The 144,179-nt window shown below is 44.1% G+C and overlaps 4 protein-coding genes and 1 long non-coding RNA gene across 8 annotated transcripts; 4 read left to right on the top strand and 1 right to left on the bottom strand.

Annotated features, from left to right (window-relative positions):
* The first annotated feature begins 5,461 nt into the window (after positions 1–5,461).
* TP53I3 (tumor protein p53 inducible protein 3) lies at positions 5,462–14,167 on the top strand. 2 transcript variants are annotated; one of them, XM_069975701.1, is made up of 6 exons: positions 5,462–5,484; positions 6,233–6,375; positions 8,118–8,385; positions 8,471–8,683; positions 10,800–10,996; positions 12,217–14,167. In XM_069975701.1, exons 1-6 carry the CDS (start codon positions 5,478–5,480, stop codon positions 12,397–12,399), a joined length of 1,011 nt encoding a protein of 336 aa, XP_069831802.1. In that variant the 5' UTR covers positions 5,462–5,477; the 3' UTR covers positions 12,400–14,167. The 2 variants fall into 2 exon arrangements, with proteins under 2 accessions (XP_069831802.1, XP_069831801.1); XM_069975700.1 differs by lacking the exon at positions 5,462–5,484 and adding an exon at positions 5,740–5,853.
* A 13,641-nt stretch (positions 14,168–27,808) lies between these two features.
* SF3B6 (splicing factor 3b subunit 6) lies at positions 27,809–31,683 on the top strand. Its single transcript, XM_069973969.1, has 4 exons — positions 27,809–27,928; positions 28,434–28,552; positions 30,905–31,043; positions 31,275–31,683. Exons 1-4 carry the CDS (start codon positions 27,899–27,901, stop codon positions 31,362–31,364), a joined length of 378 nt encoding a protein of 125 aa, XP_069830070.1. The 5' UTR covers positions 27,809–27,898; the 3' UTR covers positions 31,365–31,683.
* Positions 31,684–42,510: 10,827 nt separating this feature from the next.
* Positions 42,511–100,730, bottom strand: FKBP1B (FKBP prolyl isomerase 1B). 2 transcript variants are annotated; one of them, XM_069975698.1, is made up of 4 exons: positions 100,679–100,730; positions 77,924–77,971; positions 50,343–50,455; positions 42,511–45,224 (listed from the first exon to the last, which is right to left on the bottom strand). In XM_069975698.1, exons 1-4 carry the CDS (start codon positions 100,713–100,715, stop codon positions 45,096–45,098), a joined length of 327 nt encoding a protein of 108 aa, XP_069831799.1. In that variant the 5' UTR covers positions 100,716–100,730; the 3' UTR covers positions 42,511–45,095. The 2 variants fall into 2 exon arrangements, with proteins under 2 accessions (XP_069831799.1, XP_069831800.1); XM_069975699.1 differs by lacking the exon at positions 100,679–100,730 and adding an exon at positions 85,353–85,487.
* A 12,673-nt stretch (positions 100,731–113,403) lies between these two features.
* LOC138795940 (uncharacterized) lies at positions 113,404–116,623 on the top strand. 2 transcript variants are annotated; one of them, XR_011363689.1, is made up of 3 exons: positions 113,404–113,556; positions 114,433–114,509; positions 116,510–116,623. It is a non-coding gene; the product is annotated as an uncharacterized lncRNA (long non-coding RNA). The 2 variants fall into 2 exon arrangements; XR_011363690.1 differs by lacking the exon at positions 113,404–113,556 and adding an exon at positions 114,093–114,144.
* A 16,954-nt stretch (positions 116,624–133,577) lies between these two features.
* On the top strand, positions 133,578–139,789 carry LOC138795262 (WD repeat and coiled-coil-containing protein-like). The gene is made up of 3 exons (XM_069974255.1): positions 133,578–135,389; positions 137,898–138,012; positions 139,257–139,789. The coding sequence occupies exons 1-3, from the start codon at positions 133,578–133,580 to the stop codon at positions 139,397–139,399; spliced, it is 2,070 nt and encodes a 689-aa protein (XP_069830356.1). The 3' UTR covers positions 139,400–139,789.
* Positions 139,790–144,179: the final 4,390 nt, after the last annotated feature.

Here is a 144,179-nt window from a genome sequence, read left to right as displayed (position 1 = left end):
GATTTTAGGTCTGGCCCTAAATGAACGACCAGCCGATGACACGATCATCGGCTGATCGTTCACTCTATTTCACCAAACGATAATCGGCCGAATCGGGCCAAATGGGGCCGATCCGGCCAATTATCGTTACTGTGGAATAGGGCCCTTAGGAGGCTTGGCTGGATCTTGTCTCTGCGCTCAAGCTCTTCCCCCTGAGTGATGTCATCACCTCTGGCCAGCCCTTTCAGCCTACAGTAAAGTATTCCCAACCTCTTCTCAGCACTTATCCCAACACTAACTCACCTTTTCAATCTATCACTAACTATTGGCATCTTCCCATCTTCATATAAACATGCAACCCATCCTTAAAAAGCCATCCCTTGACCCTACCTCCTTATCCATGTCTACCATGAACTATCCTCCCACTTTTCATCCAACTCGCTTTTAAACTCCCTGCAATCTGGCTTCTGCCCCCACCACTCCAGAGAAACTGTGCTCACCAAAGTGGCCAATGACCTGCTAACTGCCAAAGCCTCAGGTCAATACTCTGTTCTCCTTCTCCTTGACCTATCTTCTGCCTTCAACACAGTTGACCATTCTCTCCTCCTACAAATTCTCTCATCCCTTGGTGTCACTAGCCAATCCCTCTTGTGGATCTCCTCTTACCTCTCCATCTGCACTTTTAGTGTCTCCCACTCCACCTCTTCTCCTCGTCCCCTCACTGTTGGTGTTCCCCAAGGCTCTGTACTTGGGTCTCTTCTCTTCTCCACCTATACCTCTGGCCTGGGACACATAGAATCCCATGGCTTCAGGTACAATCTCTACGCCGGTGACACTCAGATCTACCTCTCTGGTCCAGATGTCACCTCTTCGCTATCCAGGATTTCAGAGTGTCTATCAGCCATATCTTCCTTCTTCTCCCACTTTCTAAAGCTCAACATGGACAAAACTGAACTAATCATCTTTCCCCCATCCCGATACACCCCTCTATATAATCTGTCCATCTCCAGAACCTCTAGAATCTAGAATTCTTTTCTCACCCCTGAAACTGCTGGTACATGCTTAAATTATCTCCACTTGGACTACTGTAACATCCTCCTATCTGGCCTTCCATCTAACTCCCTTGCTCCCCTCCAGTTGCTGCCCAACTAATCCACCTTTCCCCTCGCTTTGCCTCTTCCTCTCCCCCTGCCAATTCCTTCACTGGCTCCCCATTGCCCAACGTATTCATTTTAAATAGTTGACCATGACGTACAAGGCCATCCACAACCTGTCCCTCCATAAATCTCTGACCTGATATCCCGCTACCGTCCCTCACGCAACCTTCGATCCTCCAGTGACCTCCTTTTGTGCTCCCGCCTTGTTCGTACCTCACACAACCACCTCCAAGACTTTGCCCGAGCCTCCCCCATACTCTGGAACTCGCTACCCTGACACATCCGGCTCTCAACCACCATCAAGTCCTTCAAAAGTAACCTGAAAACCCATCTCTCCAAACTAGGCTACAACATACAATAACTCTGCATCACACTTGACTGGCTGCACTTTACCTCCTGTTTCTCTCTCCTTGCCTTATAGATTGTAAAAAATGTAAAAAAAAAAATCACAGGCAGGCAAACAGGCGGGTGTGGGAACATAATAAAGAAAGCATACTTACCCATTCCTGTGCCATCGTGGTACTATCTGGTCTCTTTGGCAGCTAGCCAATGCCATTTTTGTCCATCATCCGGTTTGTCACGTACCCAACTCCGGCTGCTGCAATAACATGGCCCCGCTGATGGACTGCCCGTTCAGCCAGTACAGCGGTGTCTTGACCTAGTCACTGACAGGCTGAGCAGGCAATCTATCAATAGGGAATGTGACATTGCAGCAGCTGGCGCTGCTAGAGGTTGGAGGAAGGAGATATCAGTAAGTCAGTGATACGGGAACATGGGGATGGGTAAGTATACTCTGTTTATTATGTCCCCCCCGGTAGGTTTCACAGTAGTATTTAGAGAATACACTATGTAATAGCACAAGTGAGGCTATGATGCATGATGACACTTAGCCACCAATGTGGAAAGTTACATCTTAAAAATCACTGTCTGTGTTGGACAGAGGGATATTTTTATGATCTGTATATAAATGCCAGTACTATCTGTGCCCGGCCGGTAATGGTCCTCAGCATTTACTTCATTGCAGACGTCGGAGCTTTCACTTGGATAGGTTCCAATGGGCTGCAGGGGTGCAACAATAACTATTAGGTGAAACGTGATCTTCCCGTCTTACGTTTCATGCCGTTTGTACTGCTAAGTGGGTTATGTTAGAATATGCTGGGGTTGCTGTCAGCTGGTGGCCACTATATGGTATGTATGGCAACAAACACTGACGTGAACCAGGAAAAGTAGAGACACATCTGAATAGCACTTTAAAGGGTAAATTCCACTGGTGTTATTTGCCTTTGTCTTCCCTACATTCGTTAACTGGGATTTACCTGAGGGCTGACTCATAGGAAGGCTGTATTCACACAAACAGTATTCTAAGCAGTATTTTTTAGCCAAAACCAAGTGGAACCAGCATGCTGGAGTCCGATTGTGCAGCATTTCATTACCGGTGGCTGAATAAGTTGCATGCAGCCCTAGGGATTCCTGGAAAACATGCATACAGCCTATGTCCTATAGCTGTATCCATGTCTTCCAGGCAACCCTAGGGCTCCATCCAACTTCTTCAGCCACCGGTAATTAAATGCTGCACAATCGGACTCCAGCATGCTCCAGCTGCACTCATCAAAACATACAGGATCTGCAGATTCCAGGGAAAGTAACCAACTTGAACCTGTCGGTGACCAGATGAACGGGTTAATATTTAGTAATTTTATAATAATATTCACACATATGACAGTATTTACCTATAGTTTATAATAATTAACCACTGGGTTATAATAGGAAATCAATGATGTGACCTTACAACAATGACTGTATTTATATAGCGGCTTACGTCGTCATCAGTTCTATCAGTAAAAATACATTACATGGGTAATAATTATATGCGAGTAATATGTCGCAGAAACTAGGCAACACAGTGCTGGACATTTATGGGAGTGATGCCCCAATATTTTAAGCCTCAGCTTAAAGAGAATCTGTCAGTAGGTTCCTGCTGTCCTATCTAAGGGAAACATAAACTAGTGACAGAGAAGCTGAACAGAATGATGTATCACTTACATTGTTCTGTGCAGTGGATCCAGAGATATTCTCCTGAAAAACATGGACAATAAGTAGTCCTCTCCATTATGTGCATGAGCACAGTAGTCCTGGATATTCATGAGAAGCAGGAAACTCCGCCCACCAGCTGCTCATTGGCAGTTAGCTATCCATACTGTGTATAGGCAGTAAGCTGCTGTCTGCAGCTGGAGGGCGGGGGGAGGAGTGTGGTAAGAATCCTATTCTCCTGCATATTAGGAGAACGGCTGAACATAATGATATATGTAATGTGTACACTGATCTGTTCAGCATTTCTGTCACTAGTTTATGCGGCCCTCATTTAAGGCAGCATAATCCTAGTGACAGATTCCTTTAATGACTTCATTCATGAGATGGTGTCTGACAATTCCTCCATCTATGGCAAATAGTGCAGCCTGGTAACCTGCCCCTGTCCTCCTCTTCTTTATCCTTTTTCTTGTTTGCTCTGCCCATATACACTTTATTATGACAGGACCTAAAAAAAAGTGATAGGGTCTGAGCCCCCTGTAACTGCGTCCTACTCCCTGCCCACCTCTACTGTAAGTAGTAATGACGGCTATCTGCACTAGATGCATCAAGTAAATAATTTAATTCTTAACAATTAGCCGACACTCCTATTAGACAAATATATTCTGCATATCAGACTTCTAGGTGATAACATTTATACAGATTTTGCCTCCTACTGACTTTTTGCGCATGTAAAAGCATTGTGCACAGAGCTTATATGGTGACTCTGTATTGTCTCCTAGAAGTAATGGTGCTAGAAGAGCATACCTATGTACTATGGACATCTTATAGCACTATATGTGCCTTTGGCAGCTTTGACAGCTGACAAAGTTCAGCAAAAAAAAAAAATCTTTCAAATCAACCGGTGTCAGAAAGTGCCAGAGATTTGTAATTTAATTCTATTAAAAAATCTCAAGTCTTCTAGTACTTATCAGCTGCTGTATGTCCTGCAGGAAGTGGAATATTCTTTCCAGTCTGGAGAGCAGGAGAAGCTTTCTGTGTGGATTTGCTACTGCTCTGGACAGTTCCTATCATGGACAGAGGTGGCAGCAGAGAGCACTGTGTCAGACTGGAAATAATACACCACTTCCTGCAGAACATACAGCAGCTTAGAGGACATAGAAGTAAATTACAAATCTCTGGCATTTTATGGCAGCAGTTGATTTGAAAGAACATTTTTTTAAGTGAGTTCAAAGGGAACCTGTCATCACTTTCATGCTGCCTGAACCACCAGTTATTTGGGCAGTAAGCGGTGGTTTCTACCCACCTTGCTGACCTTAAAGGGTTACTCTGGCGAAAATCTTTTTCTTTCAGTCAGACAGTAATATAGATTTGTAATTTACTTCTATTTAAAAATTGACTTATCAGCTGCTGTATGTCCTGCAGGAAGTGGTGTATTCTTTTCAGTCTGACACAGTCTCTTCCCCCACCCCTGTCCATGTCAGGAACTGTCCAGAGCAGTAGAGGTTTTCTATGGGGCTTTGCTACTGCTCTGGACAGTTCCTGACACGGACAGAGGTGGCAGCAGAGAGCACTGTGTCATACTGGAAAGAATTTACCACTTCCTGCAGGACATACAGCAACTGATAAGTACTGGAAGACTACTTTTTGAGATTTTTATATAGAATTAATTTACAAATCTAAATAACTTTCTGAAACTAGTTAATATGAAAGAAAAACAAATTTGCTGGATTATCCCTTCAATTAATAAACTTCTCCCAATATCCAAAGAATGATATCTTTCAGTCAAGGATGGTGGAGCAGGGAGAAGTCACAGGGGACAGACCCAATGACTGGTGGTTCAGGCAGCATGAAAGTGATGACAGGTTCCTATTAAAATACTAAATAAATTGAAACGTGACAGGTGCAATTTTTTGTGCAATTTATCCCCAAACTGTAGCACGTTTGGCTTAGTAAATCTGGCCCAGTGATATTACGGTACAGGGATAACAAACACTGAGGTTGTGATCCGGAGCTGCGCTCTCCACCAGGGGGCGTGGCTGGAAAAAGCATGAATAAGCATGATGCAGCTACAGGACTGGAACAAACCATTGCATCTAAAAAGGGAGTTACACCTATCCAGCCATGAGACTTGCAGTATATAGAAGCTGATCCTAACATAGCCAACTAGGAAGTTTTCTTAATTGTAAACCTGGTTAGTTTCAGTGATAAATACTGTAGATAAAACTTTGCCTCCCCCCATATTTTAGAATGGAATGTTCTACATGTTAGTGAACTTGGTTGGACTCTCCCTTGCACAGTGACAGCTGCAACATGGAGGGTGAGTGCAGATGACCTGTGCGCCTCTTGTCCCATGCATGACATATATGATAGATCTGATGTGTAGTAGTAAAGGGAGAGGTCTACCATAGTGGGAATAAAGATGTAACAATGTGTAAGGAAAACTTCTGCTACGTTCTAATTCACCTTTTTAGCTGATCATTAGCAAGATCTCTGCATGCTGGCAGTGAATGGGGGCATGTAATACTTATGGGAATACTTCTCACACCTGAAGCTTTAATACATTTGTGTCCAGGTTCCACATTGATACAAACTATCAGGTTGTGAAGGGCAGACATCCTTTCCAGGTTTTCCAGAATGTTTTCATTCATCGGCAGTATACGGGCAATGAGAGGACATCATACACAATGTGAGAATGACGCTTCTTTTATGTATAGCCTTCTTAAAGGGGTTGTCCATCTTCTGGTTTTAAAAGATATATAGATTTGTAATTTACTTCTATTAAAAAATCTCCAGTCTTCCCATACTTTCAGCTGCTGTATGTCCTGCAGGAAATGTTTTCTTCTCAGTCTGATACAGTGCTCTCTGCTGCCACAGTTCCTGTCTCGGACAGAGGCGGTAGCAGAGAGCACTGTGTCAGACTGGAAGAAATACACCACTTCCTACAGGACATACAGCAGCTGATAAGTACTGGAAGGCTGGATTGGTTGCCATCCAGCTATCCTAGAAATATTGCCAAGTATCAGGGGCTGGTAATTATTGAGAATTATGAGATTTCTGTTTTGCAGGGAAAATGCTGGCAGCTTTCTTTGATACCCCTGGAGGCCCAGAAAATCTGTACGTTAAAGAAGTTCCACGTCCTATCCTAAAAGAAGGAGAGGTTCTGGTACAAGTCCATGCAAGTGCCCTGAACCGTGCCGATTTATTACAGGTATGTTGCACCTGTAATGTTTCACGGTGATCCCCTTGATCCCAAACCCATTACTACATAGCTTGCTCCAATGTGTCATGTCAGGCTTTCCTCACATAGAGCCCCATCATGTACAGGGTAGCAGAACCTACAGCCCCTCCATGTACAGCAGGGATGGAGAACCTACAGCCCCTCCATGTACAGCAGGGATGGAGAACCTACAGCCCCTCCATGTACAGCAGGGATGGAGAACCTACAGCCCCTCCATGTACAGCAGGGTAGCAGAACCTACAGCCCCTCCATGTACCGCAGGGATGGAGAAGCTACAGCCCCTCCATGTACAGCAGGGATGGAGAACCTACAGCCCCTCCATGTACAGCAGGGATGGAGAACCTACAGCCCCTCCATGTACAGCAGGGATGGAGAACCTACAGCCCCTCCATGTACAGGGTAGCAGAACCTACAGCCCCTCCATGTACAGCAGGGATGGAGAACCTACAGCCCCTCCATGTACAGCAGGGATGGAGAACCTACAGCCCCTCCATGTACAGCAGGGATGGAGAACCTACAGCCCCTCCATGTACAGCAGGGATGGAGAACCTACAGCCCCTCCATGTACAGCAGGGATGGAGAACCTACAGCCCCTCCATGTACAGCAGGGATGGAGAACCTACAGCCCCTCCATGTACAGCAGGGATGGAGAAGCTACAGCCCCTCCATGTACAGCAGGGATGGAGAAGCTACAGCCCCTCCATGTACAGCAGGGATGGAGAAGCTACAGCCCCTCCATGTACAGCAGGGATGGAGAAGCTACAGCCCCTCCATGTACAGCAGGGATGGAGAAGCTACAGCCCCTCCATGTACAGCAGGGATGGAGAAGCTACAGCCCCTCCATGTACAGCAGGGATGGAGAAGCTACAGCCCCTCCATGTACAGCAGGGATGGAGAACCTACAGCCCCTCCATGTACAGCAGGGATGGAGAACCTACAGCCCCTCCATGTACAGCAGGGATGGAGAACCTACAGCCCCTCCATGTACAGCAGGGATGGAGAACCTACAGCCCCTCCATGTACAGCAGGGATGGAGAACCTACAGCCCCTCCATGTACAGCAGGGATGGAGAACCTGTGGCACTCCTCTTATTGCAAAACTACAGTTCCCATCATGCCTGTAATGCCCTGGCTTTGGCTGTCCAGGATGGAAATTGTAATTTTGCAACAGCTGAAGGGGAGGGCCGCAGGTTCTTCTTCCATAACATACAGAACCTAGAGCCCCTCCATGTACAGGATAGCAGTACCTAGAGCCCCTCCATGTACAGGATAGCAGTACCTAGAGCCCCTCCATGTACAGGATAGCAGTAACTAGAACCCCTCCATGTACAGGATAGCAGTACCTAGAGCCCCTCCATGTACAGGATATCAGTACCTAGAGCCCCTCCATGTACAGGATAGCAGTACCTAGAGCCCCTCCATGTACAGGATATCAGTACCTAGAGCCCCTCCATGTACAGGATAGCAGTACCTAGAGCCCCTCCATGTACAGGATAGCAGTACCTAGAGCCCATCCCATGTACAAAATAAAAGAACCTAGAGCTTTTTCCATATACAGGATAGCATAGCAGGTGATGTATATAGTATTCCTAGCTAGAGCTGTCACAGCGGCCACATTGGTTACTTCCAACCTCTCATGAGAATCCCTGTGTCATTTATCGTCCCACCTCAGGACTGTAGTAGCATAACGCTGAGTATCAAATTGTATTGCAGAGACGGGGCATGTATGCGCCACCCCCTGGTGCCAGTGAGATTCTTGGTCTGGAAGCTGCAGGGACAGTGGCGGCACTTGGTCCAGGGGCCAATGAACGGTGGAAGGTTGGAGATCGGGTGATGGCACTTATTGCTGGAGGGGGTAACGCTCAGTATGTGGCAGTGCCTGCACAGCAGCTCATACCAATCCCCCCTGGCATGAGTGACACTGACGCTGCTGCCATTCCTGAAGCCTGGCTCACGGCCTTCCAGCTATTGCACTTTGTAGGTGAGTGTCCCTGCTGAATCCCTTCACTGACATTGCCCGGTCCTGTCACTGGTTCCTGTACTTCTATATTGTCTGTTTTATACAGGTAAAGTTCAGAAGGGGGAGACGGTGCTGATACACGCCGGGGCCAGTGGCGTTGGTACGGCCGCCATCCAGCTGTGCCGTTTGGCTGAAGCCGTCCCCATGGTAACAGTTGGTTCATCCGAGAAAATTGACATTGCCAAGAAACTTGGAGCTGCAGCGGGTTTCAATTACAAAGAGGAGGATTTTGGGAAGAAATGTCTTGAGGCCACAAACAGTATGTTCATTAATATATGTATATGCAGCTCATTGATATGCCAAAAAAAGTATATTCAGAGTCAATAGGAAATACACACAGCTGAGCGCACTCAGCCAGCTGTTTTCATCACTCCTATAGCTGACTATACATGCATGGACGGCTCTCCAGGACTTATGCGCCAAATGTATGTTAAAAGGTCATGGACATTTTAAAGGGGTACTCCGGCGATATTTTTCTTTCAAATCAACTGGTTTCAGAAAGTTATATAGATTTGTAATTTACTTTTATTTAAAAATCTCCACTCTTCCTATATTCATCAGCTGCTGTATGTCCTGCAGGAAGTGATGTATCCTTTCTAGTCTGACACAGTGCTCTCTGCTGCCATCTCTGGCTGAGACAGGAACTGTCCAGAGCAGTAGCAAATCCCCATAGAAAATTCTTCTTACTATGTCATCACTTGTCTTCTTATGTTACAATCTCCATGTAATTTTTCTTGATTAGATGTACACCATTCTTAATGTACCGAATTAATGCTTGTACAGTTATAACATAAAAAACCTTTAATAAAATATCTTTAAAAAAAAAAGAAAATCTCTCCTGCTCTGGACAGTTCCGGTCTTAGAAAGAGATGTCAGTGGAGAATACTGTATCGGACTGAAAAGAATACACCACTTCCTGTGGGACATACAGCAGCTGATAAGTACTGGAAGACTTGAGATTTTAAAATAGAAGTAAATTACAAATCTATATAACTTTTTGAAACCTATTGATTTGAAAGAAAATATTGTCGCCGAAGTACCCATTTAAAGAATATCCTGTGTCTAGGTGATATTTAACATTAATTGATATTTAACATAAATTACCTTGTTAACAAAAAAAATCACTCCTTAACCCAAAAAACTGCTCTAAAGTTTTAACCACTAGTTATCTCACTTCCCTGCAGTTTGCAACCCACTACTTGTTGTCTGGGGATTTCTGTCTCTAGTAACAGAGAGACCAGGACAAAACACAGGAAATGGGGGTGGGGTTTAGACACTGCTATGTGCAGGACAGGGGGGCAAGAAACACTATAGGGGAAATTTATGAAAGGGTGTAAATATACACCTGCTGTAAGCTGCCCACAGCAACCAATCACAGCTCCTCTTATATTTTCTATACTGTGATTGGTTGCTGTGGGCAGTTTACACTAGGTGTATATTTACTTTACTTTCATAAATCTCCCCCTATGTGTCTGCAATCTGCGAGCCTCCAGAGGATCTGCTCTCCCCCTATAGATAAATCAAGGCTTCCTTCTCTTTTCAGGAAGATCTGCCTTCTTAGTGTAACCCCTTTGCTGCTGTTTCTTTCCTTTTATCTCACATACATCTTGCAAACCTAGTCCATCAGTAACCCCTTCTCTCCCCACATTTCATAGTACTGTACTGAAAAACAACAGGCAACAGGTACACTGTAACAAGGGAATATATAGAAAACACTATGACAATGCAGGGTTAGTTTGCAGTCCATGGAGTCATGTAATGTGCATTACAGTTGCATATGTTAGGGTGTTTAAATCAAATCTAATTACAAACCTGTTACATTTTTTTTATTTTATTTCCTTTGGAACAAAAAGAAATGGGTTACAAATGTTTATACAGGAGGTCAATGTTATTGCACTTGCCTGTGTAGTAGTACGTGCAGTGTGCCGTGTTCCATTACTATTCTTCCGGTAATTGGTGGAATATTGTTTTGTTCCTTTCGAGAATCTCTTGTGCCATTCGAGTTGTCATTTGTGTATTACTATAATTTTTATTTTTCAAACGTGTTTGTTTTGGATGCCAGTGGGTTGAACAAATCTGGTGAGTCAGACTGCAGCCATAGCGTATTGTAATAAGGGCAGGGAGTGGCGGGTTCCTTTCATACATTAGTAAATATGCTGTGTGGGGATGGTGGAAAGCCATGTTTGAGCATGACTTAGTGATTTGGCACAGGATGGGGATCGGAGTAGACTCGGGGGAGGTGCCCGCTTCTCCAGCTTCCAGAAATTATACTTGGGCGATTACAGAAGTATAATGTATATATGTAATATAACAAGTACTATCATGATTATTATGGTTACATGCCATAGTTTACTTTTATTTTTCCACTTTATTAGATGTCGGTGCAGATATTATTTTAGACTGTGTGGGGGCCACGCACTGGCAGAAGAATTTGCAATGTCTTAACTTTGATGGGCGTTGGGTGGTCTACGGGCTCATGAGCTCTGGTGAGATTAATGGAGACCTGCTGGCAAAGCTGCTATGGAAAAGAGGAAGCCTTATTGGCAGTCTGTTAAGATCCCGATCCAGTAAGGTAAGTTACGGTAACCCAGGGGTGCCACATGATTTTAGCTAGGGGTAGACATTAGTGTACTGCATAGGCACTTGTACAGTGGCCAGGAGTGGTATGTGTCCACCCCCAGATGTACCGTTAAAGGTTAGTGTGGTGCGTGATAAACCCCAGAGTCCACAAAGGTGTATGTTTACTGAAGAAAATTCTTAAAAGACAGTGTCTCTCTTTCAACAAGGTGCAATAATACAAGAAATAGTTTGCTGACTGAGATCCCTTTATTGAGCTGGGTACCTGAGATAATCTTGAATACTCACTGCTTAGCGCAGGTACACTTAAAGAATAATACTTCAAATATGCTTTACACTTCACAGCTTTTCTTTGGCAGACTTGTTTCCAAGATAGATCACTGCGCAGGTACACCTGAGAAATACTTTTCTCTAGTTGCTTGACAATACTTGACTTGACTAACTTTACTTGACTTGCGGTGGTGATAGTGGACTACCTGCAATGTAGGGAGTGAAGTGGGCCCTATCCAGTCCAGTAGAAACTCAGCTGTGGGCGTAGTGAAGAAGTACCTACATCCACGTTTATGTCCTTCTGCCTATTGCTGTCTGTGGGCACAGACTGACACGAGTCCAGGAATGCAGGATCCACCTAGAGGGTAAATCTAGCAAGTGCGCACACCTAACTGCTGACGTTTCCCCCTGTATAGTTATCAGGGTTTGAAAAAGAGAATAGCCACCCAGCATGGATAGGGTTTCCTGTTTTTCCTGGCCTACAGCAGCCTCACAACATGGCTCACTAGCCTGACATTGCTAGGGTTGAGGTGCTTGAAGAAAATAGATAAAGTCTCTGGTTTATAGTCCTACCAATGGGTTCTGGCCTCCAGGCCCTGGAGAATACTCCTCAGCAGGAACTCTGTTATACACTCTTTCTCTGGAACACACTGCCTAGAATCTCTAAACTGGCCCAAACTGGCTCCACCTCACCATGATTACCTTCAGGGAGCTATCTGATTGGTCAGGAAGGCATCTAGTGACTAATAAACTGTTCTGTGATAGGACACAGAAATAGACAAGTATGAGGCACCCAGCGCAGAGATTGCCTCTCAGTCAGTTAAACATCAATGGCATACAGTAGAAAGCCTTTTGTAAACCTCCTTCAGCTGCCTTCAAAAAAAATATTTTGCTGTTTGATGCCATGGATACTTGTGATAATGTATTGTTCTTTCTCCGTCACAGTATAAAGCAGAGCTGGTGAAGGCATTTACAGAGCAGGCTCTGCCTCACTTTGCCTCCGGGGGTCCCATTCATCTACAACCAATAGTGGACAGTGTGTACCCACTGGAGAAGATCGCTGATGCCCACCAGCGCATGGAAGACAACAAGAACACGGGCAAAATTGTCCTTCAGATCCCAGTGTAATGAACAAATGACGGTCCTATATGCTGTTTCTCATCTATATACATGGAAGCTTATCGTGAAAACTCACCTTAAAGGGAAGCTATCAACAGGTTTGTACATAGGAACTGGCTGATATGTATCTGGTGTGGCAGAGCTGCACATTATTATTTTTTTAATATATTTTCCTATGTGGTGCCATTTTGAGTATTTAGAACCTAAGCAATATGCTAATTAATCTAGTTAGTGCACTGGAAGCATTCCCAGGCCCACCCACTGACTTGTATGGCCTCCTACTTATACTTATTCCTCTATGCATAACTAGGCATTTCTCCCTTCTAAGCATAAGTAGCGGGTGGGCGGGACAGTGCAGTGAGGGGCTTAGGACCGCCCCCAGTGCACCAAAGGGACTCACTGGCATACTTGTTTTGCATCTAAATACTCTAAAACAGCGGCATATAGAAAATGAGAAGACCAGTGCCGGAATGTGCACCTCTGCCTCTACAGATAAATATCAACTGGTCTGTATGTACAAACCTGCCGATAGTTTCCCTTTAAGGTACACTTTAAGAGCCATATCTTTTCTATTTTTCAATTAATAGGGCTGTATGAGCACTTATATTTTGCAAGCTGTACTTTTTATATGCCCCCTGCATTTCACCTTATAATGTATTGCCAAACCAAACTAGATTTGTCAAGTAACATGTAAAAAAGAAAAACTCAATTCTGCCACTTTGTGAGGTTTTGTTATGCTGTCCACAATACAGTAAAAATCACGTTCACTTTAATCTACAGGTCAGTAAGATTACAGTTATTACATCTATGTCGTTTTTGTTATGTTTTTTTTACTAAATAAATCGGGTATAGGGCGCTTTTTGGTATAGGGTATTTTTGTCTCCTACATCGGTAACAGGAAAGACAACATTTGCATTGAATAATTAGGACACTTTAAAATATGGCGGTATTTTTTATGATTCATTGGGAAATATGGGGGAGATTTATCAAACATGGTGTAAAGTGAAACTGGTTCAGTTGCCCCTAGGAACCAATCAGATTCCACCCTTCATTTTCCAAAGAGTCTGTGAGGAATGAAAGGTGGAATCTGATTGGTTGCTAGGGGCAACTGGGCCAGTTTCACTTTACACCATGTTTGATAAATCTCCCCCATGGTGTTTAAAATTCTAAGTACCGGTGTTATTTTGGATGATTGTTACAAAACCGCCACATCATTTCTTTATATTGCTCTGCTGCCTTATATACAATGAAGCTTTTTATTACAATGCTATACCAAATGAAAAATGATTAAAAAAAAAAATCGGTAACTGGGCCCCACCTACCAGGTATATTTATAATACCGACATCTTTCTTTGTTGTGGGGAGTCATTCAGCCTTTTCAGACATCAGGGCCCAGATGTGACTGCTACCACCTATAGCTACACTCCTATATATTTTGATCTATCTCATTTTCCTATACTATCAATGTCACGTTTCAGCCATAATGTTGATTAGGTACTGTCAGAATATACAGAAATGTTAAAAATCTGCAGCTTTTTGGTCTGTAAAATACTAAAAACGTGCAGCTCCCCAGCTGTTGCAAAACTACAACTCCCAGCAGGCTAAGGACCACTGCCATACAGACTAGTAACCTCTGTAAAGAATTATTTCTTCCAATACTTGCAATCCTGTAACCCGGCTTCTATCCTCTCATCTATGGAGTAAGGAAACAATATGGTGGCGATTTTTTTATTACATTGTTTTAATATACTGCTATCACAATAAATGATCAAGATATCTCTGTGCGTCTTTTATGTCATTGACAAGCTAAAGCTAGATATAGTATCTATGTATATGGCTGCCAGCAAAACAATACAGACCAGATGCAGTTTTAGGCTATGTTCACATTATGTAAGTTCTGTAGTAATCATGGCCGTTGTTACCGATTTGCAACAACGGCCATGATTACTACGGATTTTATGTAGTGCTGCAGGCTAAGGGAATACCGGCCGGAGTGTATACACATAGTATACACTCCGATGGGGATTCCTAGCGGCGCCGCAAAAAACTGACATGTTAGAACCTTTCAATGCACACAATGGAGCGTGCAGTCGGAGCCGCACGCTCCATTGTGTGCAGCGGTGGATTCGGATGTGCCCGCATCCGAATTCAGCAGCAGTGAAGATCATCCGGTCGGTACTGCAGATGAGCTTACTACGTGGAACATGGCCCGTAGGCAGAAGTTGTAGTGCTAGTGCCTTGTGGTCTTGATACTAAAGCATACCTCCCAAGTGTGTCCCCCTTTTGAAGGGTCAGTCCCTACTTTTGAGCAAAGACCCTCTTTGCCCATTACGTGTCCATCTTTTTTTACCTAGATTTGCTTTAAAGGGGTAGTTTACCAAAAATTCAAATGGTGCCAGAGATTTATAATTTACTAATTTGTAATTCTATTAAAAAATCTAGTCTTCCAGTACTTATAAGCTGCTGTATGTCCTGCATGAAGTGGTGTATTCTTTTCAGTCTGCACATTGCTCTCTGCTGCCACCTCTGTCCATGTCAGGAACTGTCCAGAGCAGAAGAGGTTTGCTATGGGGATTTGCTACTGCTCTGGACAGTTCCTGGCATGGACAGAGGAGGCAGCATAGAGCGCTGTGTCGAACTGGAGAGAAAACACCACTTCCTGCAGGACAAACAGCAGCTGATAAGTACTGGAACACTGGAGATTTTTTTAATAGAAGTAAATTATAAATTTCTGTCACTTTCTGGCACCAGTTGATTTGAAAGAATTTATTTTTTTTGCTGAACTACCCCTTTAAACCATTGTGCATACGTGTCAGCTATTTGACAGTGGGTGCCAGCATTTGTGGATAGTTACTGAAACACATTCATAAAGCCGGCCCGCCGTTGCAGGTCCGTAATTTCAGATTGGGGTACTGATGTGCGAATGGGACCTAAGGCTGTCATCACACATACAGGATCTGCTGTCAATGTATCTAAATGCCGCAATCTGCAGCAGATCCTGTATGTGTGATTGCAGCAATCTGCAGCAGATCCTGTATATGTGATTGCAGCAGATCCTGTATGTGTGACTGTAGCAATCTGCAGCAGATCCTGTATGTGTGATTGCAGCAATCTGCAGCAGATCCTGTATATGTGATTGCAGCAGATCCTGTATGTGTGACTGTAGCAATCTGCAGCAGATCCTGTAGGTGTGATTGCAGCAATCTGCAGCAGATCCTGTATGTGTGATTGCAGCAATCTGCAGCAGATCCTGTATATGTGATTGCAGCAGATCCTGTTTGTGTGACTGCAGCAATCTGCAGCAGATCCTGTATGTGTGATTGCAGCAATCTGCAGCAGATCCTGTATGTGTGATTGCAGCAGATCCTGTATGTGTGATTGCAGCAATCTGCAGCAGATCCTGTATATGTGATTGCAGCAGATTCTGTATGTGTGATTGCAGCAGATCCTGTATGTGTGATTGCAGCAATCTGCAGCAGATCCTGTATATGTGATTGCAGCAGATCCGGTATGTGTGATTGCAGCAATCTGCAGCAGATCCTGTATATGTGATTGCAGCAGATCCTGGATGTGTGATTGCAGCAGATCCTGGATGTGTGATTGCAGCAATCTGCAGCAGATCCTGTATATGTGATTGCAGCAGATCCTGTATGTGTGACTGCAGCAATCTGCAGCAGATCCTGTATGTGTGACTGCAGCAATCTGCAGCAGATCCTGTATATGTGATTGCAGCAGATCCTGTATGTGTGATTGCAGCAATCTGCAGCAGATCCTGTATGTGTGACTGCAGCAATCTGCAGCAGATCCTGTATGTGTGATTGCAGCAATCTGCAGCAGATCCTGTATGTGTGATTGCAGCAATCTGCAGCAGATCCTGTATATGTGATTGCAGCAGATCCTGTATGTGTGATTGCAGCAATCTGCAGCAGATCCTGTATATGTGATTGCAGCAGATCCTGTATGTGTGATTGCAGCAATCTGCCGCAGATCATGTATATGTGATTGCAGCAGATCCTGTATGTGTGATTGCAGCAATCTGCAGCAGATCCTGTATATGTGATTGCAGCAGATCCTGTATGTGTGACTGCAGCAATCTGCCGCAGATCATGTATATGTGATTGCAGCAGATCCTGTATGTGTGACTGCAGCAATCTGCAGCAGATCCTGTATGTGTGACTGCAGCAGATCCTGTAAGTGTGACTGCAGCAATCTGCAGCAGATCCTGGATGTGTGATTGCAGCAATCTGCAGCAGATCCTGGATGTGTGATTGCAGCAATCTGCAGCAGATGCTGTATATGTGGATGCATCCTTGAATTAAAAAGTATAGAAGTGTTTGTAGAATTTTCCTAGACTGAACCACGAGTGTCCCTCTTTGGCCGTCCAGAAACTTGGGAGGTACACTACAGGAGTATGGAGATGTATTGGAGATGATAATACAAACCTCCCTGGCGCTCTAGGGCATTGAAGAAAGTACTGTGCGGGTCCCTGGTAACTTATAGCATGTACATGGAAATCCCTGGTGGTCAACAGCACCAAAGAGGTTTATGTTAGCTTCTCTGGTTTTCTGGTGCACTGTATTTTAAGGAAACTTAAAGGGGTTGTCCTGGCATAGAAAAACATGGACTCTTTCTTCAACAAACAGCATAGACAACTTCTGTCCTCTGTTTAAGTGCAGTTTAGTAAAGATCATTTCCATAGAAGTGAATGGAGCTTTTTTTTTATTCAAATTTTTTTAGAATAAAGCAGCACAATTTTCAGTCCTCTCATAATCATGCCAATATGCCCAAATAAAGCCTCCTTAAGAGTTTTAGGCTGCCAATTTCCCCTATCACAGTGTCAGGGCACCCATTGCTCACGTAAGCGCCAATATTACAGTACCAAGGTTCAGCTAGAACAATGCTTCTGTAACAGTGTTAAAACTTTCACATGACAGACCTCCTACAAGTGTCCTGATAAAAGTGCCAATATAACAGTGCTACATCCAGAGTGCCCATATAGAACAGGACTCCTACTTTCAGTGCCCTTATAACAGTGCTCATAAGACTGCAGGAGTGCCCATATAACAGTGCTCATAAGACTGCAAGAGTGCCCATATAACAGTGCTCCTACTGCAAGAGTGCCCATATAACAGTGCTCCTATAACTGCCAGAGTTCCCATATAGCAGTGCTCCTATTACTGCCAGAGTGCCCATATAACAGTGCTCATAAGACTGCCAGAGTGCCCATATAGCAGTGCTCCTATAACTGCCAGAGTGCCCATATAGCAGTGCTCCTATAACTGCCAGAGTGCCCATATAACAGTGCTCCTACTGCCAGAGTGCCCATATAACAGTGCTCCTACTGCCAGAGTGCCCATATAACAGTGCTCCTACTGCAAGAATGCCCATATAACAGTGCTCCTACTGCAAGAGTGCCCATATAACAGTGCTCCTACTGCAAGAGTGCCCATATAACAGTGCTCCTATAACTGCCAGAGTGCCCATATAACAGTGCTCCTACTGCCAGAGTGCCCATATAACAGTGCTCCTGTAACTGCCAGAGTGCCCATATAACATTGCTCCTGCTGCCAGAGTGCCCATATAGCAGTGCTCCTACTGCCAGAGTGCCCATATAGCAGTGCTCCTATAACTGCCAGAATGCCCATATAGCAGTGCTCCTGCTGCCAGAGTGCCCATATAGCAGTGCTCCTATAACTGCCAGAGTGCCCATATAACAGTGCTCCTACTGCCAGAGTGCCCATATAACAGTGCTCCTATAACTGCCAGAGTGCTCATATAACAGTGCTCCTACTGCCAGAGTGCCCATATAACAGTGCTCCTACTGCCAGAGTGCCCATATAACAGTGCTCCTACTGCCAGAGCGCCCATATAACAGTGCTCCTACTGCCTAAGTGCCCATATAGCAGTGCTCCTATTACTGCCAGAGTGCCCATATAGCAGTGCTCCTGCTGCCAGAGTGCCCATATAGCAGTGCTCCTATAACTGCCAGAGTGCCCATATAACAGTGCTCCTACTGCCAGAGTGCCCATATAACAGTGCTCCTACTGCCAGAGTGCCCATATAACAGTGCTCCTACTGCCAGAGCGCCCATATAACAGTGCTCCTACTGCCTAAGTGCCCATATAGCAGTGCTCCTATTACTGCCAGAGTGCCCATATAGCAGTGCTCCTGCTGCCAGAGTGCCCATATAGCAGTGCTCCTATAACTGCCAGAGTGCTCCTATAACAGTGCTCCTGCTGCCAGAGTGCCCATATAGCAGTGCTCCTATAACTGTCAGAGTGCCCATATAACAGTGCTCCTATAACTGCCAGAGTGCTCATATAACAGTACTCCTACTGCCAGAGTGCCCATATAACAGTGCTCCTATAACTGCCAGAGTGCTCATATAACAGTGCTCCTGCTGCCAGAGTACCCATATAGCAGTGCTCCTATAACTGCCAGAGTGCCCATATAGCAGTGCTCCTGCTGCCAGAGTGCCCATATAACAGTGCTCCTATAACTGCCAGAGTGCTCATATAACAGTGCTCCTGCTGCCAGAGTACCCATATAGCAGTGCTCCTATAACTGCCAGAGTGCCCATATAGCAGTGCTCCTATAACTGCCAGAGTGCCCATATAACAGTGCTCCTATAACTGCCAGAGTGCCCATATAACAGTGCTTCTATAACTGCCAGAGTTCCCATATAGCAGTGCTTCTACTGCCAGAGTGCCCATATAACAGTGCTCCTACTGCCAGAGTGCCCATATAACAGTGCTCCTACTGCCAGAGTGCCCATATAGCAGTGCTCCTATAACTGCCAGAGTGCCCATATAACAGTGCTCCTACTGCCAGAGTGCCCATATAACAGTGCTCCTATAACTGCCAGAGTGCCCATATAACAGTGCTCCTACTGCCAGAGTGCCCATATAACAGTGCTCCTATAACTGCCAGAGTGCCCATAAAACAGTGCTCCTATAACTGCCAGAGTGCCCATATAACAACGCTCCTATAACTGCCAGAGTGCCCATATAACAGTGCTCCTATAACTGCCAGTGTCCATATAGCACTGCTCCTATAACTGCCAGAGTGCCCATATAGCAGTGCTCCTATAACTGCCAGAGTGTCCATATAGCAGTGCTCCTATAACGGCCAGAGTGCCCATATAGCAGTGCTTCTACTGCCAGAGTGCCCATATAACAGTGCTCCTACTGCCAGAGTGCCCATATAGCAGTGCTCCTATAACTGCCAGAGTGCCCATAAAACAGTGCTCCTGCTGCCAGAGTGCCCATATAGCAGTGCTCCTATAACTGCCAGAGTGCCCATATAGCAGTGCTCCTATAACTGCCAGAGTGCCCATAAAACAGTGTTCCTGCTGCCAGAGTGCCCATATAGCAGTGCTTCTACTGCCAGAGTGCCCATATAGCAGTGCTCCTATAACTGCCAGAGTGCCCACATAGCAGTGCTCCTATAACTGCCAGAGTGCCCATACAGCAGTGCTCCTATAACTGCCAGAGTGCCCATATAGCAGTGCTCCTATAACTGCCAGAGTGCCCATATAACAGTGCTCCTGCTGCCAGAGTGCCCATATAACAGTGCTCCTATAACTGCCAGAGTGCTCATATAACAGTGCTCCTACTGCCAGAGTGCCCATATAACAGTGCTCCTATAACTGCCAGAGTACCCATATAGCAGTGCTCCTATAACTGCCAGAGTGCCCATATAGCAGTGCTCCTATAACTGCCAGAGTGCCCATATAGCAGTGCTCCTATAACTGCCAGAGTGCCCATAAAACAGTGCTCCTGCTGCCAGAGTGCCCATATAACAGTGCTCCTACTGCCAGAGTGCCCATATAGCAGTGCTCCTATAACTGCCAGAATGCCCATATAGCAGTGCTCCTGCTGCCAGAGTGCCCATATAGCAGTGCTCCTATAACTGCCAGAGTGCCCATATAACAGTGCTCCTACTGCCAGAGTGCCCATATAACAGTGCTCCTATAACTGCCAGAGTGCTCATATAACAGTGCTCCTACTGCCAGAGTGCCCATATAACAGTGCTCCTACTGCCAGAGTGCCCATATAACAGTGCTCCTACTGCCAGAGCGCCCATATAACAGTGCTTCTACTGCCTAAGTGCCCATATAGCAGTGCTCCTATTACTGCCTAAGTGCCCATATAGCAGTGCTCCTGCTGCCAGAGTGCCCATATAACAGTGCTCCTATAACTGCCAGAGTGCCCATATAGCAGTGCTCCTATAACTGCCAGAGTGCCCATATAACAGTGCTCCTATAACTGCCAGAGTGCCCATATAACAGTGCTTCTATAACTGCCAGAGTTCCCATATAGCAGTGCTTCTACTGCCAGAGTGCCCATATAACAGTGCTCCTACTGCCAGAGTGCCCATATAACAGTGCTCCTACTGCCAGAGTGCCCATATAGCAGTGCTCCTACTGCCAGAGTGCCCATATAACAGTGCTCCTACTGCCAGAGTGCCCATATAACAGTGCTCCTATAACTGCCAGAGTGCCCATATAACAGTGCTCATACTGCCAGAGTGCCCATAAAACAGTGCTCCTATAACTGCCAGAGTGCCCATATAACAGCGCTCCTATAACTGCCAGAGTGCCCATATAACAGTGCTCCTATAACTGCCAGAGTGCCCATAAAACAGTGCTCCTATAACTGCCAGTGTCCATATAGCAGTGCTCCTATAACTGCCAGAGTGCCCATATAGCAGTGCTCCTATAACTGCCAGAGTGTCCATATAGCAGTGCTCCTATAACTGCCAGAGTGCCCATATAGCAGTGCTTCTACTGCCAGAGTGCCCATATAACAGTGCTCCTACTGCCAGAGTGCCCATATAGCAGTGCTCCTATAACTGCCAGAGTGCCCATAAAACAGTGCTCCTGCTGCCAGAGTGCCCATATAGCAGTGCTCCTATAACTGCCAGAGTGCCCATATAGCAGTGCTCCTATAACTGCCAGAGTGCCCATAAAACAGTGTTCCTGCTGCCAGAGTGCCCATATAGCAGTGCTTCTACTGCCAGAGTGCCCATATAGCAGTGCTCCTATAACTGCCAGAGTGCCCATATAGCAGTGCTCCTATAACTGCCAGAGTGCCCATATAGCAGTGCTCCTATAACTGCCAGAGTGCCCATATAGCAGTGCTCCTATAACTGCCAGAGTGCCCATATAACAGTGCTCCTGCTGCCAGAGTGCCCATATAACAGTGCTCCTATAACTGCCAGAGTGCTCATATAACAGTGCTCCTACTGCCAGAGTGCCCATATAACAGTGCTCCTATAACTGCCAGAGTACCCATATAGCAGTGCTCCTATAACTGCCAGAGTGCCCATATAGCAGTGCTCCTATAACTGCCAGAGTGCCCATATAGCAGTGCTCCTATAACTGCCAGAGTGCCCATAAAACAGTGCTCCTGCTGCAAGAGTGCCCATATAACAGTGCTCCTACTGCCAGAGTGCCCATATAACAGTGCTCCTACTGCCAGAGTGCCCATATAGCAGTGTTCCTATAACTGCCAGAGTGCCCATAAAACAGTGCTCCTATAACTGCCAGAGTGCCCATATAACAGCGCTCCTATAACTGCCAGAGTGCCCATATAACAGTGCTCCTATAACTGCCAGTGTCCATATAGCAGTGCTCCTATAACTGCCAGAGTGCCCATATAGCAGTGCTCCTATAACTGCCAGAGTGCCCATATAACAGTGCTCCTATAACTGCCAGAGTGCCCATATAACAGTGCTCATAAGACTGCCAGAGTGCCCATATAACAGTGCTCCTACTGCCAGAGTGCCCATATAACAGTGCTCCTACTGCCAGAGTGCCCATATAGCAGTGCTCCTATAACTGCCAGAGTGCCCATAAAACAGTGCTCCTGCTGCCAGAGTGCCCATATAGCAGTGCTCCTATAACTGCCAGAGTGCCCATATAGCAGTGCTTCTACTGCCAGAGTGCCCATATAACAGTGCTCCTACTGCCAGAGTGCCCATATAGCAGTGCTCCTATAACTGCCAGAGTGCCCATAAAACAGTGCTCCTGCTGCCAGAGTGCCCATATAGCAGTGCTCCTATAACTGCCAGAGTGCCCATATAACAGTGCTCCTATAACTGCCAGAGTGCCCATATAGCAGTGCTCCTATAACTGCCAGAGTGCCCATAAAACAGTGCTCCTGCTGCCAGAGTGCCCATATAGCAGTGCTTCTACTGCCAGAGTGCCCATATAGCAGTGCTCCTATAACTGCCAGAGTGCCCATATAGCAGTGCTCCTATAACTGCCAGAGTGCCCATATAGCAGTGCTCCTATAACTGCCAGAGTGCCCATATAGCAGTGCTCCTATAACTGCCAGAGTGCCCATATAGCAGTGCTCCTATAACTGCCAGAGTGCCCATATAGCAGTGCTCCTGCTGCCAGAGTGCCCATATAACAGTGCTCCTATAACTGCCAGAGTGCTCATATAACAGTGCTCCTACTGCCAGAGTGCCCATATAGCAGTGCTCCTATAACTGCCAGAGTGCCCATATAGCAGTGCTCCTATAACTGCCAGAGTACCCATATAGCAGTGCTCCTATAACTGCCAGAGTGCCCATATAGCAGTGCTCCTACTGCCAGAGTGCTCATATAACAGTGCTCCTACTGCCAGAGTGCTCATATAACAGTGCTCCTATAACTGCCAGAGTGCCCATATAACAGTGCTCCTACTGCCAGAGTGCCCATATAGCAGTGCTCCTACTGCCAGAGTGCCCATATAACAGTGCTCCTATAACTGCCAGAGTGCCCATATAGCAGTGCTCCTATAACTGCCAGAGTGCCCATATAGCAGTGCTCCTACTGCCAGAGTGCCCATATAACAGTGCTCCTATAACTGCCAGAGTGCCCATATAGCAGTGTTCCTATAACTGCCAGAGTGCCCATAAAACAGTGCTCCTATAACTGCCAGAGTGCCCATATAACAGCGCTCCTATAACTGCCAGAGTGCCCATATAACAGTGCTCCTATAACTGCCAGTGTCCATATAGCAGTGCTCCTATAACTGCCAGAGTGCCCATATAGCAGTGCTCCTATAACTGCCAGAGTGCCCATATAACAGTGCTCCTACTGCCAGAGTGCCCATATAACAGTGCTCCTACTGCCAGAGTGCCCATATAGCAGTGCTCCTATAACTGCCAGAGTGCCCATAAAACAGTGCTCCTGCTGCCAGAGTGCCCATATAGCAGTGCTCCTATAACTGCCAGAGTGCCCATATAGCAGTGCTTCTACTGCCAGAGTGCCCATATAACAGTGCTCCTACTGCCAGAGTGCCCATATAACAGTGCTCCTACTGCCAGAGTGCCCATATAGCAGTGCTCCTATAACTGCCAGAGTGCCCATAAAACAGTGCTCCTGCTGCCAGAGTGCCCATATAGCAGTGCTCCTATAACTGCCAGAGTGCCCATATAGCAGTGCTTCTACTGCCAGAGTGCCCATATAACAGTGCTCCTACTGCCAGAGTGCCCATATAGCAGTGCTCCTATAACTGCCAGAGTGCCCATAAAACAGTGCTCCTGCTGCCAGAGTGCCCATATAGCAGTGCTCCTATAACTGCCAGAGTGCCCATATAGCAGTGCTCCTATAACTGCCAGAGTGCCCATATAGCAGTGCTCCTATAACTGCCAGAGTGCCCATAAAACAGTGCTCCTGCTGCCAGAGTGCCCATATAGCAGTGCTTCTACTGCCAGAGTGCCCATATAGCAGTGCTCCTATAACTGCCAGAGTGCCCATATAGCAGTGCTCCTATAACTGCCAGAGTGCCCATATAGCAGTGCTCCTATAACTGCCAGAGTGCCCATATAGCAGTGCTCCTATAACTGCCAGAGTGCCCATATAGCAGTGCTCCTGCTGCCAGAGTGCCCATATAACAGTGCTCCTATAACTGCCAGAGTGCTCATATAACAGTGCTCCTACTGCCAGAGTGCCCATATAGCAGTGCTCCTATAACTGCCAGAGTGCCCATATAGCAGTGCTCCTATAACTGCCAGAGTACCCATATAGCAGTGCTCCTATAACTGCCAGAGTGCCCATATAGCAGTGCTCCTACTGCCAGAGTGCTCATATAACAGTGCTCCTACTGCCAGAGTGCTCATATAACAGTGCTCCTATAACTGCCAGAGTGCCCATATAACAGTGCTCCTACTGCCAGAGTGCCCATATAGCAGTGCTCCTACTGCCAGAGTGCCCATATAACAGTGCTCCTATAACTGCCAGAGTGCCCATATAGCAGTGCTCCTATAACTGCCAGAGTGCCCATATAACAGTGCTCCTACTGCCAGAGTGCCCATATAGCAGTGTTCCTATAACTGCCAGAGTGCCCATAAAACAGTGCTCCTATAACTGCCAGAGTGCCCATATAACAGCGCTCCTATAACTGCCAGAGTGCCCATATAACAGTGCTCCTTTAACTGCCAGTGTCCATATAGCAGTGCTCCTATAACTGCCAGAGTGCCCATATAGCAGTGCTCCTATAACTGCCAGAGTGCCCATATAACAGTGCTCCTGCTGCCAGAGTGCCCATATAGCAGTGCTCCTATAACTGCCAGAGTGCCCATATAACAGTGCTCCTACTGCCAGAGTGCCCATATAACAGTGCTCCTATAACTGCCAGAGTGCCCATATAACAGTGCTCCTACTGCCAGAGTGCCCATATAACAGTGCTCCTATAACAACCAGAGTGCCCATAAAACAGTGCTCCTATAACTGCCAGAGTGCCCATATAACAACGCTCCTATAACTGCCAGAGTGCCCATATAACAGTGCTCCTATAACTGCCAGTGTCCATATAGCACTGCTCCTATAACTGCCAGAGTGCCCATATAGCAGTGCTCCTATAACTGCCAGAGTGTCCATATAGCAGTGCTCCTATAACGGCCAGAGTGCCCATATAGCAGTGCTTCTACTGCCAGAGTGCCCATATAACAGTGCTCCTACTGCCAGAGTGCCCATATAGCAGTGCTCCTATAACAGCCAGAGTGCCCATAAAACAGTGCTCCTGCTGCCAGAGTGCCCATATAGCAGTGCTCCTATAACTGCCAGAGTGCCCATATAGCAGTGCTCCTATAACTGCCAGAGTGCCCATATAGCAGTGCTCCTATAACTGCCAGAGTGCCCATAAAACAGTGCTCCTGCTGCCAGAGTGCCCATATAGCAGTGCTTCTACTGCCAGAGTGCCCATATAGCAGTGCTCCTATAACTGCCAGAGTGCCCATATAGCAGTGCTCCTATAACTGCCAGAGTGCCCATATAGCAGTGCTCCTATAACTGCCAGAGTGCCCATATAGCAGTGCTCCTATAACTGCCAGAGTGCCCATATAGCAGTGCTCCTATAACTGCCAGAGTGCCCATAAAACAGTGCTCCTGCTGCCAGAGTGCCCATATAGCAGTGCTTCTACTGCCAGAGTGCCCATATAGCAGTGCTCTTATAACTGCCAGAGTGCCCATATAGCAGTGCTCCTATAACTGCCAGAGTGCCCATATAGCAGTGCTCCTATAACTGCCAGAGTGCCCATATAGCAGTGCTCCTGCTGCCAGAGTGCCCATATAACAGTGCTCCTATAACTGCCAGAATGCTCATATAACAGTGCTCCTACTGCCAGAGTGCCCATATAGCAGTGCTCCTATAACTGCCAGAGTGCCCATATAGCAGTGCTCCTATAACTGCCAGAGTACCCATATAGCAGTGCTCCTATAACTGCCAGAGTGCCCATATAGCAGTGCTCCTACTGCCAGAGTACTCATATAACAGTGCTCCTACTGCCAGAGTGCTCATATAACAGTGCTCCTATAACTGCCAGAGTGCCCATATAACAGTGCTCCTACTGCCAGAGTGCCCATATAGCAGTGCTCCTACTGCCAGAGTGCCCATATAACAGTGCTCCTATAACTGCCAGAGTGCCCATATAGCAGTGCTCCTATAACTGCCAGAGTGCCCATATAACAGTGCTCCTACTGCCAGAGTGCCCATATAGCAGTGTTCCTATAACTGCCAGAGTGCCCATAAAACAGTGCTCCTATAACTGCCAGAGTGCCCATATAACAGCGCTCCTATAACTGCCAGAGTGCCCATATAACAGTGCTCCTATAACTGCCAGTGTCCATATAGCAGTGCTCCTATAACTGCCAGAGTGCCCATATAGCAGTGCTCCTATAACTGCCAGAGTGCCCATATAACAGTGCTCCTACTGCCAGAGTGCCCATATAACAGTGCTCCTACTGCCAGAGTGCCCATATAGCAGTGCTCCTATAACTGCCAGAGTGCCCATAAAACAGTGCTCCTGCTGCCAGAGTGCCCATATAGCAGTGCTCCTATAACTGCCAGAGTGCCCATATAGCAGTGCTTCTACTGCCAGAGTGCCCATATAACAGTGCTCCTACTGCCAGAGTGCCCATATAGCAGTGCTCCTATAACTGCCAGAGTGCCCATAAAACAGTGCTCCTGCTGCCAGAGTGCCCATATAGCAGTGCTCCTATAACTGCCAGAGTGCCCATATAGCAGTGCTCCTATAACTGCCAGAGTGCCCATATAGCAGTGCTCCTATAACTGCCAGAGTGCCCATAAAACAGTGCTCCTGCTGCCAGAGTGCCCATATAGCAGTGCTTCTACTGCCAGAGTGCCCATATAGCAGTGCTCCTATAACTGCCAGAGTGCCCATATAGCAGTGCTCCTATAACTGCCAGAGTGCCCATATAGCAGTGCTCCTATAACTGCCAGAGTGCCCATATAGCAGTGCTCCTGCTGCCAGAGTGCCCATATAACAGTGCTCCTATAACTGCCAGAGTGCTCATATAACAGTGCTCCTACTGCCAGAGTGCCCATATAGCAGTGCTCCTATAACTGCCAGAGTGCCCATATAGCAGTGCTCCTATAACTGCCAGAGTGCCCATATAACAGTGCTCCTACTGCCAGAGTGCCCATATAGCAGTGCTCCTACTGCCAGAGTGCCCATATAGCAGTGCTCCTACTGCCAGAGTGCCCATATAGCAGTGCTCCTACTGCCAGAGTGCCCATATAACACTGCTCCTATAACTGCCAGAGTGCCCATATAGCAGTGCTCCTATAACTGCCAGAGTGCCCATATAACAGTGCTCCTACTGCCAGAGTGCCCATATAGCAGTGCTCCTACTGCCAGAGTGCCCATATAGCAGTGCTCCTACTGCCAGAGTGCCCATATAACACTGCTCCTATAACTGCCAGAGTGCCCATATAACAGTGCTCCCAATCATTACTCCTCTAATCGCCAGACTATACACGATCCAACATTCCCCAGAAAGCAACGGACAATGAAAATCCGTTGCCCAAATTAAAAATGGCCGCCACACCCCGGGATCACATGACCACCTCACGAGATCCGCTTGGCGCGCCGGAAGTGTGCCTGTTGTGATTACGTCACGTGCTGAGGCTTCCTCTTCCGGTTTGTCAGGCTGGTGGCCGACGTTTGTTTCTTTCTCGTCGTCTTCGGGGATTATTGTCTAACAACCGGCACCATGGCGATGCAAGCGGCGAAGCGTGCGAATGTGAGTCCTACCGGGGGGGGGAGGTGGAGCCCCGGGCTGTTACAGTGTAGCATGCGGTAACGGAATGACGATGAGGTATAAAGTACATGTAAAGCGGACGATCCACAGCAGCCTGAGGGACTAGTAGTCTGTACTGATAACTGCTATCACTGCATGCTGGGAGTTGTAGTCCTTGTACATGCGGGAGTAGTAGTTATACCAGCACATAAGCATCTGATTGGCCCTGGGCAGTCACCTGACATGACATCTAACCATCTAGAGAAGAGGTGACATATGTCCAGCCTTTTAGCTGTAGGAGAACTACATCTCCCATCATGCCTGGGGAGCCAAAGCTTTAGATGTGCAGGGATGATGGGACTTGTAGTTGTGCTGTAGTCTATAAAATAAATTCATTAGAAATAGTTTGTTGTGTTATTTGAGGATCCTCACACTGCGGTTTGTTCCATTGATGATGTCAGCGCCGTATTATACACATGCTGATAGGCTCTCACCCTCTCTCTTTCAGATTCGCTTACCCCCGGAGGTGAACCGCATCTTATACATCAGGAACTTACCTTACAAAATCACTGGGGAAGAAATGTATGATATTTTTGGAAAGTATGGGCCCATCCGGCAGATCAGAGTGTGAGTTTTTGGGGTGCTTTTGCAGCTCGTTCTGGCTTCACTATATCTCGATCTTGTGTCTTGGGGAAATACATGAGAAAAGATCCTGTGTACTTCTTAAAAGACAATAAGCTTAAAGGGGAACTGCCGGCAGGTTATAAGAATCTAACCTGCTGATAGCTCCCTATTGCGCATGGGGGGGTGAGGATGAAGATAGGCCTCCTGCGTTCCTCCTTGGCGCCGGTCCTGTGCAGTTTGTGTTGTAATGCTTTGTCCAGGGACACACTTAAAGTGACTGTACCACCAGGCCGAAGCACTGGAGGCGGCCGATACACTCTTAGTGGGAGGAAACCCTAGCCCCTCTATGATAGGGTTCTATTGATTCTAATGGAGTCACGTCATGGAGGGGCTGGCGTTTCTTCCCACTAAGGGTGGGTCGGCCCGCCTCCAGTGCTTCAGCCTGGGCCTGGTAGTACAGTCACTTTAACTGATAAGGTTTAGAATGAGTGGGCCGGCCAAGGGCAGTAGCCCCCCAGTGCTGCTACTTGCCTTACTGAACTCAGGATTAAACTACAAATTGCATGGGTACAGCGCCGAGGATGAATGTACTTGTGGGGTTTGACTCTCATGACCCCTTACTTTGCATCCTAGCAAGCGCCTGTCCTTTACTGCTCAGTACTTAAAAGTGAATTGCAGGGAGCCATAATACCAGGCACAGCCACTAATATTTATACAGCACTGGGACTGGTACATAAGAAAGTGGGTACTGCTATAGAATAACACATTGGGGTGCTACTACTTGGGGTCCGTCACTTTATTATTATTTATTTATTTATTTTAACAACTGAGGAGGTGGTGGCTGAACATAACAGGCATTTAGTTCCCCGCCTCCTGATCTGAGTGGTGACCCAGGATATGACGTGTCAGCCTCGCTCGGCCAGTCAGTGGCCAAGGTAGGACCCCACTACACTCAGACCAGGGGGACAGTGGACCCCTGCGCTGGAGCTGGACAGGTAAGTGCCTGTTATGTTCATCCACCTCCTCCCCAGCTGTTAAAAAAAAAAAAAAATTATGGACCCGGTGCTATTACTTTAAATAGAGGATATAACTGGAAGGCAAAGTAGCAAAGAAAAAGGCATGTAAACACTTCATATCACAAAAAACTTTTCCAATCAAGTACAGGACACAACATAATAAAAGCAGTAAAATGGGCACTGTCCTTGCAAATACATTTAAGTTTTGACTGGTCGGGGTCTGAATTTTTAAGGAGCAGGGAAAAGTGCGAATTAGCACGTTCTCTCCCAGCTGTGTGTCATGTGACAAACATGTTCTCATAATACAAGTCTATGGGACCATCTTGCTCTCAAAACTAAGCTCAGAAGCGTGAAACAAAAGACTCCTGGACAGAGACCTATAATAATTAACACGGGGTGCCACAAATGGCAGCACGCTTTTCAATAAATGTGTGAAATTCCCATGTAAGATGTATATGAAAGATATAACACCTAAGATCCAGTAATACAAGTATAATGTGCATGTGATGTGTAAAATAGTGATAAGTGACAACACAATAAGGACTATTTCAGCAGTGCTGGACGCGGCACCAGAATTTTCCTCCTATTCCTTCTGTCTTTGGGTTATGTTTTGATGGGGATTTGGTAACTTTTGGAACTATTTCCAGCTATGTAGAAATTTACCAGTTTACCAGCTTTGTCCTGACTATGTTCTGCTGTGGTGCATTGTGGGAGATAGTTTTTACTAGGCAGTCTGCTATAGATGTGAGGAAACAAATCTGAAAGCAAGATAGGTGTCTGAGTATTGTGTCATTTACCCTGTGACTGGGAGCTGGATGGAGGCTGCCGATGATTCCCAGTACTGGAAATGACATTATCGCTAAGGCGGTGCTCGTCCCCTCCTGACTGACATTACAGGAAATTCAGTGTGTGTTCTGTCAGAATACTCCATTATAGCACCCTGCTGACTGGCAGATGTGATGAGCGATTGGCTTGTAGCCTTTGTCACATTTAATGATTCCAGGAAACAGCATTGCAGAAAGTTTTTTTGTGTGTGTGTGTTGTTTTTTTTTTAATATATAACTTAATTGTGCAAATTGTATTTAGGCGGTCGGTAAATACGTTTCCACCAGAGCTTGACGTGAAATGTAATAGACCTGTCTGAAGTGCTGGAAGCGAGGGTTTTATAGTCAGAGGCTGGGTTTACACATAGTATTGTGCTTAGTATCCCTAGCCAAAACCAGGCGTGAGTGGGCCGTAAAGAGAGGCCACGATAGCATCAGCTGCAGGAGAGGAACCTATTCCAATAACTGATGTACTGGAAAATAACCCAGTTCTCTGATTTTCCTGTCTCTTACAGTGGGAACACTCCGGAGACCAGGGGCACAGCATACGTCGTATATGAAGACATCTTTGATGCCAAGAATGCCTGTGATCATCTCTCTGGCTTCAACGTGTGTAACAGATACCTGGTGGTTCTGTACTACAATGCAAACAGGGTAAGTTGTGTCATACAAGGCCTGGCTTTTTATAATCCAGCGTTCTGTTTGGATCTGGGCTCAGAATTGATTTATAATCTAGAATTTCATTAGGAGAATCAATAATGAGATGTACACTAGTCCCGTAAGGAGGAGGAGGGGTAGTAGTAGAAGATGTAGTGTGTGTGTGTGTATATATATATATATATTATGGTTTATGTTTTAACTGTATTTCTTTTCTTTATTTTTCAGGCTTTCCAGAAGATGGACACCAAGAAAAAAGAGGAACAGCTCAAGCTTCTGAAAGAAAAGTACGGCATCAATACGGATCCCCCAAAATAATACTGGATCTATATTTTATTTTTATTTTTTACTTTGAAGTTTGTATTGTTGCCGAGGCTTTTTTGTGTGTAAGGGAAGGACACATGGACTTGTACTGTATGGACTGAGTACTTGTTTTCCTATATAATGGTAAAAGACAATATTACTGGAGTCATTCCTCTATTTCCCACAAAGCTACATGACATGAGGAGTCTGCTGTTCATTGAGAACATCTTTCTCACTAAGGATTCACTGATGAGTAACCCCGGTCCTGTATGTGTTTCATGCTGAACATACTGTAGATGGACATAAATATCAATAAACGCAATTCACTTGTAAATTCACTTGTTTGTTTTTAAACCTCATGTTCCATTGTGATCATGTGAACATTCATGCCATAGACTTGTGTTTATATAGACAGTGGCCAGATCTCCAGTGAGAGGGTCAGAGCAGCAGTCTGAGCCAGTAATGACAGGAGACGTATGTTAGACTCCCTCAGCCTCCCTGTAGACACTGTAGCTGAACTGTGGTCACTAAGCTGAAAAGCAGCTAGGCAGCAAGATCTGAAGAAAATGAATAGCACCTATAGACAGTGAAAGGTTTGGGTCTTATCTCTTTTACCGGCACCTACTCAGAGAAATAGGGATGGTCTATTAGGAAATTTTGCAGCATTCACAGTTATCAGCGAAGTGGATGATAATTTCAGAATCTTCACATACTTTATATAAACCTGTAGAAGTAAAAGTAGATGGGACCAATGCAGATCTGCACAGAAAATAGCTGCCTGTCTGTTACATGTGGACAGACCCTCTTAGCGCTAAATGTGCCGGCATCTCCAGGGTGAAGGGTAATCTCAGATTGGTGCTGTTGCAAAAAAAAAAAAAAAGGGATGGGCCTTAAAGAGAACCTGTCACCAAGACAATTCTATCTAAGCAAGAAGAACTGAGCAAATTGATATGTAACACTATGAGAAAAGATTTAATATAACTTGTAATTTGTTGATTAACCTCTTCACGTCAGCCATACGGCTATATACAACATATATAAACATTCCTGACTGTGAAGGGGTTTTAATGTGTGCAGGGCCATTTCAATGCGAGCGGCCCTACACACATTACTGTCCCCAGAAACAGGCATAATGTCTGGCAACCGTGGTCCTGCAGTTGCCTGTCATTAACCCCCTTAATCATTGTACATCGCAGCGTTAAAGTTAGTCAGTGACAGGACAAGCACCTGTCACTGACTAATCGGGACCCCCACAGTCTGGCTGTGGGGGTCCTGATCACTTGTACCGACAGGCGGGGTAAGCCACTTACCTCTATCAGGTCAGATCTTCGATCTATTCATCTGCTCAGTCTGCTCTTAGGAAAACTATGTACAGATCACTGATAATACTGATGAATGCTATGCTATGGCATAGCAGTCATCAGTATATGCAACGAGAGCATTGCATATATAAGTCCCCTAATATATGCAATATAAAATGTGTAAAAATAAAGTTCCTTCTGCTCTATAACATAAAGCTTAGGTAGAATTTTCATGGTGATGGGTTTCCTTTGAAATGTTGGGAACTAGATAGATGTGACTTTCAGGACCCTAGGAAAGCTAGTAATGCTCAGTGTTCTGTGTAATTCATATGTAGATGTGTAATCAGCCGATTACAGGACCAGAAATCGAATCCACACCAGAGTATAGTGAGCGCAGAAGTATATAAATTTGCACACAGCGGTGCAGCCAGGAATCATCCAGAGGTAGATGGCATAATAGGCATATATTCTTTATTGCCATTGCAATAGCAATAAAGAATATATGCCTATTATGCCATCTACCTCTGGATGATTCCTGGCTGCACCGCTGTGTGCAAATTTATATACTTCTGCACTCACTATACTCTGGTGTGGATTCGATTTCTGGTCCTGTAATCGGCTGATTACACATCTACATTTGCTTCTCCCAGTACAGCTGCGGAGTATACTCTTTCATGCTACATATAGAGTTGTGCCTAATGTTTGCACAACCTACCCAGGTGAGTGGATCCTTGTAAGATCTTGTTTCCATCCCCCTGGCTATCTTTTATCGCACGAGGAAGCGCCCCCTGTCTCCCTTCTTCTGTGTAATTCATAGGTATTCATAAAGGAATTCTGTAAGTCAAAGGGGTTATGCAGGATTAGTAAAAGCAAAACTACTTTATTACAAAAACAATGCCATCCCTGTCCTAGGGTTGTGTGATATTACAGTTCAACTCTATCCACTTGAATGGAAAAGAGCTGTAAAACCCACACCCAAACTGAGGACAAGAGTGGGGCTGTATCTGGAAGAAAGCAGCCATGTTTTTCTAAACCTGTCTAATACATACAGATGGTTGGGCTGAGAAACCTCCACACATGACCACTATGCTAGGTTCACACACACAGTAAAATAAAAGTTAAATACACCCGTCATTTTGAGTGAAAATAAAACAATGTATGAATAGATAGGAAAAAAATTTATTTTGCAAAAGCATGTGGTGATTGATGAGCATGTTCATTATTTGGACGGCCATAGTCAATTACAGGCGTTATTCTTTACAGTGTATGCGCTGCTGTAAATTTCCCACTTACTTAAATGGAGCACATTATTATACTGAAAATCGGGCCGTATTTTACTTTTATTTTATGGTGTGTGAACATAGCATGAGGGTCCACACACTAGGCCAGATTATGAATTGGTGTTGTACAGAGCTGCATTCTTTCTGTCCCCACTAGGGGGAGGCCCTACATTTATTATTGAGCTGAAGAGGCATTGTAAATATGCAGTACAGCCAGCTGCAGGAGGGCAGAATATAGTCATGAAAGAGATCATGGCGGTGAAGAGAATCAGGGGGGTTAGAATTATGCCTCACACCACTATAAGACCATCTCCATTACTCATTTATTATCCAAAACCATAATATGAAATGCTGCTGCTATATACAAAAATGACAGATCATAACTCTGTGTCACCCACAATACTTAAAGGGGTTATCCAGTGCTACAAAAACATGGCCACTTTCTTTCAGAGACAACACGGCTTTTGTCTCCAGTTCAGGTGCGGTTTGCAATTAAAGGGGTTATCCAGCTCTACAAAAACATGGCCACTTTTTCCCCTCTCTTGTCTCTGGTTCAGGTGTGGTTTGCAATTAAGCTCCATTTACTTCAATGGAACTGAGTTTTGGTGCGTTTACACAGGCAGATTTATCTGACAGATTTTGGAAGCCAAAACCAGGAATGGATTTGAAAAAAGGAGAAAGCTCAGTCTTTCCTTTATGACCCATTCCCTGTTTATGGTCTGTTCCTGGCTTTGGCTTCAAAAATCTGTCAGATAAATCTGCCTGTGTAAATGCACCATTTAAATCCCCACTCAAACTGGAAACAAGAGTGGGGCTGTCTCTGGAAGAAAGTGGCCATGTTTTTTGTAGCGCTGGATAACCCCTTAAACAGATTAAAGTCTACATCATTTGTGAAATGAACTATGTATTACATATACAGTACAGACCAAAAGTTTGGACACACCTTCTCATTTAAAGAGTTTTTTGCATTTTCATGATTATGAAAATTGTAGATTGCAGCGGCATGCTATTCCATCCGGTTTGCATTTATTTTTCAACAGGACAATGACCCCAAACACGCTTCCAGGCTGTGTAATGGCTATTTGACCAAGAAGGAGAGTGATGGGGTGCTATGCCAGATGACCTGGCCTCCATAGTCACCAGACCTTAACCCAATCGAAATGGTTTGAGGTGAGCTGGACCACAGAATGAAGCAGAAAGGGCCAACAAGTGCTAAGCATCTCTGGGAACTCCTTCAAGTCTGTTGGAAAACCATTTCAGGTGACTACCGCTTGAAGCTCATCAAGAGAATGCCAAGAGTGCAAAGCAAGAGGTGGCTACTTTATAAAACCTAGAATATTGTTGCACACTTTTTTGTTAAGTATACTGTATAATTCCACATGTGTTAATTCATAGTTTTGATGCCTTCAGTGTGAATCTACAATGTTCCTCATCATGAAAATACAGAAAAGTCTTTGAATGAGAAGGTAGGTCCAAACTTTTGGTCCGTACTGTATATTACAGTGGTGACTTGGATTACGAGCATAATTCGTTCCAGGACCGCACTTGTAATCCAAATCCACTCTTGCACTAAAGCAAAATTTCCCATAAGAAATTCTAGAAATACAGACAATTGGCTCCACACCCCAAAAATACTTATTTATTATTCTAAATAACATATAAAACAGATGAAACAAACATTCAGAAACAGCAGAATTTGTGATATTATAAATTACTGTACAGTAATGGAGAGGATGGGAAACACAAGGGCTGACAGAGACTGCAGGGAGGAATGAGCAGGACAGATGTGGGCACATACATGCAGCACTCTCTGTCCAGGGAGATTGGGATAAACAGCTATGGTGAGATTACCTCCACAGTCCTGTCCCCTGATGTAAGCCCCAGCCTGAAGTGGATCTGCTATGATTTGGAACGTGATGGAGAGTTCCTGGGTCAGAGTACAGTGCTGTAGACCCTGCTATGCAGACCATGCCCCTCTTCCACTCACGCTCCCACCCAGTACAGGGAGCTCTTAAACCAAGTCACAATTTTGAAAAACTGTGAGCTCTTAAACCAAAACGCTCTTAAACCAAGCTACCACTGTATATATATTGGATATTAAGCCATAACCATCTTAGACCACCAGGGATAATGCATGGTAGTTTTACACCTTCATTACTTTTGAGTGCAAGTGATATTACAGAATAACTAACCCCTCTGGGCCCTATTACATGTGCCAATGCGAGGTATAAACTAGTGGCGATCTCATACAGTAGATCTATAATTGTATAAAAAGGAATGTGTGGGGAGGGTTGCACGTGATCGGTCGATTCATAGTGCCCTCGACCTCCATTGTTTGTCAGCTCCCCTATTACACAGAGAGATGTGCAGCCAGTAAATCGCTGCTTAGTTGACAGGTCAAAATGAATCTGGACCATTATATCAGCCGATAATTGTAACCATAGGGCACGTTCACACAACGGAATCAGTGCAGAGAACACCCCGCAGATTCTGCCGCTCGCCCTTGTGCGTTTCCGCTTGACTCTCCATCCGTGCCATAGACTCCATTCTATGCTCAGGCAGATTCCGCCATCCTCCCAAAGAATTGACATGGCAATTCTTTGGGCGGACTGCGGAATCTGCCCAAGCATAGAATGTAGTCTATGGGACCGGCAGATAGGCAAGCGGCGGAATCCACGGGATGTTCTCTGCACTGATTTCGTTGTGAGAACACACCCTAATGCTGCGTTTACACGAAACGATTATCGTGCGAATTTGCGCGATAACGATCGAATTCGAACGATAATCGTATGTGTAAACGCTGCGAACGATCAAACGACGAACGAGAAATCGTTCATTTTGATCTTACAACATGTTTTAAAATCGTCGTTCGTCATTCGCAAAAAAATCGCAGATCGTTCCGTGTAAACAGTCATTCGCCGATTTAAACAATGTGTGAGATAGGATTAAGCGATCGCAAAACGATCGAACGCTGACCGTTGTGAGAAAAAAAAATGTTAATCGTGCGATCAGGCCAATTATCGTTTCGTGTAAACGCAGCATAAGCCCTCCACATATAAGTACTACATGCAGACTATAACTGGAGGATTTTTGCCCTCTCTATCATGTGCACAACACACTTGTGAACCTGCCCTTTAAGGAGAACTCCAGCAAACAGTAAAATCCAGGGCTGGCAGGGGGTAGTAGTAACATAACAAAGAAATTATACTTACCTTAAACGGAGCCCCCACAGCACAGCATTACCAGCTCATTGTGACCCTCAGATCTCCAGATTCCCACTGTTTCCTGTGTCGTCACGACCCCACAGGATCTATCACTGACTGGCTGATCTGGGCATTTCTGAGCCAGGTCATGACATTGCAGGACTGTGAGCTACAGGAAGCCGACATGGCTCCTGTGAGTGGTAATGCTGCCCTGTGGGGGCACAGGGGCAGGCAAGTATCACTTCTTTATTATGTTCCCAACACCACAGCCCGTCCGGGATGTTTACTGTTCACCGAAGTTTTCCTTTAAAGGCCCATTCCCATTTTAGACATAAATATTACCTTTGGGACCCATACCTATGTCTAGAACGAGAGCTCCCTGGCTTCGTCTGGCCTGGTTGTGGCAGCTGGGATTCCAAAAATAGCCATGTGATCTGTTCAGTGCAGTTTACATAACTTCCATGGACATTAATGGGAGTTGCATAAACAGTAGCAATGTGAGCTATGTGTGTCTGTAACCATCGGACTGCCACAAACTCATTGTTGTGCCTCTGCTGCATAAAATCCTGGGATAACATTACCACCCCACATCTCTCTCAGCTGCTAAGGGGCAATTTACTCCCCATTTTTTATGTTATTTTTGCTGTTTATTTCTTTTAATGCTTTGTTTTTTTTAGAAAAGTGTTGCCTAATGCAACAAGAATGCAGGAAAGTGAGACATGTATTGCTGTGATGGTCAGTCCAAACCCACAAAATGCACCAACTTGCTTTCGACGTAGGCTAGGCTAGGGCGCCACCTGGTGGTTAAATCTATAGCAGGCATTATATTTCCATTCATTTAAAAGTTATAAATTATGAATTATGTGTGTAATTGCATTATTGATAAAAAGGAATATGGTATAATGTCTATATAAGTGAAATTGTGTTTTACTATCTTTTAGTCCAGATTGTGATGTCATAATCGGAAATTGGAATACGTCAGATCTGTTATAAATGGTGATGGTTTTCACTTATGGTTAATAGCTTGAGAAAGGGGAAGGCTTCCCCGAAACGTTGCGTGCGTCATTACGCCACCATCTGGCCTCCCGACCATCATGGAGGTCTCTGGTCGTTGAAGGATACGAGGACTCCAACAGCAACCATGCCGCGCTTGGGTGTGAATATTTTTGAATGAATTTTCTATTTGTAAAAGTGTGAAATACTAAATATAAAAGAAAAGAGAACTGCAACAGTTGTGTCAGTATAATTTTATTGCTGTAATGGTCCCCAGTGACTTCAGGTGTGAAATCGAAGCCTTCACTTTCCTTTCGTGTAGAGGTTGATGAGATGAATCTTTCTGCGTAAGTCGGAAAATACAATACGATGGTTGTCATGGTAACAGTCACTTGTGACATACAGTATGTATATACTATCCTGTGCTCTGAGAATTTCCATTATGTTGTCTCCCCCCAGTATAATGAGGGGATACTAATAATATAACATGTCCATTTGGGGGGGAAATTTCATTTGTGCCATTTTGCACAATGACCCGGTGAACATAAAGCTATATCTAGCTGATCCCAGTACTATGAACGTAATGCTATGTACTAGGCTGGAGAAGAGACGGTTTGGACACTAGGAGGGGATAAAAGGTGTCATGTATCTTGTATCCCTCCTCCCTATTAAATTGTTATATCATCCGTGATATTCCTGTGCAGTCAGCGTCGAGCGTTTATGACACTAAGGGGAAGATTTATCAAACATGGTGTAAAGTGAGACTGGCCCAGTTGCCCCTAGTAACCAATCAGATTCCACCTTTCATTTTCAAAGAGTCTGTGAGGAATGAAAAGTGGAATCTGCTCCCGCTCTGTATACATTATCTCTCCTTGCTGCACGGGGTCCCGGTGTATTGCTCTCCCGCCCGGCCAATCAGTGTGTTGCCCAGCCGCAGCCACTGATTGGCCGGGTGGGAGACCAGTACGCCGGGACCCTGTGCAGCGAGGAGAGGTAATGTATACAGAGCGGGAGCCAGGCGGCAGCAGAAGGGGTTAAGGGGCCGGCAGAATTACATACACGCTGCGGTCGTTCAGTATGTAGTGACAGTGAACTGCCAGGACCTGACAGACTCGCAGCGAGATTTACGCGTGAATGTACGTGTGAGATGAGTGCAAATAAAGCATGCTGTTTCATACAACAGCGGTACCCATGTTTTCTTAGGCCTGTATCCAACCTCCTGTTGGATACAGCCACCGATAATCAAATGCCAAGACGTCTGGGTTCGGACGGACCGGAGCATCTGTATGACCAGCATAAGGCCGGCCCCTGAGGAGGAAATGACTGCTGGCCCAGCCCCCAGGGAGCGGCAAAAGGTGAAAATCCCAGCAGCTGTTGTGAAAGCTGCAATATCTCAATATTCCTTTTTTTTAGACACCAAACATTTTTAAAAATTAAGATAATTGCAGATCTCAGCAATAATACAATCTCAGAAAACTAAATATCTGCAGCATCTATGCTACCCTAAGCCTCACAGGGTTAACCAACCGCAATGAAGGCTGCAGGGGGAGGCTGTTATCGGAAAACATAAATAGCAGCAGCACGATTCCTTGCCAGCAAATGTCGCGCAGCCGTGCGGAAGAAAGAAAAATAACATAACTATAATTATCTACACAGAATAGAGAATGGATGGTGGGATGTCAGGAGGATCATAGGGGGCTGAGATGACAAAGAAGATGCAAGAAGTCGCTGCGGCTGCCGCTAATGGGGGAGGCAATAACCAGTACAATGGAGTTAGCTGGAGGACGGAGTAACATAAGGTGTGTCAGAAACACGGCTGCACTATCATTACTGCAAGGGGCTGCCGCTGACATTCACATCCTCCTGTGTTATTATATTCTACTGGGGGGAACACTAAAAGCTAAAAAAAGAGAGAAAAAAAAAAGGTTTAAAGGGTAATCTCTCTGAAATTAGACAGCTTAGGCTCGGTTCACATTGTGTTTTTGCAGTCCATTTACCGTATACGTTTTATATGGGGGAGGGGGGGGATGAAAAAAACTGATGCAAATTGTGGATCTGTTTTGCTATATAATATCTGGAAATGGAATAACAAAAAAAAAAAAGAGTATTTAGCATAAAATAGATTTGTTTGCACATGCATTATCTAAAAACTGCTGACCACTCAAATTTACACAAAAAAAAAAAAGGTATCTTTTGTGGTCCTCTCAATTACAGATAATGATTAAGGGTGCGTTCACACCTACCGCATCCGCAGCTTATTTTTCCGCGGAAATACGCAGGTCTGGTACTGAAGATTTCAACCTGCGAGAAATCCGCGTATGTGTGCATTTTGCGTTTTTTCTGCAGCAAGTTTATCGCAACTGAAATGTCCGTTTAGAATGAGAGACATTTTAAACGGACATTTCAGTTGCGATAAACTTGCTGCAGAAAAACCGCAAAACGCACACATACGCGGATTTCTCACAGGTTGAAATCTGCACTACCAGACCTGCGGATTTCCGCGGAAAAATAAGCTGCGGATGCGGTAGGTGTGAACGCACCCTTAGGGTGGCTTCACACATAACAAGTCTGCGGCAGATTTCACACTGCTAGATCGCATCAAAATCCGCTGTGGATCCCTTGACTGTCAGGGTGCGTTCTGGCTACGAAATCCGCACCGAGAACATTTCGCGGGTTCCGCCGCTTTTGTTTGATTCTTCGCCCCTTGCCATGCTCATCGCCCGAAGCCCGGAGTGCGCGCTCACAGGAGAGTCCGATGCCCATAGAGAATGACGGAGTATTGGACTCCCCATTCATTCTCTATGGGCGTCGGACTCTCCTGTGAGCACGCGCGCCGGGCTTCGGGCGCTCATATCTCCATGACCCGACCAGATCAGGAAGCGGGACCCGGCGGGATCAGGTGAGTATAGGGGGCTGTAACGGGGGGTCGGGAGCCTGTCACCCCGGGGGGTGACAGGTCTCCTTTAAGGAAGACTTTAATCAGTCTTACTCACCAAAGTCCTGTATACTGCCAGACTAGTTCAGAGGCAGCCTCTTGTAAACTCCACTGTGCCTGGTCCCACAGCAGTCTTCTTAGCAACGTCTATTCTCAAATCAAGAAGGAAGACTCCCACTCCTCCCACAGCTTTAAGGTGGCCATACTCAATAACTCACGGCCGAAAAATTCTTCAGCCATCAGTTATTTCTCTCATCCTCTTCATATATGGGAACTTTCATCACGGCCGAGTTTTCCTATGTTCTCTATGGGAAGGGTTAAAGAGGACCTGTCACCCCTGGCGACGGGGTGACAGGCTCCCGACCCCCCGTTAGAGCCCCCTATACTCACGTGATCCCGCTGGGTCCCGCTTCTGGGCCGGGCTGCAGCGGCTGAGATCTCCGTGACCCGACCATCTCCAGAAGCGGAACTCGCCGGGATTAGGTGAGTATAGGATGCTTTAACGGGGGGTAGGGAGCCTGTCACCCCGGTACGGGGGGTGACAGGTTCCCTTTAAGCTGCAGTTCTAGCTGTGGCTTATGTCTCATAGAGCAAATGGGTAGGGCAGTGAGTTTCCATCACACCCAAACACCTATTTCCACCAACGTCATCTGTTGGCGGTCAGTCGAGAGAGCCCAATACACCTTATACTGAAGGTTTTTGGGGCCCTTTAGCTTTATTGGTTCCTGTGTAGATGTCTTCCCATCCTTTTCAGTGGGGAGGAAGACTGTACTGCTCTTCTGGCCACACACTTCTCTATCCCTTTAGGCCCCATTCCCACTGAGCAAAGGTAGCGGAATTCCGCAGTGGAACATGTTCATTCTTCAGCGCGTACAGAGCAGGAGCGCGCACCTCCCATAGACTCCCATTATGAGCGGGAGGCTAACGGCATTCAGCAGAATTCCGCTACCTTTGCTCAGTGGGAACGGGGCCTTATCCAGGGGTCACAACATCAATCGTATGGATGTAAATATGTTTATTATTTTAACGGCTGTAGCGAACAATGGCCGTTGTTCAGTACATTGTGTGAACAATGGCCGCTGATTGCATTGACTTCAATCCAACACTTTTTATGACTAGAACGTTCGTTGCTTCAATTGAAAACAACGGCCATTCTTGTAATAAAAAATATGTTGTGTGAACATAGCCTGTTTGCTTCTTTTTTATTTTTTTTTATTTTGTGTGACCACAGACTAAACCATACATCATAATAATAAAAGAGTCTGTCCCTGTTTCATGCTGCTCGATGGTCGGTCATCATGACAAGTTCCCTTTGAAGGAATGCCATAAGAAAGAGTTTCTTGTTCACCCACCAACTATGGAGAAAAAACTTCACTGGCAAAGAAAGAAAAAAGTTGCAAATAAAGGAAAAAGTTAAAAAAACAAAAGAACACATCTATGAAGCAACAATGATTTTGTTAAAATTTATTTGTCTTTGTAATATATATATATTTATATATAGATCTGTATATACGTAGTTAAAGGAGAGGCTCTCTTTAGATCAGCAGCAAGCAAGACTTACAGGACTGAGTCGGTGTGATACAGCAGATAACCGTTAGCTAATGCCCATTTGTGCGCAGAATGTGCTGAGAATGTCCCCGAGCACCTCCTTTCCTAAGTGTACTGTAAGGCAGTGGGCTTTTTCTTGTTTATATTTTTGTTGTAGTGTGAGTTATGTCACATGCAAATTAAAAGTTCTTGCTTCCAGACGGCCCATCGGAGTCAGAAAAAAAAAATTCTGTCCCTTCCCCACACACTTTGGAGGAAGCCATTTTGTTTGATGAGCCGATTGTCATTGTTGAGCAGCAGTTATTATTCAGTGAACCCTGAGAAATGAGGTTGCGGTATTAGTTCTAGAGCACAGCTTGGGGTCCCCCTTGTTCTTTTACTTGTTCTTCCTTCTTATCGGACAAATCGGGCAAAGTTAAAAAAAAAAAAAAGGAGGGCAGGGATGGTAGAAACTAAATAATAAAGTGATACTTACCTTGGCACAGCACTACCGGTCTTCCGTATCTCCCAATTCTGTGACGTTACAGGCCCACCCCATGACTGAGGCAGGACATCTCTGCGGTCACATCTCTGCAGCTAGTTCCTGTGGTGTTGTGACAACACAGGAACCCAGGAGACTAAGGAGAGCAGAGGGTGACAGTGAGCAATGGTGCTGCAGCTGCAGGGCCACTGGAACAGGTAAGTATCTCTTTATTATTATGTTTCCACCACTCCCTGCCCTCCTTGTTTTTTCAATCTTGGCAGGGAGAACCCCTTTATACTAAAAAATCAGCTCTCACACTGGTAACAGGAGTCTCCAAAAAGTTTCCAATTAGAACAAAATGTAATTTTTTAAATTTGAATTAAAAAAAAAAGCACCACACATGGTTTATGTGCAGCTCAGCCCTACTCCTTTGGATGTGCTTGAGGTGCAAAACCAGACACAACACATGTGATGCTGTTTCTGAGGGGGGGAAATGGCCTTTTTTGTCTTCCTATACAAACTTTTTAACAGTAAACCATAAATTGGAGTTTTGGGCCTGAATTTACATATGAAAGTAACAGGAACCATAGCTAGATTGTGTTCTCATAACAGTCAGCTCACCATACAAAATGGCTACTTCCATTAACACCTACTTGTCAAAAACATTTATCTCACTGGAAGGAGCTTAACAAAATGTACAACTTAGAGAGTGTTAGAGCCAAAATAGCAGACTTATTTGTGATTGTAGTAGTTTTTTCATTTTTCCCTTTGCTTGTCTTCTTAAAAATGCAACACATTTTCTTAAGCTTCAAGACAAAAAAACACAGACATCACTTAAGAAAATAAAATGACAATAACAGCAATGATTGCCCCCTTCTAGTGGGGCAAATTTTTTTTTTGTGTATTTTTTTTTTTTATTTCATTCAATTTTTTGTTTCATTTTATTTTTTAATTCTGGGCTGAGGCCAAGATCTGGGAAGATACGTTGATGAATGTGTATATAAAAAATAATACTACTACTAAAGTAACAGGTTAGGTTTCCTTAAGGCCCTTTAAAGAGGCAGCCCCTTTGGCAAGTGTTTGAAGTTATTTTTTTTTTTCAGCTTCAAACAATATTAAAATTTCGTAATAAAAGAAAGTTTTTAAAAAATTACACGCAAAATACAAATATTTTTAATTAAATCAGGCAGGGCCATTTTTTGGTGCAAGTTAGCCAACTTTAAACGGCAAAAAAATAATAATAATAATAAATACTATATTCAAGACAGGGCTGACTATGTAAAAAAATGTAAAGGGTTTTCTTGTTTGCTTGTTTTTTTTGAAGATTTTCCACTCAACTATACTGGTCGATGTCATTTGATCTTCGATTTTAGGGACTGCCTCTTTTAGCTGCCAAGAATAGGACGACTTTAAGGATCAGCAGCAGATGGTTTTAAGTTCTGGCTTCAAACCGGCCACACATCAGATACATTCATATTTTAACTGATTTGTGATGAAAGGTAGATGAATTCCGGCCTATGAACAGCCAATGAATGACACCACCAATATATTACGATCCTACAGACACTTTCTCAACAGTGAAAAGTTGTGTACAGTAACTTTGTGGAATGTATGTGATTTAGAAGGTCCTCCTATATCTCGAGTATGAACCAGTTCTATAAGGATCACTGATCTAGATGAAAAAGATGCCATGGGAGATCAATGAGTTCCTCATATCTGAATGACCTTGCTAAGAGCCTGCCTGGAGTCACCGCTAACATTGACCTACGTTAAAAGACCATAAATTCCATAGTCCTGTCCTAGTTATGCCAGAGAAGACTGCAATGGAAGCCAATGCAGTCTGCTTTGACAGTGCCATGGTTATTGTGAAGACTTGTGTGGCCCCTTTCTGCTGAGGTGGCCCTATTCGATCTTGTTGACTTCTCCAGCAGTGAGGGTGGTGGTGGTGGTAGAGGTGGTCAGTAAAAGGAAGAGGTGGATAATGGTTTTGGAGATCTTTTTTTCAGCCTGCCCTTCTATACGTTCACTCAATTCTTAACAGCTCCACATCAAAAATCAAGGTAGCGTTGGGCGGGATGACTCCTGGGTGTCCGGTGGCTCCGTATGCAACATCTGGTGTGCAGGTCAATTTTGCTCGTTGACCCAAACTCATCTGGAGAAGGAGAAAGACAAAAAAAATATTCAGTGTTTATCATGTATATCCCATTTAAAGGGAATGTTTCATGTCTTAGTTTTACTATTTTACTACTTTTAATTTGTAGATGATAAATAACTTGTTTGCTTCCTTCTTTAAGGGGTACTCCGGGAAGTAATTTATTTTTTTTGCTTTGACTCCTGTTAAGTGTCAGCGGTAAGGTGCAACTCAGGCCCCTCTGCTGCCATCAACATTTGTGTCGGAAACTGCAGGGTTGTCTAAGCACCGCAGTTCTGGTCCTGGCCCCTACAGAGCAGGGTCCCACACCCTCTTAGATACGGTGGGGGAGATTTATCAAACATGGTCTAAAGTGAAGCTGGCTCAGTTGCCCCTAGCAACCAATCAGATTCCACCTTTCATTTTCCAAAGAGTCTGTGAGGAATGGAAGATGGGATCTGATTGGTTGCTAGGGGCAACTGACCCAGCTTCACTTTACACCATGTTTGATAAATCTATCCCCGTATGTTCTTATTAGAATATATAGTACCCAAAGAGAAGCTGCTCCTCATTAAGCAGTGATCACAGGCAGTTCAGAGGCTACCTCGCTCAGAAACAGTGATGAGCATTTCCTCTCCCAGGTACTGTATATTCTAATGGACCTGCTGGGGATCAGGGGATCAGGAACTGTAGAGCTTAGACAGCCCTGCAGTCCCCAACAGGAATGTAGGTTGTAGCAGAGGGGCCCATGTTGCCTCATTCAGACATCTGTAGTGCAACTCATAGTTGAAGACCACACTAAGGATACACAACTTCCTGCAGGACATAAAGCAGCTGATAAGTACTGGAAGGCTTAAGATTTTTTTTACAAATTACAAATCTCTGGCACCAGTTGAGTTTAAAGATTTTTTTTTCTGCTGAACTACCCATTTAATAACACTTAGAGGTCGCTTTACAGCAAGCCAGGTGGACATATGCTCAGCAGTTTAGAAGGGAGCCTATTCCCTGAGCGCTAAATGTCACTTATTGTGAATGGGCTGATCCTGTCATGTCTATATACTGATGCCATCCTACACTGTATTCCTGCGTATCATAATAAGGAGGACACAGCTAGAAAATGATCTGTACAGAACAGTCTCCAGGGAGTGATGGTAGAAAGGGGTCTGCGCTCACCCAGTCCCAGTCTATACAGCAAAGCTAAAAGGGGTTATCCAGCGAAAATATTTTTCTTTCAAATCAACTGGTTTTAGAAAGTTATATAGATTTGTAATTCACTTCTATTTAGTCTTTCCATACTTATCAGCTGCTGTATGTCCTGCAGGAATAGTTTTCTTTTTAGTAGAATAAAGTCCCGGCACTTACCAAATTCTTTTGTGTGTTTTAATGTGGTATTTACATCATACAGGTCCTATTATTGTACCTGTATTGTACCTGTATGATGTAAATACCATATTAAAATACACAAAAGAATTTGGTGAGTGCCAGGACTTTATTCTACTACTTGCTGGGACCTGTGCCTACCAGGAGCACCACCACCAGCGGAGTGCCGTCTTACCTTCATATAACTAGTTTTCTTTTTAGGCTGACACACTGCTCTCTGCTGACATCTCTGTCCGAGACAGGAACCGTCCAGAGCAGGAAAGGTTTTCTATGGGGATTTACTACTTCTCTGTACAGTTCCTGTCTCTGACAGAGGTGGCAGTAGAGAGCACTGTGTCAGACTGGAAAGGAAAAAACAAACAAACAAACACTTAATACAGGGCATACAGCAGCTGATAAGTACTGGAATACTTAAGATTTTTAAATAGAAGTAAAATACAAATCTATCTAACTTTCTGAAACCAGTTCATTTGAAAGAAAATTATTTTTGCCGGATAACCCTTTTAAAAGTGAGCTGCAGTAAACGGAGTGTCAGCTTAAAGGGAACCATTCACCCCGTGGCCCCCGTTAGAAACAGACATACAGTGACATAAAGGTCAATATACTTACCACATCGCTCCCGGTCCCGTCCCGGATCTCGTTGTTGACACGGAGAAATCGCCGATTCTTCTTCTCGCGCCCATTATGGTAATGAGCGCCGCCGGCCCGAAGTCCAGCCTTCTCCCCGCCTCCGACACTTGATTGACGCCGGGTCTTCTTCCTCCTCGTCTTCTTTCTTCTCGCCGGATCCCGCGAAGGCGCCGTGACGGTCGTTTTCGGCGCATGCGCAGTTCACAATTGAAGCCGCTCTGCAGCTCCACTGTTTACTGCGCGTGCGCCGATTGGCTCGAACACGCATCCTGTTTACCGCGCAGGCGCAGAAGAGGTGACGAGACCATCGCAGCGGCGCCTGCGCGGGAATTCGGCAGAAGACTGAAGACTGAAGACGTCAATCAAGTTCCAGGAGGCGTGGATGGGCGGCGACGAGAAGAGGACCTCATGAATAAGTTGGACTCGTCCGTCGTTTCCTATGGACGTTGGACTCATCTCAGCTCATTACCATAATGGGCGGGAGAAGAAGAATCAGCGATTTCTCCGTGTCAACAACGAGATCCGGGACGGGACCGGGAGCGATATGGTAAGTATATTGACCTTTATGTCACTGTATGTCTGTTTCTAATGGGGGCCACGGGGTGAATGGTTCCCTTTAATTTGTGTTCTCCAGTGTAAAAACTGGACAGGATTTTTTTTCATATGAATAGTCACAAACAAACATGTTTACAATAAAAACTATACAAACTCTATAAATGCCAGTGCTCTTCATACCATGGTAACAATTAGACCATTAAGGCAATACTCCCCCCCACCAAATATACTCGCAGTCCCATAGCTGAAGAAATTAGCCTTTCTATAAAAAGTATCTTAGCCGCCAGTCAGTGATGAATCATAGGCTACTTGTATTAGCAGGAGACGTCCAGGCTAAAATGAGGCCAAGATGAAAATACACATAGAGAGCAGCTATAAAGTATTTTATACTACCATGTAAAAATAGCAGCACCATTTATATCGGTGCCACATTGGGGACAGGAGGCTTGCAGCTATCTCTGTATAGAAAGAACAAATCGGACCATCTTTTCCCAGCTCAGCAAAAACTAAGAATCATTTTGACACACAGAAGCCCAAGGTGGGCGACGTACTGTATTCACACCTGTCTGTAGATAACATTGTCAATGAGCAGAGCTCAGCCTTCCCTATGTACACCGACACAGAGCCTGGGGGCATGATGGCTCCTACAATAGTCATAGGGTGCTATTACACCGGCCGATCAATACTGTAAACAAGCACTGATCTGCTAGATTGCTGCTTGTTTACAGGGCCTATTACATAGCCTGATAATCATTTAGCAAGGACTGCACGGACATCATTAGCAATGTTCGTGCAGTCTTTGCCCAAAAAGTTTTTACATTACCTATCCATGTTCCTGGTCTCCTCCTGCGCTCTTTTTAATCCCTGGTCCCACGCTGCAACTTCAGACCGGCCCCTCAAAACTGACAGGCCGCTCAGCCAATCACTGGCTGGGACCGCCATGGCAAGTGATTGACTGAGTAGCCTGTCAGCTGTGACAGGCCGCTCTGAAACTGCAGCGCTCAGGACTGGGGATTAAGCAGACGACAGGAGGAGCCCGGGAGCATGGATAAGTACTATAAAACTTTGGTGAATTGCTGGCCGTGTATCGCTGTTGCACGTTACCCATGAGTTTAGGTCAGGGCCTAAAGAAACAATCTATTACATGAAACAATAATAGGCTGAATCAGGCCGATTCGGACGATTATCACTACGTGTAATAGGGCCCATACAGTTTCCAAGCGCTGGCATACAGGCTCTGTCAAACATTCTATTGGGGAGATTTATCAAACATGGTGTAAAGTGAAACTGACTCCGTTGCCCCTAGCAACCAATCAGATTCCAAGTCTGTGAGGAATGAAAGGTGGAATCTGATTGGTTGCTAGGGGCAACGGAGCCAGTTTTTACTTTACACCATGTTTGATGAATCTCCCCTATGTATGCAGATCTTCTTCATTGAAGTATCTTCTATATTCAGGGTCCAATGAATCATTGCACTATGCCCCGGGGGCAGATGCTTCAGCAGGAACTTCAGCAGCATATCAAGGTTGAGTAGAAGCCCTAATATGTACAAAACTGAGCCATATAGTGATAAGGTCTGAATTTATTCCAGGGGGGGGGGGTTTCCAAGCAACATTTATCCTCAGGGATCAATAATCAGCACTCCTCTTGATCAGCTGTTTGCTGCAGTGCCGCCATATACAGTAAAACAGCGCAGGAAGTAGACAGCTCCATATATTGTGTAGCTAGCAAGCTGTGTTGCTCCAGTTCATTTGCCATTGAAGTGTATGGGAGCTGAGCTGCAGTAACCCAAAGTGGCCGCTAGACATGTACGGCGCTATCTGCTTCCTGCTCTGTATATGGTGGCACCACATCTCTGGCAGGCGGCTGATCGACAGGAGTGCTGGGTGTTGGTATTCAACAGTCTCATATACAGTATTTGTGATTCAATTGCATTAGATTGGAACATATAATAATCACCCTCATGTGAAAAGTAAAAAGCAAGTATAGAGTCTATGCTGTATTGTTACAAATGTAATCCTATCCCTGACTGTTCTTATGGGTTTTAGTGACTATCCCCGGCAGGCTGTATAGCAGGATCCCTACAGTCATAGTTCCCGCCAGCCTATTTGCTGACCAGTGATTGGAGCATTAGACAACACTGGACCCTGAGGAGGTGAATAAACAAGTTAACTTACTTTTCTATGGCCCTAAAATGACTAAAATGTCCTGGTCCTAGGATTTTATGGAACTTGAAAAGAAGGTCAAATATTTGCATTGAAACAGTGCCACTCCTGTCCATGGGCTGTGTCTAACATTGTAAATGAAACATGGAAGTTAAAGCCTCATTCATTTCTATTAGGGATGGTCCGAACCCGCCAAGGTTCGGGTTCGGCTGAACCCGAACGCTCGGCATCGGATTCCTGCTGTCTGGCCGCTCCGTGCAGCGGGTGGATACAGCGGGAGGACCGCCTGGAAAACTGGGATACAGCCTATGGCTATGGCTGTATCCCAGTTTTCCAGGCGGTCCTCCCGCTGGATCCGCATTTTGTGCAATGTAGTAAGTGGCAGTTAAAGTTGCTGGATCTCACGTACTTGTGCAATGCCTTCATCCCATCCTTTAATAACTTCCTGCCGTCCTAACCGAAATTTGAAAGGCTTGTTCCTGTCTCTGGATGAATCAAACTTCTTCCCGTTTTGCAGCATACCTGAAATCATCAAAAAAAAAATATTAGGATATTCCATTTAGAAATATCAATGTTACTAGTATAAAGAAAGCAGCTGGAATGAGGTCACACAATGACAAGCACAGGTAGATGTAATCAGAAAAGATACTAGACTAGCGCTCGCAACTACAATACTGCTCCTATGTACAAGAATATAAGCTTTATAATACTGCCTCCTACCTACAAGAATGTTACTAAAATGAAACTGCCTCCTATATACAAGAATATAACTACTATAGTACTGCTCCTACATACAAGAATATAACTGCTATAATACTGCTCCTATATACAAGAATATAACTACTATAATACTGCTCCTAAATACAAGAATATAACTACTATAATGCGGTTTAGGGAAGAAAAAGAGTGCTGCACCTCACACCTATGGCTGATACTAGTGCCCCTAGGCTAAATAAAAAACACATCAGAATTTTGTGTATGAATTGACCCACATGACCAAAATTAGCAGGATATGCCTGTGCTCACATGTCTGGACCCTATGTCTTCTCCATTCTGTGAGAGCAGCAATGGTAAGTGTAATACCATATCCATACTTGTGTCGTTTGGGGGCAGCCTTCCCCGCCGGTGGTGCTGGCTGGGTTTTGGTGGGGCTTTTTGGGTCTGGTCCTGTGACATTGGGGTTGCAGGGCCGTTCAATGGCCTCCCTTCCCTGCACGTGCACACTTTGCGGGGTTGGCGGTCGCTGACCGACACGGTGTGGAGTTAGCGTAGGGACCCGTGTGGACCAGAGGACCTGCGCGGTGGTACACGGGGCAATATGGCTTGATCAATTCATATACAGACACTCTGGTGTTGATTTTTAATATAGGCCTAGCGGCATTCGTATCAGCCATAGATGGGATGTGCAGCGGTTCCATTCTCTCCAGTTCGTGTTTTACAATTCTCCCTCTCTGAACAGCTAGCACTCCTTTATAAGACCCACATGACCAAAATTAGCAGGATATGCCTGTGCTCACATATCTGGACCCTATGTCTTCCCCATTCTGTGAGAGCAGCAATGGTAAGTGTAATACCATATCCATACTTGTGTCGTTTGGGGGCAGCCTTCCCCGCCGGTGGTGCTGGCTGGGTTTTGGTGGGGCTTTTTGGGTCTGGTCCTGTGACATTGGGGTTGCAGGGCCGTTCCATGGCCTCCCTTCCCTGCATGTGCACGCTTTGCGGGGTTGGCGGTCGCTGGCCGACACGGTGTGGAGTTAGCGTAGGGACCCGTGTGGACCAGAGGACCTGCGCGGTGGTACACGGGGCAATATGGCTTGATCAATTCATATACAGACACTCTGGTGTTGATTTTTAATATAGGCCTAGCGGCATTAGTATCAGCCATAGATGGGATGTTCAGCGGTTCCATTCTCTCCAGTTCGTGTCATAACTACTATAATACTGCTCCTATATACAAGAATATAACTACTATAATACTGCCCCTACATAGAAGAATATAACTACTATAATACTGCCTCCTATATACAAGAATATAACTACTATAATACCGCTGCTTTATACAAGAATATAAATACTATAATACACAACATGGAGAGAGAGGAGCGTCTGCACAACCCACATATGGCTAATACTAGTGCCGCTAGGCCTATTTTAAAAACTGTCAGGGTGTCGGTATTTAATTTGATCAAACCATAATAGCCCTGTGTACCACGTGCATGTCCCCTGGTTCACACGGGTCCCTACGCTACCTGCAGAAGAATGATGAGCGGTAAGAGCTTATTCACACTTGTGCTGCTTGGCGTCCACTTTTTCCGCCGGCGGTGCCTGCGGGGTTCGGGGGGGCCCTCTGGGGTTTGGTCCTGTGACATTGGGGTTGCAGGGCCACTCCATGGCCCCCCTTCTCTGCTTGCGCACATTTAGCGGGGATTGTGTTTGCTGACCGGCACAGTGATTTTTTTTTGGTTAGGGACTCGTGTATCAGAGACATGCACGTTGGTACATGAGGCAATATGGTTTGATCAAATTATATACTAACTTCTGATGTTGGTTTTTAAATGTAGCTGAACAAGCTTTCATGTCAACCATAGGTGCGATGTGCAGCCATTTATATCTTTTTGGCTTGTGCATAACTACTATAATACTGCCCCTATATACAAGAATATTACTACTGTAATACTGCCCCCTATAAACAAGAATATTACTACTATAATATCTATCTATCTATCAGTATATATATCAGTATATTGGTAATTGAGTCAGGTCTATTACACAGGTTGATTAGTTATTGGCTGATTATGATCGGTCGAAACTCATCAACCATTGGCCGCATATCTTAAGGGGATGTACGGTTGATGACTTCTCCAGCGCATTTATAGCAGGGGGTAATAGAGTCCATAGATACACTATGAGATGTTGAGTTTAAGTAAGTAAATGAATAAGTATTGTAATGTTAATGATCCCCAACAGGTGGCACTATAGTTTGCGGTAATAAACACCACGTACTGTGCAGTTCATCAGGATGCACAGTATATATTACCAGCACTGTTTTTACAGAGAGGGGATGAATCACGTTCCGCTCACTATACGGTTTATACTGGAAGACATGACATTATCCATCACTGTGTGTGTGTCACATTTTCCGTCGCCTCTGGCTCTTATCATCCATTTGCAATGCAGCGGTGGCAGGACTCTGCTCCTCCTTCCACTACAGTTCTATAAGTCTGGCAGTCAATCTGGAGAGGTAAACCAGACAACATCTTCCCGAATAACACAGACTATGAACTTTCCGTCCAGGAAGTTCACCAAAGCAACAAAGTTACAGTAAAAAGCAAATTGAGAGCTCTGCATTATCTGCGTAAAACCATTAGAGAACCTCGGTGACCCTTCTTACTATGCCGCCTCCTAGTCCACTGGCATGGTCATCAGGAACACCGTACGAAAAACAGACTCAGCAGGGTACAGACTGCTACACTAACTCAGCGCCCCCTTCATTCTCAGATACTAGACCCCCACCGATCATATAGAGTTTAGTGATGAGCGAATACTGTTCGATCGAATAGTAAGGCATTCGATCTGTCAAATATTATCGAATAGTTTGCCGAATATTCGATAAATATTCAATAAGCGTTCAAATCCCCCAGCTTCCTTTTTTTACCTCCAAGTGGTCGAATAGATGTTTTTCAATAATCGAATACTTGTTCCCATTGACTTTAATGGGATTGAATATTCAATCAAATATTCGAATATTCGGGAGATATTCATACGAATATTTGAATATTTCACTATTCGCTCATCACTAATAGAGTTGGCATGGACTAGAGATGACTATGACTAGAGAGTTGTCATGTGGATGAGGAATACCCTCCTAAATATCCTAAACTGTGTTTGGGTATGGTTTGTTTCCCGTATGTACTGCCATTTACTTGTCACACTGCCAAACACTGCTAAGCGGCATACACTGAGGTGTTTTGTCAATGTAAAGGTTAACATTTTTGTTTATTGGTCACATGTAAGGAAGAAAAGATTTGGTCACATGACACTTTCTCAGCCAGTTTCCTTGTAAAGTGAGCTCTGAGAGAAGACTATCCCAGGTCCTCCTCTTTCCAGTGAGAACGAATCATTGCAAAGCTAAGTCCAGCCCCACCCCCAAAGGGGCTGTATCCATGTTTTCCAGGCAGTCCTTGGGCTGCTCCCCCCTCTTCCAGGGAAGCGGGATTCAAATTCTAATCGTTTAGGTTTGTGTGAACCTAAAGTTTCAGCAAATTTGCTCATCCCTAATCTTGAAAAATCATTTTTCATATATCTGTACTAGAGATGAGCAAACTTCGAGGGTTTTGGGTTCATCCGTATCTAAACTCTTGGTATTTGATTACCGGTTGCTAAAGAAGTTGGATGCAACCCATAAGTAGAGTTGATTGAACCTCAGGAAATCCTAGGTTCAATCGAACTCGAACTTTCACAAACCTGCTGCATTTGATTCCTGATGCCTTCCCAGTCCGTGAGGAAGGAGGCGAGTGCCCGGGTACCCCGGGTACCGCCTGGAATTCCGGGACTCAGCCTAGGTAATAGCCTAGGTAATAGGCTGAATCCCGGAATTCCAGGCGGTTCCCGGGCTTCAGCAATCAAATGCGGCAGGTTCGTGAATGTTCGAGTCCGATCGAACCTAAGATTTCTCAAGGCTCGATCAACTCTACCCAGAAGCTGTATCCAGGACTTTCTACGGCTGCTTCCAACGTCTTCAGCCACTGGTAATTAAATGCAGAGCGTTCAGATCCAGACAAATCCAAATGTACTCGAAGTGCGCTCATCTCCAGTCTGTACTCCTCAATCTTCATTGTTATGGTGTATTATTCTAGCGTTGTCCTATGTAAAGCAACACAGCGAATATAAAAATTACTTTCATTTTTGTCCCCAAATCATCAACAGAACTAGTTTTTTTTTTAAATACATCATTAACCTCAAAGGTGTTTTTTCCTTTATGACGGATAACTGAGTCACCATATTGGACCCATGACGGACTGATGAATCTCCCACAGCTGGCAGACTAATAGAATCAACAACACAATCCTGTTCCTGCTCTCCCCACCTTAGTCCTCAGTGGAAGTGACTGGTAAATATCGGATGACTGTCTTCTGTTCTCTACGCCTGAACAAAAGGTTACCAAATGTCGGTAAGGTTTAAATATATGGAGTGACATGAACTTAAGGGGGTGACAGGATTTATTTAGGATAGTCGTTGACTATTCTTTGGTGCCTTAAGAGGTTTGCAGGAACCTGATAAGAATAAAGGGAAAAAAATTGCATCTGATAGGAAGGTTAAAAATAGCCAAGGAGCGCCATGGAATGTATAGTCTGGGAATGCCTGCCAAGAGGGTTGACAACTACTTCGGCAACTGTGCTCTGTCTTCCAGCTAATCAGGATCACAGCTGTCCAGACCATTGTGATGAGTGAGACTACTGAGACAAGTGGAAGGAAAGCTCTGAGGGCCAAAGGAAGATGATAAAGGACTTATAATTAATACTATATTATTGCATATAGAATATTATTAAAGAACCATGGGCCAGTTCAGAATTGTTGTGTGCTCTGGCATCAAAATGCATTGCCATACTATCATATCCTAAATCATGCTATCATGTTTTAGATCTGTTCTGTTTATTAGGACAGTCCTATGGTAAATGATAGCCCATTAGATGTGTTACAGCAGCTCCATATAATAGTGTTTAGGCCCTATGTAATCTCTAATAGACTCTCTGCAATATCTGAACAAACAACCCTTTTTCCTGATAATATCCTCCTTTAAAGGGGGTTTTCACAAAAAATAAAATAAAATTCTTTTAAATCAACTGGTGTAATTTACTTCTATTAAAAAATCTCAAGTGACTCCTGCATGTGTCCCCCACTGTTACCCCCCTCGCCCCTTTCCCTCCCCCACCCTTGTGTTGTTATGTTATAAAACAGAAACAGTATTTTGCAAATTAAAGTAAAAGCAAGTTTGAAAAAAAAAAAATCTAAAGTCTTCCAGTACTTATCAGCTGCTGTGTATCCTGCAGGAAGCGGTATATTCTTTACAGTCTAGAGAGCAGGAGAGGTTTTTCATGGGAATTTGCTACTGCTCTGGACAGTTCCTGACATGGACAGAGGTGGCAGCAGAGAGCACTGTGTCAGACTGGAGAGAATACACCACTTCCTGCAGGACATACAGCAGCTGATAAGTAATGGAAGATTTGAATTTTTTTTAATAGAAGTAAATTACAAATCTCTGGCATCAGTTGATTTGAAAGAATTTTTTATTTTGTGAACTACCCCTTTAAGATCATACGGACTGGTCAGTCATTCTTGATATGACTGACCATTAAGTCGACTTGCATGATGTGCCCATGTATAGGTAATCTTATGCACAACAAATACAGTCCCTCACAACTTACTGCTTCCCTCTCCGTCTTCTATGCCCATAAGCTTGCAGACTCGGCCAAATGAGATTAATTCAGTGGTTCCTTTTGCACAATTCAATAATGATGGTCTAAATGTATCTCGGAGATGTGTATTATAGACATAATGTAATTCTACAGCACTTAGGGTAGTCGGAGGAAGGAGTGTGACATCAACACCAGTAATGGGGTCTTAGATGACTTACAGGATACTCAATATTGAGGGGAAAAATAAATTATATTACATATGCAATTCTTTAGGGAATACAGTTTTTAAAACTTTTTAATGCAGATCATGACTTATTATGCAGGCTATGACAGGACAGGAATAAGGCACACAATGGGGGAGGTTTATAAAAGATGGTGTAAAGTGAAACTGACCCCTAGCAACCAATCAGATTCCACCTTTCATTCCTCACAGACTCTTTGGAAAACAAAAGATGGAATCTGATTGATTGGTTGCTAGGGGCAACTGAGCCAGCTTCACTTTACACCATGTTTGATAAATCTCCCCAAATGTGTCTAGAACTGCAGCACCCATTATAATATTGTTGCCCTGTTGGTTGTGCCCAGTAAAGGAACTGCAAGCGACCGCTGACCCTCGCTCATTTGTGTCCATGGTCGTTGGAATATCGGGCCTTCTAAAAGGACCCCAAGTCCGACCAGAGGCCTGATGGCAACAACGGCCGTAGTTTTTGCAGGGTGGAACAATGCCTTAGTTTCAACGGGATCCCGGCCGGAGTGTACACACATAGTATACGCTCCGGCCGGGATCCCGTGCGGCCCCGCAAATAACTGACATGTCAGTTTTCTGCAGCCGCAAGTCAATGAATTGCGGCCGTAGGAAACCCTGTCACTGGGTGCAGGGCCAGACAGATGATCTGGCCGGTACCTAAGTATGTAGGGATGATCCAGGCAGAGGGGTCTCTTACGACGTGTGAACATAGCCTTAAAGTCAATCTGCCGGACATACACCTGAAACTGCCAGTACCATTCTATTGCGTTCCTCAATGTATGCCTGGTCCCGGGTCTGTCTGTCTCCTGGGGCCGGTATTCATACTAAAAATAACTTTTAATTAGGCAGTGCAGTGTCAATGAGGTGGAGCCTTGAGCATCTGTGCCCAGGCCTACAGTACCTCTCTCCCTGCCTTTCTTTTGTCATCACGCCCCTGGGGCTAATTCTTCACCTTCAGCAGGCCTTATTGACACTGCGCCACCTTAATAAAATTTGTTTTTAGCCAGAACACTAGCCCCAGTAGACAGACAGTCCCCAGGACCAGGAAAAGATTGAGGAACAGAATAGTACCGGTGGTTTGGGGGGCATGTCTGGTGGTACAGATTCGCTTTAAAGTGTAGCAATGCAAATGAGACAAAATCTGCCAAATATTTGGTGCCTCCTAAGTCATAACTTTGAATATAGCTTTTATACAGTGTCAGAACACAAAGCTTCAAAGAATTCCGATTGGACTGTGCACAGCGGGGACACCCTCACACTGCTTTATTGAATAGGTCTTGATAGAAGGGGAACATTAAGAGCGGAAGGTCTGGAGATTTCAGCATGGAAAGCATGTACCGCGCTCAGTATAATTAGCCAGTCTTTGGCGCTCTCGTACTCTACAGGGGGGTCTTTTCTGCACTTCTCAGGTTGAGAATAATTAGGTAGAGAGTATACACTGGCAGCAGCGGGACCCAACACTAAAATCAAAGGCTTTTGTACATTTCCCTTACACAGTTTCACACCGGCATCTTACTTTTATTTATTTTTTTTTTCTTGTCTTCTGGTACAAAACAACAGTTGTAAATTGTTATGGTAATTGTTCTGTAAAAGGGAGCGGAGAAGCAGAAATGCAATATGCAAAACTATGCGACACAAAGGGGGAGGCTCAAATGCATATTCATCTGACATTCTGAAGGCGCACGGCAGTAGTAATCACTGTTAAAAAAAATATATATAGTAAAAAATACATCTCTTCCTTTTATAGGGTACATGTGTACAATAATGTAGACTTATATAGTTATGGTTTTCAGGTAGATTTGTTGTTTAGGACTCTTGGACTGTCTACTACTACTACCCTACTAGTCAGAATTTTGAGAGGTATTTCAACCTGTAACACTTATCCCAGGGGTCTGACTGCTGGGACCCTATGTGATCATGAGAGTGTTAAAACCAGAGTCTTCTGTAGGAATGGATTGGTGGGTCACACATGCACTGCAGCTTCATGCATTGTCTATTGGTACAGCGCTCGGCTATCTTACAGCAAACATAGACAATAAGTGGAACAATGGCGCACATGCGAGACCCACAACCCAGTCAAAACCTAGAACCGAATGATCAGGCAACTATACGCTATCCTACCCCTTTAACTAAGAAACATCTGAACTTCTTTGTGACAGTCATATCACAATGCAATGTCGTTTACAAACTTAATGGGCAACACCTCAATGTGACATTGTGATCTTTGTGGTGCACAGCTAATGTCACTATGTAAACCAAACCTTATTAGTTAGAATAGGGCTGGTGCACCGAAGTTGCTGGGCAATATCTTTTGCCCAGCAACTTCCGTGCTGCAGCCATAAGCTGCATCTCTCTATGCCAAACTGTGGAGAGCATATGGCAACACATAATGACAAGTACCCTCTAGTTTGAAGGGTTAAATTAATCTAGATGGCTATGATATTGATGTTCCGGTTTCATCTATTACCCAGTTTCCTCGAGAACAATAATGCAGGTCGCTGTTATGTTATGTGCACAGATTGCATCTGAGCTCGGAGCGGCCAAGCATCCCTTGTTATCTATTATCCGAGGTCATGCGGTACACAAGCCTGCTCCATATCCAACATCCTTACAGGCTTCCACTGATACATATTTATGCCCCAAATGAGAGGCTTTCCTGAGATAAAAGGCTTACATTAGATTTATCATACTAATAAGATGGTGTGTAATGGAGTTATATACCTATATATTATCACAGTACAACCTGTGACATAGCACGCTCTCTACGAGCCCATCATGACTTATGAAATAGGATAATGGAGGACAGATCACAGGCAATTACACATAGTAAACTCACTCATAGGTTACCACGTTAAAAACAGACATCTATGGCAGAATAGTATAGTCTTTTATACTATTCTACACAGCTATATTCCAGCCTGTTCCTGCATCATTTATAGGAGAAGAGTGCAATGAATATGTGTTACATTATACATATACTCTGAAGTTGTTTCCTGAATGTAAAATAAAGCAACTTACACATTAAATCAGATAGTTAGCAGGGGGGAGAGAAATCTTGGAGGAAAGCTTACACTGGGTAGAGAAAGAGAGGAAAATGCCATGCAGTCTGCAGGGGGACAATCATATAGACTGTGTTTCTGTATTACTTATACATTATACTTATGTATTACATAAAAATGCAATTTCTCATCCAGTGTCAACCTTATGAAGAAGTAATATCACCTTCCTCCTATCAAGAAGTGGTTAGCATTGAATGCATACACAGACTATACAGGAAAGCAATATGTTCCATATATATAGAAATAAATTCTTGCTATACATCCTAGCAGTAAAATTATCTCTACTCATTACGCCTATTAATTTTCTGAAAGATCATTTGGGACCCGGTTCTGAGGCACAAACCCAAAGCCGCTAATTAACAGTAATGCGTTTTCTCTTCCAGCGGGATTAGAAAGCTTAATGTTAATATAATAACATATGCCAAGACATTCAGAGCAGTGTGTGGGTTAGAGCTTTAGAACGAGGGGGGAAATTGATAGAACAATGGCACAGTCTGCTCATGGCTGTCACTCTAAAGCGTTCCGACGTCACACAGACCCACATAATTGTTAGTCACTGAGCAAGTAGGTGTTCTGTCGTATGGATGGGGACAAATGTTACAGCTACCCGGTAATCCAGCACAGATTTCTGAGCAAACCCCTTCGGTGCTGTCTCCACTATAGAGCAGCACTGACTGCAATCTGCAGATGTATAGGATATTCTGTATTTACTTCCATAGGGGACTGTATTATAGTAGTCGAAGGGGGGTAAAGAACAGCGTATGTCAGCTGCTCATCCAAAGTACATCGCTCAGCAGGGGCCAGCTGTACGCACAGGAAAATGCTTCTGCCACTAGAGATGAGCGCAACTCGAGCATGCTCAAGTCCAATTGTTCAGCATTTGAATATCAGCATTTGAATATCAAGTTGGATGCAGCCCTAGGGAGTGTGGGAAAACATTAATACAGTTATAGGCTATGTTCCCACACAATATTTTTTCTCAGTATTTAGCCGTTCTGTGACCCGGTGTTTGTGAAGATCATCCTGCAGTACCAGCCGGATGATTTTTCTTTGTGCTGAATTGGGATGCGGGTTCATCCGTGTGTGCCCGCATCCCAATTCACCATGGGGGAGTCGCACGCTCCATTGTGTGACTTGTCAGGCTTGTGCGGCCGCTATTCAAGGAATAGCAGCCGCACAAAACTGACACGTTAGTTTCATGTGTGGCCACTAGCGATCCCGGCCGGTTAGTATACTATGTGTATACACTCCGGCCGGGATTCCCTCTAGCTGCAGCACAACGTAAGTTAAGTATTAATCACGGCCATTGTTGCAAATAGGCAACAACGACCATGATTAAATACTAAACTTACGTTGTGTGAACATGGCCATAGGGTGTATCCATGTTTTCCCGGACTTCCTAGGGCTGTATTCAACTTCAACATGCTCGAGTTGCGCTCATCTCTATCTGCCACATAAAATTGTCCTATTAAAGCTAAAAAAATAGAATAGGCAACTTTATTTTTTAAATGTTAATCGAATCAATGATAAGAATAAAAGAAGTAGCCTTTAAAGTCCTACAATTTTGGCATGATCAATGACCATCTCATCTAATGTGTATAGGTGCTTCCCGTGGCAGATGATGTGGGAGGGAACTAATGGTCCTTTTACACGGAGCGATTGATCGTTCGTTTTCGCACGATAACGATCGAATTCGAACGATAATCGTACGTGTAAACGCAGCAAACGATCAAGCGACGAGCGAGAAATCGTTCATTTTGATCTTTCAAGATGTTCTCAAATCGTCGTTGATCATTCGCAAAAAATTCTCAGATCGTTCCGTGTAAACATTCTTTCAACGATTTCACCTATGTGTGAGATAGGCTTAAGCGATCCCAAAACGATCGCATAACGATTTTTCTGTACAATGTATCGTTCTGTCTAAACGCTGATCGTTATAAAAAAACATTGTTCATTCAAAATCGTTAATTGTGCGATCGGGCGAATTATCGCTCTGTGTAAAAGTACCATTAGATTTTAACATGGCAGAGACTTTCTCCCATTTGCCCATTTAGAACACCAAACCGTGTGCACAAGTGTATGGAGGGATCATCAGAAACAGCTGTCTGCTTTGTATGCAGGAGACTTGGAGTTCTGTGTAAGAAAAATGGAGGTGAAGTATTGCGGCCCTTTTCAGGTTATGCTAGGACTTGTAGTTTCCTGGTCATGCCAGGGCTTGTGGTTTCAGAAGGGCTACAGACCATGAACATTGCTTTACTCCAACACGTAAGGAATTTGTCTTCCCGCATTACTGCAACTCGTCCACCAAAACATCAACAGGGTTAAACTAGTGATGCAGATCCAGATACATTTCTCTATGGTTTGGAATTTTTCACTACGTTATATTTGGACGCCTTACATCTCCTCCTGAGGAATCTTCATTCATTTCACAAAGCTCGTACTATGTTCGCAAGAAAAAAATAGTGGCCATGTGAAAAGTGTTGGTTGAGGCCGGGGTGTTCAAAATCCTCTTATTTATTATAGTGTATGCAATGCTATAAAGCAGCGGCAATGCGGCCTAGTAATAACACCACAAGCCTAATAGACAGGACAATCCTCCTTACTCTATTATTTATTACACACGGCCTTATAGTTAAAAACAGAGTCCAGATGCCAGGGTTAATATGGGTGTTAATTCAGGCAAATAAACAGGGGATTTGGTCCCATGTGAGATCATCGGCTGCTATAACCCCCATAACACACAAACAGTCATTGACATTTCTGCCCATGTAGCTGAGTGGAGCTGTGCGTGCTGTGTGTAATGTAATATCACAGTAATCTGTCTGGGCATTGCAAATCATTAATATGTCTGCTGTCTACGAATCCCCCCAGATCATGCTCATTTAGCAATATTACCGGGCCAATGTAACTAGAGGTGGTGGGATTCCTCTGGCCAGCTATACTTAGCAATGGAAAAAAGCAACTGCATCAGAAACACTAGACCCCCATCCATCTGCCCCTATCCTGGGACCACGTGTCCGTCTGGAAGTAAAAATACATCTGTTAATTGTCTGCACATCAGGCCTTGCTCTGTCAGACGATGGCATATGTCTTGGCAGGGAAACTACTGGAGGGATATGCTGCTACAATTTATGGAGTTATTTATATGGTGACAGGGAATCCATTGGTATCAGTCCACAAATTCCCTATAAGATCCTAAACATACCAATATGTGGACTTAAAAGGGGTATGGAGTATGCAAATGTGTTAAAAAATGGGCATTACTAAGCAGAACATGGACCTTGACCTCCCACCAATCATGAGATCAATGAATGGTGTGAAACATGTCCGTTCTCTATGAGGCTTCTGTGCATTACAAAGGTGTGAGAAGACCCCCACTGATCAGCATGGCTGAAAGAGTTGGACGGTGAAAATCATTTGTTGGTGGAGAATTGGAAGGCTATCATACACCTTAGACCAATCGGCCAAACCCACCAAAGGTGGCATGTTTAGTTGACTTGGGGATCTTAAAGCTGGTCATACGCCTTCAAGTGTATTTTCATCTGATATCTCTCCTATTTACCTGGGCCGAATGAGGAGAGGGGAAATGGTCCGCTTCTAGACATGGCTGGTGGTGGTTTACCCTATTGGATTTGAAACCCAACGTGCCCAGTCTTTCTCTTTCCACCATAATCTGTCTGGGAAGAATAGTGAGGGCTATAGAAACACGGGAGCAACTCCTCTTAAAGAATTTGTGGCTACCAATTACAGTGTGGAAGGAAAAAGTCAAATTATCCCATCTCTTCAGCTGCTTTGCCAATGTTCTAATTTGCTCTATTAAATAACCAAAGCACCACAGTGCATTCTGGGAGCATTTGTTCTACAAATGAAAAAAAAATAAAGTCCTATTATTAAGAATATAATTTACCCTACAAGTGTGAACGTCCTTCTAAAGCGCATAATTGGAGTTTCTGCTGCTCATTAGAATCACATTAGAATCCATTTTATTACATTGCTATTGCTATTTTAGCCTGGATAATGAAGTACACATTTGGAGGACATTATCCATATGGTCCATTGTCTTGTATTTTTCTTTCATCCTTTGTGCCTCCTCCAACCTCCCACAATGTCTCCTGTGAAGAGTAATACCTGCCACCCACACGCTGACATTACTAAAACCCAGAAATACGGAATTAATGGAACAAAAAAATAACAAACATACATAGCAATATTAGCAGTACGCTCTTTTTGAAAAACCTAAGATTATTTTTTCTTTTTCTAGCTTTCCCAGTATGTGAGTCAGGTTGCCTAGGAGCCCTGTGATTTTTGTGAGGGTGACCACTATTTCACTATTGTGACTACACGAGGTGATCACTGATACTAGTTGCAAAAAAATGCAGGAAAATATCCAACTATAGTGAAAAAGAAGGAATTATGAATCGGGAAGAGTGTGTGTGTGTGGGGGGGGTCATACTGTACTTATTCATTGATAATCTGCACTAGAGATGAGCGAAACTCAACTCTGAACCTGGAAGTCTCTGCATTTGAATACCAGCGGCTGAAGAGGTTGGACACAACGCTAGGGAGTCCTGCAAAACATGGATACAGCAGTATCCATGTTTTCCAAAATTTCCTAGGTCTGCATCCAACTTCTTCAGCCACCGGTATTCAAATGCTGAGACTTCCGGGTTCAGATGAACACAAGCATGGATGAGTTTCGCTCATCTCTAGTCTGCACCCATCTGGTCCCCTATTCCAAATTTTATCCCAGCATATATGTTAGGTTACTGAACGTAGTATTACAGGGGTCAAGCACTGAAGTGGCGGTGTGCTGACCCATGTCTCCATTCAAAACAAAGGAGCCAGGGCCCCCTTCTGGAGATCACAGGAGGCCCCAGTGGTTTCTGTCTCACACTTATTCCCTTTCCTTTGGAAAATTCTTTTGACAAAAGTTGCCCTATATAAAAAAATAAAATATATATATATATATATATATATATATATATTTAAGAGAAGTAAATAAACAGGAACAAGACTGTAATATTGCATAATGAATGCCAGGAAAAAAGTGAATATCTCCTAGTAGGTTAAACTGAGTTTTTGCAGAGCTATGAGCGACCACTGGATGTCATCCAATATCACCATCCCAATAAGGGCTCGTTCACACAGAGCAAAAGGGGCGGATTACGCGAGGAAATATGTCTGCCTGAAATCAACTGACACTGAATTCCGAGCAGAATGTAAGCGGAATCCCTGCGTATTTCAGCGCAGAATACTCGAGGAATCCGCGCTGATTCCGCATTCATTCAGCGCTGAAATTCAGTGAGTATTCGGTGAGTAATAATAGAGGGAGATGCCAACAACAATTTTGCAGACTTTGGAGACTAGACTATATGGTACCTGAATTTTCTAGGACAGATCACCTCAGAGCTGGCAGAGGAAAAGGAGCAGAGCTGAGCAGAGAGAAGCTGACCAGAAATGGCAAAACATCCCCGCTTTGCAATTGATGGAGATGCACTAATTTCAGAGATATGTATGTATGTATGTTTTTTTTTGGGAAACTTTTGCTGTGGTCATATGCTGTGTGCATGCTGACATTGTCATTTCTTTCTTGTGGGCCCCTAGTATCACCTCCTTTGGGTTGTCTTGGGATTTCCCCACCCTTCCCCCCCCCCCCCCCCCCATTTCCGCGCTGATTCAGCGCGTAATTTCCGCTTGTATTACGCACTGAAAACGCGCGTATTACACGCTGAAACTGAAAATCAGAGCCCCATTGATTTGTATAGGCTTCCGCTAGGGGAAGAATGAACATGTTCATTCTTCTGGCGGAAAGCGGATTAGCCGAGGAACATTCAGCGAGGAAACTCCACAGTGTGAACTGCAGAGCAGAATTTCCATTCAACACAATGGAAATTAGCTCTGCACCTATTTTAACGGCTGAAATTTCAGCACTGATTCAGCGCAGAAATTCAGCTGCTTTTGCTCTGTGTGAACGAGCCCTAAATGTGGATAATGTATAGATAAGTAGAATACAATAAATGTGCTAAGGGAGTCTGATGTAGTCACACTCACTCAGATATGGAGTTTGATGGATATATACATCATCTGTTCTGATCGATATATACATCATCTGTTCCACTCTGTAAGCCTCACTGCGTGTGCCGGGTTTTCATGGAATGGTTCTGCCTGCCTTTGGCATCAAGGGAAGACATTGCTTTGTCTATACAGGATTTGCATGTTAGTCAGCAATATCTTATCCAGTTACTCTTGAATTACTGCGAGGATAGGCCATACATTTTTTATCATGTTTTACATGTATACTGAAAATGTATTAATACATTCCTGTATCCTAATAAATGATCATCTGTGTCAGACTCAGGCTATTGTAAGGGCAGCACTTATAGCCCTATTACATGGGGTAATTATTGGCTGAATGGGCTAATACTGTCCTGTGCAATAGACTATAAAAAAAAAAAAAAAATCCCTCATCTGACATACGTCTCCACATGTAATAGCGCATATGCAACCAACAATGATCCAGCCCTACCTGCACTATGTCATAGGCTCCATAAATGAGCACCAATTTATAGATGGATAGTTGTATCCTATATGGGTCATCCTTAGTGTGTCCTAACAGCAGGCTGAGTTAACAGAGTCCTTTTTGGGTGCCCATGGCTGGTTACACAAAGGTCCCCGAATCCACAATCACGTCCCTATTTAAAGGGGAGATCACCTGGGATCATGGTGCAATCACTCATGAATACAATGATCAAACACCCCGAATCAGACCTCAAGGTGACAAAGACAAATGCAGGACTTGGGTTCACATATGTGTCCAGACGCCATTCATGGCCTCCATTGCACAATCCATTCTAATAACAGGACAAAGAAACACAGTCAAAATCCAGTTAAACAATGGACACCAGTGGAAAAACCATCTGACCTCACCAGTCAATGGCGTCTTGACAGGCTCCAATGGTGATCACTGTGCTGCAGTGTGGCCTGCTCCTTTTAAACTGTGTACGTTACCTCTCCACACTCCCCGATGTCTTCCTGAGTCTTCAGGACGCGGCCAGTGATTGGCTGACCGGCCTGTCACTTCAGACATCAGCTCTGAAGTTGTACTGGCGGCTGCAGGGAACGCGGAGAACCCAGGAAGACACCGGGGAGCGTATAGATTCTATTATTTTCAGCAAGGGCTGCACGGACATCACTAATGATATATATACATATATATATACACACACACAGCCCTTGCTGTACAATAATTGAGCCGTGTAACAGGCTCAGTAAACGAGTGCCGATCTAGCAGATGGGGCCGTGTAATAAGCGGCCCTTACCGCTGCTGAACAGAATCTGCAATGGAAGTTCTAGATGGAGTCTTTACAGAACCTTGATCTACATCACTGCAAAAATACAATGCCAATTGTAATGCGAATTGTTATAAGAACAGATACTGGTGATCATTAGGGTATGTTCACACCGAGTAAAAGTGGTGGAATTTCATGGTGGAGAAATTCCTGCCTGCCTCAGTATCCTACAGTGTATCCACTCCTGAAAAGAATTGACTTGTTGAGCGGACAGCGAAGCAGAGGCTTGAGCCCTCCCATAGAGACACTGTGGGACACCAAGGCAGGGGGGATTAGTCTTAGGGTTTACACTACAGAATCCGTGCAGATATATTCCGGCTCGTACCCGTTTACGGCGGTGCGCATATCCACCCGTGCCAAGGACACCATTCTAAGGCCGTCCGATTCCGCAGTCCGCTGAAAGAATAGACATGTCAGACATGTTAGAGTGGTCGGCGGAACGCAGAATCAGCCTGGCCATAGGACTTATCTGTGCGAATTGCGTAGTGTCAACCTACCCTTAGGGGGTAAACTACTCCTTGGTTCATTTACATTGTTAAAAAATGGCTTCAATTCTCCAAGGAAAAACTAAAAATATAACTATTATTGTAAAGACGCCCTGACCCCCAGCTTCAAAGTTTGTCCTATAAGAACCTTGCCAATCAGGGCATCCTTGGGTGTCTTCTTGCCCATCATTCAGGGAATAATATAATCACCTATGTAATGAAACTCTCAGGAACAGAGAGGGACACAGCAGGAAAAGGGCACCCGAGGACTTAAAATTACAAAAAACTACAATTTTTGGGCTGACCATAAGTCTTCTCTAAGCACAGTGACATCCCTGCAGTACAGCATTGTTGGCCGTTGTTCTGTAGCTGTTAATATTATAACACAGTGCTACTGCGAAAAGACCCATAGGGAACCGGTAACAACCAGTGTATCATCTATTGATCCTACTATAAACTGCCAGCATAAAAGCTGATAGGGTTTATATGCCACATAGAAATAAAACTGAATTAGCGGAATTCCTAATGCTCTGGGGGGGATCTCCTCATATAAATCCCTATCAATCCACATTGCTTGTTGGGCTCATTAAAAACAACGCCTGAGGCGCACTTACTATAAGGAAGAAAGATACCAAAGTGGATTCCTTAAAGACGCAGATCTATAGTCTTAGACATAAAAAGATGTGACCGCATTTGATGAGCAGTGGTGGTTACAAGATCTCCTAAGGATTGATATAGATGAAAGATGGCCCTATATTTGTTAATGTATAAATCTACGGGATTGAAGGGGTACTATGGAGAGGGTTTTTTTCTGTTTTTTTTTTTTTCAAATCAACTGCAGTCAAAAAGTTACATAGATTTGTAAAATATTTCTATTTAAAAATCTTAAGTCTTCCAGTACTTATCAGCTGCTGTATGCCCTGCGGGAAGTGGTGTATTCTTTCTATTCTGACACGGTGCTCTCTGCTTCCACCTCTGCCTGTGTCAGGAACTGTCCAGAGCAGTAGCAAACCCGAAAGCTTAAAGGGATTATCTAGGATTAGAGAAAATAGGTGCCTCCTTTAAGAAAAAAATGGTGCCACATGCTTGGGCTGCGTCTAGTTTTGTAGCTCAGCTTTACTGTGGCTGAAGTGCAATCCCACATACAACCTGGGGACAGATGTAGCACTGTTTCAGGATAAAGCACCTATGTTTTTCTAGTGCTGCATGTGAGTGGCAGCAGGTGAGTACATGCAGTTTTATTTTTCGTGTTACTCCGGTTACGTTTACACATGGTGGATATGCTCCCGATTTGCTGAGGTTTTTCTAATTAATTTAAAGAGTGAAGTTGAAATATTTAGTCTGGAATGTCAAATGTAAAAATATTTCTCCAGACAACCCCTTTAAACAGTACAGCAGGGACTCTAATCTAGTTGACGTAAAATCCCTTGTTTCCACCAGATTTATGCCTACAGCAAAGAATAAGTCACACGTTGTCTTATCTAGTCCCTTTCACATTTTTAGGGAAAAAAAAGCTGGAAAAACATCAAAACACACAGGGAAGTCTCAGTAAAGAACCCATATCACGTCCTTGTGAATCACGACCATGTTTTATTCATCTCTCTAAACGTGCGCACGTCTCACATCAAGGGGACCACCTGGAGTGATGGCGGATCATAAGCATGGAGCCCGGGGTACAAAGTACCAGTGATAAGGAACAGTCCCTGCTTGATGTCTCCTTGAAGAATCCGAAGTAGCTTCGAAATGTAATCAAAACTTTCCAAATAGATTTTATTCTTTCATGAAGAAATACGCACCATCTGGAAGCCACATATTGCAAGGAGGTTACTGGGCTCTTCGGTGTTCCCAGTAAGGAGGGTTCCGTATGTGCTGGTTCTGCTCATAGTAATTTGTACACAGTGGGGGAGATTTATCAAACATGGTGTAAAGTGAAACTGGCTCAGTTGCCCCTAGCAACCAATCAGATTCCACTTTTCATTTCTCACAGACTCTTTGGAAAATGAAAGATGGAATCTGATTGGCTGCTAGGGGCCAGTGAGCCAGTTTCACTTTACACCATGTTTGATAAATCTCCCCCAGTATTTTAGGCCGGATATAGGAAGTTCATAGGGCGATCACTATATCAATAGAGTGAAGCAATACTTACCCTCTGAAGCTGATCATAGACTCTAGAGCAGTGGTGCACAACCTGCGGCCCTTCAGCTTGTACAGAACTACAATTTCCATCATGCCAGGACACCTTGTGGCTGCCCAGGTGTGATGGGAATTGCTGTTGTTCACCACTGCCCTAGTGTATGGTCACCTTTAGAAGATAAATGACTGGGCAACTCTGTATTCTGCTGACCTGATTATTCTGATCTGTTGAGTTAGATTTGTTTTGCTCATCGGGGCTGTATATGGAAAGTGGTTCATGCCATACAACAGATCCACATACCATCAATGGAATCTAGGAGGTGACAAGGATAAAGCAAACGCTGGCTTCAGGTTTAGGCCACATTCACACACCCGTAGTGCTCTACCGTATGCGCATCCGTAGAGCTCCGTGCTTCAAACATCATTACCCCAGCGATCCGTGCCCGAAAAAAAGGTCCGCATTACAACATGTCCGTTTTTTTTGCGGCACGGACATGTACGGACGTGTGAACAGGGCCATAGGATAACATTGGTTTCATGTTCTGTCCGAAACGGATGTGTGAATGAGGCCTTAGGCTTTGACTTGACCCAGATTACAAAGAATGCTGTAGCATCTAGCCTGGTTGCCTCAGGTTGACGCTGATGACCAGGACAGAATGAATGGATGACGAAAGGGTTATGCAGGCTTAGAAAACATGGCTTCCTTCTTCCACAAACATCACCACCCTGTCATCAGTTTGGGTGTGGGTTTGCAGCTCAGTTCCATTGAAGTCAATGGGGTTGAATTGTGATACCACACACAGAGGACAGGGGCGTTGCGGTTTTTGCCCAAAAAAAAAGTAGTTTTGTTTTTTCTAATCCCTTTAGCAAGTTTGGAAGAAGCACAGCAGGATAAAATTAAAGGGTCAATAAACATAAAATCTAACTGAAGCATTATTATTATTTGTATTCCCATTTTGACCAGTGGCATCATCATTACAAAACTAAAAAATAAAAATAAAATAAAATAGGAAAGCAATGTATGTGTCTGTATAAAGGCAGCCATGTTCTCTGCCCTCTATAGTTAGTGCATATGAGCCATGATATTTAGGTGCAGTAGGTTGGGCATAGGCAGCATACATTTGGTCTACTCAGTGAGGGTGATCATTTTTGGTAGGAATCTACCATATACCAGGAGTAGTAACAATAATAGCAGTAGTGCACAACCGAACATTGCTTTATAAAGGCGGATTTACTCTGCTGAAATATTATACATCATAGCAAATACACCCACATAAGCCCTAGGGGTCGCAGTGTGTTCCCACTAAGAATGTCCATCTAAGGTGTTCCCTTAACTAGTCCTATTCTGCAAGAGGGCTCGAGTAGTGAAGTGGTATTTAGATTGTACCCCTTTAAATGGTACCAGGGAGTCAACTCCAAGTACCCTAAAAACACCAACATTGTGGGTTACCCTGCTCCTGCCTGTGTTTTCATCTTCAAGAACTGTAGGATGTGTAGAGAACCACCCAAAAAATGGGATGTTACCATCATGAAATAGCTGAGGGTGCACTGACTGCTCACCATTTTACTGTTTCTGGATATGCTCTACTGTTACCGAAATATCTTGGTTTATAATTTTACAATTTAGTTAATAGTCAGATGGGCGTGAACTTAATTTTAAGGATGTGATTGAGCATCGGGTGATTATATAGTCACAGGTGTGAACATCTTACATTGAGGGGCATGTATGCTAAAGGGCCCCATTACACGGAGTGTTAATAAGCCAAATCAGGCAGATTCGGATGATTATCACTCCTTGTAATAGATCATTTGGCTGATCGTTCTTTAGTTCCAGACCTAAAATCATCAGCGTGTAATAGCAATGCATGGCCAACAGGTAAAGATTAAATAAACTGTTCATTCATTATCTCTCCACTCTCCCGGTCTTCTCCTGCTCCCTGCTTGCTTCCCCGCACCGTGCGCTGCAGCTTCTCTAAGCTGACAGGCTGCTCAGCCAATCACTGGCCGCTGTGGTCCCAGGAAGCAAGCACGAAGGCAGAAGAAGACCAGGAGAGTGGAGAGGTAATGTATAAACAGTTTAGGGCAAGAGCTGTATGGACATCATAACGATGTCCGTGCAGCACTTGCTAAACAATAATTTAGCTGTGGAATTGGCTCAGTAAACGAGCACTTTGGCGCTTATTTACGCTCTAATAAGATCCAAGTGGATACCCCCTGACTGTATTCACGGTCATCAGCCGATATTTAACCCCTTTATATAAATTTCACACCCATCTGGCTATTAACTGAATATACCCACATCTCTCAGGGATGGAAGGGTGTATCCAGAGGCTATAAAAAAGGTGTGTGAACAGGGCACTATGCTTTTTAATAATAGTAACTTCTTATTTAAAGGGGGAGTGACTACAGGGCTTCTTTAGGGGGAAGTTTTTTTTTTGTTTTTTTTAAGGAAAACTAACAGCAAGACAAAAATCACTGAATACTTGTAGACCTTCAGTTGCCAGTGTGGCCAAGCAATGGTATTTTTTTATCTTTGATTCAACTCTTTTTCTAGCAAACAAATCCATAATTCTATTAGGTCGCACCGCATCCTGTGAGTGAATAAGTAAACTCTTGCCATTTCCTGTGTAAACCACCATGTGTATTAAGAATACTTTATACCTGTTGTCAGTATGCACATAAAACTTACTTGTCAATATTTTATGACTTATTACAGTCATTGTAAAACTAATGGATTTGTAGGAACCTTAGAACACCATTTTGAAACCCAACCCCTCTAAACAGCCAGAAACGCTATGCAACTTAATGGGGTAGAGTTACCAAAAACAGCTTGTGTATAAGAGAAGCATTATTTTTAGAGAAAAAATATCTTCCTTAATTCTGGACAATCCCTTTAACATAAAATGTTGATAAAATGTTGATAACATGGTTGTATCGGAAAAGAGTGAGTTAATAAACAGGTTGTTGGGATTGGGATGCCCGGAGAGGTTATGTAACTGTAGACAGCTGTTTTGGGATTGTTGTCTCTCATCAGTATAGGGCAGGGTGCTCATTTGTTCCAGAGTGTATACAGCCAACACCCTATTCTATACTGATGCTAAAAACCCAAAACAGCCGTCTACAGATGGGTAACCTCTACTTCTAGAAGGTTTTTAAGCCTTGATTAACCCCCCAGTAATATTCTAAGGCTTCTAATCTGAATCAAACACTGACTTGAATGTAAAGCCAACTACAAGTCTGTGCCTATAAAAAAGATTTTTAATAAGAAGCCAATTTTCAGACATAGAGCACTGCTTACTTAAAGGGAACCAATCAGCATGATTGTGCTGATATGGTTCTCAGAATCATAGTACAGAGCCACTGTGCAGCTCGCGGCATGTACCGGCCTCGGCTGCACCAGAAGCTTTAGTAAGGAGAAAGAGTACTTTTATTCTGCCACGCGAGGCAGGGAGAGGGGAGGCAACTAGTCATCTGGGTGGGGAGCTGTTAGTGGCTAGTCACCACTCCCTGCCTGTTGGCGCGCAGTGCAGAGATAACTGACAGGCAGAGAGCAATGACTAGTCACGGGTGGCTCCCCGCCCAGATGACTAGTTGCCGCCCCTCTTCCTGCTATTGCTGCAGCCGCGGCTGGTATGTACTGCGAGCTGCACATTAGCTCTGAACTATGATTCTGGGATCCATATCAGCACAATCGTGCTGATTGGTTCCCTTTAACACTTTATTCACCAAAGGGTGTGATATATGGAAATAAAAAGGAAAGTCAACCATAATTGAATGAAGTTATGTCTAGAATAATCATATATCTTATATATTATATAAGGGCAGGCTAGTTTGGACTACATGGATCATGATGTCTGTTTTTGACGTCAATGGTCCATGTTTCTGTGGGTGTGAGTGAATGCGGCAACCACACTCTTGACTGTGACCTGTGAATTCCTCTCTGCAGACATCTGAAACCCCTGGAGTGCATGAAGTGGCCCAGTGCCAAGGTTCGGGTAATACTCAGTATGCAGCTTTTGGATAGGCTTTAATGATATTTTGGAATTATGTTACATACAATGCACCCATGCAGGATCAACATCATCAGTATCATTTTTCCTGCCTTCATAACAGACACTGAGGACTGTATTACACAGCCGAACTCCCACCCAATAATCTTGTTGTTATACTGAATCTTTACCTACAAAAATGACTTATTGTTTAAATCGAGTTTTTATGTTAAACATATTTTTTAAGAATTTTTGGTGATGTTTTTCTTATTTTTCACTTTACTGTCTACTTTATACAATAATCCTGAAGTTTGGCAGTTTTTATTCTGGCCACTTAGCTTAGAACTAAACTTACACTTCCTGTTCTGTACAGGTCAGTGTCCTCCTTATCATCACATGTCACTTCTTTCGGCGGATAGCGGAATACGCCGGCCCATAGAATGGTGTCTATGGAACCGGCAGAAAGGCACACGGCCGTGCGTGCGGACACACGACGGAATTCGGCGGACATTGTCCGCGAGAATTCCGTAGTATAAACCCACCCTTAAAATGAAAGATAATACCAATATTGCGTACAATAGTTTTCGCTCACAACTCCCTCTATAAAGGTACAGAGTGTGCCCAGAAGCCTTTCTCATTCATCTGAATGGTAAAGGTCCTGTCTATTATGTACTATGGTCCATGGTGATTTCTGTAAAGCATACCTCTAAATGCTGTTAAAATAGCTCAGGCAAGATGATAATAAATAAAAAATATATAAAACATGCTTTAGTACCTGACTCACTAGAAAAAAATCTAGGTGATACATTTACTTTAACATTGGTAAAATTAAAGGAGAAGTCCAGGCAGGGACATTTCTTCTCAAAACTGCCAGGGAGGGGATGGGTGAAAAAAACAACATGCACTTACCTCCAGCGCTGGTGCCCACAGTCCACCTCTCCAGTCCTGGTGTAGATACAGAACTTGGGAACTGGCGTTCCAGGCCCGCTCAGCCACTCACTGGCTGCAGCGGGCTTGACACGTCACTAGGACGTGGCCAGGGACTGGAGCGACGGACTTAGGCCAACAGCGCTGGAGCCAGGGAGATAAGTGCATGTTGTTTTGTCACTCACCCCCTCCCTGGCAGTTTTTAAAAAAATATCCCTGCCTGAACTTTTTTGCCCACAATGCTCCATTACTCCATGTAAGGTCCCATTTATTATACTGGATTTACACTTAAAGGGGTTATCCAGCGCTACAAAAACATGGCCACTTTCCCCCTACTGTTGTCTCCAGTTTGGGTGGGGTTTTGAAACTCAGTTCCATTGAAGTAAATGTAGGGGGAAAAGTGGCCATGTTTTTGTAGCGCTAGAGAACCCCTTTAAGTAATTCCTTCTAGGGAACACTCTGACAGTTACACTCTCCTCAAAAAGATGAAAGCATCATAGACCTTACCAGTAGTTATACTCATCATTAGATATAAAGTAATCCTCTAAACTATTGCTTGGTTTGCAAGGCCCTTTTCCCCGTTCTTAGTTTTTATAATATTATTTTAAGCAGAGATCCCTTTTAAAACGCTATTAAAAATCCCCAAAGAAATGCCCAGTTCTCTCACAGACAAGAGAACAGGCAGATCCCCAACGTCATGAATTCCTGCAATGAACACTTAATTCAGTGAACAACCCCGGGCTGGAAATCCTCCATATTGGCAGGAAGTAGAGTATGCTGGAACCAAGGGAATGTCTTACTCTGCCCGTAACTACAGGAGCTGCGCTTACTTATCAGAAGTGAGCAACATGATGAAAGAAAAGAGCTCCAACCTAGAAAAATTAGGATCCCCTTTTTCTTTATGTATACAATGCCAAATGTTCCATATAATGAGCAAATAAAATATAGCTACTGGTAGAGTTGTTATTTAAAGAGTTTTCTGGGCAACATTTGTGGATGAGCTATCCTCAGAATAGGTCATTAGTGTTGGACCTTTGGGCACCCTTGCCGATCAGCTGTTTACCAGAGCCTTCTGGCCACCATACATACAAAACATCATAACTCTTGACATCAAAAGTTGACAGTAACACTTTGACATGCATAAAAGTCATAGTGGCCATGTTTTTGTAGCGCTAGAGATCCCCTTTAAGTAATTCCTTCTAGGGAACACTCTGACAGTTACACTCTCCTCAAAAAGATGAAAGCATCATAGACCTTACCAGTAGTTATACTCATCATTAGATATAAAGTAATCCTCTAAACTATTGCTTGGTTTGCAAGGCCTTTTTCCCCGTTCTTAGTTTTTATAATATTATTTTAAGCAGCGTACATCTTCCTGTGTAATAGGGGATGTGTGGCTGATGGCTGGTTAAGGCAATGGGCTGAACTAGCGATCATTCATACAGCCCTGGCTACACGATTACTGAGTCGTGTAAGACATGTCAATATTGGCGCCTGTTTACTAAATGGTTCTGGCTGTTAATACCGCAGTTAGTCAATGGCAAATGTGCTTTTACAATGCCTTCCGTAAGAACATGGAACTAGTGTTATGGACAGTCTGGCAGGACTGTCTTCAAGTGGCCTTTCGTTTGACTGACAGCTGTTTCTCCAGATAAGCCATACACATACATGCTCAGCCAAGTGTATATGTTCTCTGAGTAAAGAGGGTGAAGTCACTGCTAGAAAATGCAGGAGGCTTTTCTCTCTGAGAACAAAGGATCGGGCAGCAGAATCATGCCTGACCCCTCTCCCCCTTCCCATCATCTGCCATTGGAGAAGAGTCAGGAGGCCTCCCAGAGGGACTGACACATATCTAATATGTATTGCCATCTTTATAAATTACACTACATTAATCCCTATATTCCAAAAATGTGCAACACTTGTATTACCGGATGCTTTATAATACATAGGGATTGATGAGTGAGTAATATACATACTTAGCACATTTGGTTTTTGCATTGGGGACACTTGAGATTGGTTACTGTCAAGTTACAGTGTGTGCAGGAGCTGCTCAGTTTACAAGCCTTAGATCATATTCATAGGGTGTTCCTAAGACATAGAGTATGTGCTTGGCTCAGCACAGCTCCCTGTATGTAATAGAGGCCACCTCTAGATGTCTAGTGGTACATTGCTCTGCAGCAACAGTGGTGCCATTTATGAAGAAGAGGAAAAGCAGGACCCTTCTCTATAATCCTGGTCGAAACCTTTAGGGTGCATTCACACGTACAGGATCACGTAGCAGCAAATCCGCAGCAGATTCGATGGTGCAGATTTGATGCCGTGTTTATTTATTTAGATGAAATCTGCTGCAGATCCGGTACCTGTGAACGTACCCTTAAAGTTAGTCCTTTCAGTCTACCAAAAAGTTAAAGCGACTCTGTATCCACAATCTGACCCCCCCCCCCCCCCCCCAAACCACTTGTACCTTCGGATAGCTGCTTTTAATCCAAGATCTCTCCTGGGGTCCGTTCGGCAGGTGATGCAGTATTAGTTCTAAAAAGCAACTTTTAAACTTACAGCCCCGTGCCCAACGGGAGTATCTGTGCCCTAACTTTGCACCACCCCTCCGTCCCTTCTCCCCACCCTTTTCATCATTAGGAATGCCACTGGAACATTTTCTCCATGCTGAACATTTGCACAGGTGTCTTAACGATCCAGCCCATGTGCCGTGCTGACACAGCTGACGAATAGTAGGCAATCTGCCTGGAGCATTCCTAATGGTGAGGAGGGTGGGGGGGGGGTGGGACAGAGAGGGTGTGCCAGCCTAATGCATACACAATCTAGGCCACTCCCGTAGGGCATGGGGCTGCCAGTTGAAAAGTTGTTTTTTTAGGACAATAACTGCATCACCTGCCAAACAGACCCCAGAACATATCTTGGATTAAAAGCAGCTATCCGACAGTACAAGTGGTTTGGGGGGGTCAGATTGTGGGTACAGAGTCGCTTTAACATCAGCAAGTAACCTTTCAGTATGTTTTTGAAGTGCAAGCAGAAACCAGAAAATGCCTTATCCCACTGAACCTTCATAACCAGGGCCTATGAACGTTATTCCAAACTTGTTTATTATGGGGGATTCTCGGAAATAAACGTGACCCTATTCCCTTTTTTAGGGAACCTATAAGGTCTTAATGACTATAAGGGTCCCAGGAAATTCCCATAGGGAAATACCTCATTGATTGAACCCAGTAGATAGTGAGATTAAAAAATGGCCTTTTGACTATTCAAGATTGAGAGGAAGTAAACATTATTCACATACTTACACGTAGATTCTCCCTACCCAATATACTGTATGATTTCCATACAAAAGAATATTCCCAGAGACTATCCTGACTATATAGCGTCTTACCTGTGTAATGGACAACGCATGTCTGACCCTTCTTGGGGAAAGTCCTTCCTGCAGATTATAAAAGAAAAAGACGGGAAACAGTAAATGCAAAGATATAGTGACTATGAAATATTCAGTATTATGAATAACAATAATTGCAAGTTTCAATAGCTAGGCAGCAAAATGTTATAATCAGAATGCACATAATGATCCCATATACAGTGTATATAATGGCTGTATACTACAGACTGCCCATAAGCGCCCCATTATGTATGTAGGGTTGCTTTTGTCATCCTATCTGTATTCATATAAATCACCTTAATTTCTATGATACTACAAGGAAAACCTGACCTCAAGAGCCTATTAAATTCTATATTTGCATTCATGTCAATGCAAATAATAAGCAGCAGTATAATGTCTTTGGTTGACCGCTTGACCTCATATTACATTCCCACGGCTTCCAGTTTTCTTAGAAAATGCTTATCAGGCTGGATGGGTAATGTGACTGGAGCAAAATGTCTAACCACCTCATGGTCCGTGAACGGCTCAACCCCACCAGCTAAGCATTGGTATATAGTAGCCTACTTGCAGGAATAAATATGGTCTTCCATGTGATTCTTGATCACGAATCACCAGGTAAATACTTGTTCACATCTGCATAATAATTTCCATTGTTCTGCTCCACCACAGCAGAACAATAGAAATGACTGCAGTGCTGGATCCATCACATGACGATAGCAGCCAGTGTACCTTATTGACTATAATGGGGCGAGTTTGTTTCCATCATGGTATCCAGCATTTTACTGAACAACAATGAAAAGTAGATTTTTGACGGATCCTGCAATGTGAATTCTCATCAGAACCTCCCACAGAGATGTGAACAAAGCCTAAGAATCACTTATTGAATGGGATCCAAAATGAAACTTCTGGGTTTCTTGAATCATTTCTTGATCATTTCAAAAGAATCTCTATCCATTACATACATGGCTGCATCAAGCATATAATGAAAAAGCTAAATGACAATAATATTTTCTACCTCAGCATGTTGTCCCCTATCCTATGAATAGTGAATTGTACGAAGATTGGCTGGGGTCAGACCACTGGGACCACAGTCAGGAATCGGCGCCCAGTACTCCCGGCTCCGCTGTCTGCAAGGACATGCCAACAGCGTTCTTAGTTACGAGACGCCGATGGACTTGCCAACGGCGTTCCTGGTTACCAGTGGCGTCTGCCAGTCAGAATTGAACAGAGGGGAATCCGCTGAGTGCGGGCAATGATGCAGCCCCCGCCCAGAGTGCTCAGCTCTATTCCCACAGTTTAATGCTGACTGGCAGACACCACTGCCAGTCAGCTTTGGTTCTAAAGGAGGGGCTGGAGTCTCTGCCATCCCCTATACACTACTACCCCCATTGTGACACATTGCCTGCTATAAAGCCTTCTATTGGAGTGATTACGCTAGCGATATATCTTGGTTTGCTATTTCTGTGAATCTGACTTTGGCTTATTTTCCTTGACTTTCCCCCTGCCTGCTGACCCTTCTAGTATTGTGTAGTGTTTGTCCTGTCCTTGTTTTGTGTGGGCACATTAGCCACAGTGGCCTGCAGTGTTCAGGTTGGGGGATGGCCTATTAGGGAGTCGGGTTACCAAGAGGAAGGGACAGACTGGGAGGTTCAGTGCCAGGGTCTGTCTAGTATCCCTGTCATCACAGCCACACTGTGGAATGGAGGGAAATTGTACCCAAGGATTAATAAAGCTTAGTGCGCTTGCAAGATTATTGCTCCATGTATTCTCTATGGGGCTTCCAAACACTGTGGAGCACTGAGCATTTGGAATCCCATAGACAATGAGTGGAGCACTGGTTGCACATGTGCAATGTACTCCATTCATTGTAGGGGACATTTTACCTCCATTACACAGATTGGCCCCATTGGTTAGGCCCCCCATGACTAGCATTGTTCCTGGAACCATGATGTGTTTCTGAAGGACAAAGCAGAGACTTCACCTAGCCTGGGTTGGTCCTCATGAGCTCATCTAATGTCTACCATGAGTGTTGTACAAAGGATAGGACACTACTTAAAACCTAGAACTGTGTGTTGTTGTTTTTTTAAAAAAAACTTTACCCATTATTTCCCCTGAAAGCCATTCTTTGGCCTGTCCCTCATATGCTCTATGGTGGTCGGAGGTTTGCAGCGTCTACTGCAGAATGTTGATGACACAAACACCAAGTTCATATATTTATCAGGTAAAGCATTCCCCAGTCAGCTCTCCTACATGTTGAATGTTGCTAGGTAACAGAGAGTGCTGCAAGTCTCTATTTGGCTCAGAGATCATCAGGATTGCAGCGGGAAGACCTTGACCCTCACCCGAGAAGGCTCGGAGACCCTTGTAGGTGGTGGATCCATCATTTACAGACAAGGCAAGACATTTCTTAAAGATTGCAACTCTGAGAGAGTAATGTTCTGCCTAGAAAAAACAATATAAATCACACAGGCAGTTTTATATCGAGCTATCAAAGAACAATTCCACCTCAGTACTATTCAACCTCTGGATATAGACCTGAAGAGGCCAAAAAAAAGAACAACTGCTATGGGTACCATATATGTTCAGTTACCCATTTAGTCGCCATAAAAGCCTGTTCTCCATTTTTTATCATTGGGGATGTGGAAGGGAAAGTGAAATATTGGTTTTATTTACAAGAAAACCGAATCTACAGAACAAAGATTATTAATGTTCGAGACAAGGCCATTCTTCTCATTCACACATGCATATAGATGTCTTTGGAGATATGAGAATAAAGCAGAGATTTCCCATACGAGACCTTCATAAAAACATTAAAGGGGGCCAAAAACATTAGACAGACGTAGGTTGATGGTTTAACAACTGTTGAATGAACAATGATCTGGTCAACAACTGTCTCACAGACACAGCCAGGCAGAAGTTACCCATATTGGCCATTACAGTCCCTCAGACTGGCCTTCTATGATCAACGACACCAGGTGATGGACAAATGATCTGTTTGGGAGTATTTTTTCCTAACAAAATGTTCATGGACAAAAGATCTTCCCTAAACAATAGATCATTCATCCTATTATAAGCCAAAATTTTAAAAAACACAATTGACTTTTTTTAGGTGATGACAGTCCATCAACCGTCCATTGAGATGTTGAAATCCAATATGCCCAACCACTCTATCCCCAACATCTGCCATCGGGGAAGAGTCGGGTTGGCTTGTCCTGATGACATTAGTGGTTTTAACTATTTTTAGCCACTCTGTAACATGGCACTCTGGGAACATGGTACTTAATGAATCACCCACATAGAAATATGCTCTATATTTATACAGATATATAGCTGAGCTTTCCTTTATCAGTTCTTTGTCCCATCCCTGCATCTATTTACCCCAACCAAGGTAGTTTGGGTTGTTGGTGCCCTCCCGGGCATCCATCATCCCTAATATATTCCCCACTGTACTGCACTACAAGGAGTACACTAAGAAGAGGTCACTACTACCAAGGATGAAAACAAATCCCATTTTAACCCAACACTAATTTTAATGGCCAATGTTTGCCGTTTTTGCAAAATCTTATAAGATATTTTCCTTCTTTCTACTTCATACCCATTGTCATAGCCCTGGGCCACCTACAGTCAATGCATTTAGTGGTGCCTATTTGGTGACTTGTGCGGCAGAGGATGGTAGTGGTACAGACCATCTTGCAAGTGCTTGTAAATTATACTGAAATATTAGTAGTGACGTCAATGGATTTCAGTTGTAGCCACCTGGACATCATGTAGAAAATCACCCATGTATGCCCTGATCTATGTGCCATCTGGTTTTGGAGTAAAAGGTTAACCCATCTGGTGCTAGAGTGAAGGGTTTAAACATAGAAACATCCTACGCCTGACCTTTTCTGCAGACCCTCCCCAGTCTCCAGCTTCAGTTACACTGGGAGCACAGTGTGAATGTCATATATACTGAGGAGAGTCACAGCATGAGACACATTATTTCCCATAAAGTCTACCCTAACAAGTTCGGTGGAACTTGTTACTAGAGAAAATCACCCAGTTCCAAGAAAATCATTGCAATTTGCACTAAAACATCCCAGTAACACTTCATTGCACGTTATTATGTTTGTTTTACTACCCAGGGTACTATAGTGTTTAAGGCTTGTAAAATAGCGGTTGTGCGCTGTGTAATGCTTCATTTCTCCTTTGATGGTGCTGTAGGGAAAAGGTGGCCATACCCAACCTTTCTATACACATGAATGATCAGCACACCTATATATTTATGATTCCTTTAAGGGGAGGAGTAATCCGCAGATAGCTCTGGTGGCGGTTTATCTTTCCCAAAACTAAAGGGTTAGGTGTTAAAAATGTTACACATGCGACCCTTCTTATCACCAACATCCTCTGTTGGTGGAGAGTTGGGAGGTTGCCATACGTGTTAAGATACCTATACACCTTCAATGACTATTGGCCACCATTTATATCTCCCAACCTCTCCAAGAACATCAATGTTTGGCACAGCCAAACATTCCTATGCTCCCTGTGGGAAGGAGAGGGGTTAGCCACAGCAGGATTGTTAACCCTCTGAGAACAAAAGGGTCAGACCGTGCCTGACCCTCATCTCCACTAACGTCATCTGTCGGTGAAGTGTCTATAGACTCTCATACACATCATACGGTTTGGCCCGCTGACAATAGGTATGGCCAGCTTTAGTATAAAGGGTGTGGTTAACTTTAGACAGTCAGCTGAACCAGCTAAAGTTCCCATGTTTGGGGACTTTAGTTTAAGGATTTCCCACAGATTACAAAAGACCACTAGGGTCCCGGCATAGGGATACTTTGAGATAAGATTATTGATTATTGTAATAGGTTTCTTGTAAGAAGTAGGAATTGGCCAAAGTGCTGTTCCATCTATAGACATGTTATAGAACAAGAGGACATGAGCAGATTGATATATATATATATATATATATATATATATATATATATATATATATAGTTTGTTTGTTTTTTTATTGGAAAATCCAACCAACATCCAACTTCTTCAGCCACCGGTAATCAAATGCTGAGAGTTTAGGTTTAGACAAATCCGAACGCACTCGAGGTTCACTCATCTCTTACTGAGAGCAATCAATCTCTAAGTACGACCACCCACCTAAATACTTGGCCCAAAATGAGCAAAAAAATTTACTAGTTATCCAGGAACATTTCCCACAAAACTACAGTATATAGCAATCTGCTCTACTCCTCCGGCTCCATGTTCTCTTTTAAATCAGGTGTGCTTAAAGTATATTTAAAGGGGAGCTCTACCCAGAATCATATTTGAAAGGAATGTTGGGGGGAAACTGAACAGAACTCTATGTTTTTGTATGTAAGGGGGCCCCAACTCGTCTGTATATAGCAAACAAGCTAACGCTGTTGGGTGGATCTCTCTTCCCTCTAAAGAGTATTTGTTGCAGTAGACAACTACAGTGACCTGTCAATACCAACCCTAGTCTGGAGAAGATAATCTTTTCATGACAGTGAATGTTAATGTCACCCAATACGTTTCGGAGACACTAATATATATTTGTAGTCATCATGGGTTTCATGTTCATCTAAGATGAGGAGTGCCAGGGATATCTGACAACCACTCTGCTCTTCGCTTCTTGAGCACCAATACCTCCAATCCATACAGTAGGTACTGGCACTGTATAAAGTGTCTGACCCCTTTATTTCTTCCCGAGGTGATGAGTATCTCTGGCTGACAATAGACCTCTTTTGATATCTCCAATGTCCACGAGGTTCAGGCTTCTGCAATACATTATACAGTAGGGAATGGAATATAAATGTAGATTTTTTTTTAGCTGAACATGGGGGGGGGCAGATTCTTTGGTGTTGGATAAAGACTGGTACCCTCTTCTAAAATAAATTACATCAAGTACCCCCAAGGCTGCGATCAAGGAACATAGTGAGAACCTATAATAATTATGGTCTAGCGCCAATGTAGGTCTAGCTGCGACACCATGTTCTACATGCGGCACCACAGTGGTATATCACAATAATTCACACAATAAGCATTGTATCTAAATGAATTCCCAGACACCCACTACCCATCTGTCTGGAGAATTACATAAAACAACATGACCCAAGATGAAACAATATGGTTTTTCAAGAAATACCTGAACAGCAATAACCCGCATATGTTCATAGAAGCCTTCAGCGATCACATGCACATAAGCGCAGCGAAGAAACACAAAGGTATAGCCAGGGAACGCCGTGATAATGGTAAGCATACATATGAGGGTATGAAAGCATTACGTGCGGAACTGTGAACCGGAGGACATGAGGTACCAAAAATAATATACAGATGTAGCAGAGGTGAAGTGGTTGTTTATCTGTTTGATGATAGTGAATTGTAATCATTCTCAGGGATGAAGCTGCAGTCCTATGTAAAGCAGCCTCATGTCAGGCGTGTGGCAAATGACAAGCTCAGCTCTGTTATAGTTTCAGAATGTACAGAGTAGCGTATATAATAACAATAATTTTTATTTATATAGCGCCAACAGATTCCGCAGAACTTCACAATTTTATATATATATGATTTATTAGATTTTTAGTGGTTTGAGAGTGAATTATTAGAATTGGAGAATTGTTTAGTTCATGGCTCAAAGGTAGATTCTCCTTAGATAGAAAATGACCTGATACCATATATTACGGAGGTATAAAGGCAATGAAATGTATGATTGAATAGTCAGAAAATCTATAACACTATGTACACAATAACTAGTCTGTGAATGAATGAAAGAGTACATACATGGAAAGGCGTCAGGGCTACTATCCTTGGAGATGTAACGTTCAGTGCTTTTGCATAGGACTGTATATCAAAGAAAACTGAAACTCTGCTACATCTGTTTACTAAAATTGTGCATTCTGACAGCATTTTATAACTAAAAAATTTACCTGGAATGCAAAATAGTATGGATAATGTCTAGGTATGCGTACATCATAGTCTATCTATGTATCTATCTATCTATCTATCTATCTATCTATCTATCTATCTATCTATCTATCTATCTATCTATCTATCAATCATACAGCCAGCTAACGGTAGCAATAAAGGGTTGAAGGGTCTATCCCTGCTGGGTCTTAGGCACTAGCTACGCTTTGATAATGTTAATAAAATCCTGTATTTATAGTGCATCCGCTATACAGATATAGCAGAGCCAGGTTTGCCATTTGCCACTACGCAGTATATGTTGTTTACAATAAAATTTCCATAAAGCTGCTCAGTTATCACGATGCAATAAAGAATTCAGCTCCGCTACATCTGTGCAATGTAAAATGACAAAGGCTATAAACAAAAGAGACATCTACTGGCAATGAGACGGGTGGGCCTTGCTGGTCATAAGAGCTTACAATCTAATGCATGGCTACAGAGTGGGCAAGGAGGTGTCATGCAGGCATACCGTCTCCTGGAGTGATGGTCTCTATTTCCACTCCCATGGCTGTGCTGTGAACAGTGGACAGGTCTGAGCTTCCTGTGTGTGTGTATGGCTCTCAGCCTGTGTGCTCTGTATAACACCTCTCTCTGCTATGGTGGAGGGGGCTGTCTGCTCTGCAGCCAATAATGCTGCTGGCTGGGCAGGAAGGGTGGCTGGGAAGGAAGGGACTGTCAGGGGCTGGATCTGCAGGCTGGGAATGCTGAATGGGGGGAATAGTCAGTCTCTTGCTAGGCACGTTAACCCTATCCCTGTCATTGTGCTTGCAGCCATATTGGCTGAGAACGTGTTTACCTGTATATATTCTGTGCTGGCTGAACCGTTATAAATTGTTTGTATGTAGAAGCACAAGAACAAGACACAACGCATTTCAAGTCCTTTGGCATTGTATTTTTTGTAGTCAGTGTGCAAGCTACCTCGTCACTGCACCATCCTAATAATAATTTTTAGTTATATAGCGCCAACATATTCTGCAGGACTTTACAACTCAGAGGGTAAATGTACGGAGGAATGAGGGTCATGCTATTGTTTTGTATGCTTGATCAGGGCTGGCTTTAGGGTAGATGGCGCCCCGTGCGAAATTTGTATTTGCCTACCCCCCCCCCCCACACACACACACACACACACACACCCACACACTCACGACCATCCAAACGTTACCAGGATCAGTGTTCCACACACAGGATAATGTCTTCAAAGTGCCCCTACACATTAGTTATCTTATTACACTCTTACCTCCATACAGTGATTACATATTGCCTACAAACTGCTCTTAACCAAACAGGAAGATATCACCAATAATACCATTACATAATACCGCCACACCATGACCCCATCACTACAACCCTATAGCAGAGTGCAGTTACATCCAGTTACTCTCATCTTCTCTGATCAGAGTCTTTCACTTTTCTATTTTCTCTGGGCCACCTTGGAGTCTTCCCCCGGCTGTGAATCCTATATTCGGCTCCAACATATATAGTAGTAGGTCCCCTCTACCCCTATATAGTAGTTATGCTCCTCTGCTTCCCCACTATTATATACCCCTTGTGTGCTGCCCCCAGTAGTATATAACCTTTGTGTGCTTCATCCAGTAGTATATATCCTTTGTGTGCTGCCCCAGTTGTATATACCCCTTGTGTTCTGCCCCAGTAGTTTATACCCCTTGCATGCTGCCCCAGTAGTATATACCCCATGTGTGCTGCCCCCAGTAGTATACACCCCTTGTGTGCTGCCCCAGTAGTATACACCCCTTGTGTGCTGTCCCCAGCAGTATATACCCCTTGTGTGCTGCCCCAGTAGTATATACCACTTGTGTGCTGCCCCTAGCAGTATATACCCCTTGTGTGCTGCCCCAAGTAGTATATACCCCTAGCGTGCTGCCTGTCATTAGCTCTGGCGCTGCTGACCCTGATGTGGAGCGGCCCCACACAAATTTAAAGCCACTTCATTGCAGGAATGTATATATACGTTCCTACTGCACGGGGCATGTGCAATAGGAGCACACACACACATATATATATATATAAATATATATATATATATATATATATATATATATATATATATATGTATTGTGGACATGAAGGGGTTACAATATGATTAACTATCTTTACATGTGATGCTGGATGAGTTGATTGATTAACCTTAACGTGATGCTTAATAAATGTAGATGTTCATTTGATAATGCGACTAATTAATCCTATACATGATGTCTACTAATATATGAAACTGTGTTAGAGAGGCGATTAAGTAATTCTATGGGTGGGGTTGACAATGTGATTAACTAACCTTACATATGATTATTAACAATGTACAGAATAGGAATAGAAAGTAACAGTGCCAGCAAGTCGCTCTCTCCTGAGAAAGTGTTACGAGTTGGGAAAAAAGGGGTCTCCCGGCGAGGAGCCATAAGGGGGGTCACTGCGACCATGACTACGTGGTTGTAGAGAGTTTCCTAGAAAGAAGTGGTTTTAAGTATAGTAAGGTAAATAGGCCACAGCCAAAGACTGGGCAAAAAATGTTCAGTAACCATATATGTCACAAAAGAGGGGTAGACATGGCACTCACCATTAGATGTCTTCACCGTATCTTTATTAAATTCATGCAAAAACAGGTAAAACGAGAGGGCGCCTAGCGTGTAGCAGCGACAGCTGTTTCCTGCCTATCCGGCACTTCTTCACGGCTGCGTGAAGAAGTAAAGAAGTGCCGGATAGGCAGGAAACAGCTGTCGCTGCTACACGCTAGGCGCCCTCTCGTTTTACCTGTTTTTGCATGAATTTAATAAAGATACGGTGAAGACATCTAATGGTGAGTGCCATGTCTACCCCTCTTTTGTGACATATATCATTTTTATTATGTAAAAGGTTGTTGATCCAGGGATTTTTTCTAATTGCCAATTTGGAGTCAGAAAGGAATTTTTTCCCTGTAATGGGGCAAATTGGCACTGGCCTCATGAGGGATTTTTGCCTTCATCTGGATCAACACATTAGGGTAATACTGTAGGTTGAACTTGATGGACTATTTTCAACCTTTTGAAACTATTATGTGAGGCAGAAATCATGATCCTTCATCCCAGGTTATGCTCAGCTTAGTAGGAAGGATTCTACAAGCCAGCTCCACCCAGAGGAGGGACCTGGGACTTGTACTACTCTATTAGGGCGGAAACCTCCATTAGGAAGGAAAACACAGTGGGCCAGAAGGTGGTTAGGTAAGGTAACTGGGACTCATCCATATGAGACACTTCACCACATCCCGGCAGAGTATCTAGTACATTAGACAAGGGCCCTCTCTGTTTTCACCTATCAACTCAACTATCTATCTGTTGGTCTATTATTATTGATTTTTTTTAAGTACCTGAGTACTGTTTGTAACCTTTTTCAAGTAAAGTTTGAAAGTTGTTTAAAGTTGGTCTCTGTCATCTCTACGGCCGCCCGTGCACCTACACCTTGCACCTCACCTTAGTCCAAACCAAGGTCCGGTTGCCGTGTGTCCGGGGGTGGGTGTTACCGCTTCTGGTCATCGTAACAAATAGCTCCCAAAACACCAGAACCCACCAGCAAGCTCAAGATCTGTTCCAGCAACCCAGGCCATAGCACTAGCTACTGTGGCCCACAGCATGATAACAGGTGTCAGGGACTGGATAGGAGGGCCCTTGCCTAATGTACTAGGTACTCTACCATGATGTGGTGAAGTGTTTCTTTAGTGTTTGAAGAATCCTCGCACTCGCGTATGGATGAGTCCCAATTATCTCACCGTAACTGCCTTCTGCCCCACAGTGTCGGGTTTCCTTCCTACTGGGGTAGTACGAGTCCCAGGTCTCTGATCAAATTACATAGGAATGACCACCCCCAATTACACAGGGTAATAGGTCCGCTTATATGAGAAACTTTGGCCAAACAGATTTTATCTGCTTGATTATGGTTATTAAAATTCTTTCATTAAAGCGAAAGGTACATTGCTTTGTGTTTTTTTCATGAACAGAGCGGCGCCAGCATGAAGCACTGGGGACGGCTCACCAGCCTCCCAGCGTAATGAAACCCCTCCCCTCTGTGACGCTGCTCCATTAGAGTCAATGAGAGGAGGGGATATTGCCCGCCCCCCAGTGCTTCATGGAATAGACCAGCGTTGGTCTGTTCATGTAAAAAACACAAAGCGATGTACCTAGTGGTACACATTCACTTTAAATGTAAAGGGACTGAACTCACCATATAAAAGGGTCAGTGCTGTGGAAGGAAGCCATAGCTCAACATGCGGATATACTTCTCATACAGGAATCACACTTAAATATAGAAGACATTTACAGACTAAAACATAAAAAAATTACCCAAAATCTATGCAGCACCAGTAAAAAAGGCGGCATTATCTTAGCAGCGAGGAACTTAGCGCTAGTTGTCCATACATAATAATAGATGAAAAGGGCTGTAATGTTATATTAGGATGTAACATTAATAATGCTCCTTATACATTAGTATCGATTTATCAATATATGTCCCTAATAAAAGACAATATTGCTTTTTGCGTCAGCTTATCCCTCAGTAAACAAACAGTAAAACAAAGGTTAAATCATCTGCTGTAGGAACAATGACCAATGATGGTCTGATCATGCACTTTAGAAATAAACTAAAACTGTTGTACCACCTGGCATTTTGTGTGGCACTTAAAATAATTTTATTCTTCAACACCCCCCCCCCCCCCTGATTACAAAAGCGTAACACTAAATGCACTAAGAGTTTTTTTTTACCTTTATTGACAATGAAGAAATTAAAGAGACAACTCTGTGGTGCGCCCACAAGGCTTAGGCCTCATTTACATGATCTGTGCCACGATGGCTGGAGGAGGTTCACGGCACGGATCCCCTTAAAGAAGTGCAGCCCCCCCACCGCCCAGCAGCAGAGATGACAGAAGCGTATACGGTGCGCTTCTGTCATCACATCTGACAACTACTAACCTACTCCCCTGGTGCCGGCCAGCTTACAAACAAGTAGCCTGGACTATACTGGTTCGTGCCGGCACCAGTAGAAGAAGGCAGGGTAGTACACACCACGTCTGGTGAACTTGTCAGCCGGCCGGCACGAGGGAGTAGGTGAGTAGTTGTCAGATGCAATGACATTATGCGTCCGGGTGGGGGGGGGGTCGGGGGAGGTGGGTTATCTGTTCCTAAAATTGTCCAAATTTGCCAAATATTATGACAGTCTCTATAATTTGGCAACAGTACAGTGAACGGTATTTCAATTCCCTCTAATAAACCTCAGGAATTGGAAGAATTAACCAAACCGGTAACAAAGGTAGGCGAAACCTAGGTAATGAGATCACTTAAAAGGGTTGTCCAGCGAAAATCTTTTTCTTTCCAATCAACTGATATGAGAAAGTTATATAGATTTGTAATTCATTTCTATTAAAAAAAAATCTCAAGTCTTCCCATACTTATTAGCTGCTGTATGTCATGCAGGAAATGTTGTTTTATTTTTAGTCTGACACTGCTGTGCTCTCTGCTGACATCTCTGGCTGAGACAATAACTGTGCAGAACTGAGACAGAGTTCCTGTCTCGGCCAAAGATGTCAGCAGAGAGCACTGTGTCAGTCTGAAAATAAAGCAACATTTCCTGCATGACATACAGCAGCTAATAAGTATGGAAAGACATGAGATTTTTTAATAGAAGTAAATTACAAATCTATATAACTTTCTGAGAACAGTTTATTTGAAAGAAAAAGATTTTCGCTGGACAACCCCTTTAAACCTAACAAGTCGCCAGGACCTGATGGGCTGACAAACGAGAATTAAAATTATATAATTATATATTATAATTATAATTACTGTATATTATTTAAAGGGGTTATTGGTTCCTTACTTAGTTAGAATGTTTAACAATTTTTTTTTATCAGACTCCTTCCTATTGGAAATGTTATGCCCCAATTTACCCCCCAATCCCGCTTTTAAATAAGGATTTAAAAATATATGCAAAGCTATTGGCCCACAGAATGTTGGGGGTTATTCCTTGCCTGGGAGGGGACCAGGTTGGAATCGTTACTGGTAGACAAACCATTGATGGAACCCATAGATTCATTGACTTGATGGTGGAAACATTGGATGCGCAGATGGCGTTTGACTGAGTTCACTGGGGATATCTTCTAACAACCTTGACTAGATTTGGACTACAAGGCCCAATACTGAAACCTATTATGGCTTTGTACACAAAGCAGTCAGCCCAAATCTATTTAGTCGGCATACTTTCCAGACCCTTTGATGTAACGATTGGTACGCAGCAAGGTTGTCTGCTCTTGCCCATCATCTTTGTGCCAGCAATCGAGCCACTGGCCCAGAAAATTCAGAAAGATGTAACAATAAAGGGGATACCAACTACACAGCAGGATCATCGCATAGGATTATTTGCAGATGATATTATATAAGCTATATCAGAACACAAGCTATCGAAACTGACTTCGGGAACATCAGATATTATAAAGTAAACCCAATAAAAATCACTAATCCTTAATATGGGTATTCCCCTCCCTACTGTTATAAAGCTTAATAACGAATATTATTTTCAATAGGCAGACAGGGCCATACCGTATTTGGGGGTGGACTTTACATATCCTGTAAATAAATTAGTCACAACTAACCTTGATTCATTAATAAACACAGTAGACATTACTAAATACTCTAAACTACCGATTGTTCCAACTGGAGACGTAGATGCACGGTACCACCGAGTCTAAGGGGGCCACTGATTTTTACCAGTGCCCACCCCAAGGTGGGATGGACTTGCTGCGGCAGGCGACCCCCGGGTTGCTACCCCTGGCTTGGTTAGCTAGCAGTGGCAAGCAAGGTGTAGCTGGAGACACGTAGGCAGACAGGCTGGGATGGCTGGAACCACAGGTAGACGGCAGGAATCACAGGATAGCTGGGACCACACACTAGAAGGCATGCAGAGACTCCAACAGAGGGGTCAAGGGAGGTGTAGGGATTTATAAGAGTGTGTAGGTTCAATTAACCAATTAAGGGCGTACTGCCCCTTTAAATCTGTGACAGTCAGCATGCTTGTACGCCCTAGGAGGAGGGATGGGACCAAGGAGTTTGAGGTGCCCCAGGGGGCTGAAGAGGAGATGTGCCAGGCCCAGACACATGGCCGTCTGCATCCTGAGAGGAGCAGGGAGAGCGGGTGCAGTGGTGGCCTGGATCACGGGACACTAACCCAGCCCTAACACCCATCACCTGGATAGGACATATTTCTTTATTTTATTTTTTTCTTTGACAAACACATACATCAACCTATTACAAAATCAGAGGTATAAACATATCTCTCTGTCACCCCCATTCACTGGTCGACATTACATCATTTCAGTATATTAAAGTATGGCTATCAAGCATTACACATCCTCATTTCCTAGAAGTCGAGTCTGGTTTCTTTGGCCTTAATCACCCTTTAATTTTTTACTGTACTCTATGCCCAATTCAACTCTGACACCCTTAACCTTGCCATGTCCTACTTCAAGTCTCTGCTGATGCCCCTCTATATCTGTCAGAGCACAAGAAGAGGATAGAAAAACAGAAAGAAAAGAAAAGAGCGTCCGTCACTATGCAATCTTCTATTTCACTCATCCACTTTCCATTATATTTCCTTTTTCTATCACTTTTAGCCTCCCATTCAGACTTTACCTTCATAGCCCTGGTCGAAGTCCCAGGTCCCCCACCCCAACCCCCCTCAAAGCATCCACAGCTAGTCCCAGGTGTGGACCCCGACTCTTCCCAGCTTACATCTAAAGGGTCCCACCGATCTCCGCTTAATTGCGGACCGTGTAGGACACATAACTGGACTTCCCACTCGAGTCTGTAGGTCCATATATAATGGAACCCTATGAACCAAGGGTGAGGGAAGCAAGAGAGATCGGACATATTTCTCAGACATGTTTAAAATGTATAAAAAAAATATTGATTCAGTATGTATGGCTGGGTCAAAGAGCAAGAGTGGCCGATAAAATGATATGCACACCTATAAAACAAGGAGGTCTGGGCTGTCCTGATATTACCTTATAATATTACGCTTCAATACTGGACCAATGAAAATGGTGGTGGGTAAAAGATAAGCGGTAAGCACCGCTCCTTGAGAAAGGTCTGACGAAACGCGTTGGAGGGTGAGGTGGAGGGGCTGCATTGTTGTCGGGCATTTGCTGGTGGAGACTTGGTAAGGGCAGACGTGTTGGGACAGAGTGGAGAATTTTCTCACATGTCCCACACTTAGGGCCCTATTCCACCGGACGATTATCGTTCAGATTATCGTTAAATCGTTCGAATCGAAACGATAATCGTTCGGCTGAAATGCAGTTAACGATTAACGACCGAACAAGAAATCGTTGATCGCTTTATAAGACCTGGACCTATTTTTATCGTTGCTCGTTCGCAAATTGTTCGCATTGAATAAGACGTCGTTCGGTCGTTCGCAGTAGATACGAACGCAATAGCGAAAAAATAGCGAAGAAAAACAATCGCAATTACGATCATAAGCAACGATTATCGTTCAATGGAAATGAGTGAACGTTTTCAGGTCTTTCGCAATAGCGGACGTTTGAAATCGTTAATCGTTAACGATTATGCAAACGAAAATCGCCCGGTGGAATAGGGCCCTTAGGCAGCTGTATCCTTGGGAGATAATGCATTAGCACTTTATATTTATTATAGTGATGAGTTACAGGTCACACAGCGTTTGTAGATTACATACATGAATTGTGAAATTGCCTGACATGATGATTGGTATGCTACATTAAATTTTTGAATAGCCCCTCCACTTCTTTTTTTTTTCTGATTTTAAATGTCTAATGTGTATACCAACTTCAATCCAGTATTTGATAATCCAGAGAGATTGATGATCAGGCACTTGATTTCAGCACAGAATACTGCGGAGTTTAAAAAGATTAAAAGCAGAAGAAAAACAATTGGCAAATTTCTGATTTAGGTCGCGGTTTGATGGAGATCATCACATGTTTTGATTGTAGTAAATTGCAGTGTGATATAGGGGACCTATGGGGGAAGCTTGGCATAAGATAGTATGGAATATATACATGTACCCATAATATCTTGCATATAAATAATCCTAGATAAATTCATGCATTGATCATTGCTTAAAATAATTTTCTGTACTCATCTATACATATGTACTATACACGATTCTGCAGTAGGATCTCATCTGTGATGCTCATGTGATGACCAGAAGGCAGATGGTGAAGCAGAATGTCCTCTGCACAGCTCTCATATATGGAAATTTTTTTATTCCCATAGAAGCAGAGCTGTGTACATCCCCCATGTCTCATGGAAATGAGACACAGAGTTCTGCCTTTTATTAACAGTAAGGTTAAAAATGTGACGCAGCCCACGGCTGGACAAGAAGCTGTCCATTACCTGGTGCCTAGGGGACAATTACCATAATACATGACCTATATAACCGGAGCATCATGCCGTAGATAATAGATATCAGACACAAACATTTTCATCCGTCTGCTCTCTTACATCTAGAAGTGGGATAGTATAGCATTGTGATATGCTGGTCGTACAGTTTATATAGAGTAGCTGTATGCAGGGGCGTAGCTAAAGGCTGATGGGCCCTGGTGCAAAATTTTAGCTTGGGGCCCCCCCCCCCCCATCTCACCCGATCAGGCAAAGTCCTATCTAACGTTATATCCAATTACTCTAATGTGCCACCATGTTCTAATGCACTGTCACTGCCTCCACCTCATGTACTGCACTACTGCCCCCTATAATTAATGGACTGTAATGTGTTATTGTCTAATCATTGTATTCCAATCTTTGACTCTCCAGCTGAAAAACTACAACTCTCATCATGAACTGCCAGTTGGGTATGATAGGGGTTGTAGTGCTGCAAAACTACAACTCCCATAATAAACTATCAGCAGGCACAATGAAGTTTGAACTTCTGCAACCTGGAGAAGTCACCTGATGTCACCTGCAGTCCTATGTAACACCACAGATAACACAGTAATATCTCTGAGTACAGATAATGTAGTAGTCACCTGCAGTCCTATGTAACACCACAGATAACACAGTAATATCTCTGAGTACAGATAATGTAGTAGTCACCTGCAGTCCTATGTAACAGCACAGATAACACAGTAATATCTCTGAGTACAGATAATGTAGATGTCACCTGCAGTCCTATGTAACACCACAGATAACACAGTGATATCTCTGAGTACAGATAATGCAGTAGATGTCACCTGCAGTCCTATGTAACAACACAGATAACACAGTGATATCTCTGAGTACAGATAATGCAGTAGATGTCACCTGCAGTCCTATGTAACACCACAGATAACACAGTGATATCTCTGAGTACAGATAATGTAGATGTCATCTGCAGTCCTATGTAACACCACAGATAACACAGTGATATCTCTGAGTACAGATAATGTAGATATAGACCCCTGTGTAGCCCCCCATAGTATAAACCCCCTGTGTAGCCCCCCCCCCCACAGTATAGACCCCCTGTGCAGCCACCCACAGTATAGATCCCCTGTGTAGCCACCACAGTATAGACCCCCTGTGTAGCCCCCAACAGTATAGACCCCCTGTGTACATCCCCAACAGTATAGACCCCCTGTGTAACCCCCTCATAGTATAGACCCCCTGTATAGCCCCCCTTCCATGGTATAGACCACTGGTGCAGCCACCCCTCATAGTATAGACCCCCTGTGCAGCCCCCCCCCCTCATAGTATAGACCCCCTGTGCAGCCCCCCTCATAGTATAGACCCCCTGTGCAGACCCCCCCATTGTATAGACCCCCTGTGCAGCCCCCCCATTGTATAGACCCCCTGTGCAGCCCCCCTTTTAGTATAGACCCCCTGTGCAGCCCCCCTCATAGTATAGACCCCATGTGCAGCCCCCCTCATAGTATACACCCCCTGTGCAGCCCCCCTCATAGTATAGACCCCCTGTGCAGCCCCCCTCATAGTAAAAACCCCTTGTGCAGCCCCCCCCCAGTATAGACCCCTTTTGCAGCCCCCCACATTGCAACATTTATGTAAAAAATGAAAAAGCAGCTTCTCTTCAGTTCAGTGAGCTTCCGGGATGCCGGCCCTGGACTGAAGCTCACTGATGCAGGACTGCGGCGCCCGGATTTCTCCTCTCTACTGCACGGCGGCTGACATGTGACGTGATGACGTCACATGTCAGCTACCGAGGAGGAGCGAGGAGAAGTCCGGGCGCCGCGGTCCTGCATCAGTGAGCTTCCGTCCAGGGCCGGCATCCCGGAAGCTCACTGAACTTAAAGAGGTCCGGCGGCCATGTCACAGAACAGCCACTGTCTGAGATGTTAAACCTGGCCAGTACTGCAGTACTGGCCGGGTTAACATCCCTTGTTTTTAATTGGAATACGGGTACATTCGGGTGTACCCAAACTCCAATTAGCCATAGCAAATAATGAAGAGTATGGCCGGAGCCGTACTTTACATTGTCTGCACAAAACATAATATACATATTTATTGGCTAAATAATACCTCCATAGAGTGTCTGAATAAATTATATTGTGAAAGAGTGCTCAAATATCTATGTTATCTGTTATCAAAATAATTCTGAACTCAGTTGTTGATTGAGTAGTGACAAGAATAGAGGAAATGGCAGGGAATGCAATATTTTTGGTAATTCTTTATCATTGTCCTGCTAAGACAGTTAAAGGGAACCAATCACCCAGAAAATCAATGTAAAGACAAGGATATGTGCTGATAGATCACCCAGCACACTTCCCAAATATGCCCCTGTAACCTCTGTGCCCCCCTCAATTAGACAGTTATCTTACTTTGTTCAGGTCACGCGCTGTATGTAAATTTTTGCTAAGTAGTCCTGGTGGGCGTATGTAGTCCTGGTGGGCGTATGTAGTCACGGTCCGGGGGCGTATCTAGTCACGGTCCGGGGGCGTATGTAGTCACGGTCCGGGGCTGTAATCACGCCCAGAGGGGCGTGATTCGGAGGCTTGCGGTCCAGTGACGTCATCCGGCGGCTTGCGTTCCGCGTCGCGGCCGCGCTGACGTGTTCGGGAACCCGCGCATGCGCAGTACGGCGGGAGACGACGCTGACGTACTGCGCATGCGCGGGTTCCCGAACACGTCAGCGCGGCCGCGACGCGAAACGCAAGCCGCCGGATGACGTCACTGGACCGCAAGCCTCCGAATCACGCCCCTCTGGGCGTGATTACAGCCCTGGACCGTGACTACATACGCCCCCGGACCGTGACTAGATACGCCCCCGGACCGTGACTACATACGCCCACCAGGACTACATACGCCCACCAGGACTACTTAGCAAAAATTTACATACAACGCGTGACCTGAACAAAGTAAGATTACTGTCTAATTGAGGGGGGCACAGAGGTTACAGGGGCATATTTGGGAAGTGTGCTGGGTGATCTATCAGCACATATCCTTGTCTTTACATTGATTTTCTGGGTGATTGGTTCCCTTTAAAGGGGCAAGTAATGATAAAAGAACAATATACTCACCCCACCACTGACTCCTAACAAAAGTGCCCAGATAAAGTCCCTGTACACTCAGCAGGGGGCGCTGAAGGCAATCACTAGCCTCAGTGAGTCACATGCACTGTCAGATGACTGCTGACCCAGAGACTGGCTGCAGCATCCTATGCTTGAGCCTGGGCTAAGCTGTCACAAGAAAAACCCTTTATGGTCCATTGGTTAACTAGGTGTAGCTTAGAATTTATATACATCCTGATAAAGAAGATCCTGAGATCGGTGATGTATGCAAAGCTCCCTGTGATTTCCCAATCAGATTTTGTGTTACGGTCATGTAAAGTGGATTCTCTAAACTGCAATTTTACTGCAAATGCAAAGCCCTAAGGAAGCTCTCTGTCGGAGAAAGGGGACCAGGTGGATAAATTAAAGGGTTTGTCCAGCTAAAAAAATCGTTTTTCTTTCAAATCGACTGGTTTCAGAACATTATATTTTGTAATTTGTAATTTACTTCTGTTTAAAACAATCTCCAGTCTTCCAGTACTTATCAGCTGATATATGTCCTGCAGGAAATGTTTCTTTCTGCTGACACCTCTGTCGGAGGCAGGAACTGCCCAGAGCAACAGCAAATCCCCATAGAAAACCTCTCCTGCTCTGGACAGCTCCTGTCTCGGCCAGAGATGTCAGCAGAGAGCACTGTGTCAGACTAAAAAGAAAACATTTCCTGCAAGACATACAGCAGCTGATAAGTATGTAAAGACAAGATTTTTAAGAAGTAAATTACAAATCTGTATAACTTTCTGAAATCAGTTGATTTAAAAGAAAAAGATTTATGCTGGACAACCCCTTTAAGGTAGAGGCAATATCTTGGAAAGAGCTTGCTGTCAAGATCTGGGTCAATCAGGAGTCAAAATATCAAAACGCACAGCACTAAGACACGGCTGTTTCAGTGACTCCTATAGGCAATGAAGCCTCAGGACACTCATGGAATATTCTCTGGATATGCCTTTTCTAGTCCCTTTAATCTTAAAGTGACTCTGTACCCACAATCTGCCCACCCTAAACTGGTTGTACCGTCAGATAGCTGCTTTTAATCCAAGATCTGTCCTTGGGTCTGTTCGGCAGGTGATGCAGATATTGTCCTATAAAACAACTTTTAAACTGGTGCCAAATGGCGGTGGCCTAGATTGTGTATGCATTAGACTGGCACAACCTCTCTGTCCCTCCTCCCCACCCTCCTCATCATTAGGAATGATCCAGGCAGATTTTCTACTATTCATCAGCTGTGTGAGCATGACACATGGACTGGATCGTTAAGGCACCTGTGCAGTGTTCAGACAGGAAAAAATGTTCTAGGGGCGTTCCTAATGATGAAGAGGGTGGTGCAAAGTTAGGGCACAGATATTCTAGGCCATGGCCGTTTGACACAGGGCTGCAAGTTTAAAATTTGTTTTTATTAGGACAATAACTGCATCACCTGCAGAACAGACCCCAGGACAGATCTTGGAGTAAAAGCAGCTATCCGAAGGTACAAGTGGTTTGGGGGGGACAGATTGTGGGTACAGAGTCACTTTAATTATATGTAGACACAGGCTGATGACAGGTAAACAATGATCACTGATCGCCACTCATTTTTTGCACCTTCACAAGGCCTCATCAATAGTGCGGCTGGGCTCTGGGGGATGGCAGGGGGAGCCCCACTGATCAACTATTGATGGGATATTAATTTCCCAGTCATTATACATAATATAATCACATTAAATGCCGCGCCTCCTCACATCTGCAAACAAAGGAGCAGCAGCCATAGATGAGCTTCTTTGTAAGATAAATGGAACAGTCACGGCTGAACCAGGTTTTGTGTCAGTTAATGTGAGATTACGACAAGTGTGAAGTGTGCCGCAGATTTACATTTTTCTCTTTTGTAACACCATCTGATGCTTGTGTGATCAGCTAAGCGCAGATTAATGTGTGATTGTAGTAAGCCGCACATCATAGAATTACCATATTAAAGAGGACACGTCACCTTGCGCGCTGTATTCACAAAGCTGCAGAAATATACCCAGCAGCCCAAACCTGGAGATCTGCAGCTCATCACTGGGTGGGGCGCCCCTTTAAGGATCAACTCTAGCAGATAAACTTGTCTATATAGAAAATAGTAATTTGGAGTTTTCATGATATGTTTCGTGTTGCGTTTTCAGGTGCCTATGTACCTTCAACAGCTGTTGGCCAAGCATAGCCCTTTATCTCATCCACCCCATATACACAAACATTTAACTTGGCAGGGCATACATGTGTTCTGAATGAGAAGAAGAGAACAGGGCAGTTTCTAGGACTGGGCAGGCCAGGCCACTGCACAGGACCCCAACAGCTAAGGGTGCCCAGCCCCACTTACCGAATGAATGGCGCCCTCTCTGCACCCAAGCCCCGACCTCCCGCAACCTCCTTCCTCCGAGCTCTGCTGGAGCATCCATCTGGCAGCTCAGAAGCTGGAGAGGAGAGCAGAGAGCCAGGAGAGAGGAAGACTGGCTTCATGTCAGGTTTAGGTGAATATATTGGCTTGAATTTTTTTGTGTGTGTGTTGGGGCAATACAAGGAGACATTACTACTATAGGGGCACAGCAAGAGACATTAATACTGCATGCAGGGCACAGCAGGGGGCATTATTACTGTATGGGGGCACAGCAGAAGGCATTATTACTATATGGAAGGCACAGCAGGAGACATTATTACTATATGAAGGCATAGCAGTGGGCATTATTGCTGTATGGAGTACACAGCAGGGGACATTATTACTATATGTGGGGGAACAGCAGAGGACATTATTACTATATGGAGGCACAGCAGAAGGCATTATTACTGTATGGGGGCACAGCAGGAGGCATTACTACTGTATGGAGCGCACAGCAGTGGGCATTATTACTATATGGGGGCACAGCAGGAGACATTATTACTATATGTGGGGGCACAGCAGGGGACATTATTACTATATGGAGGCACAGCAGGAGGCATTATTACTGTGTAGATGGCACATCAGGGGCATTACTGTATAGAGGGCACAACAGGGGCATTATTACTATATATTGGGCACAGCAGGCACATTATTACTATATGGAGACACAGTAGGAAGCATTATTATTGTATATGGGCACAGCAGGGAACATTATTAAAGGGGTAGTGCGGCGCTAAAAAATTATTCACAGAATAACACACATTACAAAGTTATACAACTTTGTAATGTATGTTATGTCTGTGAATCACCCCCTTCCCCGTGTCCCACCACCCCCGCCCGTGTACCTGAAAGTGTGTGGTGCATTATACATTACCTGATCCGTGTCGAGGCTGTCCGCCATCTTGTGCCATCTTCGGACGGACGGCCAAATCCCTGCCGCCGCCCCCCCTCCGCCGCGTCATAACTGTAATTAAGATAACATAATTAAGATTCGCCCTGTTGCCAAAATGACCTAGAAACTGCCCTGGAGGAAAAGTTGAGACACGGAACAATTCCCTATGTCATGTTGGTGTAGGCTGACAGGCTTTTGGGGACGATTGGGGACACTTCAAAAAGGTGACCTTATGGAAATGCAATAAAGATTGGAGAGTCAGCTGTAGCAGAGGAGACAACACTTTATTTACAGTGAAGTACTATACTTTGACTTCCCTAATCACATCTGTTCACACATCTCTAGAGACAACACACAGGGCTCGGAGAAGACTTGTTGTTTGCTCAGGCACAGAAGTGTCCTCAACCTCTGCTGTGTGCACCCGATGAGAACAAGAAATGTGGCAGCGACAAATGTGCACACTTGTGTTTCTAGATTTGCTACTACCCAAGTAATGATGCAAAAGAGCAAAAAAAGGCATTGTTTATCTTACCATATCCCCCCCCCCCAACCCCATAACTAGACTATTTTTGGATTTAAAGTGTCACTGTCGTTATAACTTTCAAAATCTAAATCAACAGTAAATGTGATATAAAGCAAATCTGCAATACATTCATCATTATTTTTTTCTTTAGTTATCATGAAAAACATGTCACTTTCTGTGTTTAGACTCTTTAAAAAAAGACTAAATGCAGGAAGTCCCGGTCATCTGAGCGCTCACAGAGAAGGCAGTCATGTGATTGACGGACACATTGAGCTGTGACTCTCTGTACTGCTGGGACGTCCTGCATTTGTTCACTTTTTTTCAACCAGCACGAGACTATAACGACAAGTACACTTTAAAGGGGTTTTCAGCCCTAGGCTAAAACTTTATATTGTCCTGGACCTCTAAAATAAGAAATGAAAACGTACCCAGCCCGGTTCCCCCCACTTTTCACAACTTCAGTTTGGTCCTGCTTATATTCAGTCCCCGGATCTTCTCTCTTTTTCCTGCTTCCATGATGAGCACTAGGATACAGGACCTGCTTGCTCAACCAATCACCGGCCAATGGGGCTTGGCATAAAATTAGCTTTTAGCCTGAATACTTGTTTAAAAACATCACACTTCACATTTGACAATCCAGGGATTATATCCGTACATGACCTCGCTGCAGCCACGTCTTTGGCAGCACCCAGAGTGCCGCCTCAGACTCACAGGGGTCCATCCTGGCAGCTATACACTGCTGGCGCACATTCCTCCACTCACAGCCAGCGCTGCCAGCCAGGTGATGTCTTAGATACCTGAAGACATCCCTGGCAATGCAAGGCGCCATGGGTTCATGTCCACCCAGCGAGAGTTTTGAATTTTACAGCTGTGCTGAAGTGGGGAATGGCTGACAGATCTCCCTGACAGCCAAGTGTAGTGTCTGTAAGTGTGCCAAGTGAGGATCAGAGGGCTGGTCGAATCACGTTCTGGCCCAGACACCTGACCTCTTATACAGCCAATAGTTCCCATTTCCATCGCTGGCTATTAGACTAGTTTTGCTAGTGTGCAAGTGTCTCCTAAATCCTTGTCTGCACTGCTATCTCACTGTCTTGACTTCGGCTCTTGCTTCCCTGACTACTTTCCTGATTTGATGCTGCATGGTCCATTTGGTTTGACTCTGGCCTGTACGACTATTATTTGGTGTTTGAACTGTCTTATCTCTATTCTGTAATCACCATAGCCTCAGGTAAAGGACCGTTACTGTGGTTGTCCGCAGCTGCCTAGGGCTGCAAGTATACAGGGTCAGCCAGGTGAGACCAGGCTAAGGACCACTGTCTGTGTACTCTCCCCGTACCTTCTAAATTAAACGCCAGCTATGTTCCTAATACCAGGCCTTAAAACTTTTTGCACTTGAGTGGCTTTGTTCATTGTGGGAAATGTTATACTTTGAGGTATGAGTAAAAGTTGCCTTTACATTTTATAATATTTGTTTTAATCTTTTGTATTTTAATAAAGTTTTATCTGATCCCAGCAGTTGTGGCAGGATGGGAGTTGTGTATTGCAGACCTCCCCGAATCCTGCCCTGACATCACTTGCAAGATCATCATGAAAAAAATGAAATTCATAGTATGGAAACATGTGGATTTGGTCTTTAACCCTTCTGTAACTTCACACGATGGAATTTTGCACCCATGATTGCTGCTGGACATCAAAAAGATGTCCATTATCTGCGAGTGATGGCCGTCTATTTTTGACCTATTTTTGTTCTGAATAAAAACAGTTGCTTTTTTCTGGTGATGGCAACCCCTTCCCGTATGCCCTATTAGGGTGTCATAGAAAGAGTTCTTCATCATAGATGGGCCTTAACAAATGTGGCTTGTGACCCCCTCCTATGTGGCTGGTGACCCCCTCCTATGTGGCCGTGACCCCCTCCTATGTGGCTTGAGTCCTGAGCCACGACCACATCTTCTTTCAATTGACATTATTGCTGACATATTTTAACAGTGTATACTACATACTATACATTTGTTTGTATAAAACTTTTGTCAAATGTCACAATACATAATTTCTTTGCAATTTTTCTTTTATAATTTCATTTTTTTTTTTTTTTGTTTCTCCACATTGAATATTTCTTTTAACTAAATTTGGGCTCCAACTACCACTCAAAGTTAGAAAAACAGCTGAAAAGTGCAGTAAAGGACTCATGTACCTAATATGGCTCTGTACAAAATGGTATCTCTATATGACGATGGGCTTGGGCCTTACTGTTTATAACCCAAGTATTTTTTGTCTTCTGCTTTTTGTATGTGAAATCCCATGTTATAAGCAGGTGGCGGGTGATCAGACTTTCTAGGTTATTGGATCAATCAGTCAGTGGTGTATCATTTTCTATTCCTGGGGCTATGATAGCAGTGCACATCCTTCATGTATCTTCCCTTTATTCATAAGACTTTCTGTTCATACTGAGCATAAGTACAATCATCAGAAACAGTGAACCTCGGGACCATTGAAAAAAAGATCTCAGATACTTCCAAATGAAAAAGCAAAGGATCTAATTGTGCGGTATTTCATCCTGAAAGCCGGAATGATTTCTACTTGGATGGTGAGCGTGACCTCTTCTATAATGCATGACTGAGAAGCTCCTTCATAATACATGAAGACTCGGCTCCCCAAGGAGCACATAGAAGCAGCACAACATCAAAGGCCAAGTGCATGTGTACTGCTTCCCATCTCCTGGCTGCAATATCCATAACATACAATATGTCTGCTCCCTCAAAGGGTGAATTCCTGTATAAATCTGCCTTCATCATTATATGAGGATAACCCGGAGGAGGTGATTCATCACTTACAGAATCAGATGGCAGACACAAGTGAATCTTCACTGCACATACTGATCACAGGTTCGGATACAGAATTTTATAATATATGAACCTCCAAATATTCCTGCCATTGATGTCCCCATAAATTGCTTAACACTAATGCCACCACAGGGTCCTGCTATGGACTGTACAGTATTGTGGCTTCCACTGATTGCCTATAAAATGTCTGTTACTGTTGTCTCCATAAAGTGCCTGGCTACAATGCCTATGTAAAGTGCCTGCCTCTGATGCCTCCATAAAGTGCCTGGCTACAATGCCTCCATAAAGTGCCTGCCTCTGATGCCTCCATAAAGTGCCTGGCTACAATGCCTCCATAAAGTACCTGCCTCTGATGTCTCCATAAAGTGCCTGGCTACAATGCCTATGTAAAGTGCCTGCCTCTGATGCCTCCATAAAGTGCCTGGCTACAATGCCTCCATAAAGTGCCTGCCTCTGATGCCTCCATAAAGTGCCTGGCTACAATGCCTCCATAAAGTGCCTGCCTCTGATGCCTCCATAAAGTGCCTGCCTCTGATGCCTCCATAAAGTGCCTGCCGCTGATGCCTTCATAAATTGCCTGCCGCTGATGCTTCCATAAAGTACCCTCCTTCGATGCTTCCCAAGGTGCCTGCCTCCAATACCTCCATAAAGTTTCTGCCTCCAATGTCTCCATAAAGTTTCTGCCTCCAATGTCTTCATAAAGTGCCTAACGCTGATGCTTCCATAAGGTGCCTGCCTCTGATACCTCAATAAATTGCTTGCCTCTGTGCTTGTCTCCAATGCCCCCATAAAGTACCTGCCTCGATGCCTCCATAAAGTTCCTACCTCCAATGCCTACCTATGCCTTCATAAAGTGCCTGCCGCTGATGCTTCTATAAATACCTTCCTCCGATGCCTCCATATAGTGCTTGTCTCTGACGCTTCCATAAAGTACCTGCCTCAATGCCTCCATAACATTTTTGTCTCCAATGCCTCTATAAAGTGCCTGCCTCCGATGCCTCCATAAAGTACTTGCCTCTGAGGCCCCCATAAGGTGCCTGTGTCCAATGACTCCATAAAGTGCCTGTGTCCAATGAATCCATGAAGTGCTTGCCTCTGATGCATTCCTAAAGTGCCTTCCTCTTATGCCTCCACTAAGTGCCTGCCTCCGATGCCTCCATAAAGTCCCTGCCACGAATGCTTCCATAATGTGCCTGCCACTGATGCTTCTATAATGTGCTTGCTAATCACATTAAAGTGCTTGTGGCTGATAGCGCCATCATTTCCCATAAGTAATTCCCATAAAAATCCATGCAACTGGTGTCCCAAAAAGTGCCTGTTATTGCTGATGCTCCTGTAAATAGCTTACTACTGCTGCCCCCATAAAAATCCAGCTGCCCCCACTAACCTGGGACTGGTCTTCCCTCTTTGTGCGCTTGCTGCATATCGCGCAAAGTTAGAGAGAGAAAATACAGAAGATTATGTTTTCTCTGCACCCTTCTGGGCCAACACTGCTAGGGTAAACCCCGTGATGTCATTAATGTCAGACTTCCCTAACAAATACCCAAATTCAGAAATGTGGACTGTGCTCCATTCACTCTTTATGGTACTGCTGTACAAATCCGGTGAATGTACTTACAGGAGAAGTTCGGCGAAAATTTTTATTAAGGTATTGTATCCTTACATCTAGCACCGGCCCAGGGGGACTTCTAGTATAAGTGTAAAAAAAAATCCCCCTCCCCTAATAAAAGTTTCAATTACCCCCCTTTTCCCATGTTATAAAAATAAATAAATAAACAAACATGCTTAGTATCGCCCCATGTTTAATCGCCTGAACTATTAATTAATCACATTCCTGATCTCGCACAGTAAACGGCCTAAGCGCCAAAAAATCCCAAAGTGCAAAATTGTGCATTTTTGGTCGCATCAAATCCAGAAAAATAGTTATAAAAAACAATCAAAAAGTCGCATATGCGCAATCAAGGTACCGATAGAAAGTAAACAATATGGCACAAAAAATGACACCTCACACAGCCCCATAGACCAAAGGATAAAAGGATAAACATGGTAATAGAGCAATTTTAAGGAACATATATATGTTAACAATGGTTTGAATATTTTACAGGCCATCAGATAAAAGAAAAGTTATACATGTTACACATCGTCGTAATCGTAACGACTGGAGGAACATATATAACAAGTCAGTTTTACCACAGGGCGAATGGCGTAAAAACAAATACCCCCAAATAAAAAAATGCGTTTTTTTTTTTTTCCAATTTCACCACACATTGAATTTTTTTCTGGTTTTGCAGTGTACTTTATGCAAAAATTCAGCCTGTCATTGCAAAGTACAATTAGTGACGCAAAAATAAGGGCTCATGTGGGTTTTTAGGTGGAAAAATGCAACTGCTATGGCCTTTTAAGCCCAAGGAGGAAAAAAAACGGAAGTGCAAAAATTCAAATTGGCCCGGTCCTCTAAGGGTTAATAAATTTTTTGCCGGACTTCTTTAACTATCTCTATCAGTGAAAGAGCGCGTATTTAAGTAAATGGGGCAAAGGAACCCCATTGTCATCAGTATTTGAATCCGCAAGGATAAGATGTTGTTATCTCCTATTCTGTGGATTGTTGTTCTTTTGGGGATATTATACAGCCCAACCGCACCACACTGCAATAGGAGCATCAATCTCCTAGATTGGCACTCGCTCATTGAGCCTATTACCAGGCTCGGTATCAGGCAGGCAGGACCACAAGAATGATCGCTGGATAGTTCATGTGGCCTTTAATTCTATCATTGATCAGCCGTACATGCTCTATTACACAGGGGGGCGTGCAGGCGATGAGCAATGGTCTAAAGAACGCGATCAGATGACGAATGAGCATTTGCTTGTTCGTTTGCTAAATACTGGTCCTATTACAGGAGGTAAGTATCAGCCTGTTAGACCTATAATCACCCTGTGTAATAAGGCCCTAAGATGACAATCTGTTCCTACAGGTTCCTGCCATGGAAATCTGGTACTGGTTATAGATGATTTGTGACACCGGCAGTAACCCATCTCCTTCTCCTAGGAGCACTGCGGCCATGAAGTGATGCTGCTTAGCTGCGTAGTTGTTTCTCCGTCTATATATCACAGTTTATTTCTTTGTCTCGTATATAAATTCCGCAGATAAAACAGAATTAGCGTCAGCGCTTAGTGTAATCCATTTACCCCGTAATGATCCGCCTCTCAGATAAACTTGTTTTGTGTGGCAGGTTTATGCTGTGGCTTCATTTCTCTGAAACATAATGATGAAACAGCATGGTGGCGCTCCTGCAGGCGTTTTGCAGCTGGGGGACGTACAGATTATGTGTCTATGAGAAAACATACCGGATTAACACGATTAACCTCAGCCAGTGTCTAGCTTGTGTTGGATGGAGGATGACGAATTCATTGTTGATTACAGAAAAAAGGCCTAAAAAAAATCCTCACTGTGAGCAACATGGTGGTTGAGTGGTTAGTGTTGCCTTGCAGCATTGGGGTCTTGGGTTCACAATCCACCAAGGGCAACATCTACAAGGAGTTTGTGTGGGTTTCCTCCTACATAAAGATAGGTGAATTTAGACTGTGTGCCCTCATGGGGTGAAGTGATGCAGAATAAGTTACCTGTAAGAAACTTTTTCTAATCTGGTTCTATTTTCTCACTGTAATTTTTTATTAAATTTTTATGGGGGCAGCCATCTTGCCTGAGATGCTTTTAACAGCATTTAAAGATTTGCTTTATAGTAAGCCCAATAGATATAAGAACAATAGACTGGAGGGGACCCTACTGACTTTCATGGGAGAGTTTTCTAGGGATGTTCTGTGACCTGTGCGGAGGTCATTGTTCAGCAGAATAGGAGTTCTGTGTCCCCTCTGTGCATTTAGCTGTGGTTAAGCAATTTCTACTGTAACCCCAGGTTAATAATTTTATACCCACCCAAACAGATTTAAATGTCAGAGTTGGGAGGTATATGGAATGACAGTAGTGTCTATACACCTATATGTGAGTCCTATTATAGTTCTGGACAGATAACAGCTTTAGGGCCCTTTTGGATGGGCCGACCGCTGCCATTTAAAGAGCCTTTTACGCTGGCTTTTTATGTAAGATATATGAATGATCGATGGATTGTCCATTTCACTGTTTGATCCTTTACTTCCAGTATTTGTTGGCCGTACACACCTAAAGCAATGTGATCAGCCGAGAGATGAGCATTCACTTGTTGTTTGCCTGTTCGTCCAACAGTGTTATGTGTTATAGGGTCCTTAAAAATGTTTTCTTGGAAAATAACTTATTGTTTAAATCATCAAGACTAAACATGTTTTTTTTTAAAGATTTTTTTGGTTATGTTATTTCTTATTTTCTTTTTACCATCTTTAGTATAAAATATTCCTAAAATTTTAAAGTGATCTGTACAGCATTACAGTGAAAGGCAACACCAACAGACAGAAGAGAGAATAGATGAAGCTTATAGTTCAACCCCCCCTCCCCCCGTGGAACGATCTCTTTAAAGGTCATAGAGTCTGCTCAGTAACGTTTCCCAATTATGTCAGTAAGACAAGTCTTGTTCATTGTCATCTATGTCCCTGGGGCTTGCTGTAAAGCATATCACTAATTGCTGTTTAAAAAAAAACAGCTCAGGCACAATGGCAGCCTTAATAACAATGTACAAAAAATAAAATTGAAAAAAGAGCATGTTTAAGTAACTGGCTCTAATCATTAAAAAAGATCTAGATAATACATTCAATTTAAGGGTTGCTGGCCATAATATCAGATCAGTGCAGGGTCTCCTCACCCCCACTGATCAGCAGGCTGAAGGGACCAGGTATCTGATGCATGCTACAGCTTCATCGTTTACCATGCATGTAGCTGTACATTTGGTAGTGATTGCAATGGAATTACAGCTTAGTGTCATTCACCTTAATGAGATTGAGCTGCAGAGAGGTGTAATACAAGGCATAGCTGCTAACTTAGTGAGCCATGCCTGATATACAATATAGGGGGCACGTTTCTTATTGGTAGGGGTGTCATGACTACCTCCAGAATACAACCATTGAATAGTGTATGAGGCCTTAGATAATATTATTTATAGAAAACCAATATGGCCCCCATTATAGCTCCCACACATGTTATCACCCATCTTAATGCATTCATGTCCTTCCCTCCTGTATCGCTGCACAGTAAGGTAGTTTTGGCGCACAGTAATCTGTTATAGCTCGACAACAACCCGCTGTGAGATCTATAATGGCGTTATATTACCGTAATTGTTAACCAGCTTTCCCAGAATAATACGATTTTCAGTGGATCATATTAAAGGAAATAATCACAAGTAAGAGGGGCAGAAAACAGCATTTATATCTCCAAGATACATTGGAGCGAATGTGAATTCCTGAAAAGTCAGCGTATGCAGAGCCGCAGCCTATCCCGGCTTTCAAGGTTTTTTTCTTCCCTGTCTCCTAGCAACAGGCCAGAGTCACCGAACATTAATACTGAGCAATAAATTCCAGGTCTGCTGCTGCAAATCTATAATGATCCAGGCTGTCATATCGAGCCCGGCCCCTCGGCGCTCAGGCTTCTAGAATTACAATAACCTCTAAGGCGTGAAGACACAAGTCATAGCGACTGTAGATCTTCCTTCCTTTGGTAGAAACATTTTGTTTGTTGCCACAATCCTGTTACTAAATCCCCTGGGCAGGGTAGGTTAGCTTGTTGGCTCCCACACTGGCACATGCCCCCCAGACACTGGTGACTAGATGGCTTGTCACTTGAAGCATCCACCAATAAGAAACTGCCATGTTAGTGGTGACTGCACTAGTTCGACTGAATTATAGGCATATAATATCAGGATTGGAGTCCATGAACAGATTTATGGTGGGTTGTTGGGCAATGTTCGGAGGCCCCTTAGAGCAGACATGGGGAACCTACAGCCCTCCAGCTGTTGCAGAACTACAAAAGCTTTGGTCGTCCAGGCATGATGGAAATCATAGTTTAGCAACAACTAGAGGGCTGGAGATTCCCCATCCCTGCCAAAAGGAAAGGAGAAGGAATGGATCGATGGCCATACATACACAGTGCACTGTATTCATTTGGGAAACAGTTTTTCTCTTCACCCTTGACAGAAGCCTGAGTCGCCCTTGTCAGAACCCCAAGTCGCCCTTTCCAGAACTACGAGGCAACCTTGACAAAACCCCGAAGTCACCCTTCACAGAACCTTAAGTCATCCTTGAGAGAACCCCGAGTCACCCTTGACAGAACCCCAGGTTGCCCTTGTCAAAAACCCTGAGTTTCCCTTGACAGAACCCCAAGTCACCCTTTCCAGAACTCCAAGGCACCCATGACAAAACCCCAAGTAACCCTTCACAGAACCCTAAGCCTTCCTTGTCAGAACCCCGAGTTGTCCTTGACAGAACCCCAAGTCGCCCTTGACAGAACCCCAAGTCGCCCTTGACAGAACCCCAAGTCGCCCTTAACAGAACCCATAGCCCTTGACAGAACTCCAAGGCACCCTTGACAGAAACCTGAGTCATCCTTGACAGAACCCAGAGTCGCCCTTGACAGAACAACGAGTAACCCTTGACAGAACAACGAGTAACCCTTCACAGAACCCTAAGTAATCCTTGACACAACCTCGAGTCACCCTTAACAGAACCCTGAGTCGCCCTTGATAGAACCCCAAGTTACCAAGCATGAAAGTGAACAGAGGCAAATACAGAGACAGATGATACTTGTTTTGAAGTCTTCTAAAACTAATGTGTAGAAATTACATAATACTTCCTTCAATCTTTTGATCTGACATGACTGACAATATGAGACAGGAGTGTTCACATGCAATTTTACTTCTGTCTATAGCCCCAGGTGTCCTTATTCCTCCATGTTAGTTGAATTTCATCTTATAAACTTGTTGACACTGCAAAAATGCAACTGAATTGTGGGGATATAATATCAGGATTGGAGTCCATGAACAGATTTATGGTGGGTTGTTGGGCAATGTTCAGAGGCCCCTTAGAGCAGACATGGGGAACCTACAGCCCTCCAACTGTTGCAAAACTACAAAAGCTTTGGTCGTCCAGGCATGATGGAAATCATAGTTTAGCAACAGCTGGAGGGCCGGAGATTCCCCATCCCTGCCAAGAAGGAAGGAGAAGCAATGGATCGATGGCCATACATACAAAGTGCATTCTATTTATTTGGGAGACAGTTTTTCTCTATTCTCAGGATCAATCGCCTTCCCACCTTCACCCTTGACAGAACCCAGAGTCACCCTTGACAGAACCCCGAGTCGCCCTTGACAGAATCCTGGGTTTCCCTTGATAGAACCCCGAGTTGCCCTTGTCAGAACCCTGAGTTTCCCTTGACAGAACCCCAAGTCACTCTTGACAGAAACCCCACTAACCCTTCAAAGAACCCTAAGTCTTCCTTGACAGAACCCCGAGTCACCCTTGAGAGAACCCTGAGTCGCCCTTAACAGAACCCCGAGTCACCCTTGACCAGGGGCGGGCTGGGCCGGGGGGAAGGGGGGCATATGCCCCCCGGGCCGGTCTTCCCCCAGTTGTCAGGGCCGCATGGCTGCTGACAGCTGGCTGGAGTCCTCAGTGCCTCCCCTGCTTACAGCCCCGGCCCTCTTCTGTCATATTTACCTGTGGCTGTGGATCCGGACTGTGATGGAAGCGGCCGCTGAAGCCCCGCCCCCCCATGACGTTAAGCCCCGCCTCCTTTATGGCCATTATGCTTTCCCATAAGCCTATGAGGCTTATGGTAAAAAGCAAACTGCTGTACGCAGTATCTTCCTCCGGCCACCAGAGGCCGCTCTCTCCTCCCAGCTGGTTCTCCTGCAACTGGGCTAGAAGAGCCTGAAGACAGAGAAGATGGTGTCTGCAGGAAGCCAGGTACCTACACAGGAGGACATCTACACAGCAGGACATAGAGCAGGGGGAGGGAACCAAGGCTCTCCAGATGTTACAAAACTACAACTCCCATCATACCTGGGCAGCCATAGGCTTACCATAGATGATGGGAGTTGTAGTTTTGCAACAGCTGAAGAGCCAAGGTTCCCTATTCCTGACATAGAGGATACATATATACAGGAGGATACATATATACAGGAGGAGACATACACAGGAGTATATAGAGGATACATATATACAGGAGGAGACATACACAGCAGTACATAGAGGATACATATATACAGGAGGAGACATACAGAGGAGTATATAGAGGAGACATATATACAGGAGGAGACATATATACAGGGGTACATAGAGTATACATATATACAGGAGGAGACATACAGAGGAGTTAGGGCTGGGCGATTAATCAAATAAATTTGCCCAGAAGGTTATAATCGATTTCGATTAAAATCATAAATTAAATTTTCACAAAAAATCATTGCAGGTGGAGCAGCGTAGAGTGACGGGTTGGCGGCTGGGCTGGAGTTGCAGGTCAAGCAGGCGGCGCGGAGGTGAGGTGCATGGCAGGCGGCGGTGCGTGGAGTGTCGCGCCGGAGGTGAGGTGCAGGGCAGTCGGGCAGTCCGCCTAACAGAGCCGCGACTGACCTGCCCCAGCTATACATATCACGTCCAGTTCCCCTCCCGGCCACACGTGCAGGTCCCCGGTCTCTGGAGGAGGCTGCAGGGACTGTAGTGGTGATAGCGTCGCTTCAGGTCCTGGAGCTGAACAGCGGGATCTGCATCCCCCGATCCCGCTGTACAGCTCCAGTAATGGCAGTGACGCTATCACCACTACAGTCCCTGCGGCCAGGGCCGTATTTACCACTAGGCACCTGTGGTCCGGTGCCTAGGGCAGCACCTTGCAGGGGGGCAGCACCAGGGAGCAGGGGGACAGAAAAAACTAATTCTTTTGTTTTTATTTTTTTAGTTTCCCTTCTCCCGTTCAGACTTGCCAGTAAATCTGGTGTCTTTTCCAGGGGGGAGGGGGGTATGGTGGTATTGGTCAGGTCTGGTATCGCCAATAGGTGCGTGAAGATGGGGCGTCTCCAGGTTTAGTGCCTCGGGCAGCAGCAGCTGGTAATACAGCCCTGCCTGCGGCCTCCTCCAGAGACCGGGGACCTGCACGTGTGGCCGGGAGGGGAACCTGTGTGCCGGGGTGAGAGGAGGAGGGATATGTGCACTCCTGCCCCAATCACGCCCAGCTGCCCCAGTTTCCCCCAGTATGCCCCTGTCACCTCTCATTTATACCTTTATTACTACTTCACCCAGTGGCGTAGCTACAGGGGTCGCAAAGGTCGCGCTCGCGACCGGGCCCCTAGCCAGGGGGGGCCCGGCCCCCCCTCGCCTCACTCGGTACTTGTGTATTGCTGCAGCTGCTGTTCGCATAAGAACCGAGAGGAAGGCTCTGGCACTTCCTGGTTCCCACAGTGCATGCTGTTTGCTCACCTCTCCTCTGCTCAACCCCCCTTCTCCTGACGACCAATCATTGGAGAGGAGGAGGGCCAGGTACAAGCTACCATGAGAATTCTTCCTGCCCCTGCATTGGCCACCCGCAGGTATGTTTTTTAAAATGTTGAGGGGAGATACTGTGTATAGGGGCTGGGGACATGTGCATACTGTGTATAGGGGCTGGGGACATGTGCATACTGTGTATAGGGGCTGGGGACATGTGCATACTGTGTATAGGGGCTGGGGACATGTGCATACTGTGTATAGGGGCTGGGGACAAGTGCATACTGTGTATGGGGGATGGGGACATAGGCAGGGGCTGGGGACATGTGCATATTGTGTATGGGGACATAGGCAGGGGCTGGGGACATGTGCATATTGTGTATGGGGACATAGGCAGGGGCTGGGGACATGTGCATATTGTGTATGGGGGATGGGGACATAGGCAGGGGCTGGGGACATGTGCATAATGTGGATGTGGACATAGACATAATGGGGGAGATTTATCAAACATGGTGAAAAGTGAGACTGGCTCTGTTGCCCCTAGCAACCAATCAGATTCCACCTTTCATTTCCCATAGAGTCTGTGAGGAATGAAAACTGGAATCTGATTTGGTTGCTAGGGGCAACTGGGCCTGTTTCACTTTACACCATGTTTGATAAATCTCCCCCAATGTGTTTAGAAGGCTGGAGGGGTAGGCAGGGACTAGGGACACATACTGTACCAAGGAGGGGGGGGGGGATCATTGCACTATAGAAGGGATATTGAGGAGAAGGCAGGAGGGACACTGTGGCTGGGGGAATACTAACAAGGAGGGGGAGTGCTATGGGTGGACAGCATTGGCACATATGCTTGTGTGTGTGTGCGTGTGTGTGTGTGTGTGTGTGTGTGTGTGTGTGTGTGTGTGTGTGTATATATATATATATATATATATATATATATATATATTATTATTATTTTTTTTTTATTTTTTTTTCTTCAGAGAAGTGCTAGATAGTCTAGACTACCTTTCACTGGTCTGAAGAAGACTCAGCGAGACATCTCTGATTAACAACTAAAGTAAGTAGAATTTTTAATTAGTGATGTCACGATACCAGAATTTTTAGTTCGATACCGATACCAACTTTTTTTTTTCAATGCTCGATACCAATTCGATACTTAAAAAAATTATATTTAAGGAAAAAAAACAAAAAAAAAAACAAAACATAAGAATAGAAATGACCCCCCCCCCCCCTCCCCCAGGTTCAGGTCAGTACGAACCAATTTATGTTCCCTAATTTTATTGCTTTAAAAATAAAGTCCCCATTATTTAAAATAAATAAAAACTTGCCCAACTCTGACTCACTTTTTTTATCTCTCCGCCTGTCTGGCTGGGGGGTGAGGGGCATTTTTTGCGCTGTGATCTGTAGTTTTATTTAGTACCATGTTTTTATGGGGTACTGAATTGGGTGGTTTCTGCACTCTCGGTATACCGTGCGTGATCAGGAAAGTGACAGGTAGTATGGACAATAACACTTCAGCTGCCAGGGATGGGGATTGTAGTCATGTAACACACAACTGCTATCAGGTGGGAGGATGGGGGTTGTAGTCATGTAACACTTTAACAATCAGAGGGTGATGGGGGTTGTAGCCATATAACAGACACCAGCCAGCAGGGGGGATGATGGGGGCTGTAGCCATATAACACACACCAGCCAGCAGGGGGGATGATGGGGGTTGTAGCCATATAACACACACCAGCCAGCAGGGGGGATGATGGGGGTTGTAGCCATATAACACACACCAGCCAGCAGGGGGGATGATGGGGGCTGTAGCCATATAACACACACCAGCCAGCAGGGGGGATGATGGGGGTTGTAGCCATATAACACACACCAGCCAGCAGGGGGGATGATGGGGGTTGTAGCCATATAACACACACCAGCCAGCAGGGGGGATGATGGGGGTTGTAGCCATATAACACACACCAGCCAGCAGGGGGGATGATGGGGGTTGTAGCCATGTAACAGACACAAGCCAGCAGGGGGGATGATGGGGGTTGTAGCCATATAACACACACCAGCCAGCAGGGGGGATGATGGGGGTTGTAGCCATATAACACACACCAGCCAGCAGGGGGGATGATGGGGGTTGTAGCCATATAACACACACCAGCCAGCAGGGGGTATGATGGGGGTTGTAGCCATATAACAGACTCAAGCCAGCAGGGGGGATGATGGGGGTTGTAGCCATATAACACACCAGCCAGCAGGGGGGATGATGGGGGTTGTAGCCATATAACAGACACCAGCCAGCAGGGGGGATGATGGGGGCTGTAGCCATATAACAGACACCAGCCAGCAGGGGGGATGATGGGGGCTGTAGTTTTACTATTCCTGGTGTCAGGGCATGCTTACCGGTGACCTGGATTTGTCTGTGATCTGCAGGTTACAGCCCCCCTCCCTCTCCCAGTCAGAGTCAGGCCGACTGTAAACCCCCCACATTGTGTCTGCTCCGGAGTCTCCTGCCGGCCCCGGCCTCCCGCCTCCTCACACTCCTGCCGCCCCCACCACCTCATAGTCCGGTGCAGATGTAGTGGCTGCATCTCCTGACGACCCCTGCTCCAGCCTTCTCCTCTCCGCCCTTTTGACCCTTCAAAATATAAATGGGCAATGACTGCACATTGCCCTGTGTAATAGGTGATGTGCAGCCATTGGCCAATTTATTTTGAGGGTTCAGAAGTGAGGTAACAGTGTTTTCTGACTGCTGGCCTTGTAGTGGTGATTATCTGTCTGACATTGTAATAGTGATCAAGATTCATCAATCTGTCAGAGACGAAAATGAGATGTGTTTTTATTTCAGACAGATAGCAGCCAATTACAGCTCAGCTTTCATTCCTCAGAATTGGCTGTGATTGGTTACCATCTGTCTGAGACAAAAATGTGTCTTGATTTTTGTCTTGGGCTGATTGATAAATCTAGGTCAATGTATGGACTCTCACAAGGTACAGATCTGACATAAAGAAAAAAAAAATTCAACACTATTATTAGCAGACCTAACTATTTATTTCCTGCTCCTAGGTCTGCCACCATGTGTCCTCCCAGTAACCAGGCCTCTCCAGTTTAAAAATAAAATGCTACTGTCCTTTTACTTAATAACAACGCTCTTAAAGTATTAAACTATATACAGCATGAGATATTAGCTTTGTCGTAATTATGGGGGGTGGTTTTGCGGGTGATAGTGTGCGTGCGTGTGTGTGGAGGGGGGGGGGGGCCCAGATTGACCTCTTGCACTAGGGCCCATGTAGGGCTGGGCGATATTGGCTTAAATCAATATCGCGGTTTATCGCACATGTAGCTGCGATAACGATAATTGAACGATAACTATGACACGCCACTTTGTAAGCCACACCCTCTTTTTGCAAGCCACACCCACTTGTATGTGCCAAATTGGGGATATTTTCTTTCTAAGGATACAAACACACACGGCATATATGCTGCGTATTTACTGCTGCGATACACCGCAAATACGCAGCAGATTAGATCTAAATAACTGAACACAGCATCAAATCTGCTGCATATCGTAGCAGTAAATACGCTGCGTATACGGTGTGGGTGTTTGTACCCTAAAAAGTATTTAAAAAAAACCAGTAACTTACTCAGCAGCAACTCAAGGCTGTGTATTTAGTCTATTGTGACTATTATTTGTCATTATTAGGGGTCTTAGCAGAGTTATACAGCTACATACACACAGGAAGGGACAAGTCTCTATATATACACACAGGAGGAAGGGAGACTGCCCCCCTTCCTCATGTGTGTGTATATACAGAGACTTGTCTCCCTTCCTTCCAGCCAGTTACATGTGGTGACTAGGAACTGAAGGGATAGCTAGAGCTAGATGAACTGAGACAACTCTGCTATTCCAGGGACATCCAGTGTTACATGTGTCCATGAACTGAGACAACTTGGCTATTCCAGGGAAAGCCAGAGCCTGAGTGTAGATGAAGAAACCACTCTCTCCTTTCGCCTCTGGTGTCAGTGATAAGAGACAGAGCACGTCAGGGAAACTAAACAAGAAAGCGGCTCCTCCGTGCACTAACATGCTGCTACACAGACACTGTCCCTTTCCCTGGACACAATGGGAGGATCTACAACCCGGCAGAGTGTGCCTCCTGGAGACCGGTGCCGGCTAGGAGTGACGGGGGAGGGCTGTGTGGACGGCAGCACAGTAGTAAGTTTACCTCCTGAAGGCTGCTGCTCCTCAGTCACACGGATGGGGGATAGAAGGGGGGCCCCAAGCAATTTCCCTGTTTGATAGGACGGGTCCGGCAGTGACAGGAGGGGGATGGGGCAGCGCTGTCACCCGAGCAGCAGTCCGGTCCTCAGCCTGCAGACGTCTGCTCTGTGCCTCGTTCACTGCCCGGGGAGTGCAGGACACTAGACACTCGAGGCTGCACTCGGCCGCGGGCTCCACCGGCTCAGTGTCCGCATGTTGGGGCCCGGGAGGGAGATAAGCCAGATCCCTGGGCTATAGTGTCAGTGCTCAGTGATCCCCCTCCTGTCTCGGGCCTCGGATAAGACTCCTCTCATTCGATCAGCTGTAGCCACATCCTGCCTGGCTCTGACACGCCGACATCCCTGCATCTGCACATACAGCGCACAAAACTGTGAAATACCGCAGATACCGTCCTGGCAGAGTTGAGGTCGGTTAACCGACGCCATGGACGGTATCGGTATTTTCACGGTATACCGCCCAGCCCTAGGCCCATGAGACATTAGCTACGCCCCTGACTTCACCCCTCATCTTTACCTGTACTACTACTACTACTTCTAACCCCTCATCTATACCTGTACTACTACAGCCCACATCTATACCTGTACTACTAATTCCCCTCATCTTTACTACTAATACACCCCTCATCTTTACCTGTACTACTACTAATCCCCCTCATCTGTATTACTAATACACCCCATATCTATACCTGTACTACCTCACCCTTCATCTTTACCTCTACTACTACTACTAATGCCCCTCATCTGTATTACTAATACACCCCATATCTATATCTGTACTACTACACCCCTTATCCACTATACTTCCACTACTACACTCTACCTAGATGGAGGCACCATGTGTCCCGCTATCCCCATCCCCACCCCCACCCCCTCGCTTATCCCGGAAATGCCCCTGCCTGCATGTGTCCCTGCTACATAGAGGATACATATATACAGCAGTACATAGAGGATACATATATACAGGGGGAGGCATATATACAGTAGTACATAGAGGATACATATATATACAAGAGTACATAGAGGAGACATATTTACAGGAGTACATAGAGGAGACATATATACAGAAGTACATAGAGGATACATATATACAGCAGTACATAGAGGATACATATATACAGGGGGAGGCATATATACAGTAGTACATAGAGGATACATATATATATACAAGAGTACATAGAGGAGACATATTTACAGGAGTACATAGAGGAGACATATATACAGAAGTACATCGAGTGATATAAACTATTGTAAAAATACAGTAACCCCAGCTTTCCCAGCATCTTATACTCAGTATGATGGAGGTCACCCAGCTCTCCAGCATCTTATACTCAGTATGATAGAGGTCACCCAGCTTTCCTAGCATCTGTCTATGGGACCGTTTCGTGTCATCACTGAGCCACCCAATAGACTTATACAGGAAAGTGAGTTCTGACCCTCTCACAGGGCACAGTAGGATATTTGGTCACCAATGACTGGAAGGACCGAAGATGTTATAGGTAAGAGGTTAGAGGCCAGAGTGGTCCTTTAAGGATGGGCCGCCAGCCTGCTACTCATGGGCCAGTGCTGTGTACTTGCCCCCCGGGCTAAAATTTGCCAGCCAGCCCCTGCCCTTGACAGAACCCCGAGTCGCCCTTGACAGATCTCAGTCACCCTTGACAAAACCCATAGTCGCCCTTGCCAGAACTCCAAGACACCCTTGACAGAACCCCGAGTAACCCTTCACAGAACCCTGAGTCATCCTTGACAGAACCCCGAGTCGCCCTTAACAGAACCCTGAGTTGCCCTTGACAGAACCCCGAGTAACCCTTGAGAGAACCCCGAGTTGCCCTTAACAGAACACCAAGGCACCCATGACAAAACACCAAGTAACCCTTCACAGAACCCTAAGCCTTCCTTGTCAGAACCCCGAGTTGCCCTTAACAGAACCCTGATTCGCCCTTGATAGAACCCCAAGTCACCAAGCATGAATGTGAACAGAGACAAAAACACAGACAGATGATTCTTGTTTTGAAGTCTACTAAAACTAATGTGTAGAAATTACAGAATACTTCCTTCAATCTTTTGATCTGACATGACTGACAATATGAGACAGGAGCGTTCACATGCAATTTTACTCCTGTCTATAGCCCCAGGTGTCCTTATTCCTCCATGTTAGTTGGATTTCATCTTATACACTTGTTGACACTGATGTGTTTATTCGTCTCTCGTGTATCCCGCAAAGAAGACAAATATTCTCTCTGCACAGCTTCTTATTGTGAATCATCGGTAGCTCAGGGCCAGGCTGATCCAATACCAGCTTGTTAGATGGTGTACTGGTTTGAGATATAGTCTTGTTGATATCCTCTGAGGTTTGTACGATGAGCATGTTAGCAATATGCATGTTCTTCAGGGCCCCTGGCATTATATGATCAGATGGTGAACGTCTGCTGACACTGTGTAGATTTACAGCGATATCTCAGGTCTAGACAGAGTAGGGAACAAGAGGCAAAACAAACACCCAGAATCAAAGACAACAAGACAAGCTGAAGATACATAGAGCCAAGGAGCCCTGTCAAGTACAGCAGCTATTTGGTTGTCGTTTTTGGGAGTGTTCAAGTGTTTGGACCTGCACCAGTTACATACTTATGGCACGTTCTGGTGATTTACCATCAGTAAGTATTTATTAAGAGTCCTTCCTGCAAAAGGTTTTATAAGTGCACCTACACCAGTGTATATTTTACACCGTTTCATAAATCTCCCTCTATCTATCTACAAATATCTATAAACATTTTAAACATATGCAAGAAAATGCACACTCAACCAATCACTGTGCACTAAGAATCAGCAGCAGTATTGTGGACATTTTAGGGCAGTAGCGAGCAGTGTAAGCAATGACCCAAACTTAAATGTAATACTTTATACAAACTCATATAGTTTATATAGTCTTTCCTATAGTCATCTTTTTCTTCTGGCTCACTCGAGCCTCGACCCATCCTCCCCCCCCCCCCTTTCCATAGATGTCCTCTCCCCTTCCCATAGACTTCTATGGGAAAAGTGTAATGGCCCTATTACACCAACTGATCTGACGCCAGATTATGTGCCAACGATTTGAAGCCAAACCCAGGAGTGGATTTGAAAAGAGGAGAAATCCAGTCTTTCCTTTATGACCTGTTCTCTGTTTATAGTCTGTTCCTGGGTTTGGCTTTAAATCTTTGGCAGATAATCTGTCGTCAGATCTGATCCTCTTGATCCCACAGTCAATCTCCTCCCCCAACACAGCTATTTGTGAGTGAATGATAAGTTTATAGCTGGGTGAAGGATCCTGATTAGAGGAAAAAGCATTTTTTCTCTTATAAGATATATTACAAAGTTTCCTATATTAACTTGTGTTATTGACTTGTGCAAAGTTTGTTGAAATGACAAAAATCTATTTGGTTCTTAGAAGGGTTTTCCCCACGAATAACATCTATCCTATGGATAGGTGATTAATAGAAGATTGCTGGGACCTCCCCCGCTAGGACCCCCAACAATCCCAAATTCCATAATTCCTCCATACTGCAGAACCACAGTGAGAAGATCTTTGGAGAACCACTTTAAGGGTTTAATTCAGTGTTGACTTAATCCATGAATATTTCCTTCCCTGCAGGACACGCATTATATAGCTCGTGTAACTGCGATTCTAAGAACTGAATTATATTGTTGAATAAATCTGTCTATTTTATACAACCAAAGTTGGGTAATGGGAAATACATAATTCATTTAGATGTATGTGGCTCAGCAGGTGAGCAGATCACTCCTGTTCCTGGGGCAGGAACCATAATCTTTTCTGTTCACTCAATGTGATTTTATTTTTTATCAGTGGTTATTCTACAGAGGATGCTCGAGGAAATGGGATTTCCATTGCTATATAACAAGGTACCACTGCGCTTAGAGGGGCCGATATTATGCAGAACTTTCACATGTTCCTATTTTACCATATGGAGTAGAACATCATATTTAGCATGTTGCATATATTTATGGGATTTTCCCAAGATTGACACTTATCACCTATTCGCTCTCATTCTCTTCATGATTTTGCCAGGTGGACTGCATACTTTAGCTTTACATGGCACCCACTGAGATCAGTATGGGGTCCACTGGTTTACGCGGTGTTCCTCCCAACATCTGAACGTCAAAGTGCAATGCATTTTAAACCATGTTCTAAATCTGCCCTGGAACATCATAACACACAGATCAGCTGCTGCAGAACATCATAATACACAGCTCAGGTGCTGCACAACCTAATAATACACACCTCAGCTGCTGCAGAACACCATAATACACAGCTCAGATGTTGCAGAACATCATAATACACAGCTCAGATGTTGCAGATCATCATAATACACAGCTCAGATGCTGCACAACCTCATAATACACACCTCATCTGCTGCAGAACACCATAATACACACCTCAGCTGCTGCAGAACATCATAACACACAGCTCAGATGCTGCAAAACATCACAATACACACCTCAGCTGCTGCAGAACATCACAATACACAACTCAGCTGCTGCAATACATCTTAATATACACCTCAACTGCAGCAGAACACCATAATACAAAGCTCAGCTGCTGCATAACATCAGACTACACACCTTATCTGTAGCAGCACATCAGAATACTATCCTCAGCTGCTGCAGAACATCATAAGACACACCTTAGCTGCTGCAGAACATCATAAGACACACCTTAGCTGCTGCAGAACACCATAATACACACATCAGCTGCTTCTGAACACCAGAATACACACCTCAGCTGCTGCAGAACACCATAAAGCATTATGAAGCCTGCAGCCTTATGGTGCGTTTACACAGACAGATTTATCTGACAGATTTTGGAAGCCAAAGCCAGGAATGGATTTGAAAAGAGAAGACATCTCAGTCTTTCCCCTATGACCTGCTTTCTGTTTATAGTCTGTTCCTGGTTTTGGCTTCAAAAATCTGTCAGATATATCTGTCTGTGTAAACGCACCATTATGTCTTTTTATTTATATAGAACTCCCTAGTTCTGAATCCTTGTAATTTACCATAAGGTGCGCATTATCCCATGTATTAATGTCATACTACGCTCATATATATTGCATACTCCATATATCTATCAGTGTTGGTATCGATGCATCCAGCTACTGTTTGACTTACATACAGGGCTCCCTGCATCCTATGAACATTCCCCCCTCACCTGGGACATATCCAGGGGCAGCTCTATAACTCACATCATAAAGTGTGCGGAGGCTTCATCAATACATTGAGTGGACAGTTCTCCCCTGCTGAGCGCTGACATTTCTTCTTTACTGCACAGTATAAATATTAGATCACACTCCTCTACATGGCAGCAATCCAGGCCCAGACTATATTAGGTTTTAATTGTAATCCTAAATTCTGTCATTTATAGGACAACCAAGCTTTGAATTGTCTTTCTATATAGTATATCCTATATAAATACTGGAGGGGGATCATGATATATTAGCACTGGACTCTGGTCCAGAGGGAGAGCAGATGGTACTGAAAAGGAACCTCTGTCATATGGCTGAGGCTCAAAGGCCTCACATCGGTCATGGTTCAGATCACACTGGTCACAAAGGCTTGAGGGCTTCCATGGGGAGCCTCACACTCCCTTGGGGGTTGTACTACTTATACTTGCCCTCGGGCATACCCTAAGTACCCTGGCTGGTGGTGTTATGGGGTGTCCTGAATTGTCATGTGCAATAAGGGAGTTTTAGTATAGATCAGTGGCATCATCCAAATTGGTGCTACAGTTTTTGAACGAATTTAGGGAGGCTTCAGCATGAAGTAGGGTAATCCATGGTGGCTCTGGAGCTGGTCCATTCTTTTCTCTGAGTTACTGAGGTGGGAAAACACATCTACTTTCATAACCATGTCTGATGTGATCACAGAGCCCCGATGGTAGCCTCAGGGTTCCAGCATTCTGGCTACGGAGCTGAAGTCCCAAAACGACCTGGGCCTCAATGAGCCAGGGTCGTGAAAGGGATAAACCAGAGGTCGAAGACTGAGCAAATCATTGTTTGGAAATTTAACAGTATTTTAAAATGGCCAGTCCTGTAAAATAAAAAAAGGACAAATCCCAGGTCCGGTTTGGTCTTTACTCCCTGGTCCTCTATTCTGTATATCTTTGGTTACCACTGTAGCCGGTGATTGACTACATTGATCCCATAGAAAAAAAGTTAAATTTTGGCAGCACATCTATGACTCAGTTCACACTGAAGGTTGCACGCTGCTTGTGGCTTAGGTACAGACAAAAAACAAAAGGTGCAACAGCAACCCACAGGTGTAAGGGCTCACCGTATATGCTCCTCCCAGCGTACACACGGTAAACACCTGCTCTGTAGATATTAAAAATTAAAATATAATTATTATTTATTTTTTTTTAGAAAAGTGAGGATCTTAGCAAACTATTTGATCAAATAGAGTGTACCATGTCGCCATGTTAATCATTGATTCCATGTCCTGACAGACCAGGAAGTAGGGACAAGCAGGGAGCCTACTGCAATGGAAGCAGCAGATGATAATAATTTCTTTATATAGGGGCAACTCATTCTGCAGCGCTATACATACCTTGTTATTTCTCAGATTGGTCCCTGTCCCCATTATTTGTATGTTTTAAATTGTGGAAGGAAACTGAAGTACCTGATGGAAACTCACACAAACACAAGGAAAACACACAAACTCCTTGCAAGCGTTGTCCTTGGGGAGGTGAACCCAAGACCCCAGAGCTGCAAGGCAACAGTGCTAACCACTGAGCCGCAGGTGATGGATAAGGTGAGGTGATTTTTGTTTTTGTTTTATTTTCAGGTAAACCCTTTAAGATCTCAATGTGAGTCATCATCTTGAAAAGTCTTGTTGCTAGAGTAAAGGAAATTTCTGGATTGCCAGTTATCCAGACGTAATGGTCAGGCCAATTGTGTGTATGATTTACTTTTCATCAGATTCGGAATAGATTTTATGGTCCTTAACCCCAAAGAACTTACATCTTTAGTTATTATTTCCTGACAAACACCAGTGAGATAACACTGATGCTGTATGAGAGGCCGAAGAAGGCCAAAGGTCAAGATGTGAAGTCTTCAGGGCTCTCGATAATCCAGGTGAACTATATGGGATAATAAGGACAGCAATTTATCAGGAAAACGTCGAGAGACTGAGGTGTAGTAGAGGTCAAATGCGAGAGGGAGAGGAAACTCTTATTGTTAGGTTCAATACTGGCATGGCCCGCAAAAAGAGGTACGACATGGAAACAGGAAGGGGAGTATGGGAGTAGAACTTGCCTGCTTGGTCATTTACAGGCTGAGGCCATGTTCAAACAACAATGGCTGTATTTTTACGAAAATATACGTAGTGTGAACATAGCCTATAGCAGTGTTCCACAGAAGAGAGGTACAGAACAGGACTGAAAAGGGATAAAACAGGAGCTGTATCGGGGGATAGGAGTAGGTGGGTATAGCTTTTTTTATTTTAAATTGTGAAATACTGCTTTAAAAAGGTATGTATACTTTCATAGCCTATTTTCCATTGCTTCTTGTATTTAAAATAAAAAAAAGCATATAGCCTTGAAAAGAATTTTCTACCATTTTGTGTTTACAGTCTCTATTTCTTGATGGTTACAACAAACTCATATGTAGTGTAATCCTGCACTTCTTTAACCTTTTCTTGATAACCTACAGACCATAGGAAAATGTAAGAAAGTATAACAAATTATCTACAAACATACATGTGGAAATTCTTTACCAAGCCCCTCACCACCTATACTCACCCGATAGCAGAACATTGATGGTGACAACCTCGTAGGCTACACCTATTTTTATTTTTTGACGGGGAATTGTTGAATCATTATTATTTTTATGCCGGATAAACATGATACCAGCCTATAAATACAGAAACCATGTCCATCTACGTTTAAGGAGAATCTCACAATAATGTTTTATTTTTATATCACTAATATGACATTTGGTCTCTCTCATAGCGTATGCATTAGATTATTTACAGGCACAGACAGCCCTTCTGGAGCCACAAGTAGAGGGAATGACATTTTTGATAATTCATGAGATTATTAAAGGTTAGCATGTATTTTACTTATGCTTGTAAAACAACTATTACAATTGTACTCCTATCTATCTATCCATCTATTATCTATCTATTTATCCATCTATCTATCTATCTATCTATCTATCTAGAAATCAGAAAGTAGTAGCAGCACTTCGGGTTAGTGAAGGTCGGGTGCCAGCGGATCCAAGTCGAGACCAGGGACCATGTTAAATAGTAAGGGAAAATCCACAGCACTCCTCGGTAGAATTGAAGATGCAATTTAAACAAGCATATGTAAATCACTTATGGTGCGTTTACACAGGCAGATTTATCTGACAGATCTTTGAAGCCAAAACCAGGAACAGACTATAAACAGGGATCAGGTCAGAAAGGAAAGACTGGGATCTATCCTCTTTTCAAATCCATTCCTAGCTTTGGCTTCCAAAATCTGTCAGATAAATCTTTCTGTGTAAACGCACCCTAAGAGAAACAGATCGCTGATCTGAGGGAGACCAGCCAAATGACAACACTGCCGGCTGACAGTGAAAGCGCTCAAAGCAGTGAAGTCCTAGGTGCATTACCCCCTGGGAAACATGAACATGCAAAAGAAAAGCCTGTGGAGCCTCATCAAAGAGTCTCAAACACAGGACTAGCCAGATATCTCTCTGGGGGGACCCAGCCAAGGGGTGGCTCCCGCAAGGAAACCACCATATTAAGTGGCTCTATAAGTCAATGTAATGACAAGGGAAGAACCAAGGGCAGGTAACCATCCACATACAGCTGTTTTGGGGTGTTGTCCCTTATCAGTGTGGAGTAGGATTCTGGCTAGGTGGGAGCAATGCCTAGTAGAGCCATAAGAGAAACAGATCGCTGATCTCAGGGAGACCAGCCAAACGACAACACTGCCGGCTGCCAGTGAAAGCGCTCAATGCAGTGAAGTCCTAGGTGCATTGCCCCCTGGGAAACATGAACATGCAAAAGAAAAGCCTGTGGAGCCTCATCAAATCGTCTCAAAACACAGGACTAGCCAGATATCCCTCTGGGAAGGACTTCGGAAAAGTGAAGGTCGGGTGCCAGCGGATCCAAGTCGAGACCAGTTAAGTAGTAAGGGAAAATCCACAGCACTCCTCGGTAGAATTCAAGGTGCAATTTATTAAACAAGCATATGTAAATCACTGTAAACTGTAAACATATGTAAATCACTGGGGAGGTCTTTAAACATCTCTGCTGATCCTTAATCACAGCTGTAACGAATGTATTAATTTGTATTCACCTATCACAGATTGATGTTTTGCTATAAAATGCACACTTGTGTTTCACTTCACATGCTTGAAAATGGCGGCGAAAAGCTGCTGAAACTTTGCATCTGTATGCTGCACATGCTTGTTTAATAAATTGCACCTTGAATTCTACCGAGGAGTGCTGTGGATTTTCCCTTACTACTTCCCTATCTATCTATCTATCTATCTATCTATCTATCTATCTATCTATCTCATACCCCTTTTGTACACGACCACTTTCTCTGGCAGAGATTTCTATAGTGTCACAGCTCTTACAGTAAAGAATCTGCTTCAATATTTGTGTGTACAGATATTTCCAGAAGAAGCTGGAGTATTTGACACTATTGACATGATTGCTTGTATTACACTTTAAGGCTAGGTTCACACTATCAACGGCCATTGTTATGAAATACGGCCATTCTTTTTACATACTGTGTTCCTAGCCTAAAGTGGTATACTCATTTGGGACACCTATGCCACCTAGATATAGGTCCTACAACTTCAGATCCAGGCCTCCCCAGCTGCTGGAGGGGATTGGGACATACTGGGAGTTATGCAAATGGCATACGCAAACGGCATACGCTTTTAAATAAATCTATAAGCAAACTCCAATTCAATGGCGTAGAGTTGACTAACTTGAAGTGAGGGATACTGACCACATAGGAATCTCTCCTTGGAAAGAAATAGGCCTGACGTACCCCCTAGCATAGCTGATCACAATAGGGCCAACTCCGCAGATCAGGATGGGACTAGCCACTGCCTGTTTTGGAAAGAAAGAAGCAATGCCTTACAGCCATTGAGGTAAAAGTAGAAAATGTAATGGGTCATGATGGAAGTTAGTCATTATTTTTGCAGCATTTAGTGGTATAGTGCTGGCTGGCTCTATAGTTGTGATGACGCATAGGTGGCTCGGGGTACAGTTCAGTCCACAGCCCTTATAATAGCTAGTATAGCCCCTTTAATAGTTATTCTGTACACATGCTATCTGATACAACTGTCATTAACAGTTATTCTTTTGAACTTGCAAATCCTAACAGTGCAGAACTTGATATGGCACAAGTCTTTTACAGCAAGGCACGCTTTCCCTGCTGCGGGACTGGACAACCAAAAAGCATGGGAGGGGAAACTAATCATGCTGACCTCTAAGGGTCCTATTCCACGGGCCGAGGAGGGCCCGATCAACGATGTAAACGAGCGGCGATCTGCTAGATCGCCGCTCGTTTACTGGGCCTATTGCACGGCCTGATGATCGTTGAGCGAGGGCTGCAGGGACATCGTTACCGATGTCCTTGCAGCATCATACATTACCTGTCCAGGCTTCTTCTCCGCGCTGTCTTCATCCCCGGGTCCCGTGCGCTCTATCTTCAGTATGGCCGGTCAGCTGACAGGCTACACTGAAGATAGAGCGCGCGGGACCCGGGGATGAAGACAGCGGGAGAATAAGCCTGGACAGGTAATGTATGATGCTGCTGCTGCTCGTCAAATCGTCGGTCGCCTGCCGCACCGCTTTTCAACCGTAGCGATGCGCATGGGGGAACAATGATTTTAGGTCTGGGCCTAAATGAACGATCAGCCGATGACACGATCATCGGCTGATCGTTCTCTCTATTTCACCAAACGATAATCGGCGGAATTGGGACAAATGGGGCCGATCCGGCCGATTATCGTTACTGTGGAATAGGGCCCTAACTCATGTCTCCTGTCTCTACCTGGGTGCCATACTCTATCATAGGCTCCCTATGAAAATCAGGGCTCTCATCTCTGCAACAGCTTCTCTCTGCTGCCATCTGCTGGAGGACACATAAAATAACAGCAGAGAAACAGCATAGGAACAGTCCACAATTCATACAGGGCTTGTGGCCACTCCGCGTATGTCTGTTTTAGTAAATCCTAGGAATGAGTGAATTTACAGTAGGAATGAAGCAAAGTGCTTCGGAAGGATCATCTGGCAGCTTGTCAGGCTGTTGACCTTGAAGTCCATGCCGCTCGGACTTCAAGCTACTGGCCAATCCTAACAAGGTGATTCTCTTCTATCCTACTGTAAATTCACTCATCCCTAGTAAATACTTGTGTTCCCAATGAAATACCAATTTTGGAGCATCTTTTCTTATAACATAGAAATATAGAAGGTTTCAAGCAGAAAAAGGCCACCTGGTCATCTAGTCATCTGCCCTTTCAATATTTCCTTTTCTATTATCTTAGGATAGATATATGTTTATCCCAGGCAGGTTTAAATTCAGTTGTAGATTTGCCTAGATAACCCTGTGTTGTAGCAAGACTGAAGCATCGGCAGGAAAGTGGTGTGAGAGATTAATGATATTATTTTCTCGTGGGACTATATACGGTGGCAGTGATGCCTGTCTGCTATATAGGGACACAAAGGGGCCTATTCACTGTATAGAAGTAAAGAGGGGTCTAATCTCTATATGGAAGCATAGAGGGGCCTATCCACTGTATAGAGGCACAGAGTAGCCTATCTACTATATGGCATCACAGAAGGGAACCAATTTCTTTATAGGACACAGAGATGCGTAACTACTAAAGGAATGGTCACAGAGTTCAGTCTAAATATTTTATGGTAATTCAGAGGGGACTAACTATGATATAGGGGCCTGTGTAATATATGAGGGCACAGGGGGGCCTATTCATTGCATGGAGGCACATAGGGCCTATTCACTTAATTGGGGCACAGAGGGGCCTATCCACATGGATAATGGCTGATAATAGAGAACAACAGTTATTGAGAGCTGCATTCATCAAGCAAGGTCAGGAAATGTATGAAAACCTTCCCAGGCATCTTATATACCTATGCACAGGCCAAAAAGACAGAAATGGCTGCACATCGCACTCATGGTTGACACGAAAGTTTGTTCAGCTACAATTAAAAACCAACATCAGAAGTTAGTATATAATTTGATCAAACCATATTGCCTCATGTACAAACGTGCAGGTCTCTGATACACATAAGTCCCTAACCAAAAAACATCACTGTGCCGGTCAGTGATCACAATCCCCACAACGCGTGCGCAAGCAGAGATGGGGGGCCACGGAATAGCCCTGCAACCCCAATGTCACAGGACCAAACCCCTAAGGGCCCCCTCCCCCCCGAACCGTCGGCGGAGATAGTGGACACCAAGCAACACAAGTGTGAACAAGTTCTTACCACTCTCCATTGCTCCTGCAGGTAGAAATAGGAGAACACTAAGGGTTCCTCCCCATATGTACACAGGTGCTTCCTGTTAATTTGGATCACATGGGTCTTACAAAGCTCAAATGCTAGCCAAAGTGAAAAAAAGGGCAGAATACATAAAATATGCACAAGCCAAAAAGACAGAAATGGCTGCACATCACACCCATGGTTGACACGAAAGCTTGTTCAGCCACATTTAACCCCTTAGCGACCCATGACGTATCTGATACGTCATGGTGCCGCGGGGGGTGTTCAGAGCGGGGACCCGCCGGGACCCCGCTCTGAACGGCGCTGATCCCGGCTGACACGTGCAGCCAGGCAGTGCCTCTGTTAGCCGGCACGGGTCCCGTTGCCGCGCCGGCTAATTAAGCACTTCTATGCAGCTGTCAAACCTGACAGCTGCATTGAAGTGCTTTATGCACACTATCCCTGGTGTCTAGTGGGTCGGATCTCCCCCCCGCGATGCGATCGCAGGGGGGAGATCCGTTCTTCTGGCCGGTCCGGGCCTCAGCGTCGGAATGACGCTGATCCCGGCTCGGCAATAGATTGCTATGGCCTGCAGCAGGCCATAGCAATCTATGACCGATCTGATGGATCTTTGCTGTGTATATACACAGCATTGATCTCTATGAGAGATCAGTGCTATGTATATACAAGCCCCCCAGGGGGGCTTCTAGTCCATGTAAAAAAAAAAAGTAAAAAAGTGTTTTTATTAATAAAAAATCCCCTCCCCTAATAAAAGTCCAAATCACCCCCCTTTTCCCATTTTATAAATATAAATTAATAAATAAACAAATAAATAAACATATTTAGTATCGCCGCACACGTAATCGCCCGAACTATTAATTAATAACATCACTGATCTTGAACGGTAAACGGCGTCAGCGCAAAAAAATTCCAAAGTGCAGAATTGCGCATTTTTGGTCGCATCAAATTCAGAAAAAATGTAATAAAAAGTGATCAAAAAGTCGTATATGCGCAATCAAGGTACCGATAGAAAGAACGCATCATGGCGCAAAAAATGACACCTCACACAGCCCCATAGACCAAAGGATAAAAGCGCTATAAGCCTGGGAATGGAGCGATTTTAAGGAACGTATATTTGTTAACAACGGTTTGAATTTTTTACAGGCCATCAGATACAATAAAAGTTATACATGTTATATATCATAGTAATCGTAACGACTTGAGGAACATGCATAACAAGTCAGTTTTACCATGGGACGAACGGCGTAAATGCAAAACTCCCCGAAATCAAAACAAATTAGTTTTTTTTTCAATTTGACAGCGCAAATGATTTTTTTCCGGTTTCGCAGCATATGTTATGGAAAAATAATGCCTGTCATTACAAAGTACAATTGGTTTCGCAAAAAATAAGTGCTCATATACGTCTCTAGGTGAAAAAATGCAAGCGCTGTTGACTTTTAAACTTAAAATGAAATAAGCAAAAGCGCAAAAACGAAAATTGGCTTTGACCTTAAGGGGTTAAAAACCAACATCAGAAGTTAGTATATAATTTGATCAAACCATAGGAGACCAGGAGACCGGCATGTGGTACACGGGGCAATATGGTTTGATCAAATTATATACCAACATCCTGGCGTTGGTTTTTAAAAATAGCCTAGCTGCATTAGTATCAGCCATAGGTGGGGTGTGCAGCCGCTCCTTTCTCTCCATGTCGTATTTTATATTTCTCCCTTTTCTGAGCAGTTGGCACTCCCCTTCATAAGACCCACATGTCCCAAATTAGCAGGATATACCTGGGCTCACATGTCAGTACCTCAAGTCTTTCCCATTCTGTCTGCAGCAGTGGTGGTGAGTGCTATACCATATTCATACTTGTGTTGTTTGGGGGCAACCAGGAGACCGGCATGTGGTACACGGGGGCGGGGCAATACACGGGGCAATATGGTTTGATCAAATTATACATTCTGGCGTTGGTTTTTAAAAATCTAGCGGCATTAGTATCAGCCATAGGTGTGATGTGCAGCAGCTCCTTTCTCTCCATGTCGCATCTTTTATACCTATGTAGGAAAATTGGGGTCAAACGGTTGAACCATTTGGATTCCTATAGAGTGCAGGCTTTGATAATGGCTGGCAACAGAAAACAACAATACCTTTACAGAAGCCTTCCTGGGCACCCATTTTACTTATATGCCAAATGGTTCAGGCATGTGTCTGTTTGGTCAAACACCCTATTGGCTCTTGTGGGAAATGGAGGGGGGGGTTAATACCTTAAACGTTCAAGCAATAGCACCAACTAGTGTCAATGTAACCACCAAGCTTTTGTGCCTTAAAGGAGAAGTCTGGCAAAGAATTTTATTAAAGTATTGTATTGCTTCCCAAAAGTTATACAAATCACCAATATACACTTATTACGGGAAATGCTTACGGGGATGCTCAGTGTCCCTCCAGTGCCCTGTGTCCCTCAGTGTCCCCCTGCCATCATCCTCTCCATCAGCCACAGCCTGCACAGCTCTGGGAGGCGAGACATCACCATGTTATCCAGGAAGTGACATCACCATGTTATCCAGGAAGTGAGGCCTTGATGCAGTAGTAAGTGTAGGGAAAAAAGCACTTTATGTGCATGTCCTATAATAAGTGTATATTGGTGATTTGTTTAACTTTTGGGGGGCAATACAATACTTTAATAAAATTTATCGCCAGACTTCTCTTTTAATTGAAAACTGCAACTATCGAGATATGTGAGCCACTATATGTGTTTAGTAAATTTTTTTTTTTACATGGGCCTGAAATTAGCTTTTTTTTAATGAATATTTTTGCCATGAGATTATCACAAGGAAGCAAAACTCTGCAGCTGGAAGAACTCTGTAACCTCTACTGAAACTGAGCTTTATCTTGAATCAGAGGATTAATACTTGACCTCTGTTGTTAATTCAATGAAGAACTAAAGGGATCTCCATGCAAACTCATATTACCCCTGACGTCTGCTGGGAGGTTATGTCATAATCCCCCTACATAAGAAATCTTCTTTCTCGAAAGGGTTAATGTATTAAAAAGTTATATTTAGAGTGAGAATGTCAGTACTTACAGCTAGCAGACAGCTTTGCTTCCTAAGTAAAACGTAATTAGCTAAACCTTCCCTCAATCTTTGGGGGTTTAAGTCTTCGAGGGATAAACGTAAACACAAAAGAACAGAGGTTTACTTTACAGAACTCGCGCTGGCTACTACAAGACGACATGGGACATATAAGACTACCCAGAGCATGTTGCTCCCAGGAATACTGACTTCAAGTTGCTTCATCTTATGAAACCTTAAAGTTTTCTTGCTTCTCACTTTAACACTTTAACACTTTAAGAACAAGACATGGACTTGGGACGAGCAAAGCTCCTGAGATGTGGATTAAATGCTCTTCATCATGCCCTTCACACAATACATGGTTTGGCCTGGACAGACGGCAAACAGGTCATCCTGACCGCTGTGCACCTCCAAAAGGATGATGCAGAGTTTGGCAACTCGGTGGTCATTGGACAATTTGAACATGTTCATGGCCTATTTTGGGGACCTGCAACTGATGCTCCAGCATTGTTAGCTGTCCAACATAAGAAACATGTCACTATATGGCAGCTGTACTACAACCCATTAGAAAAGAACAGACTCGTTGTCTCTCAGACTTGTGAGTATGGAGACCCCTTTCCCGTTCTTCCACAAGGATGCATATGGCACCCAAAAAAAGATATTTTGGCTGTTTTAACTAAAAGGGATGTCTCTGTTTTGTATACAGTCTGTAATGACAACAGTAATGTTAAGGCAGATATTACATGCAGTAGTGTAATTCGATGTGCTTGTTGGACAAAGGATGGTAGTCGCATGGTGGTAGCCATGGATGACTCTCTTTACTCTTACATATGGAATGATGACCAAAAGACCTTAAGCCCTTGTTCCTTTTGCCCTATATTTAATATTGATTCGCCAGTGGTGGCAATTCAACCTACAATGGATTACCAAGTAGTTGTAACGTCAGAGATTTCAACGAACACCTCACATAACTATAACAGGGATTCTGAAGGAACTGCTTTACAGTCTTCTATAATGATGTTAGATGATGAATTATCCAGGAGTAGCAGAAGGATCTCTTTAGATTCAGGTAAATCAGAGCCAATTGACATGTTGAAAGTCTCTTCATTAATGTCATCAGAAATGTCCCAGATCCTTGCCAGACATCGAAGGTCAGATCCAAGTCCGCTCATGCACCTAAAGCAGAGGAGCATTACAGGTGAAAACAAGCCAGAATTGTCCAATCTTTTACTAATAACCTTTGAGAAGAACTCCACAACCACAAGAAGAGTGGCAGTACCAGGCATCTCCTCCCCAGACATCATAGCTCTCGATTCTCGCTGTGAAAGAGCTGCGGTGGCGTCTAACACTTGCAATGTGGTGTTGATTTATCCCATTGCTCCATCATGTATGCCTAACATCCAGCAAATCCGTCTCGAAGAGAATGAAAAAGCCAAAGGACTATCTTTTCTTACCGATACATTGCTACTTATAATGGCTGGGAGACCAAAACCCAGTGATTTAGGGTTTATACATATATTGGCCTCTGAAAAATATACTCTGCAGTTAGGGACTAGAAAAATAATGCCTGTGGAATATATAGCATCAAGGACAAACTGTGGCAAGAATTCAATAGCTGATGAACCGGGTTTGCCAGTTGATGGTTGCAAACCTTATGGAGATGACCTCAATGTTGGTAAAGAGTTTTGGGTGCCAAACCATATGGGAAATAAATCTCCACGTATGAGACGGAAAATTATAGATCTTGTTCGAAGGGCAAGTGGAGGAGAGAGTCCAACATCAAGTCTGGATGAGTGTGATGACAATAAGCTCCTAGCAGAATGCCCTGTGACTGTAGAGAATCTTAATGTTGAGCCAGCAGTACGGAGGCCAGTAAAGGGCATGGCCAGGACACTGCACAGAACATTTTCTGTGAGGTCTAACAATGACCCTCAAGAAACAAAGGAGAATCATTTGTCGACAATGAACCAGAATGATGGCGAAGAAGCAATAACTTTTCAAGGTCAACCTTTAGGATTACAAGATTCTTCGAAAATGAACTCAAGAGGATTGCCATACCCATCTTGTGATGATCCACCTTATATATCCATAAGTCAGCAGGTATTTCTTATCATTATTGTCAGATTCTTTGAACAGCTTTAGATTCGCAGAGGCTGCACTTCATCATAATGTGTACAAACAACTTCAGAGCTTCCCTGACACGATTCTTTTTATTTATTTCTCCCAATGTTCCGATCTTCCCTCAGCTAAACTCACATCGTGCCCCCTCATTGTCGTGTTTAGGTTATTATTAAAAATACTTAATTCCTTAGTCTTACTCAATTAAAGATTTTTAGCATGTCCCCTCTTTCCCTTCTTTCCCCCCCAAATTTTGCCCTTTATAATTAGTTCTTTCCGTTTTATGCTTAAAGTGATACTGTCACTCCCCCCTTACCCTATGTATGGTCCTCCACCCCATCCACAAGCTTAGGTGCTGCACATTCAATATATACCTTTATGAAACTTCTCTTTATCTTCTCACTGCTCTAAAATCACCTTTTTTCATCAGTGAACAGTGTCACCTAGGCGGGGCTTCATTGCAATTGGGCCCCTTCTCCCAAGAGGGCCATGAAGCCCCGCCTAGGTAACACTGTCCACCGATGAAATGAAGCAATTTGGAATTGTTCAACATAAAACTGGGCACAGTATTCCAGATGTGTTCTCACTAGAGCTCTATACAGCGGGATCACAATCTCCCTCTTCATACTGGTTATACCTCTAGCTATACAGCCCAGCATACAATTTGCTTTCCCTTCTGCCTGGTTGCACTGGTGACTCATTTTACGGGTGTTTCAAATCACTACCCCTAAAGCCTTCTTTTCTGAAGTCTTCAAGAAAACAGAAATGAACACAGGACCTAATTGCATCTATTTTCAATTTCAATTAAAGTTGTTGTTTTTTCAGTTTATGCCTCACCCATACTTTCTGTAATGATGGGGACTAATGTAAAATTGTGTGACTGATGATATTTAGTACAGTATTATTACAGGAGGAAATTAACACAGATACAGAATGGTTTAAACATAAAGTAAAAAATGTAAATTGACTCTTTGGGTGCCCTGGTGGTATGCCACATAGGGTGATGACTGGGCCCATCATGCACAGGATGACCACTGGGTACACCATGTACAGGGTGATACCTGGGCCCACCGTGCACAGGATGACCACTGGGTAAACCATATACAGGGTGATAACTGGGCCCACCATGCACAGGATGATCACTAGGTACACCATGTACATGGTGATAACTGGGCACAACATATACAGGTTGATTACTGGGCACTCCATGTACATTACTTTGCACAGGGTGCTGACAGAGTACAATACCATGTGCAGGGTGGTGACAAGGTACATTATGCACAGTGTGTTGTCAGAGAGAACATGGCACACAGGGTGCTGGCAGGACAATTGGCACACATGGTGGTTACTGGTCATGCCACATACAGAATGCTGGAAGGGCATTGCTGAAGAGCACAACCATATTAAGACTGCAAACCAAGAATAACATAAAATACGGAACATTTAGCAAAAACAACTGAAAAACTGTTCTTGTTGCTTATAGCAACTTTTCACAGCTCTGGTTGACTGGTTGATATGGGCAACATAGCCAGTTTTCATGTTAAGCATGATGAAACGATTTGTTCATCTTTGGAAAGAAACCTTCTTATGGGATATTATGAGGGCCATCTCTTCTGGTGGAATACAAGGCTTTCAGAAAGTCACCAGACCCTTTTTTTATGTTGCAGCCTTGTGCTAAAATGACAAGAAATCCAGTGCCCCCCATCATAATGCCCCATAACCATTGTGACAAAGTGAAAGCAGAATGATAAAAATCTTTTCTAATTTATTGAGTCTGTAATTGACGTAAGTCTTCAGAGCTTACGGGATTTGAGTATATTCAGAGCCTTTACTTGGCACTTAGTTGAGGCCTTTGTGGCACTGGTTTCAGCCTTCAGTTTTCTTGGCTATGATTTCTCATGGTTTATACACCTGGATTTGGGGATTTTCCACCATTCCTCTCTGTAGATCCTCTCAGGCTCTGTCAGGATGGATGGGGACTGTCAGTGGACATTATTTCCAGGTCTCTCCAGATACAATAAGTATGTTATATTGGGTTCAGGTCAGGGCACTGGCTGGGCCACTCAAGGACATTCACAGAGTTGTCCCTAAGCTGCTCCTGTGTTGTCTTAGCTCTATGCTTGTCTTGTTGGAGGGTGAGCCTTCAGCCCAGTCTGAGGTCCAGAGCACAGGTCAAGTTTTCCTTAAGAAAACTCTAGGAAGACTTTAAGAAGTATTATAGGGTATTGAGTACAGATCTTAGCACAACGCCGCAACATAAAATCTGAAAAAGTGAAAGTCTTAAGACTTTCCAAACTATTACTAAAAAAGATACTGAGGTGGTCAGAGACGACTAGAATTCTGAAAACAGGCAGTGGGCTGTTCTACACTGTTTCCCTAACTCCCATAGAAGTAAATAGGGGTTAAAGAAACAGCATGGAGCTATGTACTGTATATAATAATGGTTTCAAACTGTTGTTAATTTTATTCCTTTCTGTTATTTATTCCAAGAACTCATCCAATGATGGAGCAAATGAGGCGAGAGCTGTTCTCCTGTGTCACGGAAAACTTCATTTAAGAACATTGCAGGAGATCTTCCATTTTAATACCATTGAAATGAAATTTGGTAATGTTTCGGATTACTTAGATTTGGATTAATGTTTGCCTATTTATCAAATGTGTCCATAACTATTGATGAGCGAACCTGTCGAAATCTTCGGCTTTGGTAATGTTATCTGAACCAGAACTCAGCGTTTGATTATTCGCGACTGCAGAAGTTGGATGCCGCCCAAGGGCTACCAAGAAAACATGGATTTAGCCATAGGCTGTATCCATTTTTCCCAGGACTAGGGCGGCATCCAACTTCTGCAACCGTGAATAATCAAACAGTGAGTGTTCAGGTTTGCATAACATTGCCAAACCTAAATGTTTTGAGAGGTTCGCTCAACACTATCAAATTGCTGATAATACTAATGATATTGGCCTGTATTCAAATGTACCAGTACCGTATTATCTCAATAATCTGTATGGTTCCACAGATGCACCAAATTTGTAAATGGGATGTATAGTTCAGTAGTCGTCATATATTCAAAAGATCTGCTTCAAATCGAGATCTCTGTTTGCTGTTATTCAGTACGACACCTCCATGCTTTGCTTCTTGTTCACATGATGGGCACACAGATGCATGCCTCACACAGGACACAACTCTAAAATGTGAACTGTAACAAGCTATGCACCTATGCATCCATTACATGCCCGGGACCAATTTCTATTCACTGCAATGACAGCAAGCAGAGATCTTTAAAGGGAAACTATCATCAGGTTAAAAGCATCTAACCTGCTGATTTGTCCCTATAGGGTACTTAGGATAAAGGTTCTCACCCTGTTCCTGGTTTATTAGATATGTAATTGAGGTGGTTTGGTGCACTGGGAGCAGGACTACCACCCTCAGTGCACTGATCTGCCATGGCCGGCCCTCCTAATAAATATTAGGGCGGCATTCTACAGTGAAGTTACTCCGGCATTCGTTATTGCAGACGGCTGGATGAATATTCATTCTTTTAATTTGATTAGATATGTAAATGAGGTGGGTTGGTGCACTGGGGGCGGGACTACCAGTAGCCCCGTCGCCAGTGCACCAACCCACCTCATTTACATATCTAATAAAATTACAAAGTTCCCAAAAACAACGCTGAGGATCAAGGTAAGAAAATTACCCTCACCCTCAGCGCCCCATGCTGTTGATAATAATAATAATAATACAGTAATATTTATTTGTATAGTGCAGCGCTGTTCCCTTTAAAATACTGAATGTACAGATAATACTGATATATTTTTCAATATCTCTATAAAATATATCATTGTCTCTAGGGACAAAGTGGATCGTCCTCACTGAAGACGGAGATGGATTTGTCCCAGTTACATTCAGAGCCAACCAAGAGGTTGTGATAAGGGAGGTGGCGGAAAATGCTGGAACCTCTGGAGAAGCCAACCATGAACAAATGGAGCCCTAGGTCTCCACTTTTTTAAAGATGCCCACTCTGCCAATATGGATACTGTATGCACTCAATCAGCCCATCTACTGGTTTAGGCCTTGTGGCTTCTGCCTATACTATCTTGTGATTTAGCCAGTTTTATAATAGCAGCATAAGGATAAGAGGCCGGGTTCATACTGCTTTTTTGTGCCAAGGTAAATGTTAACTTTTACAAAGTATTAAAAAAAAAACACAACAAAATGTACAGGTTTCATTGAGCAGGATATAAAAGCATAGCATATATCCACATTTGACAAAAACGCAATGTTAACCCGGCCTTAGCCTTCCTATTATTGTTAAATGAATGTATTGTTCCTGAAAGAAGTAACAACCATCCGAAAACTTTTTATCATAATGAGTTTAAAATACTAAAGTACAACTTTAGAAGAATAAATATGTTTTCCTCTTTTTTCATATAAAAAGCTATTATTAAGTAACTTTAAATTTATCAGGTATATTATTTTTATTTATTTTGCATTATGCCTTTGATTTCCATTTGTTTTTCCATTGACTTCAGTGTAGAATAATGGAATCAAATGTTTGCATTGAACATTAAACTGAACCCTACTGCACTGACTTCCTCTCTGAAGATAGGCTGGACTAGGTTATTCTCTGCCTTTTACCAGGAAGGTTCCTACAGTGTTGGGTGTGTGGGGGAGTTAACCATTTCTCATACTATCTGGTTGCAAAGCAAAATCACAATGTGAAACAACTGTGTAAACAATACAAAGGCACATGAAACATTACAAGGCTTTGTAGTAAACAAAATTGGTAATGTTGGCAAGTATACAGAAAAGGCTGTGGTGCTGCTTACTTTTTCTACAGAACACTGGGGGCTGTGTGTTTTAGAACCCAAGATACCTTGTTGGTGACCTAGCTTCAATAGGCCACTCTACCAATGCCTTCAGTTTCTGGCCTGTCCACGCTGAAGCCCAACCTCTACAGTCCAATCCAAGATGTCTCCACCAACTTGACCAATTCAGCAAACCAATTCTACCTATGTTATGATATGCTAGAAAAAGGGAAAATGTAAAATATGGAGCTCTTTTCATATTTATATGTATTTCTGGCAAGGACAAAAGATGACAGGGGCTTTTTAAAATGAACCCTTTAGAAAATGGGATGAAGAAGAGCACCATTAATAGTATATCATGGTCATGACCAGCTAACAGCACAGATGATAGAATTTATTGGTTAATGGCTTTGTATTACCATCGTAAATTATGTTCCGTCTTACATTAACATAGCCCGTATCATTGTTCAGGCTGATGGTATCGATCGTGCACAAAGCTGATTACTCAGAAGCTGGAACATTAATGTTCTTGTAGTACTGGGTCTCAGTCCAGGAGCTGACAGGTCACAGACACATACAAATGTGTGAAGGGGCAGTGGCAGGTGTTAGAGGCTTTGTTAATACCAACTCAAGACCAGATGTGAAAAATAAGTAAAAGCAAATATATTAAAATCTAGGGTTTCTTTTTTTCACCCTGTATCCTCGTTTTATACAAGGCAGGTGAGTAGGGGGTGGGGAAGCCATACTTACCTCCTTCTCTTCCCTGCTGAATGTCAACACCTCAAAGGCAAACAAAGCAAAAATCAGACAGCAACTGTAGCCAGTGACTGGCTGTACATTGAGGCCGGGTTTACACACAGTATGACACCAGCCGTTCTGTGACACGGCCGGTGTCAGTGGAGTTCATACTGGCTTGTATTGCAATACTGGCCAGATGAACTCCATTTCTTTAGAATTGGGATGCAGGCACATTCTGGTGTGGCCGCATTTCAATTACCCATAGCTGACAGCCATAGCCAGAGCTGCAGTTTACATTGTCTGCTCTGTCAGTCTTGTGCAGCCTCTATTTAATGAATAGCGGAGGCACAAAACTGACATGTCAGTTTTTTCTGTGACCGCAAGGAATCCCGGCTACAGTGTATACATGTTGGCCGGGATTCCATTACAATCAATGCAATGTATTTGTTCATTTAACCCCTTCCCGCATCAGCACATAACTGTACTTTCTGATGCGGGTGGGGGCGTTCAGAGAGAGGTTACGCCGCGATCCAGGGTGCTATGTGTAGCCTGGGACCGCGGCTATTAGCGGGCGCAGTCCGATCACTACACCCGCTAATTATACATTTAAATGCAGCTGTCAAAACTGACATTGTATCCCCCTTTCCCTGGTGTCTAGTGGGGGGGGCTCCGCCCCCCCCCCCCCACGCGATGCGATCGTGGTGGGGGGATTCCTTCTGCTGAGCCGGTCTGCTGCAGACCAGAGTAATACGGCAAGGATCTAATCAATTGCAGTAATACTGAAAGTCCCCCAGGGGGACTAAAAGTTACAGTATACAGTATAAAAGTGTTTTTATTAATAAAAAAAATCCCCTCCCCTAATAAAAGTTAAAATCACCCCCCTTTTTCCATTTTATAAATAAAAATAAACAAAAAAACATATTAAGTATCGCCGCGTTTGTAATCCCTCAAACTATTAAATTATCACATTCCTGATCTCGCACAGTAAATGTCGTAAGCACAAAAAAAACCACCAACATTGCGCATTTTTTGTCACATCATATCTAGACAAATTGTAATAAAAAGTGATCAAAAGGTCGTATATAAACAAGCAAGGTACTAATAGAAAGAACCGATTATGGCGCAAAAAGTGACACCTCACACAGTCCCATAGACCAAAGGATAAAAGTGTTATAAGGCTGGGAATAGAACAGTTTTAAACACATTGGGGGGGATTTATCAAACATGGTGTAAAGTGAAACTGGCTCAGTTGCCCCTAGCAACCAATCAGATTCCATCTTTCATTTTCCAAAGAGTCTGTGAGGAATGAAAAGTGGAATCTGATTGGTTGCTAGGGGCAACTGAGACAATTTCACTTTACTCCATGTTTGATAAATCTCCCCCATTTAGTTTTTTTTTTTAAAAAAAGGTTTTAATTTTCTGGTTTCACAGCATACTTTGTGGAAAAATTAAGTCTGTCATTGTAAAATACAATGAGTGGTGCAAAAAATAAGGGCTCATGTGGGTCTGTAGGTGAAATGCAAAAATGCAAGAGCTATGGCCTTTTAAACACGAGGAGGAAAAAACGAAAACGCAAAAATGAAAATTAGCCCGGTCCTAAGGGGTTAATAATGGCTGTTGCAACAATGGCCATTATTAAATGAAAAAATACACAGTGTGAACTTGCCCTAAAGCTATATAAAAGAAGTTATCCCGATCCACAGGTTAGGATATAGCAAGCTGATCGGTGGTGGTCAAGCCTTTGGGACCACACCGATTACAAGTACAGAGGTGAAATGTCCCCCAGGATGAATGGAGTGCATTGCAGGTGTTCTCACTATTTACTAGAATGAGGATAGATAAGGGGATTGTTTTGGCACACTGTGCACAGTGCTTGAAGACCAAGTAGTCTCCTGCTGTTTGGCTATAAATTGGCTGTAGGCCCTTTGTAAGGATGGTCCGAACCTGTCGAGGTTCGGGTTCGTATGAACCCGAACGCTCAGCATCAGATTTCCGCTGTCTGTCCGCTCCCTGCAGCGGGTGGATACAGCGGGGGAACCGCTTGGAAAACTGGGATACAGCCTATGGTTATGGCTGTATCCCAGTTTTCCAGGCGTTCCTCCCACTGTATCCACCCTCTCCACGGAGAGGGCAGACAGCCGGAATCATTTCCGAGGGTTCGGGTTCGTACGAACCCGACCCGAACCAGGTCCGGACCATCCCTAGCCCTTTGATATACCCTCCTTGTCTGTCCTAAGAATATAGCGTCCGGGAGAGAACATTGTGCCAGATGTAAATGTACTGCGAATTCCACCTAACTGTCCTAAAGGGGTGGCTCAGAAAGACTGGGATTACAAAGTCCTTTGTTACAGCTTGTTGTAGAGTCTATCATAGATTTTTTTTTCCAGTTAGAAAAAGTTAAAGACACTAACTCTACCAGGGCTTCTGAAATGCAGAGACAGATGCCCCCTAGTTCTTGGTGAAACAGCCAAGGAGGTAGTTTTCACAAAAGTGACTACAAGCTGTTCAGATCTTTCCCTGGTTGCACCAATCTCTGGTTTGGCAACATTACTCCTAAGGGTGGTATTACACAGGCCGATAGGAGCCCAATAACAACTGTTATCTGCTAGATCGGCGCTCGTTCACTGGGCCTATTACACGGCCCGATAATCGTTTAACAAGGGCTGCAAGGACATCGTTACCAATGTCCTTGCAGCCCTTGCTTAAACTATATACTTTACCTATCCACGCTCCAGGGCTGCTCCTGCAGTCCGTTTCTCCCCGGGTCCCACACGCTCTATCTACAGCCGGGACCGTCGCGGCCTGTGATTGGCTGAGAGGCCTGTCAGCTGACAGGCCACTTCGAAGCTAGAGCGTGCAGGACCCGGAGAGAAGTGGACCGCAGGAGCAGCCCTGGAGCGTGGATAGGTAATGTATTTTGTCAGTCGCCCGCCGCGCACCGCGATTATATCTCCTTGGACTGGTGAGACTCCAGTAGAAAACATTTTAGCAGGTCTTGTCTACACTTGTTTCAGTCATCATCTATTATTATCGATGGGAGCAAAGTTACCTTCAACTCTGTAAGAAAATAAACAACCATCACTAGTGTAAGCTTTTTCTGAGCTTTGAATAGATTTTATAACAGGATTTTTGTTTACAGTACAACTGTACTTCATGTCTTCTGCAGTCATTACTACGTAGAGCAGAGTGCATTAGTTCCCTCCTTGGCTCAGTTGTATTTTTTTTGCT

Source organism: Dendropsophus ebraccatus, chromosome 6, assembly GCF_027789765.1.
Source record: "Dendropsophus ebraccatus isolate aDenEbr1 chromosome 6, aDenEbr1.pat, whole genome shotgun sequence".
Taxonomy (NCBI): Eukaryota; Metazoa; Chordata; class Amphibia; order Anura; family Hylidae; genus Dendropsophus; species Dendropsophus ebraccatus.
The sequence above is the reverse complement of the archived record's forward strand: the minus strand, read 5'-3'. Positions and strand labels throughout refer to the sequence as shown.

Bases quoted from the DNA above. Each gene is read 5' to 3' on its own strand.
- SF3B6 (XM_069973969.1), top strand. From the start codon at position 27,899: ATGGCGATGCAAGCGGCGAAGCGTGCGAAT. The intron at 27,929-28,433 runs GTGAGTCCTACC...TCTCTCTTTCAG, and splicing joins AAGCGGCGAAGCGTGCGAAT to ATTCGCTTACCCCCGGAGGT. The intron at 28,553-30,904 runs GTGAGTTTTTGG...TGTCTCTTACAG, and splicing joins CCCATCCGGCAGATCAGAGT to TGGGAACACTCCGGAGACCA.
- FKBP1B (XM_069975698.1), bottom strand. From the start codon at position 100,715: ATGGCACAAGATGGCGGACAGCCTCGACACGGATCAG. The intron at 77,972-100,678 runs GTAATGTATAAT...TATAATCTGCAG, and splicing joins ACAGCCTCGACACGGATCAG to GAAGGACTTTCCCCAAGAAG. The intron at 50,456-77,923 runs GTAAGACGCTAT...TGATGATTTCAG, and splicing joins ATGCGTTGTCCATTACACAG to GTATGCTGCAAAACGGGAAG.
- TP53I3 (XM_069975700.1), top strand. From the start codon at position 5,802: ATGTTTTCATTCATCGGCAGTATACGGGCAATGAGAGGACATCATACA. The intron at 5,854-6,232 runs GTGAGAATGACG...TCTGTTTTGCAG, and splicing joins GAGAGGACATCATACACAAT to GGAAAATGCTGGCAGCTTTC. The intron at 10,997-12,216 runs GTAAGTTACGGT...TCTCCGTCACAG, and splicing joins TAAGATCCCGATCCAGTAAG to TATAAAGCAGAGCTGGTGAA.
- LOC138795262 (XM_069974255.1), top strand. From the start codon at position 133,578: ATGGACTTGGGACGAGCAAAGCTCCTGAGATGTGGATTAAATGCTCTT. The intron at 135,390-137,897 runs GTATTTCTTATC...ATTTATTCCAAG, and splicing joins ATATATCCATAAGTCAGCAG to AACTCATCCAATGATGGAGC. The intron at 138,013-139,256 runs GTAATGTTTCGG...CATTGTCTCTAG, and splicing joins TACCATTGAAATGAAATTTG to GGACAAAGTGGATCGTCCTC.